The sequence below is a fragment of the Panthera onca genome, chromosome B3 (assembly GCF_046562875.1).
Source record: "Panthera onca isolate mPanOnc1 chromosome B3, mPanOnc1 haplotype 2, whole genome shotgun sequence".
NCBI lineage: Eukaryota > Metazoa > Chordata > Mammalia > Carnivora > Felidae > Panthera > Panthera onca.
In genome coordinates, this window is record NC_138344.1 from 126,771,699 (window position 1) to 126,915,877 (window position 144,179).

At 36.1% G+C, this 144,179-nt stretch overlaps 1 long non-coding RNA gene across 2 annotated transcripts; it reads right to left on the bottom strand.

Moving 5' to 3' along the window:
- Positions 1 to 2,134: 2,134 nt before the first annotated feature.
- LOC132668520 (uncharacterized) lies at positions 2,135 to 63,096 on the bottom strand. 2 transcript variants are annotated; one of them, XR_009605593.2, is made up of 4 exons: positions 63,020 to 63,096; positions 59,497 to 59,591; positions 24,112 to 24,285; positions 2,135 to 2,242 (listed from the first exon to the last, which is right to left on the bottom strand). It is a non-coding gene; the product is annotated as an uncharacterized LOC132668520 (long non-coding RNA). The 2 variants fall into 2 exon arrangements; XR_013555883.1 differs by lacking the exon at positions 2,135 to 2,242 and adding an exon at positions 17,203 to 17,686.
- Between the last annotated feature and the right edge of the window lie 81,083 nt (positions 63,097 to 144,179).

Genomic DNA, 144,179 nt, shown 5'->3' on the forward strand with positions numbered 1-144,179 from the left:
TGTCAATCTAATACTGTGTTCATCTAATAAACACACAAGTACTTCCAGATCCACAACTTTGGTTGACTATTACCAACTAACAGCTAAATGGAATAAAATATACCAAGAAGATTGATTCGTAATACATGTTCTCAAGTAATTTAAAATACTTTAAGAATTTATTTTATCTTATTATTTTTATTTTTATTGATTTTAGAGAAAGAGAGAGAGTGTGTGCATGTGTGTGTGTGCAAGTGGGGGAGAGGGACAGAGGGAGAGCAAATGAGAATCTCCACGCTGAGCCTGGAGCCTGAACGGGGATCAATCCCAGGATGCTAGGATCATGACCTGAGCTGAAATCAAGGGTCCCATGCTCAACCAACTGAGCCACCCAGGCACCCCTAAAATATTTTGAAATGAATTCATCTTTTACAAAATAAACTTACCATCAACCATAGAAGGAATGAAATATGGAGAAACACCAGGAGACCTGTACTTAATTTGCATTTCATTTCTTATGCTTATTATGGAATGATCTTGAAGAGATTATTTCATTTCTCCGTGTTTCAAGTAGTTCATCAGTAAACTTGGAACTTATGATACCTATATTTCCAGACTGTTGTGGCTGCATGGTGTCCAAATTATAGGAAATGCACACACCAGTACACACACATCAAACAAAATACCTGAATCCATTAAGAACATGGGCCCTGCCTTTTCTCAAGGTCAGCATAGCCCCTGCCCCTTGGCACTGTTTCAGTGTTTCGGGTGTTAGTTCCATAAATCCTGTCTCTGTCCAGCCTGTTGGTACTGTACTGAAGAAGTTGCCCCTTTTCTGGAGCCTCAGCTAGGCCACTAAGGAGTTTAAGTAATTGCGTGAGTCTGGGCATTACACTTAATTAATATAAGCCTTGGTCATCATCTCATCAGTCAAATAATAACAAAACCTGCATACTTTTTTTATAAAAATTAAATTAAAAAATGCTTTTAATGTCATCATCCCAAAGATGTCACCTAGTTGTTACTTAGCGGTGATAATTTGTTTTGTTACTATTAAAATTATTAATATTATCACTTTTATCACTAGTACCACTTTTATTATCATCATTTTGTGATGATCTGTCTTAAATGCATACTTCCCTCAAAAAATATGAATGAAACGTAATGGAATGATGTATCTTCCTATCACAAAGGGTGTTTAGTCAAAGGATGCAGGCTACCTGTCAGAGGAGTCCCACCTGACACTGATAATGGCCAGAATCTATGTTACATGTGGTTGAGTGATATTGGGACACCCCAATCCTTCTAACTCCACCCTTCTTTTCCAAGTGCAGGAAACAAATGCTAAGGTCCTCCTTCAGTAGATACTATGCCATGAATATCATAAAATAAAATATGATGTGGCTTGCTCGAGCCTGTTGGGGGAAAAGCAGAGTCTTAGGAGCCAAAGTGGAGGTCCTTTCCTGTCCCTAATGACTTCGTGTTTAACCTCTGCCTCAGGATTTTTCTGAGGGGCTGAAGTAACAAGAGAGGGAGAAAAGGCTGATGTGTAGTTTGAGGAATTTGATAACGGGGCTTTTTGGGTAAAAGGGGAGAGGGCCTAAATAGCTTCCCTCAATCATCCACATTCTCTGACCCCTCAATTGATCTCATTCTCATCACAGCTTGCTGTATTTTCTTCTTGTAAAGACCAACATATTTTTCCTACCCCTCACTTCTTCCCCCCACCCCGCCCAGTGTCTAAACTCCTGCCTAATACCCTAAGTATCAAAGTTTCTTTCTTTCCAAAGGTTTCATAAGTGTCTCCAAAAATTTGCCAAGATCATGCTAGATGCATCCTGGCTAATGTCTCTATCCCTCCTAAGAGCTCTCTATCACAGTAATTATGTTCTCAATTTTTTTTAAGTGAAAGTAGGTGATATGACTCACCCATGACCACCAGCTTTTTACTGGCACAGTAGAGATTTTTGTAAAGATTGATTTGTTTAAAAGCACCTGTGTTTTCCACTACCGTTCACTAGCCCCCAAGGCAAGGTTGGATAAAATTAGAAGATCCAGACAACAATTCTAAATAACTCAGTTGACTCTCTAAAGGGTTGTAATTAAAGTTTCTTTCTTCTGAAAACTCTTTGTGAAGGAGAGAAAAAACCTTACCTTGGACAGCTGGAGCTGATAAAGGGTGTCCTGAGAGAGAAAAATCCAGACAAAAGAGACTCTTGGGAAAGGCAAGGTCTGGCAGAAGTAGGTGAAAAGAATATTGTTCCTAAGGAGAAAGAGAAAAATAATTTTTTTGAGGTTTGGAGCATTATTTCTCTCTTTGCTGGTTGAAGGATCTTTATTTTCATCTGACAGGCAAGACTTATTTATTCTTAGGGAGAAAGTTGGTCTTCTCCCATTCCCTGCCTAAAGTTAGTGGATTGACTGATTCCCAAATCCAGATGTTATGACAGAAGAATGGAGAAGTCATAATGTGATAACATCTCTAAGACCCTCTTAAGATGCTTTCCCCCTTCCCCCCTGCCAGAAAAAGTAAAAATGTCTTTTTTCTAATTGTGTTTTGTAGGCCAGAATAGCCTTTGGAAGTAATGCTAGTTACACCCTCTGGGCAGGACTCTTTGCGAACAAAGGAAGCAGTTTACATCATTGGTCTTGAGGTTTGTTTTTGTTTAAAATGGATGATTGTGCCATATATATTCAGTTCTCTTTATTCCTTCTTTTTACTGAAGTGTTCAGTTTAGCTTTACTTGTTAAAGTGACTGCAATATATTTGGAAGAAAATGATTAAATTAAATGTGTACTTTGTTAATCTGCTTCCTGATTTGCTCTGGTTTGCTCTGCAGAGGCTTCTCCATGGTGGCAATGACTAGCCTGTTTTCCAAATAAATTTATTTTTGGCTCCCCCTGTGATTTGTCCCTCCTGATTTCTGACCTGGAGGGATTAGCATCAAGTTTCTTATTATATCTACTACAAAATGAATTTTATAAAATACGTGTAGATTTTCACTGGAACCCAAATTAGATGAACCTCTTGGCTTAGCATTCCTAAAAGAAGAGGGAGGACATAACTCTGCAGTCAAATCTGGCTTTGAATCTTCTTCTAACTACAACATTGGACAAGTCATATATCCTTTCTAAACCACAGGCTTCTCATCTGGAAAATGGTGATAATATTAGTCCTCACAATAATCCATAATAATCCTTACAATTCGAAGTGTATATGAATGAAGTTACGAATTTTGAAAGTCATCATGCATAACTTAGCACATGGAACTTAGTGCCATACCTTGTACAAAGCAGACGTTAAATATGGGTCTCTTGTCACTGTTCTTTCTCATTTACCTCCTCCTCTCCTTCCTTCTCTTCCTACATTTCTGTTCTTTAGCAGATCCTCTGCTCATCACCCCAGTATATTGGAATTTTTAAAAATAGAATATAGAGCATAAAGAATATAATTTAGATTTTTTCTATTGTTGCTAAAACTATTGAACTAAGAGTCTAGGACTCAGACTTTCCTACCTCAGGCTTTGTCTCCAGGTACTGAATTATTTTCCCTTTCAGCAGTCACTGACAATTATACTTTGCTAAGCAAGTGAAGGGATTTCAGGTAAAGTTCCATGCCTGTAAAAGAAACATCTAGGCTCTCATAATCCACTGTTCAAACAAAAAGAAGTACAACCTCGAGCAACTGCTTTTTTAAGAGTGTTAAAAATTTTTGAGGGCTATGAGGCTATCAGCAGGAATGGAGCATAGCTGGAATGCCTGACAGAAAACTGGTACATATTATATTCAAAACAGTAGGTGCAGAATATTTATTTTGGTGAGAAGAGAATGACATGTATCCTGTGTATTATTACTGGGATAGAGACATAGATTTCATTCCAGGAGGACAGAATGCCACAGAAGGGACAAAATTCTGACTGTATAGTATCATCCTTTCCTTTGCTGTCTTTGGGAGAAAGTTGACAAGTGGAATCTTAAATTCTGAAACCCATGGGTTATGCTTAGAGAAACAGAGGCTGGCATAGAAAATTGACTTCTCCCTTCTTCCCCCTTTTTTTCCCCAATACATGTGTATGAGTGCTCTAGATAATCTCTTTCTCTGCAACGTGCGTTATGTTAACAGAGTCAGTCTGTTTTGCTTAATGAAAAGAGCCTATGATTTTCAGTTGTCTGAAATTTGTTATATTCAATGGTTCAACTATTTACAAGTCTTATTACTTAGCATGGAATATTCTCCCTGATTATCTTTTGCCGAGCATATTTCTGCCAGTGCTTTTCATAGCCAGAAAGGAGAAATATCCTTCCTATGACTCTTACTCCATGAGGACTTCCCTTTTTAACTTATTCATGCATAAACACACTTTCCTGACATATTCTGGTGCACAGGAATCAAAATGCAAATGTCACCTAACAAATGACTTAAAATTGACTATTATGCTGTCCACCTCACTCAAGCACCAGCAATGGTCTTGGGTCAGGCTGGGTTTTTTAATGAAGAGAAAAAACACTCCTTAGCCATGCGAAGGCAAAGCCTGAGGAGAATCAATTTACCTCAACATAGCTTTTCTATTTTAAAAAAAGGAGAAAACAAGCAAGCCGGCATTTTAAGGTATGGTGTCATGGCAAACAGAGTGAAGCTGTTTCTTCTTCAGCTCTGTTGCCAAGAGCCCTGCAACTCAGAAATCATGAAAATGTATTTGGCAATAAAATGGAAACCCAGAATTGTGGGCTTCCTCATCTATTTCTGATAAAGCCAGTTTTGCATGAAGAATCTAAGCATTGAATATGAAGATTGTTAAACCCCTTTATACCCAGGTCGTCCAATCTCTAGAGCCCATCCATAGAATTTCTGTGGGTATATGGACATTCAGGAAGAGCTCCCGATGTGGAGGAAACAAGAACTGTAGATTCTTGAAGAATGCAGGGCAAATGCCTAAGAAAGCCGAAAGCTTTGTGAGGTGAACTGATTTTGGGTGTTGCTTTCTCCTAGTGGTACCCAGTGATACTTGGAGATGTGACTGGAAGACTGAGTAATTAATTAGAACTTTTGAAAGTTTGTGCAGGTTAGTGTGGGAACGGCATGATAAAAAAAAATGGAGTCCAGGCAGCGCTTGTCATATTAGACAGGACATCTTGGCAAATCCCAGTGGTAAATACATAACCATAAATCAGTAGTAGATATCAGGAGGAAACAAAGGGATTTAGAATGTTCTGTAGTTGGGGCGCCTGGGTAGCTCAGTGGGTTAAGTGTCAGACTCTTGAATTTAGCTCAGATCAAGATCTCCAGGTTTGTGAGTCTGGGCCCCAGGTCAGGCTCTGTGCTAACAGTGTGGAGTCTGCTTGGGATTCTCTCTCTCTCTCTCTCTCTCTCTCTCCCTCTCTCTCTCTCTCTCATTCTCACTCTCTCTATCTGCCCCTTCCCTGCTCATACTCTCTCTCTCTCAAAATAAATAAACTTAAAAAAAGAAAACAAATAGTAAGAAGGAAGATTCATATTTATATAACAGCAATTTAATTAATATCAAAAGCTAAGTAATAAAATTAAGAAACAATATATGGGATTTAAGAAATAAAACAGATGAACACCGGGAGAGAGGGGAAAAGAGAGGCAAACATACCATAAGAGACTCTTAACAATAGAGAACAAATTGAGGGTTAATGGAGGGAGAGGGGTGGGAGATGGGCTGGATGGGTGATGGGTACTAAGGAGTACACTTGTGATGAGCCTTGGGTGTTATATGTACCTGATGAATCACTAAATTCTATTCCTAATGTAGCAGGATTCTCATACAAAGAGCCATGACACCGAGACTTTTCTTTCCTGGAAGCAACTTTATTCCCGCTGGCACCGCTCAGTTGGTTTCCTACCCCAACAACTGAGGTCGGAACACCACGAACGCCATGTGGTGTAGTTTTTTTGTATATATATATTTTTTACTTCTTTGTCTCCTATATAGGGTAACACACACAAACATGCAGTCTGACTAAGTGGTCTCATGTTACCAGGTCATGAGGGATATTGTCAAGTATGTGAATAGCAAGATTGCCTTGAGGTTTGTTTTTTTTTTAATCTTTCCTTAGGGAGGGGACCCTTCCACACTGAAACCAATATTGCAATGTATGTTTAACTAACTGAAATGTAAATAAAAACTTGGGGGAAAGAAAGAAAAACATATACCCAATGACTGAAAAAAAATTAAAAAAACAATATGGTTGAACTGAGGAATAAACTAAAGCATCCATCTTACCCCAAAATACATTAAAATTGAAAGTTAGGGGAAAATTGAAAGGAAAGGATTTAAAAATATGTAACATGTAAACATTAACTTAAAAAATGTCAAAATATCACAACCTTCATATTAAAAATGCATCTTTAATACACACAGTTAGAATTAAAAGAAAGCTCAATGATTAAATTTCTGGTAAGAAATAAAGGAAAACTCAAGATGATTAAATATGTAATTAAACAATAAGATAAGACTACCTCAAATATACATACCTATGAATATAGCTTAAAATATATAAAGACAATTTGACAGAAATAAAAGAGCTATACATACCTTTTATCACAGCTGTATCAGTCTTTCAGTAAACAAAACAAACAAAAATGATTAATAATGATATAGAAGACTAAAAGAACAAGATAAGCAAAAGTGGCTTAATTCATACTTAGTGAGTAATGTACCAAAAAACTGTAAAAATATACATTATTTTTAAAAAACTAGCAAATGTTAATCAAAAACTAGCATATGTTAAGCCATAGAACACTCTTTTACAATTTGAGAAATGAATTATCAATGTCAACAGTATGTTTTTTAACCACAGTGCAATTAATAAAGCAATCAATAATATAGGAGATAATTAGTAAATTACTACAAGAAATATACTTGCAAATAATCTATGACATGCACCATAAGGATATCCCCATGCATTTATAGTTTAACGGTACATCAAGGGATGCCTGGGAGCCTCAGTTGGTTGAGGGTCCGACTTTGGCTCAGGTCATAATCTCATGGTTTATGGGTTCAAGCCCCGCATGGAGCTCTGTGCTGACAGCTCAGAACCTGGAGCCTGCTTTGGATTCTGTGTCTCCCTCTTTCTCTGCCCCTCCCTACTCACACTCTGTGTGTATGTATCTCTCTCTCTCAAAAATAAATCAACATTAAAAAAAAAAAAAACAATAAGTTGAGGATTTCGGCAGAGTTTATATGCATAGTTTGTGGGTCCTCTTTTTTGTGTCTCCCTTCCTTCTGCGTTTCTCTCCTTAATTTTCTAGTTTCTTTAGTCCCATTCTTTGTCCTCCATTATAGAGTGAGCTGCAACTTTCTGCCACTCAGGCCAGTTGGATTTAAGAGTGCTCTCTGCCAAATGCCTCAATTTCCCCAAGGCAGTTCTCATCTTTCAGTTGTCAAGTTTCCTCTAGCTTCTTCATGCTTTCCTTTTGGTTATTCTTTAACACCTTTAAATACCTTATTAAAAAAAACTGTTATGCCCTCATTTTCAGATTGTTATCCATGGAACATTAGCCCCATCAAGCTACTCTGCCATTTATCAGAAACTAGAAAGATAGGGTTCATTTGTTTTTATTTCTGTAACTTGGATTTTAAATTGATAAGCCATTGATTTGTTGTATTGTGGGGTTGGGGGGGAGTGGACGGTTAAATTCCCATGTTTCCATAACAAAAAGACCTTGATCTGTTTCTCTGGTTTGAACTTTGTGGGGGATGCTTTTTGCCACTTCATGCATTTTGTGATCCATGAATTCTTACGCTCTCCTACTCCTAGTTTGTACAAAGTTTTGCTCTTTTATGTGGTCCAACCTAACCTTTATTCCATGGCACAGAGAATGAGGCTAATTTAATTATTTTGTGCTCAAATAGGCTTGTAGCATATTAATAATTATTAATTATTTGATTGCTTTTATTGAGAGAGTATTATTTGAAACAAAATTGGTTCTAAGTCCTGTTTTCTTTTAAGATTATTATAAAGAAAGAGAAGGGAGTAGGTAATGATGGGTATGTTAGATCAATATGTAATTCTGTGATTTGTCACGAATTTGTCATAGCCACTGATTCCTGCAACCATGACTTGCAAATGTCAAAAATCCAGAAGTAGCAAGATTAAAACTACCAGATCAATAAAATAGTATTTAGGAAGAGTTTATTGTGCATGTAAGAACAGTTCATGAACTAAGAGCTTTCAATTCAAAACTGACAGGAATCTCAGGGGCATGATGTTACAGGGTGGCTTATAACATCAAAATTGTGGAAACTGGTTAACTTCCCAATGGGAATTTCCAAATGGCAGGGAATTGATTAAAAGTAATTATCGCATACCATTTTAGGAAGATAACTTAAGTTTCTTGTATGATATTCAGAGGCATTTACAAGAAATAACTTAAGTTTTGCTTATGTCTGTGAAATAAGCTAGACTTAGTTTTGCACACATTGCTTAAATGGTTTTGTCTGGGAAATTTTCAAATCTGGTTTCCATTTTGTGTTTAAGTTTAACACAAGACATAGAAATGCAGCATTAAATTAGGCTAATTTAACCTAACTAAACAGTTTAACCACTGTTGATTCTGATGCAGTTGGATTAAAAGTAGCATCTATCAGATAAGATAGTATAGGATTTATGAGATTTTTGTCAGTAGGCATGGGGAATGGATCATATGCTTCAGTGAGGATGGCAAATTTGGTATTACTTCATATAATTCAATTATGCTGAAAATTATCTATTTTTTTATGTTTATATTTTTATTGTGGTATTTTCAACAGAGCTCTTGTAAATGGTAAATGGCAGAAACAAAAAAAAAGTTTAATAGAGCCAATTTGTTTTGTTTCAATTTTTTGACTGTGGGATTTGAATACTTTTTAAAATTCTTCTTCTTCTTCTTCTTAATTTTATTCATTTTTGACAGACAAAGAGACAGAACATGAGCAGAGGAGGGGCAGAAAGTAAGGGAGACACAGAATCTGAAGCAGGTTCCAGACTCTGAGCTGTCAACACAGAGCCTGACATGGGGCTGGAACTCTTGAACCACGAGATCATGACCTGAGCTCAAGTTGAATGCTCAGCCAACTGAGCCGCCCAGGTGCCCCTGAATACTTTTCTTAGTAATGAAAAATTGTGTCCCACATATTTATTTTCATTTGGAAAGTTTAGCAGTTTAAAATAAGTTAAATTAAAAAATGACTTGACTTTATTTGTCTCAGAATAGAATAACTAAATACAAACTATTAGACATAACTGTAGACCAAATGTTTGTATCTTTCCAAATTAATACGTTGGAGTTCTAACTACCAAAGCGATGATATTTGGAAATGGGCCTTTGGAAAGGTGGTTAGGTCATGAGGGTGGAGCCTTCATGAATGAAGTCAGTGCCCTTACAAAAGAGACTCCAGAGATTTCCTTTGTCCCCTTCTGCTATGTAAGAACACAAGATGAATTAGGAAGTAGGCTCTCATCAGGTATTGTATCTGCTAACACCTTGATCCTGGACTTGCCAGCCTCTAGAACTGTGAGAAATAAATTTCTGTTCTTTATAAGCCATCCAGTGTCTGGCATTCTGTTATAGCATCCTGAATGCACAAAGATAGACATTAAAAGAATTTCAGAAAAACATAATTTCTTTCTAGGTAAAGGAGTATATTAATTGAAATTAGAGAATTAGAATTAATTAGGATAAAAAAATTCTTCATTCTGAAATGCAGAATCGTGTCAATAATTATGTCCATATAATCAGCAGTTAGTCTTACTGTTGTGTACTCTGGTGTGAATCTACAAGCTTCTGAAGTGTTTGAACTTGCTATTATTCTTTATGATAGTGAGTATTTTGCTAACCATCGGCACCTTAATTTTTGGTTTTTGGCCCTGGGAGAGTGTTCTTGCATGGAGGTTGGACAGGGCTGCAAGTGAAGAACCAGGCAGCAAAAGAGAGGTGATTTAAAAAGACAGCTGGGGTCCCCAGAAGTGAATTTGAAATTATAATCCTATTTTTGTCCCTGGTTTTTATTTCCTACCAAAAGATTGATCTGTAATAGTTATGGGAATATATTATTTAGTATGTCTTTTGACAAGGCACTCTAAACTCCCCTATGAGGATTACTGTGGAAGGCATTTCCAACAAAATAGCTCCTACTGATGAATTACTAAGCATGAAGAGAAGGAAACTAGGATTAAAAATATATTGGCATATACTTGTTTTTTGTTTTTTTGTGATTTGTCATTGTTGTTTTATCTTGTTTTTTTTGTTTGTTTGTTTTTTGTTTTGTTTTGTTTTTAGCTTTTCCAACCTTTATAACCATTGCTTGAAGGATCACAAAAAATAAAGAGCAGAAAAATCTAGAAACAGAATATATCCTAAGGAAAACAACTAACAAATAATTTCTCTATCCAAAGTATGGCCCAGATCTAGCTACATCTTCTATAGAGGATCATCCAAATGTTTTAAAGATTGAAAACAGGAACTGCAAAGAGAAACAAAGCTGCTCTTGGCTGAGAAAGGGATTGGAGGGGGAACATTTTCAGCAAGGAAATCATATCTTCCTTATTCCTTCTGGGCTATTTGGGAACAAATGTGCTAGCATCTGAACTTCTCAAGCATGCTGTATTTATTTTAGTTAAAATATCAGCCTTATAATTTTGTGAATGGGATGAGGACACCTATCTCGTGTTTATTTTGAGGAGTAAATTAGTTTCTCTATGCAGTGTTTCTTCAGATATATTCCTTCTACCACCTACAAATAAACATCAATGTCAAAACCATAAATTTGAACCCAGGTCTAGTGAAATAGATTTTCAGATTGGGGAAAGGTTGGTTCCTGACAATGAACATTTTGATAATTTGTACAGGTTATTTTTAGGCACATTAAAGTTTAACTATCATGTGGAAAACTCATCAGTTCAACTGATTTTGTATAAAATATACATTAAATGCCTAGTATGTTGAAGGAGGCTTGATAGATATGAAGTTTCCAAAGAATAAGGGAAGTCCTCAGACCTCTAGGAAGTTATTTTTGGAAATATGAGGCATATTAATATATAATTTGTAAAAAAATATAAAATTTGTAAATGATATATAAAAGTACATAGGATAAATAATAGAATGGCATAACTTTTCTATTTGGGTGCAATGTTATTAATTACTATAAGGATTAAAATGAAATAAGGTATCTTCTTGGATTGCCTTGGTTAAGCAAGTCTCAAAAAAAGAGCCAAAATTTGGGGACACGTGGGTGGCTGAGTCGGTTGAGCATCCAACTCTTGATTTAGGCTCAGGTCATGATCCCAAGATAGTGAGATTGGGCCTCATATTGGAGCTCAGGGCTGAGGTTGGAGCCTGCTTGAGATTCTCTCTTGCCCTCTGGCTTTCTCCCCCACTGATGCTCTGGCTCTTTTCTCTCAAAAAAAAAGTCAAGATTTCAATGGTGTTTTTTTTTTTTTTTTTTTTTTTTTTTACTTAAAGCAGTGCTATATGAAAGCTAACAATAAATACTTTTAATACTAATTTCTGTACCTTGCTATAATGTTCCATTTGTACTAAACTTCTTCTAGGATTCAGTTAATCATATTACTTCACATACATGGAGTGAAGATTGAATGCACTTTATAATCCTTACCAAACACGCACTTTAATACTCATGAGTGGTGAATCCTCTGAAATTTACTAACTCATTTGTCTCAATAGGCGACTATGACAATTTGGGAAAACTCATTTACCTAACAGATTTCCTCTTGAGATTGTTTTGGTTGGTGACACACGCATTAGAAAGAGAGGACATTATTTATCTCTCTACGTCAACACAAGGAAAGGAAATAGGGAGGAGCGCTCTGCTCTCCAGGAAGACAAAATTAATTCCAGTATATATTTTAATTTAGATTAACTTCATAACCATCCACAGCACCGTTATTCCTCATCTTTCCTTCAGGTCGTTCAAGTGATTTCATTTCTTCTCGCATAAACTTTGCATTACATTTAATTCTGTAATCTCAGTAGAAGCCACATATCTTTTCATTATGCACCTTTCACCGCTCCCCCGAAATTCTCCACAGAGATCAAGTCATATAATCATAACAAAAACTAATCAGCCTCCACTTGTGAGAAAGAAAGTATGTCAGGGAAAGTAAATAGAAGCAGTAAATCAGGAGACAATTGAGAAGGAAAACAGAGCACAGAGGTTACTAAATAATCCAGAAAGAGGTGGGATCCCAGGCTCTGGCAGAATTAACCTTTGCCACTTTCTGTGATGACATTCTTTACTGTTCAGATGCTAGGAATACGTTCTGCCTTCTAATTAGAGTGGGACGAGTAAATTTTTCTTCCTCTTCTCTAAACAAAATCGAAAGTAGAAGGAATCATTATTCTGTGTTCCCATTTTGCCCCAAGTAATAAATGCATGGGGAGAAAGAAAAAGCCTTTGTTTGTCTACAGCTATTGCTTTTTTCTTTTCCTTTCAAATTCACCTTTTAAAACATTTCTTTTATTAAATTAATGATGCAGTTTATTATAACTATTTAGTATATTCACAAGAGTTCTTGAATTATATTAAATCTTGTTAAGGCAATTTAAGGCCATTATTTTAAAAACAAAACTTGAAAGGGTATAGTATTAATTGCCATGATTAACAGCTATAATTAAAAACTTATTATTTACAGCTTATTGCCATTTTCTTTAGGTTATGCTAATCTATAGGCATTTAAAATTACCTGGCTTTAATTGCATTATGACGATAAAAAAGGATACATTGTAATTAACTAATTTAATTGTCCAGTTTTCCCTTAAAGGGCTTATTACTTTTTATCAAATGAGAAATATTTGTTTCTATATTATCCAAGGTATTACTGTTCTTCACAGTTTTCTTTTCTCCTAAATTTAAAGTAATAAAGCCAAATTATAAACTAGAATGGTAGAAAAAAGACTACAAAAGAACTCTGGAAGGACAAAAATCATCAGTTCATTTGTTAAGAGTTATTGATTGGGGTGCCTAGGTGGCTCATTTGTTAAGTGGCCAAAGGTTCAAGTTCAGGTCATGATCTCAGGGTTCATGAATTCATGTCAGGATCTTCACTGACAGTGAGGCGCCTGCTTGGGATTCTCTCTCCCTCTCTCTGCTCCTCCCCCACTCACTCATTCTCTCTTTGAATGAATAAATTTAAAAAAAAAAGAATAATTGGGATACTTGGGTGGCTCAGTCAATTAAGAATCTGACTCTTGATTTCGGTTAAGGTCGTGATCTCATGATTTGTGAGTTCGAGCCCTGCGTTGGGCTCTGCACTGACAGTGGTGAGTCTGCTTGCGTTTCTCTCTCCCTCCCTCTTTCCTTCTGCTCTTGTTCTACTTGTGCTCCCTTTCTCTCAAAATAAATAAATAAACATGTAAAAAAGAGTCATTGATTATATGGCATCAAGAACATGGGGCAAAGAATTTTGTGACATTGCTATTCAGTTAGTTAATCAGATAACAAAAATTATATGCCATAATTCTAGGTTTTATTCCTAATCCATTAGCTAAAGGAAGGACTAAAGCATGGGAGTGGATAGATTAGTGTACCCTCAGCTTCACTAGAGGATGAGGCAACAAAAACACATGGGAATTTTTATCTTAATGTCAAAAGAATCAGGTTAGAATTTATTGCTGCTAATTAACCAACTGAACACTTCAAGTCATGCATCCACTTTCCTCATGTGTAAAATAGAAATAATGTTACCACTGAACCAAGATCAAGAGACAGATGTAGACTATAATCTCATATAGTTCACATCCCTCATAATATACTATTTCTATGTAAAGGGTTTTTACTAAACATATATTTCAACTACCAATTTTCTTTTAATGGAATAATGAGATTAAGGTAGATTGGGCATCTTGCTGGACCATTTTAAGATCTATACTAATAACTCTTTCAAGATTCTGTAATGTTTCAAAGCCTGGTAAAAAGTACATTAGAGAGATAGAGTATATGTTGGGAGGGAGTATAGACTAATCACATTTATGAATATTTTGTAAACATTTAAAATTATTTAGTAGGTAATAAAATACAACAGCAGAATGAAATAGAATATCAAGGGGAAAGTCCTGACCAAAGAGATTTTATTCCAGGTAAAATGATATTTCACTAGTAAGAAATTTATTCATGCATTTAGTCTGTTAATAGAAATTAGAAAAAAATCATATGCTTATTTCCATAGAGTCCGTGTAGGAGCAGAGAAAGCATTATACAAAAAGCAATGTGAACATTATTATATGTTAAAAAAACACTCAGTAAAACAGCAATTGTTAGATATCTTTGACATACACAAAGACATATACATCCACAAAAACAAAAACATCTGCATAAATTCAAGAAAGAAGCTTATTTAATTGAAAATATTAGAAACTTCTCCACCAAAATCATCATGGTAAGGATAGCCACCATCTCCAGGAACATTTAATGGTTGAGAGGAAATATTAGCTAATTTGTGTAATTAGACAAAAGGACACTATTAAAATTGTATGAAGTAGAAAGGCTAAAATTGCCTCTATGTGCAGATGATATAATTATACATTTAGAAATTCCAAAAGAATCAATGAAAAAACTATTATAAACAAACAAATAATTCATTAAAGTATCAGGCAATGTAATGCTGGGGCCAGCTTGGATGGGCTTTTAATGCAGATTGTTAAAAGTTCAGGAATTTTGCAAGCCAGTGAATGAACCATTGAAAGTTTGAAACTGGCCACAGTGGAATTGTTTATTCTACAAAAGTTAGTAAAATCTGCAAATCAGCATACCAATTGTAGCAGGTAATAAAATCAATATACAAAAATCAACAGCATTTACATGTATTAACAAAAAGTAGAAAGAATATATACTAGAAAAAATGATCACTTTTATAATACCAAATTAACTAAGAAATAACTAAAATATAAATCCACAAATCTGTAAATTAAACAGAATTACCCTAAAAACCTGTGTGAGTAAAACAAAACAAAATATTGGGAAACATGCCATATTCTTGGATGGGAAAAATCAAAAGAGTGAAAAGGCAATGCATGAAATGAAGAAAACATTTGTATGTGAAAAGAGGCTAATATCCAGAATATGTAAAGAACTTTTACAATTCAACAACAACAAAAAATAAACAACCGGGTTGAAAAATGGGCAGAAGACTGGACGTTTCTCCAAAGAAGAAATACAAATGGCCAAGTAAGCACATGACAAGATGCTCTGATTAACTAATCATTAGGAAAATGAAAATCAAAAACATAATTAAATATTTCACACCCATCAGGATGTTTATTATCAAAAAAAGAAATGAAGAGCCTACAAATACTAAATTCAGAAGAAAAGTGGAAATGTGAGAAACACATTTGTTTTCTATTTGACTTAAAAAAGGTGCTAGCATTGTTTCATCACAGTTTATTATATGTTATTTTTTTTATTTTTTTAATGTTTACTACTTATTTTTGAGAGAGAGAGAGACAGAGAGGGAAAGAGAGAGCAAGCAAGCAGGGAGGGGCAGAGAGAAAGGGAGACACAGAATCCCAAGCAGGCTCCAGGCTCCCAGCTGTCAGCACAGAGCCTCACGTGGGGCTCTAACTCATGAACTGTGAGATTATGACCTGAGCTGAAGTCAGACACTTAACTGACTGAGCCACCCAGTTTCATCACAGTTTAAAATGAAGTGGAAAGGAGCCGAATGATCTCAAAAAGGAAATTATTTAAAAAAATGAGTTTCAAAGTAAGTAGGGGCAGATGAGATCAAGTAGGTTAAATATATTCTTGACAATAAGACATATTTCTTCCTCTCAGCATAGGAAAGAAAGAGGTAAACATTTGTATGCACATATGCAAGAAGGGAAGGAAGGAGGAGACTGGGAGAATTTAATGTTCATGCACCATATGAAAATACCTCATGTCAAACTAATATATTGCGTTAGTCATTTACAATTTTGATTTTGTATTTTGAATTCTTTGTATATTTTCATTCAGTCCTCCCCCTCTCGTTTCTTCAGTGATGAAGTTTTCAAGTTATGAGGAAGAAGATTTGGAACCTTTGTATCCTGTAATATAAGCTGTGTATGAATCATTTGAGCTGACCAAAGCAGGACATGTGAATACCACCAATAAGTCTTGATAATTAGGAGCAGTGTTATTAGTTTACCGTACCCAGATAGGCTAGACTTCAGATTCTCACCCTCCCCGATTCATTGATTTAATGGTTCAATTCTTACATACATTTACAGCTGAATAAGAGCTGTTAATCTGGACCCCTATGGGGAACAATCTTATCAACTAGAGTACAATCCTTAATACAGATGGTTTTGCCTTTAGTTTTACAGAACCCACTCACTTCCAAAGTTAGCAACATTTTCTCCCATTCAGTTTACTAAGGTTCTTTTATACTTCTGTAATACAGTTAAATTGTTTTTGCCATATTCTGCATTACACCTAGGGATTCCCTCAACCTCCTAAGTGATTTATAAAAAGTTGCATACATCATAGTTCACTGTTTGTGCTATAAAGATCAATGGGCTTTGACACATGCATCATTTCATGTATTTGCGATAATAGTATCACACAATTTTATCATCCTAAAGGAGTGATAGGAATTCTCTGTGCTTCATCTGTTCAACTCTCCCCACTCTGTCAATTACTGATCAGTTTATTATCTCTATAGTTTTATGTTTTCCAGAATGTTGTGCAATTGAAACTGTACAATGTATAGCTTTTTCAAACTGATTTTTTTTTTCACTTAGTAATATGCATTTAAGGTTTCTTCATGTACGGTGTATAGCTTTTTCTTTTCTTTTTTAAATTTTTTTTAAGTTTATATATTCTTGAGAGATAGAAACAGAGCTCAAGCAGGGGACGGGAAGAGAGAAGGGGAGACACAGAATCATAAGCAGGCTCCAGGCTCTGAGCTGTCAGCACAGAGCCCGACACGGGGCTCGAACTGACTAACTGTGAGATCATGACCTGAGCCCAAGCCGAACGCCCAACCGACTGAGCCACCCAGGCGCCCCAGATGTATAGCTTTTTAAAACTGATTTTTTTTCACTTAGTAACATGTATTTAAGGTTTCTTCATGTCATTTCATAAACTGGTAACTCAGTTTTTTTAATATCAAAATAGTATTTTATTAATCCATTGATCTTCTTGAAGGACATCTTGATGGCTTCTTGCTCTTAATGATTATAAATAAAACATCTATAAGCATCTGAGTATGGGTTTTTGTACGAACATGTTTTAAAGTCAGTTGGAGAGGGGAGTGTGGTTGCTGGATTATATGGAAAACTGTGTTAACTTTTTAAAGAAACTGCCAGACTCTGTGCCAAAGTGGCTGTACCATTGTGCACTTCCGACAGCAATGAATGAGACCCAGTTGCTCCACACTCTTGCCAACAACTGGCATTGCCATTTATTTAAGGAGACAGCCACCCTCACTGATCTAATTGTAGCACAAAAATGAATGACCTGAGACCTACTGTCTATTCCAGTAGTAGCATTTTTTTCTTTCTTCCACGTTAGGCTTGTATCTTGTCCTGAACTACTTTGGAAAGAATTGTTCTCCTCCCTGGAGATTTTTGCAGGGGAGTCACTGGTTCTTTTACCAGCTGTCTATTTTCTGGGCTGCCCTCAAGTTTTCTGACCGACCACTTCCTTACTTTCTTGTTTTCTAATACTGGTATTGTTTTATTCTTCTTTTTAACACTTTCTGTTATCTAAATGGAGAAGGAAAAGGAAGAAAAAGATGATGCTTCTGCTCTGTCTCCATCCAAGAATCAAATACTCATCTTAAGTGTCTAGTTAATAGGGATATTTTTGTGTAAACACATAAATATTTTTTAAAAGGTTACTAATGTTTTATTTGTAACACAAGGATCCTTACAATATTTTCTATGCCTTTTTATAAGGAAGTTATGCCAACTGTATAAATCTTCTTTTACAAGTGATTCCCAACTCATTACATGCATCCAATATAACCCTAATATGAAAGCCAAGCAATAATACTGTATGAAAAGAAAACTAAAGAACAGTGTCAATTATAGGGGTAGATATAAATATTCTAAATAAAATATAAACACATTAATTGAAAAGTTGAAAATAATTTTCTAGCAATGTTTCCTCTTAAGATTTACAGATGAAAGGATCCATTAGCATAATTCAAAACATTAATGGAGTAAAAAAGAAAAATAACATTTAAAAAATAGATGTAGATAGTAAATTTGATAAGTTTCAAATGATTCACACTAAATATTTTTAGCATATTAGGAGGAGGCTTCCATAAATAAGTGGAGCATATTTACCAAAAATCTATAGCAAAAATCAGACTTGGTGTTATATTTTTGGAAATAGTTTCTTCATGTGTCAGAATAAATAGTACCTTGGATGGCCAAAACTATTCATTATTATACTGGAGTTTGGAATTTCTTATCCAGAAATCATTAAGCCCAGGCATTAAGATGAAAAAAGGAAATAAAAAAAGAAAGAAGAAAGAAAGAGAGAAAGAAAGAAAGAGAGAAAGAAAGAAAAAGTAAGAAAAGTAGGGGCATTTGAGTGGCTCAGTTGGTTAAGAGACCAACTTTTGGTTTTAGTTCAGGTCATGATCTGACAGTTCATGGGTCTGCACTGGGCTCCCCATTGTTAGTGTGGGGCCTACTTGGGATTTTCCCTCTCCCTGTCTCTCTCTGCCCCTTCCTATGTGCTCTCTCTCTCTCCCTCAAATATAAACAAAATTTTTAAAAAAGTAAAATAGAAAAAATTTGCATTATTTGTTGAAGATATATGGTGAATTTAGCACATACAAGATAGTTAATGGACAAATTTGTATGACTAATAAAAGTGCAGCCAGTATAATAGATATAAAAATAATATATAAAAATAAAGATAACATATAATATTAATATGTAATTAATTTGGGTTAAAGAAGAAATCTGAGTAAAAATGTCCAAGACTAGAGATATAGAAGCTAAAACTACATTTATATCATTTTCTATGTTTATACTTATATACATGCAATTGTTTAGAAGACTCAGGGAATATAGAAAGTGTAGAGGAGAGTTAATAGTGAGCAATTAATTAGGGATTGCAAAACTTAATTCTATCCTTTAAAAAGATTGAGAAAGAGAGAGTAGTAACATAGGATGAAAACTAGGAGGATGTTGTAACATATAAGCCATATGTAGAAAATATTTTAATTTTTCATGTGTAGAAAATATTTCAAGAAATATGTTTCAAGTCTGATCAATTCTGCCATGAAGCTGAGTGAATCAAAGGCCAGTAGAATTGACTACTGGATCTGGCAAGAAGTTTGTCACAGTTAACTTTTGAGAACAGCCATTTCTGCATGCTAGTGGGTTGGAGGCTTCTATAAATTCCTTATGGGGCAGTATCTTATTTTCTCTATTTGGCTGCATTGGCAACTAGAAGCTGGACCCAGTATATTCTGACAGCCCAGCAGAGGTATAAAGAGTGTGTGATAAGAAAGATCTTGACCATCTTGCCAGCCCACATAAAGTGTTCTTTCTCAGATACATAGTCTTATTCCAACATTATATCATTTGGATTAAAGACAACACCATGTTTCATCAAATCTAAGTTGCTATCAATCACAGGATGCACCTATAAACCACCAAGAATGAAGTGGTTATTCTATAAACCACTAAGAATAAAGAAAAAGAAAAATTAGAAAGTGAAACCCCAAAACCATAGCCGAGGAAATTATGGCCATGCCATCAATTGTAAGACATACACCAATTACAGAGATGTTAAATTGTAGGACAAATTGTGATTTTGAATTGATGAAGTACTGTAAATATCCTCTCGAATAAGTTGAGATATTACTTTTACATTAAGAAACTCACAAAGAAATCAATGAGTAAAAGAGGATATAAGTCCAGACCAATGATCAATTACTTAGCATCCAGGCAATAAATAGAAGAATGGTCCTTAATAGTGAATAGAAGAACCCTTAAAGGGAATATAGAAAAGAAAAACTATTCTTTGTTAAAGGGTAAGCATATTTGAATCTTACATCATGTCAATCTTTGCTTATGGTTGATATGCAGTATAATTTTATAATTAATCAATATTTGTATTATATAGATTAATGCAAATATTGGCCAATATTTTTTTTTACTTGTAGGCTTATTTGAAATTTGATTTCCAGGTCACTGAGAGATAAGTAATTTAAGAAAATTAAGATAAAAAATTAAAAACTGGTAGTGCTAAGAATGAGCTTTTGGTAGCAAAAATGGACACAATTAACAGGTTGCTTATGCACAATAAAAAATATTTTCTCTTGTGTTTAGGCCAAGTCAGGAGAAGTGTTTTTAAGTGGTGGTCAACTCTTCTTTCTCTCAAGTCTTCCTGCTCATCTTGCATGTGACCATGATAAGATCTATCTGAATGGAATGACAAATCCAATTTAAAAAAAATGTTTATTTAGACAACTTTCTGTGATGGACAACTTTCTGTGATGTGGAGGAAATGACCTCTTAGAAGTAATGGATTGTGAGGCTGTAGGCAGAAACTACATTGTATTTTCTCCTTAAAGCCTATTTTATTTTTTAAAATTTTTTAGTGTTTATTTTTGAGAGAGAGAGAGAGAGAGACAAACATAGTGTGAGCAGGAGAGGGAGACACAGAATCTGAAGCAGGCTCCAGGCTCTGAGCTGTCAGCACAGAGGCAGACACGGGGCTTGAACTCACAAACCTGGAAATCATGACCTGAGCTGAAGTCGGATGCTTAATCCACTGAATCACTCAGGTGCCCCCTTAGAGGATATTTTAAATGACAACACTAGCTTTATTCATTCCTTTGAAACTCAGTGTAGTTTTCCCGCAGATTTTAAGAAACTTTGTGACTAGGAACTCTGGATTTCTAGTTATTACTTTATTAGTCTTCAATAGAATGAATTTTGCTATAGGCAAGTTATTCTAATGTAAAACAATTGAGAAAATTCAATGTAAAAATCTGCATATTAAAGCATGAAAAGTCTTTCAAATTCAGCATTGTGTCCTCCACTTATAGAATTTTCAAAAGTAAAAAAAAAACACAATATATTTAAGAGGATTTATACATAGTGATATTAGGCGACATACCTCATGCAAATACACACAAAATTTATTGGAAGCATGACCTATTTAATTAAGGGAATTGTTCTCAGATTATGTATTTGAAATACTAAGAAGGTTTTGCTAATAGCCATACAACCAGCAGGCTTATTTCACTTAGGACTTCTAGATTGTTAGTCATGAAGAAATCTGAAATATATATGTGGAAACGTTCTAACAATTTTGAAAGATCACATGTTCATCATATTCTTTCATCCAATTAGATTTTGGAACAGGAAGAAGTTAAAACATAAGGTAAGTAGGTAGTAATAAGAAACTGAAAAGATGTCATGATTTATAGCTTATCAGTAGAACAAGAAAAATAAACAAATACAAATGTATTTAGAAAGAGAATAAATGACCTAATAGGGATTTTTTAAAAGAGAAATTTGGCCTGGCAAGAAAAAGACACATAAAATCTATCTAATAAGGAAAAACAAGAGTTATTACCTAGAAAGAAAATCAACAGTGGATGATATTTCAAAAGAAAGAAATAAGATAGGATTAAAAATAGTACATGTCCTCAAGAGTCCTACTTTAAAGTAAAGAATGAAAGTAAAACACCAAATGAAGTTGAAATGTTTAAAAATGGAAAATTCTATAAAATTCTATTGAATAGTAAATATTTATCATCAAAATTTGATAGAAGAGAAAAAAGATGATGAAGACTATACTGTTCGAACAGTGTGTATATGTGTTCATGTGTGTGTATATAGATAAGTATTTTAATAGATAATACATGATTGTGTTATAGATATTATAAAAAACTAACGATTTCAATACAGATTTTCATCATTGCCAAGAAAGAGAGGGATTAGGGATTTCCACTATTTATGTCTCCTGGAACATGTGACTCTGATGAAAGGAAGCATCCATAACTCTTGACTTAATAGTAAATTATAGGATACCCCTTCAGGACTAAATTATGATACACATAGTAAAATCAGTTGATGACATGGAAATCAATAAAAATATGAATGTGATATTCCATTCATCTATGAATTTACATAAAATTGAGAAGAAAGTGAATGTGATAAAAGTAAGATCAGAAACTATGGATATCCCAAGAACAAGATTTAAAATTTTGTCTTAGAGTAAAATAAAATTTATGAGTGATTTTGGGCTTTGATATTACCAAGTTTATATTTTCAGCATATCATTTTAGAAGCAATATAGAAAATAGAATGAAGAACATCTTGCTTAATTCTTGGTAGTAATTTCCTTATCATTGCTATAAACAGTGTATTTGGAAAGTATTTTATATGATCATAAGAAATGCATTTCTTATTCAGTGATTTTTGCATATATCTGTTGAATATTTGGGGAGGAAATACTATCTACATAGGCTTTTAAGATGAATTTTTAATATATATATAATACAATGATTTTTGATACATTATTTTTCTAAAAGTATGAGAAACTAAAACAATCATAGCTTTTTAACCTATTATACCATCTTAAAGAATTTGCTTTTCTTCCAATATGTGCTGTAGATACATTATGCGCCATTTTGGATGCTTTACATTTCTGGTTTTAAAGTTCATCACCATCTTTGAAACTGGAGAGGGGAATGTTTTGAATTGGTGGAGTATAAGCGGTTTGATAAACTTCACAGAGAAAGATAATATGCCAGAAATGTCACTTTGTCTAATTGACAAGATTTAATAAGAAGGTTTCTTTCAAGATTCAGATGAGTTTTCTATTTATTTATTTATTTATTTATTTAAATGCTTATTTTTTAAATGTTTACTTATTTTTGAGAGAGAGAGAGAGACAAAGTGTGAACAGGGGAGGAACAGAGAGAGAGGGAGACACAGAATCCAAAGCAGGCTCCAGGCTCAGAGCTGTCAGCACAGAGCCCAACATGGAGCTTGAACCCATGAACCATGAGATCATGACCTGAGCTGAAGTCAGACACTCAACTGACTGAGCCACCCAGCTGTTCCCAGACATGAGTTTTCAATCAGACTCTTATCTTTTCTGTAGTAACCTGTATTCTAAACTTAAATTAGGGCAAATAGGAGAGACTGATCACCTGGTGAAATTGAAAATAAAACATTATTCTTTTCTTTCAATATCACCTTATGTATTCTGGAACATGTGTTCAAAAAATTTCTCCTACTTTGATACAAAACAAATATATAGATTTTCTTCTCTCTCTTTCTTTGCATTTATATATGAGAAATGCAAGAACAATTTTAGTATACCCATTTAATAGAGTGTTTACAGTGCAGCTTTGATTAAACCCATCTGCCCTTATTTATATATGAATAAAATATTATTCATGCATTATCTGAGTATCCACAGGCTTCCTTTTTGATATAGGACAAACTTAGGTTTGATTTTCAGTTCTGCTATTCAAGTTCATGAATTTGGGGACTCTTCTTATACTGCGTTTCAGTTTTAACATCTTTAATTTATTATAATACTACTACTATATGGGCTTGTCATTAGGATTAATTAATTAATAATATATGTGGCATACCCTAAGGATTAGTTACATATAAACTAATACTTATGCTTTTTTCTAATTTATATTTTACTTTCAATGCCAGTATAGTTAACATAAAGTGTTATATTAGTTTCAGGTGTTCAATATAGTGATTTAATAATTGCATACATCACCCAGTGCTCATCACAAATGTATTTCTTTTTTTTTTTTAATGTTTATTTATTTTTGAGACAGAGGGAGACAGAGCATGAATGGGGGAGGGTCAGAGAGAGAGGGAGACACAGAATCTGAAACAGGCTCCAGGCTCTGAGCTGTCAGCACAGAGCCCGACGCTGGGCTCGAACCCATGGACCGCGAGATCGTGACCTGAGCCGAAGTCGGCCGCTCAACCGACTGAGCCACCCAGGCGCCACGCACAAATGTATTTCTTAATCCTCACCAGTTTTACCCATGCCCCAATCCACCTCACCTTTGGTAACTGTCAGTTTGTTCTTTTTTCTGCTTTTTTACTTTTTTTTTTTTTTTTTTTTACTTTCTGCTTTTGTTCCTTTATAGAGGCTAAAAAGTCAAATCACTCACCTTCCCAGATTCTTTTGCATCTAGATGTGGACATGTTACAGGCTCTGGCTAGTAAGATATAAACTGAAGTCTCTGGGGAAGCCTTCTGGGAATGTTTCATTTTTGATAGAAGTCTCAACTGGCATATCCCTCGGGCCTTCCACCCTCTTCCTGCCCAGAATGTACAAACAATGCCTGGAGGTGACAGAATCATCATGCAATCAGGAGGATGAAAGTCATGTCCTAGGAATGGCAGAGCTCAAAGGTAAACAAAACAAAATAAAAAAAAACACACACCAAAAAAACCCTGATTCCTAATTAACATTTTTGAGCCTATAAACTAACCCTGGGTTACTGTGGCCTCTAGAATTATTGTATGGTGGAATAGAGCATTTGTTTGTTTAAGACACTGTTAGTTTTTAGTTTGTTTTTGCTTGTGGGAAACACTCCTTGTTTTTCTAATACTTAAAGGATATAAGGATTCTGTTAACATAAATTATTCTTTTTTTTAATCTTATTTATTTATTTTGAGAGAGAGAGAGAGAGAGCAAGCATGGGAGGGGTAGAGAGAGAGAGAGAGAGAGAGAGAGAATCCCAAGCAGGCTTTGCATGGTCAGCGCAGAGCCCGATGTGGGGCTCAAACTCATAAACATTGAGATCATCCCCTGAGCTGAAACCAAGAGTCAGAGGCTTTCCTGACTGAACCATCCAGGCACAACTAACATAAATTATTCTTAATATATTTTAATCTTCTCCCAATCAGCTTACTGACAGATAGTTCAGGAGGAAAAAAAAAGCTAATGAAAATTAGAAAATCTTCATATGTGTGGTTAGATTTTGAAAGGTATTATTAGCTTATTACTTGAACCGCAGAATTAAGAGTAGCAGACTTCTCAGAATTACTGTGGCAATATTTATTCATTTTAAAGCAGAATCCCACTGTACTACACATCACAACAATCGATCAGGATTCCCAATGCATCAGTAAATCATGGGCATTTTAGGAAGGGGAAGAGACACATGTTTTATAACTTAGCATTTCTACTGAAATCTCATCAAATTCTTCATGAAACAACTCAAAGTTCTCTCTTCTTGGCTCATTCATCTCTCATTTTCTTCAGAGACAGAGCCTCTCAAAATCACCCTTAATGCCAATGCCATTCAGCTGTGTCCCTTCCTGTTAAATGTAAGCTGCTCTCTACCGCTTAATAATTCTGTCCACGGTGGGAGTGGGAGGTGTAGAAGGTGAACCTCAGCTTATTCTAGAACAACTGCAATGAAATGAAAAGGAAGCAATTAGGAGCTATTTCAAATGTTTGTTATTTTATAAAATTAGGCACTTTTAATAACATAAGAAAAAGATACTTAGAGTATCTCTACTAAATCCCATAGAACTGGTTCTTAATGGACTGCTTTTTGTTGTCCAAAGGCAACTTAATGTTACATCTCAAATATGATTATTAGTATATAACTTAGCAACAAAAGGCAGAAATAGTGAAATAAAACTACCTAATTCTGTATCTTCTTTTAATTGCAAGGACTTGGATCTAGAGGAAATAAACCTCTGGGCTTGAAAACCTAAAGGTGGTGTTATGCTATGTTATGTAAATAACCGAGTTATTAACAGCTATACTACCACTGCCTATTTACAGACTCGATTTTAAAGAGATCTCTTAATCCTTTATAACTTGAAATAAAGGATTTTATTTGGATACTCTCAGATCTTTCAAATGGAAAAGACATTTGTTCTGTTTTCCTTGTGTCTTGGGCTTAAATATAGATAGATTTACTTATTTCCCACTTTTTCAATCTGTGAGAGTAAAATGTAATACAATAAAACTTTGGTTTGCAAGCATAATTCATTCTGAAAATATGCTTATAATCCAAAACACTTGTATATCAAAGTCAATTTCAAGAACCATTGGTTCAGTTATGATCTTGTGACTTTTGGCGTCATGTACTGCTCGTACCGTAAGATACCATTCGTTTTTTTATTAGAAATGTTTCTCCTCTTGCAGAACACTCGGAGAACAAGTTACTCGCAATCCAAGGTTTTACTGTAATAGGTCTGTTCATTGATAATAGATTCTTGAATCAAAGTGAGTTGACTCATTCAATTAGAGGAGGAATTTGTTCTGTATTCCTGTTCGCAAAACAGAACTCCCTATTTTGCGCCACAAACCAGGATGGGTATCCAAACTTTTTTTTTTCCCCAGACACTTCTGAAGATGCTTTTGTTGAAACGTGGCAAGGGAAGCAGGCTGCAGGCAAATATGGGCTTCTGTGTGTTTCAGTGGCAATATCACCTTTTGCACATCTGAACACATAAGCAAATTGTATTGAAAAGTTATTTAGAGAATATGCATTGTGGTACATTTCTGGTTTCTAAAATGCACTTCTGGTTTTATAAAATACCGTGTTCATCAGGATTCCTCATCTTTATTTTTCTTACTATGAGACATGGGATACCAAAATATGATTTAGTTTGTGCTTTATCACTCCAAAAAATGGCTAAACAATAAAACTTATCAAAAGACAAAAACCTATCAAAAGACAAAAACCTATCTTTCAGAGGTTGTTTGATGAGAAGGGGTGTGTGTGTGTGTGTGTGTGTGTGTGTGTGTGTGTATTTGAACTCATACTTGCCAGGCACATAGTTGGTGCACTACCTACATCATCTCACTTAATCCTAAAAATAAGTCTGGAAAGTTAGATAAATTGGACCATTTTTAGAGAGTCAAATTGAAGCTGAGTGGAATTAAGTAATATTACTCTGGGTGAATGGTTATCAAATTATAAAGCTGGAGTCCAAATAGGTGCGTGTTTCATCCTGAAATCAGTTTATCCAGGGTATGTGTTGTGGGGAAGAAGTGGGGTTTGATGGATAATTGTGCTTCTCTTGAGCCCTAGGAATTCTTGGGAAGTAATAGCAAAATAGTTCCATTTCTACCTATTTCATGACTTTGGCTTTCATATAAGATTTGCTCTCAAGAAAATATTCTGTTAAGAGAAATTTGCAAGACTTCATTAAAACATACATACAAATATTTTTTTTTTCAACGTTTTTTATTGATTTTTGGGACAGAGAGAGACAGAGCATGAACAGGGGAGGAGCAGAGAGAGAGGGAGACACAGAATCGGAAACAGGCTCCAGGCTCCGAGCCATCAGCCCAGAGCCTGACGCGGGGCTTGAACTCACGGACCGCGAGATCGTGACCTGGCTGAAGTCGGACGCTTAACCGACTGCGCCACCCAGGCGCCCCCATACATACAAATATTTAAAAGAACACACAGCTGTGGAGAAGCTGTCATTTTCTTACTTTGCCTCTGCCAAAGCTTTCTCATTTGGAGTAGTTTCAATAGTTTGCTTCTTATTATGCCTCTATATGTGTTTCCCAAGTAGGTGTGGATATAACACTGGCAGTCTCTAGACACAGAGGATCCTGGGCCACAAAACCCAGGAATGAAAGCAGGATGAGGAAATTTCACTTTTAACATGAACGGATTGATGACATTTTAGAAACCAGCAAGGTAATATGGAAAGAAACAAATCTATGACATTAAGTTGGTTCCCTGAGATTAAATCCTCCCCAGAGAGAGTGAAGTAAAGAGAATGACATGGAATTGATTGATTTCAGTTAACCCATAATTGACTGTGCTTATTATTTCTCCTGTTAGTTAGAAGGCTGAGACATACAATTAACTTTCATTAGTGTAAAAATTAAAGCTATATATTTTTTACACATATAATCTTCAGGAAATACTGTACCCATTAGAAAAATATGTTACTAGGTAGTTGTCTTGAGATCCTATTGTTGCTTTGCTGTTGACACATCTTTGTTTTTACTAGTAATTCCTTCCAGGTAGTGAAGAATCAGTGAAAAGTGTTGAGTCAATGAAGTAAATTTTGCTAATTTCTGCAAAATAATCATTACTTTTAAAATATCCCCATTGTATTTGGTAGAATAATGCATCATCTCCTCCAAAGATGTCCATTTTGTTCTAATCCCTGTGACATGTGAATACATACCCTTATATGGAAAAATGGATTTTGCAGGTGTGATTAAGGATCTTGAGGTTGGAAGACTATTTTACATTATCCAGGTGATCCCAGTGTAATCACAAAGATCCTTAGCAGAGAAAGCTAGAGTCAGGGAAGATGATGTAATTACAGAAGCAGAGGTTGGAATGCTACAGCCACAAGCTAAGTGATGCAGGCAGCCTCTAGGTGCTGGAAAAGACAAGGGATAGATTCTCCCTTAGAGCTTCCAATAAAAAAGCAGTTCTACTGACACCTTGACTTGAGCCCCATAAGACTCAGTTCACACTTAGGACTTCCAGAGCTATAAAATAATAAGTCTTCCATGGTGTCATTTGCTGGTGACAGAGAAGAATATAAAGGAAGCCCTCTAGTAATCTGAGACAGTATGACTGAGAGTTAAGATAATTGATATGGCAGACGACATAAAGAGTTAACCACTCTAAAGGGATATTGTGAAGGAATGAGCAAGAAGAGGAAACTATTTCTGACAAAGGAAAAAGTATTTGTGAACATCTCATTTTGGCTAAGAGCTTAGAGAAATTGAAAACTGAAAGAACTGTAATATGGATAGAATCTTCAGAATTAAGTTGGACAATCAAATATTGTTTCCTTGGGGTGACTGAGTGGCTCAGTCAGTTGAGCATCTGAGTCTTGATTTTGGCTCAGGTTATGATCCTGGGGTTCTGAGGTCAAGTCCCATGTTGGGTTCATGCTGAGTATGGGAGCCTGCTTGGGATTCTCTCTCTCTCTCCCTCTCTCTCTCTCTCTCTCTGCCCCTCTCCCCTGCTCATACTCTCTTCATCTCTCCAAAAAGAAGAAGAAGAAGAAGAAGAAGAAGGAGGAGGAGGAGGAGGAGGAGGAGGAGGAGGAGGAGGAGGAGGAGGAATGAGGAGAAGGGGAAAAGAATTGTCTTTATTTTGGAGGCATTTGGAACCCATCAGTGGGTGTTGCTGCACAGGGTTGGTTGGGACAGTTTGGACTTATGTTTCAATTAAACTATTCCATTTCATGGCATTTCCCCACCTCCATCCATTCAATTTTTTATTTCAATGTTTTTCTTCATCCCAACATTAAAAGCATCTACAAAAAAATACATGGCATGAGTCATGATAATTTTAGGATATGACCCTATTATGCCTCTGCAATAGTGTAAACACCAAAGATGATTATGTTGTTTTATGCAATGAAATACCATATTTAAATGCCCATATTTCTGAGTACTGAGTAGGCCATTTAGATAATTAATGAAAGTCAGTTAGTTTTTCACATCATCTTAATCAATAAAAGTTAGATGGACTCAATATTTCTTCTTGCCCTTTGCCCAGCCCAAATGCAAATGGAGATGAAAAAGAAAAATCACTGTGATTAAAAACAAATCTTATATAAGGGAACTTTAAAATTAATGTGCCCCTGGTGATAGTCATGGTCTGCGTTTCATTCTCAATTAAGTGCAATCTAGAAATGAATTAAAAATGACATTTGTAAATGGATGGAAAAGAAATCATATATAACAGTGATTTGACTTTAAAGGCCCAATGATATGAGCTCTTTAAAAAAGTCTGAGGGCAAGAATGAATTGGCCTATAAAACTTGTGGTGTCAGTATTTCCCAGAGACAGATGAGGCCTTACTAATTCTTACTTATTTGAATGGAACTGCTCTAGGTTTGATTAAAGGTCTTTTTTTAAGGGGGGTGTGCAGGATCATAATATTTTATATAACCTCTATCTGTCATGATAAAAATTTAAAGTGTGAAGAATCCCATCAAATCCTCAAACATGGACTTTAAAAAGGATAAATAAAATTTCATGTGGCTGAGCTAATTATAATCAAGCTAAGGGGTATATTCCTCTATCACATATTTTGAAATAGATTTAGATGCAGTTTTAAAAATTTGCACAGATCTTTTGTATATTAGCATATATCTCTGAATAGGAGATGAGGAACTCAGGTTGAAGCAGTAAGACTCCGTTAAAATCTCTCTTAGGCTAGAATATATCCTCTACTCCAGCAATAATTAAGTTTTCCTCTATGAAAAGTATGTTCTCTCATTTTTTAATCAGAGTCATTACATGCACATATAAATATTTTAAGTACCAGAAACAAGTCATACAAACTCAAGACACCCTGGCCAGTCTTGGAGACAGAAGATCAGATCTTGAGATGAAAATATCAAAGTTCTTTTAGAGTGTCCTCTCCTCACTGACTTTCATTTACCCACATTCCTTCCATTCAAATAATTATTTTTTTGCTTCTTCCTCCATTTCTAAAACATGACTTTGTTACTTATGGCAGTACATTTTTCTTAAAATGTCTGTAAGAGGGAGATAGAGTATAGTGGCTTTGGTCCAAGAAGATTTTATAAATTCTGGTTTGTTTCCTTATGAATTTCAGATTTAATTCATGGCCTGGTGTTTTAGGAGATATCTCTGTGTGTGTGTGTGTGTGTGTGTGTGTGTGTGTGTGTGTGTGTGTGTTTTATCAATTCCAACCCCTTTATTCTTAAGGTCTTGAGGTGCTTTATGATAATTAAAACCAAAAGTTTCTCTAGAGAAATACCTAACATTCTCATTAAAAGAAATTTGGAGGATATACAATGTTCAAATGTTTAAACACCTCAACTGGTTAAAATATTTCTGGATAAAGAAATGTAGTTCTTGGATTTCTATCAGAAGTTTGTTACTTTAGAATACTCTCTTCCAGCTGAAAAAAGATCCATCATGATGACTTTATTATCTGTAGAAATACTCCTTTGCATCATTAGGAGGTAAATCACAAAAATGTGTTCCACTTACTTTTCATATTTTCCAGAATCTTACATTAAACAAATGATATTAAGGCTAATGACTCTATTTTGATGTCTAAAATATTTTCATGAAACAATCTGGGATACCCTGATCTACTCTAATCCTACACTTAATAAATAATGGCATATGTAATCAGCCATGGTTACATATGGCCTATGATAGGCCATTGTCTATGAGCTAAAACAATTCTGGTAAATTTTCTACACCATATAAAGAGATTATAAAACCAATAATTTATTTTTAAAAATATTTGAATTTTATGTGGGATTATATATTGTATAAATTAAATATTAATATAAGTATAATATATTACATAGTAATATATATTAAAATAAAATCCATTTTCATTAACTGGAAAAACAAAACCAAACATGGTTTGTACTGAAAATTGGAAACTAAACAAATGAAGATTAAAATAGTGCTGAGATTCATCTATAAATGAAAGGCTTTATTTTGATCTGGGTAACTTAGAAATGAGTTTTGTTGTGTTTTTTTTTCCTCAGAAATAAATATATAACCATGGAGGCTGATGACAGTGTTGTTGGCCTTTCACATTCCATCCTTCTCTTAGGAACAAATTATGATTGGAGAAATTACCTTTATCACATGTAATTAGAATGCATTTAAACATTTAAAATCATGCCACTAGCAATTTAGAAATATAAATTTATAGATTATTTATTTCCACCAAAAAAGGAGGAGAATGGGGCTTTATTAACTGCATTTTCAGCTGATAGAGACTAATACTTATATATGTTCCGGATCAATGCCACACAACTATTTAAAGGCAAATCCAGAACATTAACCTAGATCCAATATGATTAACCTTACAATAAACTCACTCCTCATCATGTTTTATACTATTCCACAAGTGGACAGAGAAGAAAGAAATTATAACAAGAGTCCAAGTACCATACTCTAAGAAAAGAAATTTTGTGCAAAGGTAAACAAGTCCCAGAAAAACATTATCGTGTTGATATCCCTACAAGATTGTTAGAATTAAGTAACAGGTGACATTTTAAAAAATATTTTATTTATTTATTTAAAGAGAAAGAGCGTGAGCAGGGGAGGGGGAGAGAAAGAGGGAGAGAGTGAGAATCCCCAGCAGGCTCCACACTGTCAGCACAGAGCCCAATGTGAGTGGGGCTCGAACTCATGAACCGTGAGATCATAACCTGAGCTGAAATCAAGAGTCAGATGTTTGATTGGCTGAGCCATGCAGGCATCCCGAAAGGTGACATTTTTTTTAATAAGATGCAGTTCATTTTAGAGTGTAGTGGATTTGATTTTGTTGTATTGGCTGTAATTTTGTTTGTTTTTCTTCTCGGCATATCCTTTCTCTCTTCCAGTAATGATTCATTGGTTTTCTTTTCACAAATCACTTTCTAGGGGCACCCGGTTGGCTCAATCTGTTGATCATACAACTCTTGATTTTGGCTCAGGTCGTGATCCCAGGGTGGTGGGATCCAGCCCTGCATCACACTGAGCATGGATCCTGCTTAAGATTCTCTCTCTCTCTCTCTCTCTCTCTCTCTCTCTCTCTCTCCCCCCTAGGCCCCTCCTCTCTGCCTACACACTCTCTCTAAAGTAAAAATTAAATAAATAAAAATAAAATATTAATAATAAAAAGGAAATCATTTTCCTTCTATCTTAGTTCATGTAGTTTGAGAGTAGCATCTATTAAAATGGAGAAGGCAAGATGGTTCCAGTGGCAGCTGCACAAACAGTAGAAAATAGAGGGAGGGAGGGGAGGGTGGGTGATGGGTATTGAGGAGGGCACCTTTTGGGATGAGCACTGGGTGTTGTATGGAAACCAATTTGACAATAAACTTCATATATTGAAAAAAAAAAGAAATTAGTCATAATTGCATCATCCAAAAAAACAAAAAGAAAATAGAGGCAACAAAAGGCAGAGAAAGAAGGCAGAAAAATTGCATTTGCTCTGGACCATTGTAGAAGCAAATGTTTCTTTAACATACCAGTCTTCCTTAAGCTGGTTACTGTGTATAACCTGATACAATGATCATGGTCTGAAACAATGCCCCTTGTTTATGAAGAGCATGTTATATTATATTCATTATGATCTCCTAATGAGACAAAATGCATAATCATGTTAAATTTCTCTCTTTCTCTCCAGAATCTTGCTTGGTATGTAAGATTTTCTTGATCAAAAAATAAGCTTCAAATTTTTATAAAATACTGGGTTTTAGAGTGCCTATGCGTCTTTAAACATTGATGTTCTTCAATTCCAAAAATTCCAATCCTCTGATTTTTACAGATGGAAAAAAAGTCCCTGGAGAAGTCAAATGATTTTTTCAGATCCCCCAGCTAATTAATGAGTGGTAGACTTTGGCAAAAATCTATGTCTTCTGACCAAAGAAGAATGGCACATTCTAATATGCCATTGCTTCACCACTTGCTGAATATTCATCCTTTAATAAATGAAGCATTTGTTCAGTTCTTTTTGAATAATAATGTTTTGAACCAAAACATTATTATTTGTAAAGACAAACATTGTTGGTGTAGACAAACACATGTAACTTCTTTACAAGGACATTCAATCTAACTGTGAATTACTCTCTTTTCATTGAATCCCCTCCTAAATTTATATCCAACAGATGAAAATAATTTCTTGAAAAGTAAATAATTTTTAGATTTTTTTTTAAATCAAGAAAATTGGACCCAATAATTCTTATTGTCTTCCCATATTTAGATATTTTTTTCAGGTGCTTATAGAAAATTTTCTACATAAATTAGATAAGAAAAAGATATTTTGAAGGCACTACATAAGAAATTATTATAATGGGACTTGGTTCTTAAAGAAATTAAACTGATGCATAATCAAACTCTAGGTGTCACAGGCTAAGACAATTGTACTCCAAAGATTACTTTGAAATTTACAATTTCATTTGAGTTTGTGTTTTCTGCATTGTATGCATACTGTTATAGAAAAACTTAGTTAAAAATATCTTGCAAATTTCATAAAGTCAAGTAAGAATGTAAAATCTCCAATTTTGATGTGATAATTCATTTTAACAGTGAGTAAATAAGTCTAGCTTCCTTAACTGTAGAGAATAAACTGGGTTGCTGGAGTGGAGGTGGGTGGGGAGATGGGCTAGATGGGTGACGGGTATTAAGGAGGGCACTTATCACGAGCACTGCGTGTTATATATAAGTGATAAATCACTAAATTCTACTCCTGAAACCAATACTACATTACATGGTAACTAACTGGAATTTAAATAAAATCTTGGAAAGAAAAAAAAATCATCTGTAACATAATGAGGCATGAAATATCTATGTCAAAAGAAAAGTATATACTTAAAAATTGTTTTAATGTTTTATTTTATTTGTTTTTGAAGGAGAGAGAGACAGAGCACAAGCAGGGGAGGGACGGAGAGAGAGGAAGACACAGAAAGTGAAACAGGCTCCAGGCTCTGAGCTGTCAGCACAGAGCCTGACGTGGGGCTTGAACTCACAAACCGTGAGATCATGACCTGAGTCGAAGTCAGACGCTTAAGCAACTGAGCCACCCAGGCACCCCGAAAAGTATATACTTTTAAAGACAGACTTTAGAGGTGCCTGCGTGGCTCAGTTGGTTGAGCATCTGACTTTGGCTTAGGTCATGACCTCACAGTTCCTGAGTTTGAGGCCCCATGTTGAGGTTTGTGCTGACACTGCAGAGCTTGAAGCCTGCTTTGCATTCTGTCTTCCTCTCTCTCTGCTCCTCCCCCACTCATTCTCTCTCTCTCTCTCTCAAAAATAAATAAACATTAAAAAATGTTAAAAAATAAAAGGTAAAAAAGTAAAATAGAGACTTTAAAATGTGTTGCGTTGCTTTTGTAGGGGACTTTAGATTCATTTACTCTATTTCTGAACTGAAAAAAATGCAAGCTAATAAGGGCAAAGGATGTAATGTGATAAAATTCAAAAATTTGGGAAGTTCAAAATCGCATTGGTTATGATATAACTAGGTATCTCTGCATAAGAGTTTGCCAGTGTTCAGGGCAACACACATTGTGACCAGTCTGCTCTACTGCATTTCCCACTGTGTATATGTTTTTAGGGGAAAATGAACACCAGAGTAGAAATCTGATTCAGAAGACCAAGTGATGAGGATACAAATATGCTTACGTCAGTTATGGTTTACCAAGTAAAGCAAACCTGTGAAGACTATTTTGGAGTAAGAGATTTGTCATAAGAATTACATCTTAAAAAATTGTGGGAGTAGCTAGGGAAGAAAAGCTCCCACAGGGGGAGTTAAGTAACCTACGACAAATCAATAAGCATATTTGGCACAAGTGAAAGGAAACTCGCCAGAACACCTGGAATTTAGGGATGTCCAGCTGCTGTCATTATACCGCGAATTATGGGCGACTGTGGAGATCTGTGGAAGGACGTCAGTTCTTCACAACTATGGTCTCTCTGAGTTTCACACTCTGTGGTGTGAGTTTCATCAACTTCTGTGGTCTGATGTGGGCCTGGTTTTGCTACTGATCATTGGGATTTGCTGATGGGAGGGAATGCTGGAATTAATAGGATGGGTGAGGACAAACTACCCCCTGCCAGATTCCAAGTGGTGGTTTTTCTCACCACCCCTAAGCAATGATTACCTCTCAGAGGGTCATGGCAACTCCTTCATTTTTGCCTTCTGAATCTAGTACAATCTCACTTTGACAAACTCTTGCCTGGAACCATAGAGGAAAGGGTGTGCTGGGACACTTAGTTCCTAGGGTAACCAAGCTGAAAATCTGCATAGTGCCCAGAAGTGAAGCAAATATTTTGACCATGTTGACGTATTTTTATTTTTTCTCTTTTGAAGCTGATATTTTGAGGAGGTAGGCAGAGAGTCCCAAGCAGGCTCCATAACCAGTGCAGAGCCCCATGCAGGGCTTGATCCCACAACTCTGGGTTCATGACTTGAAACAAAATCAAGAGTTGGAGGCTTAACTGACTGAGTCACCCAGGCACCCCTGAAGCTGATTATTTTTACTAAAATATAATTGACATGTTAGTTTTAGGCGTGCATCATCATGATTAGATAGTTGTACCTACTGTGAAATGATCACTTGCAATAAGTCTAGGTAAGAAGAAAGTATATGTATACAGAGACGATGAGTAACACCAAATGGAATCTATGGGACTCTCAGCATTCTAGAAATCCATATAACTAGGGACAGATGTCTTTGTAAATGGCATAGGAGAACACTGTTTTGAGAATATCAATAACGATGTTAAGGGTAAAAGACGGTGGGGATTCCACACTCAACTGTGCTTGTGAAATGCAGTGTTACAAAGGTTTAAAGAACATTTAATCAAAAACTCCTGAGAGAATTAAATATTCCATTTTTTTGATTCATTAAGAAAGAGCACGAAGAGTTTTGTTAAAGTATTTGTCTCTATAACTCTTAAGCATTTTTGTTTTTCTCCCTAGGTAACATCTCCAAGAACAAAGAAGGAAATGTTTCCATTCACTGAAAAATCTGGTGTAAGTTTTCACCTACATTTCTTATTTCCTTGTGTTTAAAAGGTAAATTCTTTTTTTTTTTAACCTGGAGGATGAGGATGGTTGATGACTTTTCACAATACACAATCATCTCCTGACAATTTTGGGTGCCTAGGAAGCAGTGAATGGATAGTTTAATGCAAACCAATTGATCACTGAAGGTTATTTTTAGTTAAACAGCATTTTAAAAAAGTTCCAGAAGATAACTGCAGAGTGGAATTCTTTCTTTGTCCTTGATTCATGATATTCCTATGACTTTGCTCAGGGGAAGCGTTGGCAGAATCATGCTGCAGTCAATCATACAAACATCCTTAAATGTCCATGTTAATGACCAACTTCTAATCACATTGTGGATCATTTTAGTCGAAGATAGAGACGTGGTTTGAGATAAAATTACTCATGAAATTGGTTTTAAGTAAAATGATACACTTTTGTTTATAAAGTTAAATTTTAATTTTATCTTCATATTTTTATTTTAATAGCAGACAACTCACATTTCACAGTCTAGAAAGACGTTTAGCATTGACAGTCTTTCCTAATATACCATCTAAATAGCAAGTTGTGTGAAGACTGCAATGTCTTAAAAAGTCTTTCTTATATAATAACCCCAATCAAGTGTAAATGAGAACTCAGAAGTGGCACCATGGGCAGAGATAGAAAAACCATCAACATTTTGAAGCAATTTAGGTAGTTTCTATCCATAGATCAAAATGAGTATTTATAACATTGGTGCTATGAAAATATTGCAAGAGTACTTAGATTAGAAAAATGAAAAGAAACGTGAGTAAAATGCACATGGGTAAAATTTTGCCAATGCTTTTATATCTGCAATAGGATTGATTATTTATTCTATGGGTCTTCAGTGGCTGTGTTCAACTTCTGTCAGGCCCTCCCCTGTAATCTGCAGTTTTATCCGCGCCTTCTGTTGGTTAAAAAATTCTATTAAAATAAAATTAGCTTGTTGAATATTAAAATAAAAATATACATTATATGTGTAACATATTTATAATCATAATATTCACATATAGTATTATACAATATTATGTAAACATTTGTATGTGCTGTACATGGAATATTTGTATGAATTTAGACATAGAAAAGGGATCTGAGATTGAGATAAAGTGATATTTCCTATATAGTAGACCCATGATATGCATTTATTCTATGATCTTTCTGAAAAAGTATATATATCTTTTTTAGTTAAGCTAGATCTTGTAGCAGAAAAATTAACTTTTGAAAGTAGACCAGAAATGCCAGTAAGGAAAATTCACTGGATTTCCCTGAAGAATTCTTCCCTGAAGAATTAATACTATTATGGTTTTAAAATATATTTAAATCTTCCTAATTTAATGAGAGAAAACCCACTGGAAAGAAATGCTAATCAGAATTTCACAATCAAAGCTAACTTAACTTGATACAAAACAATAGTTATCAAGATACGTTTGCAGGAAATATGTTCTATTTGGAGACTCTATTTCACAGTAAAATTAGATACTTAATTTTTACAAGATTTTAAGAGAATTAAAAAGGAGATCCCTGGGGAAATAAAGGGAGAGATGTCTCAATGAGGAAAATAAGCCCACTTTTTTATTGACTTCATTTTCAATAAACTGCTCAACATGTTTGTTAGAGGATAAGAAGAAATGATTTTACTACTTATGGGTATAGGTAATAAGGAGACTAAAGGATAAAGTGATTGATTCAATCAGATCATTTTCTGTCACATGAAGCCAGAGATAGGTGGGTGGAATGTAGGTCAGTTAGCTGATGCAATGACATAACTCCCTGGGTTCCTTCTCTCTTGAACTTGCCTTCTCTAAGGTGTTGTACTGACAAAGGGATCAATGCCATCTTGCCTACATGATATCTGTTTTACAGTTAGTGAGAAGGGAAACAGAGTTAGTTCCTTCAAATCGCTTAGAGTTAAAAAGCAATTTCCTTTAAAAAGATTTGACCTGGAACAGACACCTCTCGCTTCTGCTCATCTTTCGGTGGTTGGAGTTCACTGCCATGCTGTCACACACAGTTTCAACGGAGGCCAAAGATTGTATTCTCCAAATTAGGTCACCATGTGCCCAACCTACATCAATGTGGAAAGACCACGAGAGGCTCTGTGGCTGAAGAACATGGACATAATGAATACCTGGGAGGTTTAGCAATCTGCCCCAGGAAACTGTGCATTCTGTTTCACTAATGTAGCCTCATCTGAACAAGGTTCTGGTCCACTGAGGGTGCTCAATGAATATTTTTGCATCAGGAAAATAAAATCTTAAATTAGGAAGTACTTTTTTTCCACCCAAAGTGAATTGTATTTAGCTTGTTTATATAGAACTTATTATTTTTGATACTAGCTTAGCCTAAAAGTGAAAAGTCCTCATGGAGTATTTTTGTTGGCCTTCATTGTTTTTTGTTTTGGTTTGTTTGTTTGTTTGGACTATTTTTTTTTCAACGTTTTTTATTTATTTTTGGGACAGAGAGAGACAGAGCATGAACGGGGGAGGGGCAGAGAGAGAGGGAGACACAGAATTGGAAACAGGCTCCAGGCTCCCAGCCATCAGCCCAGAGCCTGACGCGGGGCTCGAACTCACAGACCGCGAGATCATGACCTGGCTGAAGTCGGACGCTTAACCGACTGCGCCACCCAGGCGCCCCTGGACTATTTTTTTTTTTTATAAAGTCTGTATTATTTGTCTGGTGGAGCCACTGAAATCTTTTCCCAGTTAGCTCCGTGGTTGGCTCTTGATTGGACAGAGATTTCCTTAATCACCAGGCAACTCTTACCTTAGCCTTCACTTTCTTTTCAAGAGACCCTCAAGGTCAGCCAGAGATGAGAGATTAGGACTTTATACATTTTCTGGGCATGTGCACGGTCCTTTACATTTATGTGGCCTTCTAAATTTCCATAAATACATTAAAGTTTTTTCAAAGTCCACTATGGACACCTCCTTCTCCAATTTGTCTTTTTAACATTTTTGGTGAATGTTTTATTATTTACAACTGGTTTTGCTGCTTCGAGCTTCTGTGATGTTAAACATTTTCCAGTGATTATTTTTGACAAATGCCTTTGGTATTCATCTTTTTGCTGAGAGCATAGATTGGGTCATGTCAGTACAGACAAGCCCTAAGAATAGAGTCTTTCACGGACCTTCCACACATGCCAAATAGGGATTCTTCCCTGGGCATGGGACTTTGGAGGGGCTTTAACTCTGATCTGTCCCTTAGAGTGTCTCCTAAAATGCTAGGCTGCTGGTTTTTATAGTTACTATAATTCTAAGGCTGTTTTCAAGGATACCAAAAATATGTCAAGAGAGAAATGAAAAGAATTATGGCAAGTTAAAACACCACAAAACTTGTTCTTTTCACTGAGTTTTGGCCATTTTTCACTCAATTTTCACTGAGATTTGGCCATTTTTATTGAATAAACTATTCTGGGGGTTATTACAAACTTTTGGTTGATTTCCAGAGTTTAAAAAAAGGTTGATTTTGAACTGTTTTGGATAATGGTCTCAATACTTTTATGGAGGAATAGATTTTTGGAGGAGGTCTTTAATCTATTTTTTGACATCTGGTTGTTATACTTTGACATTACTTCTGTTTAGATCAGATATAAATAATTATTTACCTTAGTCATCTTTACCATATTTAAGTATATCAACTTATTTCAGAAATAAGAATGGTAGTCTGTTTTAATCTTTACCACGTTTTTTAAACCTTCCCTGCAGGTTGAATACATAACACAACTCTGTTGAACTCGAGCATGATCATATGGCTTATTTAGACTAATGAGATGTAAGCTGAAGAGTGCTTATCACATGTTGGAAGATACATTAAGGGCCAGTGTAAACTTTTCCATACCCCTATTCCATCCCTTCCTCCCTGATCCTAGGTATAAACTATACAGAAGCTACACCAACATCATGGGTCTCTGAGTAAAGATATTAGGGAATGATCCATAACTTCCCATTGATGGGCCCTTAGAATAAGCCTTTGAGATTTTGAGCTTTGTTACTGCAGCATAATGTAACTTACTCTAATAGATATGGTAGCCTGATGTAATATATACATATGTTAAGCAAATTCCTGACATTTGCTTTATGACAAGGGTGCCTATCTCCTGGTATGGTTCACAGAGCTTTTGTCCATTAAAAACAACAACTACTTCATTTCTTCTATATAGTCAGTGAGCTGCACTTGATAGTTTATCCAAGGTACTGAAATATCCTGTACCATCTTTAAAAAGTGATAAATGAGTGATAAAGGCTATTTGTATTTTTTTTCCAAGGACAATGAGTTGTTGCACTTTCATATCTGAAGCAGAGTGGGAATGAAGCAGGTATGCACATGACACTAGATGGGAGATTGAAAATTCCTAACTCTGCATTTCCTTTTCCTCATTCCAAAAAACATAACAGTAATGTCTCTCCTATGTCCCATTCAGGGTTGTTATAAGAAAGCATATGTGAAATGGTTTAAAAAGTTTAGTGCTATCTAAGTGTAAAGTAAGGATGTGATGACTCGTTTATGTGTAAATCTTCAAATGCTCACCTTCGAATACCCACCCTGTTCTCATAGGGGACTTAAGACTAGGCATGGTCACAGCATAACAAGATACTCTGTTAGGAACCAATGTGAGAACTCATCTTTTCCAGTCCCTGTATTATACAGACGGAGCCTGATGTTCTGGAAATTTAAATGACTTTCCCAAAGCAACTGAACTGGCAAACACCTAATCCAGTATGAAACCAAGGCCTTCTAGATCCCTGGCAAACTTTGGTCAGTATTTAGGAAAAAAAAAATAGATAATATATAGATACTAAATATCTACATATTATATCTGTATATATCATATGTTACATGTGATTCTAAACACATAGAGAGTCCAAAGTCAGATAATGGTGAGATGAGCTTGACAGAAGGACCAGAATGGGTCTCAGACCAGAGAAGAAATAACAGTCCATTGAGTGAGGGTATTTAACATTTCAAAATAGCCATTATAGTTGTAAAACAGAGATGTGATTTTGCATGAGAATTCATGTTTGAAAGTTGTTGCTGATGTGTTTTCCTTTAAGTTAATTAGAAAATTGACTGTTTTTTTCCTTATGAAGATCTCTCCTTCACTTTGCATTTAACAGCGACTTGTTGAAGGGAGGAATATATATGTCACTTCTGCCAGTTAAGGGTAAATTCATTTTAATTTACTTAGTTAAAAGTTTAAGAAAATAACATCTTGCAGAGTTACACACAAGCCTTCCTCCATATGCTTATTGCCATGAGTATCAGATAACCTCTATTGAAGACCAACTGCCTCTTGTATTTCTTTGGACAGGACATATTGAATTTAGTATCCCTCTAGATCTTAACATCAGTGTGTTACATAAGTGCCTCAGCAAGCTTCCCAATCAAGTGGGTAAACAGCTTGCATGGTGACACAGAAAAAATATCTGAAGATGGCCAACATATCATCAGCCCACAGCTTCTCACCCACTCCCCAGTCTCCGATTTTCCACCATTACTGAAAAACAGTGAATGGTTCTGTCCTGCCCTGTTTTGGAACTTGGCCTGAGGGTCGGGTAATTCCATCACCTGTTTTCCCTACTTAATGTTGTTTTAATTTAGTATCTTCTGGAAAAAATCTTAGGGTTGTTAGACAGGGAGGGACTAGATGAGTATTCGCCTCTGGCTCTGTTTTTCTCAGGGGTATTTCCTGTGGCTAAGAAGCCTGGGTGAATTTTATGATGCAGGCTCTGCTCACAAAGCAGTCATGCCTGGGAGAATACTGAGGAGACAGACGCTCACACTAAAGGGAAACCCTGGGGATTCTGGTGACTTGTCTCTCCCCTAAGCACATAACCAGCGCATCGGAGGGTCCTTTGAAACAACACACACATGGATTTCACTTCGCTGGTTATTTCCGTTTCACGAGAACATTAGGCTGAAATCTGCCTTTGACGTTTCCTGGGGTTGCATCTCAACTGCTGGCAGATTCTTTGATTCTTTATGCAGCCTCCTTCAGAGAGCTTGTAAACTAGATCAGAAATACCCATGTGGCAACACATTTAAGCTGTCTTATTAGACACAACTTTGCAAACAGCTTTGCCACTGTTTGTTGCAGAAGCTTGAACAAGAAACCTATTTGCACACAGTGTGCTACAAAGGCCAACATGATCGGCCCCAACTTAAAACGCTGCCTTGTAAACAGTCTCAGGACACCTGTTGGCCTGATCACCCTCAACTGTGACCTACTATGGAATGTCTACTTGAAACTTGGAACACAGATTTATAAATGTGTTGGAGATATGAGTGTGTTAAAGGTTTGCAAGGAGACCCTGCACTTTATTTTGAGTAGGATGGTCTTCTCTCTTCAGTGAAGCCCGTGTGAATAGATGTTTTGACAAACTCTGACAAGTGGGATGCTTCTGTTTCAGTTGTAGGAATTTAATTTTCAGTTTTGTTGATAATTGCTCTTACATGCTGTGTGCTACCTCCTGAAAAGATAAATGCCATGTGTATTTTTAAAACCTTCTTAAATAAATTATGTGGCTTAACTCAATAGCCCTTTTTAACATGCACAGTGCAGCTTCCAAGGCCAAACAATAGGTGCAGTGGTAATTGAATGGTAAGTGATCTCCTGTAATCCCATTCATAGTGTATGTGAAGATGCTATGAGAAAGACAGTAACCCACCATTGGCATTACAAACTGCCTGAAGAGGTACTTAAACATTCTCCAATGTTTAAAGTGAAATTAATACTTTGATTTGTAAATGAACACGTAAATACTAAGAAATTAACAGCTCTCCGGGTGGAAGCTCTAAAACAGGATTCGGAAAGATTCATGGAATTCTGGAACTGTAGTTCTCATGCAAGGAATACAGACACCAATTTTCAAAATGTTTTTCATGCGTTGCCCAGGAAAAAGTACTCTGACATTTCAGGTAATGCAATGAGCACTGACAGGTCGAGTGTCTAGTAATTCTCTCCCTGTTCATATCTGACAGAGAGTCTTATTATTTCTATTGAATTAATTTGTTGAGTTGTGCTATCTTCTAGACACTGTTGTAGGCACTTACACTGTATAGTGGAAACACACAAAGACTCTTAGAACTATTGAACTTAAGTTTTTGTATGACAATAAATAAGAACTATGATAAGGAAATAAATTTTACAGTACAGAAATGTAAAAGATGATAATTGGTGTGGCCCAAAGAAACCCAGCAAAATGAGGAAACTTTTTCATTACTAAATAAAGAGATTGGCCTTCTTTGAAAAGATCTAAAGAATATGATGAGATTAAACAATAGTTTAATCTGGGAAAGAGTTTACCAGGTAAAGGAAACTGAATACAAAGGTGTGAATGCTCTTAGGAATATGCCTGATGTGTTGGAACAACAGCAAGGAAGTGCTGAATAGATGGCTGGGGGCTAGGTGAAGGGCAGCTAAGTGAACTGTGGGAGATGAGATTAGAGAGATGATATATTCGGATAGAGAGGTCATGCAAAATCTTGTAGGTTATTGTAAAAGCTCTGGCTTTCACTCTGATTGAAGTTGAGAGCTATTACAGGGTTCAAGCTGAGAATCTGACTTGCATGTTTAAGAGGTAATTCTGGCTGCTGTTGGAGGCAGAGATAGACTAATTAGGAGTCTATTTCAGTAGTTCATCTGAGAAAAGATAGTGATTTAGACCAAAGGGTAGCAGTGGAGGTGGTAAAAAGTGCTCAGCTTCTGGACAAATCTTGGAGGTCCATCCAACAGAATTCCTCACTGATTGAATTCAACTGTGAGAAATTAAGATTGACCAGAAGTTATCCACAGGAATGGATTGCCATTGGCAAAGATGAATAAAACTGAGGGTCAAACAAATGTGGCAGAACAGGGCGTATAGGAGTTTTCTTTTGGAAATGTTGGGTTGAGATATCTACAATCCTGTGTTTAGAGACAACCAATGGTACTTATAAGGATTTGTGTTTCAGGAGCAAGTTGTCGGCTGGACACATACAGTTAGAAATAAAGATGAAATTTGAAGTGATGATACGTGATTAGATATAGGGTAGTGAATATAGAATAGAGAAGACAAGGGACTAGAAGGAAACAAAAGGCAAAGGGAGAGGAGCAGAGAGAGGAGAGGAGGGGAAGACAGGGGACAGGAAGAGGGGAGAAGTAAGGATTAAGTCTTTATGAAGTAATATTATATGGTCAAGACACTTGCCAAAGAGATTGAGCACCCTATGAGAAGAAAAAAGCCCAGAGATAATCTGGAAACTGTTAAGAGACTGATAAAATGTGTCAAATGCAAAGCAGTTCAAGCAATGTATTGGCTAATAATTGATTGCTGGCTTTTGTACATGGAATTTATTGGTAATTTGACAGGAGCAGTTTCAGGGGCATGATGGTAGCAAAAGTTTGGAGTGCAGTTAAGAGAGAATTGCTACCTGCTTCTTATGTGTACCTGCACTCAGCAAAGCAGAAGAATGTGGAAAATCCACAGTATAAGACCAAGAGGAGGAAAATTTGGGGGGAAATGTCCTTCAGTAGATAATAGGAGATGGGATCTCCCTACAGAGGAAGGCAATGGCTTTCATTAAGAACATACATGGTGATTAACAGCCAGTCAGATTGTAAAGATGAAAGAGGATGTTATGTAAGAAAGTATGATTCTGAGACTGTCACCTTCTATATTGACTGGTTCAGTGAAGTCAGGAGCAGGATCATTAACTGAAAGCAAGGATGGGGAGAGGGTATGGGCTTAGGAGAGAGAAGAATATGGAATAGTCATCAAGAATATCTTCCCAAGGGTGTGGTCCAAGCAAAAAAGCAGTGTCAACATCATTAGGAGTTTGTTAGAAATGCAGAATTTGCTCAGATGGTTAAGTATCTGACTTCTGCTCAGGTCATGATCTCATGGTTCATGAGTTGAAGCCCCACATCAGGCTCTGTGCTGACAGTGCTGAGCCCGCCTGGGATTCTCTCTCTCCCTTTCTCTGCTTCTCCCCCGCTTGTTCACACCCTCTGTCTCTCAAAATAAATAAATGAACTTAAAAAGAAAAAGAAATGCAGAATTATAAGTCTGTCCTCAAGCTTACTGAGTCAAAATCTGGACTTAGTATTAAAATGCCCCAACGATTTGTACGTATATAGAAGTTTGGGGGGAAAAAAACTTTTCTAGGAGAGTTAGGAGAGCAAAATGCCTCTGGAGGTATTAGGAGTGACTGGTGGTATTTCAAAAGCACTGGAGGTTGAGGTCAGAGGCCATGAATATAGAGACCAGTAATCGTGCTTGTGCATTTGTTTTTCAACCATGTTCACTTAGATGGGTAAGTATAAGGGCTGGGCAAAGAGATTTCACTGGCTGTGGTTTTGTTCATGGAAAATGGCAAAACATGAGGGAATCTCTTGCCTTATCAGATGCAGTCTCTTGTTTATTCTATTTATTCAAACGTTTTCCACTGTCTCTCTCTCAGCTTCCGTTACTTTTTGTTTCCCCATCGTCTTCACATTCTAGGTCACATGATCTCTTGACTGGATAAGTTCTAGCTTGACTTTGTGTTACTTGATCTTACCCTGTTATTCAACTGCCCTCCCACCAAAGTCCTGGAGCAGTCTTCCAAAAGCGTGCTAGAGGTTATGTTCACTTCTCTGCTCAATGATCTTCAATACTTTCCTATTCTCTAACAATTTGACCGTTGAGTGTTTAAGCACCAAGATTCCATGGACTCAGTTACTGTTTAGAACCTTTTCTTTCAAATTTTCCTTTCATACATCTCATATTCCTGCTGTCTGGACTACAACCGTTTCCCTCAAGATCATCCATATTATTTTTCCTTTGCTTTTGCTTTTAACTCTGTATCTACCAATAATCCAAACCTTTTTTTTTTTTGTTACACCCTCAGCTTCTTGGGCAAAATCCAACTCACATGAATATTGCTTTATTTGGTGACACTCTTTCAAAAAACTGTTATTTAAAACAAGCCAACCCACTACAAAAATTTCTCCTTTTGCTATTGAAACTTCATAACACTTTTTATCTCTTTTATGTTTTTCTTTAAAATTGTTCATTCTTCTGTCTGTCTCTCAAGGGTCTAGACTAATGCATTGTCGAGACTGTATCTTATTAATTACTGTATCCACAACATACAAAACCTAATATCTTATGTATAACCTGCACATCATAAATACTTGCTCAACTAATGTCAAGGAAGAGAAAAACTGAAAACCACATATTGTCTTCATTTTACTAAACATTGAGAGGCAATATAGATTAAGGAAATGAACTGAAATTACCATTCCGAGCCACTTGGATTTGCTTTCTGATTTCCTCCCACTGTGCTTTTATTTCCAGAGGCTAAATAATAAATCATACATTCAACAAATGCAAATTGAATCAATGTTAAGAAAAGTCATGTTTCGAAGAACACAGTACAACTACATTTCACAGTTAAATTGTATACATTTTATATCCAGGATGGAGATAAGGGAACCTTGAGAACTCTTACATATTTACCACTGAGGGCTCAAAACTAAGGAAATGCTTTTAAAAGATATGTTCAACATCAGTGGAACATAGTAACAGTTGCTTTTATGTAGTTATGTAGAAACAAAACAAAACAAAAACAAACAAAATCTTTCAAAATAATGCTAAATAAAATAACATAATCCTTGTTCAGAAGGCATATTTTCAGTGAGTGGAGTTATTCCATCCCTCTGTGATACTCCACTTGCTCCCATCAGTAGAAATATCTTGAAGTGGATGTTTTACTTTAAATGCACAATATGACTTTTCAGATTTCAGATTTTTCTTGTACAAACTGACGTTGTCTCATCCAGTGGCACTCAGGAAAGTCATTCTAATGAATTCTCTCCCAAAGCATGGGTCTTCTGGGGCGTTTCGCTGGAATTAAGAAGGAAATGCAGAAGCAAAAGTTTCCTTACTCTAATAGGGTAGAAAAACTGTTCAGATTACTTCACTATAAAATTTCACAGCACTTTAGTTTACTGATTTATTGAATAAATATCAAAGAAAAGGATAATTTTCAAAAATATGTGACAGTGAAACAATTATATTTTTCTTCTTCTTTGTATGCAGTCATATCAGTCTACTAACATACTGAGGAACACACTTTGGAAAATACATGTTGATACTACTGATAATGTTATGCTTCAATGTTTGCCAGTTTGTTTACGTTTTACTAATCATATTGGGCATTTGTTATTCAATGTCTTCTTGCATTCATTCCTCTTGCTCCCATAGTAGCAGAAGCTCAATTTACTTTGAAGTAATTGTCTCATTTAGCACAGAGTTGATGGGAATGACAATTCCACCCCAGACCCAACTAGTGGATATAGTGATCCACCGTGGGCTATTCGTGCTTTCTCTGTTGGAATTTCAAATCTTGAGTGGAAAGACAGAAAAATAAAGAGATAATTTATTCCAGTGACAGTACTGTTGATAAGTGTGGTAGTGAACACCTCACTTTCTCCCTAAAACAAACAAACAAACAAACAAGCAAACAAACAAACAAAAAAACAAAAGGGATCCATGTTTTAATCCCTAGAACCTGTGAATGTTATCCAGGTGAGCCGAGTGTAATTGCAAGGGTTTTTAAAGGTGGAAGACAGAGGGTGAAGAGGGAAAATCAGAAAAGAGAACGTGAGAAGGCTTTGCAGATGGAGGAAGAAGCTTAACTAAGGAACCTGAGCATCCTCTCACAATTGGAAAAGGTAAGGGAATCAATTCTCCCCATAGAGCCTCTGGAAAGGAGGGTAGCTTGCTGCACCTGTTAGCTCAGTAGGACCCATTTCAGACTCTCAAACTGTGTACAGACCTGTAAGATGATACAGTCATGTTGTTTTCAGCCACTGTGTGTGTAGTAATTTATTATAACAGTCAGCTAGCTATAGAAAAGGAACACAACAAACTTCTAGCTTGATCTCTGAAATTGACATATATCTCATCCATTCCTAAATGGTTCTTGGACTTCCTCTTACATTGTATAATTCCTTCTAAAACATTTTAATAAATTCTATGTTTGCTAAATGTATGCGGAGTCCATTTCTGAAGTTTTGTAAACAAATCATAATATAACAGGTTTATCTTTGTATTTTGGTCATCTTTTATCCTTATTAGATTATAAATACTTCATGGAAGACATCTTGATTTATTCCATGTATAAATAGAATCTAATATAATCTTATGAATTCTTTGTTATCCAATATTCGTATGCTGATCATGATTAACTGAAATCATTGAAACAAATTTACAAAAAAGATAATTCACAGCAGAACATGTCTTATGGATATTTTACTAGAAATAAAAATGGAATAATGTAAAATTAGTTGCAATCAATTTCCTCTGAGGCCTTGTTTAGATGTACGCCTGCTATTAAATAATACTAATGTATCAGTTAAACGGTTTCTATTTTCATCTTTTACTTAAGCATTTTGTATGTTACCATATTATCTTCATTGCTTTTACTCTTACTGGCAGTAATATTCCACTAGACTGTGCTACAATTTATGTGTTATTAGGGTTTACACTATTTTAATTTTTTAAGAAAATAGTAAATGTGCTTGCTTCCCTTAAATACATCCCCATGGGTTGTAGTCTTTTGTCCAGTGTAAATAATTTGATTATTTTTATTTATATATTTGGTGTTCCCCAAAATCTGTAGTCATAAATAGTCACCAACTGTGTATGAATATAAAAACATTATGTCATAATCATGCAGATTTATATCATCACCTTTTGTTTCTGCTTTTTTTCTTTACATAAACAAATTCATACAGGTAACTAGACAATTCATTTCTCTGAATTTGGCTGAATTGTTGCTATTGAGAAGTCAGCTGTCAGTAAGATTTGTATACTGTGTGTGTGTGTGTGTGTGTGTGTGTGTATTTTCTAGATGCTTCATAGAAAGTTTCTTTGGCATTAGTAATTCCGTGGTTTAATTACTTTATGTGTAGGTGTGAATTTATTTTATTTATCCTTCCTGGGATTATAATTAGGAATATTACGCTTACTGATTTGCTTTAGGTTGCTAGGTCTGGGAATTAGCATTTCTCAACAATTCTGGAAATTTCTTGGATCTCAGTCTTTTAAATATTTTCTTCATTGGATGTATTTTTGAAACTCTAATTTAATGTACATTTATCTTACTGTCTTGAATTTCCATGTCTCTTCAGTTCCTATTATATTTTCATTTTGTTTTCTTTCTTCCTAAAATCTGTTACAGTCTTTACATTTAAACCCATTTCATGAGTCCTTTAATGTAATCAATACTCTTCTGTTTCATATCTGCTATGTATTTATATTTTAATAATTTAAATGATTACACATACATATGTACACATGTATGTACATACATTTATATTCCTACTTTATTTAAAATTTGTAACCACATTTATTTTCTTTCTTATTTTAAAATCTACATGTTTATTTCTTAGATATTCATACCATTTTTACTTCTGTAAATATATCCATCTCATTACTTCTCATAATTAAAATATCATAAGCATTTTAACTCAAAATCTGATACCAATTTTGTTTTATTAGCTATAAATCATTTTGCCTTATTTCCTTAGCTGATTTTTGACTTTTGACTATGAAGTCATATTTTTTACAGAATGGAAATATGGTGCACATACGTTAAAGTTGAGTTACTCTGAACAAGATTTTTTGCTATCATTTGACTGTCTGGAGGCACTACAAATCTGGGATCATTTTAAATTATTTGGTTAGAATTTGTCAAATGACACGGATTGTTCAAATTTAGGTTATAAACCTGTGTCAGAACCAGATTGTTAAAAAAGAGAAAAGGGACCTTAAAAGACTATCTGTAAACTTTAAGCAAATTAACATACACAAGTAAATATGTTTTCACATTCCCTAATAACATTTGAAAGGGAGAATTCCATTCTGATGAGAAAACCACTAGTTTGAGTTGCTGCCTAACGTTTTACAACATGAGAACCCTACTCACACCCAGAGTCTGGACACTTAGATAAGGACCTGAGTTTAGGATTCCTGCCATAAATTCCCACTCTGCTTTTCCCAGGGCACCTTTTAAAATAATCACTTAGAGTTGAGGCTGCAAGAGGTTAGTGACCTCCTCCCCAGACACCTTGCAAGTAATAGGTGCTTGCTACCCTGCTCTCTCTCCTGGTCTCTGTGATCTGGGACAGAGGACTGTCCTTCCTTCATCTGATTGCACACCCTCCCCACCCCCAGCTGATTTATAGTATCTGTAGGTGATACATCTTGTGGCTTTACTTCTTTTTTGTGAGTGCAATGAAACAGAACTTTCAATCAAAATGACCCCTGGGTTTGCACTTCCTCAAAGTGGGATCTTGTATGCTGAAGGAGCTACTTGCTAAGTCCATTTAGGTGGCTTGTGGCTCCTTATTAAGTAGGTCATAATCTACATATTTTTAATTTACAACATCAACTATGGGCCCCTCATCACAGACATATATTGAGAAATTTAATTTTTCTAGAAAATTGAGTTTATTATAATATCACATAATATATTCCAGTAATAATTTATCATAGGTGATTGCCCAGATCCTACAGGGACCATCTGAATAACAAAAGGAGGGCTGGACAGACATGGCTAACAGAGAAAGAGGCGATAAAATTATAAGGAAAGACACAACGCAGCAACCCAGCTATTGCCGTGTTTTCCTTGATCTTTTGATATTATAGGCACAGTTTTAGTATTGTAGATTTCCAAATATTATGAAGAGGCTAGAATTCTAGATTTTAAAATATTGAGAGTGCATTAAAAATAAATAATAGGGGTGCCTTGGTGGCTTAGTTGGTTAAGCATCTGACTCTTGATTTTGGTTCAGATTATGATTTTTCAAAAATTCTCATTATGAAAAAAAAGGGGGCATTTTTTTTTACCTATGTGGTGATTCCCTGGAAATACCCCACTTGAAAGTCTTGTTTTTATTAGATTTGACTCAAACTCATGTATCACTAAAAGCTCTCCTGGGATGCATTTGTTGAAAATATTTATAGGGAGGTGTTTTAATGTTGCAGAGGCTGGAGATAAAGGATAAAAATTGATCCACATAATAAACTGCTCAAAAGCATATAGGAAAAAGCTGAAGACTAAGATGTTGCCATAACAAAATACCATAGACTGGGTGTCTTAAACAACAGAAATGTATTTCTTACAGTTCTAGAGTCTTGAAGACAGATCTGCGTGCTAACATGGTTCATTTCTGGTGAGGGCTCGCATCCTAGCTTGTAGAAGGTTACCTTCTCACGGTGTCTTCACATGGAAAAGAGAGAGATAGAGAAATATTTCTCTCTCTTCCTCTTCTTATACGGCCACAGTCCCATCAAAGTCTTTTATAACCTCATTTAACCTTAATTACTTCCCAAAGACCCTATCTCCAGATACAATCACATAGGGGGTTAGGACTTTAAATATGAGTTTTTCGGAATCTAATTTGGCCAACAGAAGACATCACAGAAACTTTGAAAAGCTCCAACATATTTCTAAGAGTCTAAAATGTCATGCACATTTGTGGAGCTGTGCAGATGCCTAGGGAAGCCCTGAGAAGGGCTTAACCTCTCACCTCTCACTCCCAATTGATCTTGAAACTATACAGGCAGGAATTAAAAGCCAAGGCAGAGTGGTAAATGGCCTTACTGAGAGTTGAACGTGTGCTACAGCATGCACATAGACATCTCACGAAGATGAAGAGACTTACTGATTTCAGGTATTTAGGGAAATCTCTCTTTAATTTTTAGCTAACCACTAAGCTAATCATGAAGAAACTTCAGTGGCCACACATGACAAGGAATATATACTTTCTAGAATTAGTCTTAAAAAGATACTGAAAAGAACAAACTACAATAAGCAATGACATAAACAAACCCTGGGGGATAGGGAAGAATAAATAGAAATTTTCTTCAAGGAAGCATGGTAGAATTGCCAGACAAAAACTTTAGTCAGCTGTTTAAATATATTTATTCAAAGAGCTAAATGCAACCATGTTCCAACCATGTCTAAGGAACTTAAAGAGAGTGTAAAGACATACATTAATTAAAAATTAGAAGTTCACTATAGCAATCAACAGTAGACTTCAGTGGACAGAAGAAGGAAGTAGTAAACTAGAAGACAGGTCAATTGGCAGTAAAAGATATGAATAGTTGGTCAAAAATTAGTTCTTTGTAAAGATCTACAAAATTTGCCAACTTTATCTAGACTGAGCAAGAAAAAAATAGAGAAGATTCAAATTATGGAAATCAAAAATCCAAGAGAGGGCATCAGTATCCACCATACAAAAATGAAAACAACAACATCAAAAGAACTTCAGGTGTGCACCATGAATACTTATATGCCAACAAATGAGATAACCTTGTTAAAATTAGCAATTTTCTAGAAAGACACTGACTACCAAACCTGATTCAAGAAGAAATAAAAAAATGTGAATAGATTCATAATAAGAATTTGCATTAGTGATTTACAAAAATCAGAAAACAAAATAACCCCCCTCCAAAAAAAAAAACAAAAACAAAAACAAACAAAAAAAAACAAAAATAAAAACAAAAACTCAGGAAGATACGGCTTTACTTGTGAATTATACTAGACATTTATAAAAAAAAATTACACCAATACTTTACAAACACTTTTAAAAATAAAATACTACAATTCCTAACTCATATTATGAGACCAATATAACCATGATAACAACATTCAATAAAGATATTACAAGAAAAGAACCTGCGGAACAGTATCACTTATGAATATAAATGCAAAACTCTTTGACAAAATACTAGCAAATTAAATCCAGCCACATATGAAAAGTATTATATACCATGCCCAAAAGGGATTTATTCCAGAAATATAAGGTTGGGACAATGTACAAAAATTAATAGGAAATATGTAATATAATAAATTATATTAATAAAATAAAGAACAAAAACAATGAAAGGCACTTGACCATCTCAGTAGATGCATGAAACTCATTTGAACAAAATAACAAAAAACAAAATAATATCCTTTCATGATAAAAACATTCAACAAACTCATTATAAAAGTTAAATTCTTCTATGTGATAAAGGGCACCCACATAAACCCACAGCTAACATCATATTTAATGATGAAAGACTGAAAACTTTCCTCCTAAGATCAGGAATCACACAAGAATGTCTGCTCTTGTCATTTCTATTCAACATTGTACGGGTGGTTCTAGTCAAGGCAATTAGGGAGGAAAATGAAATAAAGACATCCAGATGGGAAAGGAAGAAGTAGATTATCTCTATTGACAGATCGCATAATCTGTAGAGAAAATCCTAAGGAACACATGCACACACACACACACACATTAGAGCTGATAGATGAGTTCAGCTCGGTTCCAGGCTGCAAGAACAATATACACAAATCTGTAGTATTTCTTTACACTCAGAATGAACAACTGAAAATGGAATTAAGAAAATAATTTCATTCAGAATATTATCAAATATAATAAAAATATATTAAAATGAATTTATCCTAAGTATCAGATGAGTATAGTGAAATAAACAGAAAATTATTGAAATAAAGAAGACCAAAATAAATGGAAAGACACTCGTGTTTTTGGATTGGAAGACTTAATAGGCAAAAGATGGAAATATTCTACACATTGAAATATATATTCAACATAATTTCTATAAAAAATTTCAATAACTTTAATGGAAAAAATATACAAGCTGATCCTAAAATTCATATGGATTAGTAAGTTTCCCAGAATAGTCAAAACAATCCTGAAAAAAAAAACCAAGTGTAGAGAACACAAAATATCCTATTTCAAAGTTTACCACAAAGCCATGGTATTTAAGACATGCAGTTTGCCATAATATGTACACACAGAACCATACAGTTAAATTGGGAACCCAGAAATAGACACATGTATCTGTGGACATTTGATTTTAGAAAAGCGTGCCAAGAACATTCAATGAGGAAAGAAAAGTCTTTTCAACAAGTGGTTCTAGGATTACTAGAAATCCACATGTAAAGAATAACTTTCGTGGGGTGCCTGGATGGCTCAGTTAAGCGTCTGACTTAGGCTCAGGTCATGATCTCCCAGTTCTTGAGTTCGAGCCCTGCATTGGGCTCTGTGCTGATGGCTCAGAGCCTGGAGCCTGCTTCAGATTCTGTATCTCCCTCTCTCTCTGCTCCTCCCCATTCATGCTCTGTCTCTCAAAAATAAATAAACGTTAAAATTTTGTTTAAAAGAATAACTTTGGATCCTAAATCCACACAGAATGTACAAATTAACTCAAAATGGATGGAGGCTAAATGAAGTAGTTAAAACTATAAAACTCATAGGGAAAACACAGGCTATGTCTTTGTCACTTTAGGATAGACAATGGATTTTTAGATATGACACCAAAAGTATAAGCAAAATATAGAGAAATAGCTAAATTGGATTTTATCATAATCTAAAATTTTATGCATCAAAGGACACTATCAGGGAAGTGAAAGACAAACTACAAAATAAAAAAAAATCTAAAAATCATGTATCTGATAAGCACCTAGAATCTGGGATGTATAAAGAATCATTAGAAATCAACCATAGAAATTCAAAATAATTTAAAAATGAACAAAGTATTTCAATAGCCATTTATCCAAATAAATATATGCATGGTCAACAAGTGAATGAAAAGATACTTAAAATCATTAACTATTAGGGAAATGTAAATCACAGTCATAATGAGATACCACTTAACATCCACTGAGATAGATATCATCAATGAAACAAAACATAACAAGAGTTAGTGAGGGTGTGGAGGAATTAGAACACATACATTGCCGGTAAGAATGTAAAATGGCACAATCTCTGTTGGAAACAGTTTGGTAATTCCCCAGTTAAACATAGAGTTGCCATATCAACCTGAAATTACTCTTGTGTTTATATACCCAAGATAATGAAAAACATATGTTCACATAAAAACTTGTACAGAAATTTCCGTAGCAGCATTGTTAATAATAGCCGATGAATGAAAATATCCACCAACTGATGGATGGATAAAAAAAAAAAAAAAAGTGGTGTATCAAGGAATAAGTGGAATATTATTTAACCATAAAAAGGAATGAAGTACTGAAACATACAGACCTAATAAAAGATCTAGGTACAGCAGAGTGAGATTTAGGCAGTGAAGTTAAAAATATAGTTATAACTGGGCATAGAATATCTTCAGTATTCATTGTTTAAATTAGCTCTTTAACAAACCAGAGATGCTGGTATTATTCCACAAGTAAGGAATCAGCCTTTTTTTCTGTCACTCTCCATCTTGTGTCTTATATCATGTGCCCATAGATATAAGATGATATTTAACAAATATTTACATATTAAAAATGCTTATTTATTTTGAGAGAGAGAGAGAGAAAGCATGCAAGCACTGAGGGGCAGAGAGAGGGAGAAAGAGAGAGAATCCCAAGCAGGCTCTGTGCTGTTAGTAGATGATATGGGGCTTGATCTCACAAACCATGAGATCATGACCTGAGTGGAAATCAAGAGTCAGATGCTTAACCAACTGAGACACCCAGGAGTGTCAATGAATATTCACATATTTTTTATTCCTTAATTGCTCCCTCCTCTATTCTTGCTCTGGTGAATTAGTACTTATTCTTAAAAATGAGCTAATGTGTCATTCTTCTCTTGGGTATGCATTTACTTTCATAATTCAATTTGATCTTTCATCATGGCATTTTGGGTTCATAGATTTAATACATCATATTATCATTACAAAGGTATACAACGTTTTTTATCCAGTGGTTTCATAAGTGTAGGGATAAGGTGGCCATAATTCTTCCTTCTTTCTTTACTTCCTTTTCCTCCTTCCTTTTTTTTTACTTTTCTTTTTTTTTTTAACCATTATGGTACATTTATTATATCTCATCAGTAGATAATAGTTCTTGGCTCAAACTAGATGTCTACATATCTCTGGAGGCAAGAGAAACAAAAGCAAAAATGAACTACTGGGACCTCATCAAAATAGAAAAGCTTCTACACAGAGAAGGAAAGAATCAGAAAAACTAAAAGGCAACCAACGGAATGGGAGACAGTATTTGCAAACGACATATTAGATAAAGGGTTAGTGTCCAAAATCTATAAAGAACTTATCAAACTCAACACCCAAAAAACAAATAATCCAGTGAAGAAACGGGCAGTGAATAGACACTTCTCCAGAGAAGACATCCAGATGGCCAACTGACACATGAAAAAATGCTCATCACTCATCATCAGGGAAATACAAATCAAAACCACAATGAGATACCGCCTTACACCTTTCAGAAAGGGTAACATTAGCAATTCAGGCAACAACAGATGTTGGCAAGGATGCTGAGAAAGAGGATCTCTTTTGCATTGTTGGTGGGAATGCAAGCTGGCGCAGCCACTCTGGAAAACAGTATGGAGGTTCCTCAAAAAATTAAAAATAGAACTACCCTACGACCCAGCAATTGCACTACTAGGTATTTATCCAAGGGATACAGGTGTGCTATTTCGAAGGGACATTTCCACCCCAGTGTTTATAACAGCACTATCAACAATAGCCAAAGTATGGAAAGAGCCCAAATATACATATATACACACATATACAATGGAGTATTACTCGGCAAAGAATGAAATCTTGCCATTTGCAACTACGTGGATGGAACCAGAAGGTATTATGCTAAGTGCAATTAATCAGAGGAAGACAAAAATCATATGACACTACTCATATGAGGACTTTAAGAGACAAAACAGATGAACATAAAGGAAGGGAAACAAAAATAATGTAAAAACAGGGAAGGGAACAAAGCATAAGAGACTTTTAAATATGGAGAACAAACATAGGGTTACTGGAGGGGTTGTGGGACGGGGGATGGACTAAATGGGTAAGGGGCATTAAGAAATCTACCCCTGGGGCGCCTGGGTGGCGCAGTCGGTTAAGCGTCCGACTTCAGCCAGGTCACGATCTCGCCGTCCGTGAGTTCGAGCCCCGCGTCAGGCTCTGGGCTGATGGCTCGGAGCCTGGAGCCTGTTTCCGATTCTGTGTCTCCCTCTCTCTCTGCCCCTCCCCCGTTCATGCTCTGTCTCTCTCTGTCCCAAAAATAAATAAAAAACGTTGAAAAAAAAAAATTTAAAAAAAAAGAAATCTACCCCTGAAATCATTGTTGCACTATATGCTAACTAACTTGGATATAACTAAAAAATAAATTAAATTAAATTAAATTAAATGGTAAAAAATATATTGAATACATTTTTTAATGTTTATTTTTATTTTTGAGGGACAGAGAGGCAGAGAATGAGTAGGAGAGTGGCAGAGAGAGAGAGAGATGCAGAATCAGAAGCAGACTCCAGGCTCTGAGCTGTCAGCACAGAGCCTTATGTGTGGCTTTGAACTCACAGACCACGAGATCATGACCTGAGCTGAAGTCAGATGCTTAACTGACTGAGCCACCCAGGCACCCCTATGTTGAATATATATTTAAAATTAGGGGCGCCTGGGTGGCTCAGTCGGTTGGGCATCCGACTTGAGCTCAGGTCATGATCTCGCGGTCCGTGAGTTCGAGCCCCGCATCGGGCTCTGGGCTGATGGCTCAGAGCCTGGAGCCTGCTTCCGATTCTGTGTGTGTCTCTCTCTCTGCCCCTCCCCCGTTCATGCTCTGTCTCTCTCTGTCTCAAAAATAAATACACGTTAAAAAAATTTTTTTTAATGATATTTGATGAGAGTTTATTTCTTGCCCAAACTCACAACGTTACTATGCGTTATTGAGATTGATTTAAATCTTCTATATTTGAGTACTATATTAAAATCTAGTGTTGGGGTGCCTGGGTGATTCAGTCGGTTAAAACTCCAACTCTTGATTTCAGCTTAGGTCGTGATCTCAAGGTTTGTGAGATCGAGCCCCAGATCAGGCTCCATGCTGTCAGCACAGAGCCAGCTTGGGATTCTCTTTCTCCCTCTCTCTCTGCCCATCTTCCTGCTCAGTCTCTCTCTCTCTCTCTCTCTCTCTCAAATTAAGTAAATATGCAAAAAAATTTTAAAAATAAAATACAGTGTTTATTACATTTCAATTATTTTTCTAATATGTATATAGATATACAAGATTAAATACTTGTATACTACTCAAATAATAGTGGGTTTCTATTTTAATAAAATATCTGTAGAAAATATATATACATACAGGCACACACACACATTGGGTTGTGTTCTTACAAGTTTATACATTTACATATATGCTCTTTGTTTTATGGGATTCAAGTTAAATTACATACTTTAGATTTGGAAGTAGGATAAAATAGTTAATTTTCTTTTGTACATCATCCAATTAATATTTAGGGTGGTCCTGTGAATCAAGAACACGATCTTTTTTTAATCTTTTGCTTCTTTTCATAATTTCTCTTCTCAAGTCCAAGGTAGTAAGTGTGGACAGCAGTAATTGTTGATGGATTTAGAAGCCTCCCCTTCATCAGCCTCAAGATAAGTGATATTAATTCTTTATCGTTGCTTCTAAGCACATTCAGTTTTTAAACTGTGTTTTTACAATGCCTACTATTAATTTTCACAAATACCTACTGAATGTCTATTTTTTGATTGAGGTGACAGAACTACATTCTTAAATAGAACCTATCTGAGGTCCTACATAACTAAATTTCAAGAGAACAAGAGAAATTTCTGGAGGCTTTAAAGGAGAATCCATCCCTTGCCTTTTGCAACTTGTATAAGCCATCTGTATTCCTTGATTTAGGGCCCCTTCCTCCATATTCAAATCCAGCCAGGTAGCATATTTAAGTCTCTCTCTCTGACTCTGACTCTCCTACCTCTTTCCTATAAGGATCTTTGTGATGGGTCTACAGAACAAACCAGGATATTCTCACTATATCAAGATCATTAAGTTAATCATATTTGCAATAAGTTTTTGCTACATATAAAGTAATAAGAGTCACAGGTTTAAGAGATTACAATATTCACACAGTGAGGAGCTATTTTATTCCCTTCTGTACTACCCATTTATATCCTTGACCATTTTCTCCAAGTGCCCAAACCAGTAGTCACCAAGAATATCTATACTCACAAATTCCTTTTCTTGACACCATGGAAAATACATTCTTTTTTTCAGTTCCATCTAAGGGAAGGACTCCATTTATCACAACTTCAGCCAGGGGGGTGCTGTTTTCAGAATAAAGACATGCTGAGCAAACCTTCTAAACAAGTATCATTCTCTAACTCACCATAAGTGAAACATCATGCTAGATTTTATTGGAAATAAATCAATTAGAAAGCATGAATATTGCCCTCCAGCTAAGTTCCATACAGTTTGTAAGGGAAACCTACTAGATATTGAACTGATATAAATCTGGCTTTAATGATGCTATAACACAGGCACAACATTATAGAAGTATATCTTTCAATTGTTTGGACCAACCATATGAATTATAAACATACAGTCTATCTCGCTAAATGCCTCCATGTTGTGTTATAGATATTCTAGTATTCCTTTGGCAGAGGAGGCATTTAAGGCACAGAGATGTCACATAACAATACTAATTTGCCGAATCTAATAAATTGTGAAACTGTGATTTTAGCTCAACTGTGTAGGGTTCCGAAATGTCTAGTAATTTAATTGTGCCTTGTGTTCTGACATACTATTGAGAGATGATACTTGAAATCTATTGGGTGATAACCATTGTAATTTGTATTTCCCCCCAAAAAAATTTTGGCATGAGTTATGGAACCTGGGTTATATTCTCAAATTCTGAGTGCCTCCAATCTCTTTTCTATTTTTGAAGTAGAAAGTAAATAAATGGCTCTCTAGACTTATTTTGCAGATCTAATGAGGTAAGTGAACCCTTTGTGAAACACAAAGTACTTAGATTTGTGTTTTTTTCCCCTTCCTTTACCACAAAGAATACTACTGAGACCACTGACTGAAGGCCAATCACACTGAAGACAAATGTTAGGTCTTAAGCATGCTGTAAAATAAAATCTATCTCTATATGAATTATTATCAAGTTATCTTTATCACACACTTGAAGCAACATAAAATTTTTTAAATGTTATGCCAACTTGTGACTGAGCATATGAGTGCACAAAGCCAGTTTATTCACTGGGTATTTTGGTCCACAAAATAGCCTTACCAATCTTTGGAGCAGAACTTTTGCCTGGAGCTGTCTTTAATAATATATTAGGCATTAAATGTATGAGCATAACCCAAGCACATCAGTATTTTTTAACTGCCCTGAATTCCATATTCTTATGTACCAGCACTCCTTCCTTTGTCAAAGAAATATAATTTATTTAAATGCAGAATTTCTTATTCTCTTTGTTGTGTGTACACGTCCACATGGAATATATTTTGTTACCCTATTTTTAATTGGTAGTACTCAATAACTAATACTTTCATACTCACTTCACCCTAGACTTGTAAGAACTTCTTAAACTGTTATAAATAGAAAAAAAATATATATGTACAAGTTAAATCTAAGCGATAATAGCCCCGTGGATAGTGGCATAGTTAGAAGTGAATGGCATGAAAAAGTAACAAGCAGCATTGTGAACTGGGTCGAATTTAATAGGGGGCAATGCCAAGAAGGATCTTTTTATTTTTTTTTCCCTTCAAGTCATGCTCAATTCACTAGGTGTTGTTCACTAAAATCTCAATTAGATGCAAAGACTGAGTACCGTGGGGCTCCCCAGATCAATTATGTGCAGGTCGATCACTGAGCAACCATCAATAAAGTAATCAAAGCTGAAATATATTCCACTTACAGCTTTTTGTTTCCAACAATCTAAGAAGTAACTGTAATCATTATTCCCTTCAGCTCTGCCACTTGGAAGACTGACAGAGGAAGAGCTTCAGGAGGAAATGTCTTCCTCATTGGATGAATTGGGAGGTGAGTGCTTGAGTCTTAGAGGAGCAAGACTGAGGGATCAAGTCTGTATCATTGGTATACATTAATATTCAAAAGTTACATTGTTAACTTCTCTAAAGAAGACCATAAAAGTTTGCAGCTAGTCACTCAAATTCAAAAGATATCATGGGACAGGGTTACTCTCCCTAAAATTCTTCACCTGAATTTAAACCAAGGTGTAGTATTACTTGTATTAATATTTAAAATGATTTAAATTACCATAACGGTGTTCTGTACAGACCCTGAGGGGACTCCCACAATGACTTCTCGTTTTTGGAGATCCAGGAACTTGGGTCATCTCTTCTTTAGTTGGGGACACAACCAGTGAGTTGCTTCTAACCAACAGAATATGGCAAGGGTGATGGAATTTCACACTTTTGATTAGGTTATGTTACAGGGTAAAGGCGAGGAGATGTCACTCTCATGATTATCTGTTCTGTAAGATTCTGTCCTAGCATACTCTTCTGCTGGTCTCAACAAAAGCAAGCATCCATAATGTGAACTACCTGTAGAGAGGGCCACGTGGCAAGAAACAGAGCTGAGCTCATAGATGAGCTGGCAGCTAATAAAAATATGGAGACCCCAGTCCCATAATTGCAAGAGGATCACTTTTGCTACTAACTTGAAGGGACTGGGAAGCAAGCCTTCCCAATTTGAGCATTTAGGTGAGTGTGTAGCATAGCTAACATCTTGACTGCAGGTTTGCGAGACACTGAGTACAGGATTTTCAGGTAGATTGTGCCTGAACTCCTGACCCATGGGAAATGTGCAAAATAAATGTGTATTGGTTTAAACCTCTAAGCTTGTGGCATTTTTTTACATGTCATTGAACACATATACAATATAAAAGAATAATTTTCGCATATATTATTGATGGCAAGTATTTCTTATAAAACAACGTTTCAACATATAAGCAAGTATTTATGAATAGTAAATTTGCTGTATGACTGTTTCCTTTGAAATGAGTTACTTTTTTTAAGTGAGAGGGCAACCACTGTATGGTGTTTAGGAACATGAGCTCTGCCTTTCTGGGATCAAATCCCACATCTTCGACTTTCTAGCTGTGTTATTCTGAGCAACCCATGAAAGCTGTCTGAGCCTCAGTTGTATCATCTGAAAACTGGGTCATATGTCTCATATGTCTCACAGCCTCGCTATGAACATTGACTGAGTAAAAATCATGTTGTTTGTATTTTCTGAAGTACTGAAATATTTTGGTTTTTTTCCAGTATAATTGTACTGTAAAGGGTGTTATTTCTGCCAAAATAATTAATCTTCCAAAGGGAAATGCATAGTTCCTCCCATTATACCTAGAATTAATGTCAGGAATAGAACAGGCTGTGGAATGATGAAAATTTGCAGATGTCCACAATTGAAAGAAAGTAAATTCAATGAAAGAGGAAAAAGAACATTGAGAAATAGTCACAGATTCATACAGATAATTTGCAGCAGATTGCAGAAGTCAGAGAAAGAGCATGCAGAACTTCACTTTTAGAGAAAAGTGAACTTCATTTCCTGTAGTTAAAACAAAGTTCCAATGTAATAGTTTTGGTTAAAAAGAAAGCTGTAAAAGAATGGAATGTTAATAAGAATGTGTAAACAGGAAACAGAAAGATTAGTAAAGGAATACTTATGCCAACAGTAAACTTTAAAGGAATTCTTTAAGGCAAAAGTCACAAAACTCACTGAGGGAAGAAAGGCAAAAGAATGCCTCATCCAGGCACATATTCCACAGAAGGACAAGAGATCATCCTCACCTGTTCCTGGCTGGAAAATTACTGTCATTTGCCTTATGATGTCATATCAAAGGTACAAACTAAGTATACTGACATTTTGTATTTCTATTTTTTGCATACACTTTTAATAAACAGTCTGTATATAAATCTATCCAATATATGATCTGATTCGGGCAAATATATTTTATTGGCTTCTCAGTCAACGAATGCAATTTGTCCCTGGAATCGTGTTGTTCAATGGATTGGCCCATGGTGAATTTTCATTAGATTTATCTCTCAGGCATGAACATTTTACTCAAGATCCTTGCACCCAAAATGAGCCGATGTATTTGGCACAGTGTCCTTGATTTAAGTAGACATTATGTTGAGTTACTTTTCCAGTGACTACATTTGATTTAATTGCCTGTTAAATGGTTATATTCAGGAGACAAAGTGATTGAAAAATCATGATCCTCTGAGTCAAAATTTCTTTTTCTTTTGAGTAAAGAGGATATTTTAGTGTTCTGCTATGAAGATTACATAGCTATAAAAAAATCAACTTCAGAGGAATACAAGCTTCTGGTAAAAAATAAAGCAAACTTCAATCCATTTGCCATTCAGTCCATTACCGAGAGGCAAAGCTAGATGATGAGCAGGAAAGGGGGTACTTAACATAATTTTTAAAGAAGCTTCAGATTTTCAAACTTTTAAAGCTTATTTTATATTATTGTAATAAATCATAAAAATATAACTAACCAATCTGAGTAAACATGACCTTTTTTTAAGGATTTGTAAATATCACTCTATTTTTCTCTGTCACTCTTCTCTAATTTGGGAAGATAAATAGAGTACAAATATTGCTTAGATACTGAACCAGCTAGTCATTAGTATTTAGAGTCCCAGTGGCTTTTCCCCTGAATGGCCAACACTTTCCAATAATTTTATACACTCTCAGTTAAATACTTCCCAATGTAATAACATTGCATTTATTTTTTTTTTAATTTGTATAATGAGATTTTCATTCTGAATGTTAAATCTGCCTATATTAAAACATGATATATGTAATTGCTTAATTATCTATGAAAAACTTCAGAAACAATTTTCCGAAATACAAAATAATGGGCACAATTGTGTATATATACATGTGTACATATATTTTTTAAGTTTATTTATTTTGAGAGAGAGAGAAACAGAGTGTGCAAGTGGAGAAGGAGCAGAGAGAGAGAGAAAGAGAAGAGTCCTAAGCAGGTTCCTCACGGTCAGCGCAGACCATGATGTAGGGCTCCACCTCGTGAACTATGAGACTTCAGCAGAAATCAGCAGTCAGATGCTTAAATGACTGAGCCATCCAGGTACCCCCATGTGTACATATTTTTAAAAGGTTGCTGTTTCTATTCTCTTTTCAGGGTTTATATCTACCTGCCATAAAATTTTATCTCAATTGATTCTGTTACTCCAATGTGAATGTAGGCAATAGTGCTTTTTGAACTACATGGATATTAGAAGTCTAACATTTCATGTGACTATTTTTAAAGCATTTATGGCAAATTTCAATGGATTATATCAGATCTGGTCTACTCAACTGGCCTACTCATTGCCAGATGGTAATGTATACCATGAAGATGCAATAAAGCATTTCCCAGGTAAGTATTTATAAATAATAGAGATACATACATACATACATACCGACAGGTATTTAGCAGTAGTAAACTATTCTTGAATTCTGTACATAGTCACATAATTAAAGAGACCAAATCTAAAAATAATTCCAAAGAGAAGAGACAGATTATTTTGAAAGAAAAAATAGTTTTACCAGTGAAGGGAATGATTGCAGTCAACATTTATTAAGCATTCACTATATGTCAGTACTTCTCTTAAGAAATTGATAGGTATTGGAGATGTTGCTACTTGTATATTTGGGTGTATATATATCTTACATATATTTTTAAGTAGGCTCATTAACTTGCAGACATAATAAATAATAGGCAGATTCAAAATACTAAACCTAGTTCACCCATCGTTTATTCCCCAAATCCTATCAAGTGCTGACATTGTTTTATTCAGTGAGTGAGCAAGAGAAATACTTCCTGTTCCATGGAGCTTCAAATCTACTAGGGAGTATACTTGTGAATTTCTAAACATGTATTCATTTATTTATTCATTTAACAAATGTTGGTAAATAATTTTAATTCTGGTATATCTTAAATGGCTTTAAAATATTTTCAATATGGACATTCATTACAAATCCTCACATTTGAAATAGAAACTATGTACAATTGCAGTGATATAAATATATGTATACTGATGTATATATGGTTTTATATATGTGCTATTAAAATATTTTTCATTATTCTTAAAGATATTTATTTTCCGAAATACATTTATGGCATTTTATGCACAATTAACTGTACTTCAATAACAGGAATGGGAACGGTAATTAGGGAAGACAATATCAGGTTGTTGCTTATCTGCTTATATGAAGAGAAGGCAGACAGCAGTGTGCAATCTATATGTTTTGCTGCATTTACCATGAAAATGTGACTGTCACTTCACTGGGAACAGTGATATAGAAAACACATAGTAAATCTGAATACTAAATTTGAAAGGCCAAAAGGTGATTCACTCAAAGTGTGGCATTAACATAAATCCCAAGCCATGGATTGATGGCTCCTGTAATGACAAATCAGTAAGCTCTATGTTGATGTTAGTAAATAATATTGGAAATATATGTTTCTAAAAATAATATATTTAGTTTCCCGAATTTCTAAAAATAAATTAAATTTGCTTCAAGAAGTATGTTACTTGTATGGAAGACAGTTCTTTGTCTACTACTCAGTTCATTTATTCCTTTATGAAAGGAGAATTTTTTGAACATGTTAATCATGTCTCAATTTGGCCAATTATTTTTCAGTAAAATAGATATATTTTTAACATCTAAAGGATTGATTTTTAGAAAACTGATGGAATACATGACTAACCACATAATGAGGTCATTGAAAGTACATCATATATTGTGCTAATACTGTTTATTGATCAATTATTTTCTTGATAAATTATCCTTAGTGGAAATAGCATTATTGATATATATAACAGTGGTTGCCACTTTTTTTTTTGCCACCTCATTTGATTGGTTTAAAATGTTTAATTCTCGTGTATAAGTTCATGTAAGTGTTTATACACTCAGTTATTTTGTGCTTAGTTTTATATTTTGTTTATGTATAGTCGACATACAGTGTTATATTAGTTTCAGGTGTACAACGTAATGAATCAACAATTCTATAAATTATACAATGCTCACCATCAGCGTAGTTCCCATCTGTCACCACACAATGTTATTACAGTATTATTGACTGCATTCCCTAGGCTATACTTTTTATCTTCGAGACATTTATATTATAATTGAAAGTTTGTGTCTCTTAATCCCTTCACCTAGTTCATCCATTCTCCCACCCACCGCCCCTCTGGCAACCACCAGTTTGTTCTCTGTATTTATGAGTCTGTTTCTGTTTTGTGTGTGTGTGTTCATTTGTTTTGTTTTTTAGATGTCACATAATAGTGAAATTATATGGTATTTGTCTTTCTCTGTCTCACAGTTCACATAGCATAACTTCTAGGTCTATCCATGTCACAGTGGCAACATTTCATTCTTTTTAATGGCACAGTGGAAAAGAGTGTGGAGGTTCCTCAAAAAATTAAAAAACAGAAATATCATATGATCAAAGAAAAAGAAAACACTAATTTGAAAAGATACACGTGGGGCGGGGCGCCTGGATGGCTCAGTAGGTTAAGCGCCAGGCTCTGGATTTTGGCTCAGGTCACAATCTCACGGTTCATGGAATCAAACCCAGGTTGGGCCTCGGGCTAAGAGTACAGAGCATGCTTGGGATTCTCTCTCTGTCTTTCTATGCCACTCCCCTCCTTGCACATGCTCTCTCTTTCAAAATGAATAAACTTGTTAAAAAAAAAAGAAAAGATATGTGCACCCCTATGTTTAGTCAGTTATTCTTTCAGAACACATGTATTTTAAATATGTAAGTTAATATATGTGTATAATTCTTCCTTTGTTTACTTTCATAGGTAAATACATGTATATTTCTGTGTGTGTGTGTGTGTGTGTGTGTGTGTGTGTGGCATTGTAGAAATGACACAGATTTGCAATTATGAAACCAAAGTTTTCTGTGAAATAATGATGGTTTTATTTGCATTGATTACAAGGTATCTGTAACAATTGGTAACAAGAGCAAATCCACAGAAGATGTGGGAATATCAATATGCCTTTTAGTCACAGATAATGAAGATGTATATCCAGGGTCCAGTGAGTTTCTGAAAATTATTTCTCAGCTCTCATAGTGATTGGAAGTACAGTAAAATCAGTTTGGGTTGATTAGATAGAAATGACAATATCAAATGAAAGAAGTTAGTAAATTATAAGATCCTTCAATATATACTGTATTTTGCAATGATATAAACTGTATTTTAATGATACATACAATGATATCTATGTCTGTATTTTTCTATCAACTATTTATCTATATATTTTGTACTTATTGTAATTTTTCTTGCACTGATTTTCCTCTCCTAAACTTCCATATAGTTGAGTTGTCAATATGATATTCTCAAAGTAAAATGGAACCTTAAGAAAATACTTAGATAATTCAAGCAATAACATGAAAAGTCTTACTAATTAAGGAAGAGAGAGATGTAGGAAAATTGATGTTTTCAGAATCACTGACTCCCCAGTTTTATTTCTTTATTTCTTGACTCAATAATTAGCAGCCATAGGCGATGAAGTTTATGTACAAAAATAGACTGAGAGCTGATATTCTATTCCTCCAATTATAGTGGTATTTCTAATTTTAAAATATCTTGTTAAAAGATATATAACAACAACCCTCAGTTATTAAATAACAGCATCCCCTGTTTTTCTTACTTCTGATTTTATTGTAATGCATTTTTAAGTTGATATTTATACAGTTATGAATTAATACTTTTAAGATTAGCTTTAAATAAACTCTTCTGAGACATACTATTAATTTGAGAATACATTAACATATAATATTCAAGCATGTAAACCACAGATTTGCATTTTTCCACCCACTTCTACAAAACCGACATTTACAATTTAGAACTTTCTCAAGGAGTAATTAGGTTATTTTAGAATTTTATCAGAACTTGGATTCAACTTTTATGAAAATAATTTTGAAATGGCTTGCTTGTAGAAATTCATATTACATTGCCATCAGGAAATCAGTTTGGACTACTTGGAAACTCTGGTCTCATCTAAATTACCACTGCTTCTCTTATTTTTCTGTTGAAATATCCCATTAGTATAAACTTTCTTTATAGGAAACTAGACATGAATAAAAGAATTGTTTTCTTTATTCTGTATTTGCTCCCTTTTAGGGGTGATATGATTTCCTAGTGAGTTTTAAGTCAGATCACCTTAAGGCAAAGTGTGGAATGTACATGGATGCTGTCTCTGTTTAGACATTTACTGAATCCGTCACCTAAGGGGATGCAGGAAATGGGCAGTGTAGAGTAGGCCTCACTTAACAGTATGGATTTAGCTTAGGTCTATTAGAGACACTACATATAGAGAATATGTAGAGGAATTTTATATTTGCAATATTTTGGGGAAAAAATAGTCTGTACCCAAACTTTCTGTGCTGAATTGAAAGTAAACGGAGGAAGAGAAGGAGCTAATATTAGGTTCTTCCATGATCCAATAATGGGAAAAAGGCATGTATATGCTACATTGTGTCCCTTTTTCTTTGGTGGGCTTTCATTGGAATTTTGGCTTTTTTCTTTCAAATATTGATTTATTGAAAATTCTTTAGCTACATATGTGTTACTAAAGGATTGTAGTGCCTTCCCTCCCCCCGCCCACCCCCGTAGAAGTTCTGTTAACAATAGTAGCTAAAAGTTTTGCTTGTCTTACTGGTGATGATTGTGTCTGAAATTTAGAGAGCATTTAGTATATTTTATTTTCAATATTCTTGGCCACAGAAGTTTTCAAATTTTGCAATATTTGAAATGTTTTCTATTTTTAAGTACATATGTACTACTTATGACTAGGAGTCACCTGAAAACAGATGAATCCATTGGTTGTTTTTCCCAGGATCAGCATTTCATGACATTATAACCACGTAAAAGTCAATCTTGAAGAAGCATATTCAGTGCATATTTAACATCCTCACATACACATTCCCAATGTCAAGACAGTCACTTGTTTGGGAATGACTATGACAGCTAAAATTTCCCAAAAGGTCCATTAAGATGTCCTTAGACTAAAAAGAAGAGGATGTATACTGACATCCTTAAAGCAAGGAGGGGTTCATGTTTCATGGATATTTTCATGTTAAATTTCTTCTTCCTTGGTGAATGTCAAAGAACTTAGGGCTTTTCCATGTAATTGACAAGATTCTGATGTATTTTAGAAGAAAACCATCAGTTCTACATGTAAATCTCTCTGTTGCCCACATATGAGTTAATTCTCTTTAGAACAAAGTCAGGTCTGATTGATAACTGAATAAGAACATCATCTTCTTACTTTCGGGATCTCAAGCATGAAACTGGCCCTTCATCCAATAACAAATATCTGCACAGCAAACACTTGTACCACAAACAAGGCTGTCTTTGTAGATAAATAGAGACTTTCTTTGTTGTCAGCTACTTATGCTTCTCAGTTTATTTCCTAGTTCTGCTTTAATTTCCAGCAGACATTTGTTAGCAAATTAAGAGCCAGACTACTGATACTTATTACTTGCATTACTTTTTTGATGGTTTAAGTTCTGTTTTTACCTTTAATTATTCTGTTTCACATTATATTTATTTGTCTAAACCCTCTCAAATCCTTTTGGGTATATATATATATATATATATATATATATATACACACACATACACATATATCTATATACATATCTATATACATATCTATATACATATATATGTATGTATATGTATGTATACATATATACATATACATATGCATGTGTGGTATTTTCTCTGAGTCAGTATAAGGTAATAATATACTCAAATGCTGAAGGAAAATAAACCTACTGAGAAGAGCTCTTTTCTCCATATCTTTGAAAATGGATATATTAATCACTGTAAGAATGAAAGTCATAGGGGAGGAAGGAGTAGTTTAGAAACTAAGATGGGAGATGACAGGAAATCATTAGAAAAATCAATATGTTTAAATGATGAAAGATCAAAGCATCATATTTCTAAGAAATGTACAAATATCAAATAGAGAAGTTTCATTTTCAAAAAGCAGTGTTATTCTACTCTGGGGGAAAACACGGGATCAGGGTATAAAACATGGTAATAGGGAATCTAAAGTAAAATTTAGTGTTTTGTAGAAAGTGGAAATGATGCCGAGTTCCAGGAAATAAGGAAAATTGTGATGGATTACAGCATTCCATTTGAGAGTGTTGCTGATAGCAGTTCATTATAAAAGCTGTATCTGTATGTGTGATTGTGCATGTGTGGTATATGTTTATGCACGCGGTTATGCAGGAGAAAGAGAGAGATACAAAGACTTAATTTTGTGAATTTTCACAACTCTCCTAATTTTAAAAATAAAGTTTAACATGCATATATTCTAAACCAGTGATTCCAATTCCAGGAACTTACCTAAGAGTAATTAATAGAGATATCCACGAAGTGATGTACAGTAATCTTTATAATAGCTTACTTCCAATGAATCTAAACTAGGAACAAACCAAGTATACACCACAAACACAAAAATGAATAAGCAGGGGCGCCTGGGTGGCTCAGTCGGTTAAGCGTCCAACTTCGGCTCAGGTCATGATCTCACGGTCCGTGAGTTTGAGCCCCGCGTCGGGCTCTGTGCTGACAGCTCAGATCCTGGAGCCCGTTTCAGATTCTGTGTCTCCCTCTCTCACTGTCCCTCCCCTGTTCATGCTCTGTCTCTCTCTGTCTCAAAAATAAATAAACATTAAAAAAAATTAAAAAAATTAATAAGCAAATTGGGCATTTATTAGCATAAATATTAATTACTTTTGTATATTTTAAATTTATTCATTTAAATAGAATTTACCTAAAAACTGTAAACAGATATTAAATTCTAGTTAAAAATACAAATACTGTGGCATTTGGAATGAGGCGTACAGTTGCCTGAAACTTAATAAGACATATTGATAGCGGCTACAGGGAAGGATTTGTGTGCCATAAAACAAATATGACAAAATGCTAATAATTATAGAAGTTGTTGGAATATGTTTATCTATGGTATAGGTATTTCAAAATGTATCTACATTTAGAATACTAACAATAAAATGTGGAGGATAAATTAAAGGAAAATAACACAGGAGAAATAAAATCTTTTATGTCTACATGTATATTTATTTCTATACACATCTGATACATATAATAAGAAGCAATCTTAAATTTTTTTCGCAAATAAACAGATAAAAAAATAAAGTCAATAAAACATATTAAGCTTTAGAAAATATATGACAATTCTGAAGTATTTAGGGTTGAAGTGCATTAGTGTATACACTTTCTTTGGAATGCTTGAACTGGTACCTTCTGTATGCTGGTCATCTCTGCTAGTTACCTAAAGTGGGGTCATCTGTGCACAGTCTCCTCTACTAGTTATCTAAAGCGGGGCCTTCTGTGTGTCACTGTAGGAGAGATTGGAACAAGCCTTCCCACATGCCAGTCAAGGCATACGTTAACCTCCACAGGGCCTGGAACACGTAGTCCTGAGGGAGATCATTGTATGGGCACCAACAAGATGGAGGATCAAAGATGGAGTCAGTGTTGTCAGCACTCCCACTACATAGGGTCCATAGAATATTTACCCAAATAGAAATATGCTGGAAATGAAGCAAGAGTGCCCCTTTATCAGTGAGGAGTTAGAAAAAATTGAAAGATAACAAGAAAACACCAAATATTTGGAAATCAAGTGGAATATTTATATATAGCCAAGAAACACACACAAAATGAAAATTATAGAATGTTTCGTACTCAGTGAAACATAAAATATAGCGTTTATAAACTTGTTATGCAAACTATATGTATTTAGAGGAACATTTTATAGGCATATATATGTTGTTAAAGTTTTATATATGCATATGTAATCAACATTTTATTATTTCAATGTTTTATATATGTATATAAGATATACATATGTATGCATGTATATGTATAAAATATGTATATGAAATCATATATATTAAGTACATCTATGTAAATTAAAGAAATAATAATTTATATCACTACTTATATTTATTAACGTTCATTGTTAAAGAACAATGATAAATTGAAAAAATGGAATCAAGGAAATACAGAAGATGTGTTTAGCAGGAGCAGGCATATGGATGGCATGACGGAGTCTCAGTGATGGTGACTTCTTGGCCTTGCTTATTTTTAAATGTATGTTCATTTTATTTTCTAATAATTCACTTAGCTATGTTCTCTTGATTTGTGTACTTTTCTGAAAATATGTTACATTATATGAAATAATAGTCCAAACTTGGCCATTTTGATTTTTTCCCCTATAACTTTTCAATCTCTCCCCCCACCCCCATCCCACATTGATGAGATCTAAAGGAAAAACAGATCTCAACTGTGGTGTCAGGGGATTTGGAGTGGGTCGAGGCTGGCACTGTGTTGGGGTGCCTCTTATTCACGATCATAAAGTGTAAAAAAGAGAGACAATCGTGAGAAACCATTTTTTACATGCTACCATGTAAAGGCAAGGAAGAAAACCAAAATGAGGAGCAGTTCAGCTAGGGAAACACTGAGATCCAAATCAAGATGGGGATAGAAGTAGGTTGAGGAGAAGCTGGATGAAAGGTTTGTTTGTTTGTTTAACTATGAGAAAAACTCTATTCTGTGGCAGATAAATAAAACAAAGCAAAATATAAAACAAAAATATTTGTATTCATCTTGCAAAGAGTCAGCACTCCTCAAGTTGGGGTGGCTTTAATTCTGCCCCTGATTGGTTGCATTGGCTAATACCTGTCAAGTCATATCCAATCTGGAGCTCTGAATGTCTATTTCATCTCTTCTCTCCATCCCACCCTCTTTCCTAAGAAGTGTCTTTCCCTGTGGTTAGAACAATAGGTACCACATCACTTCATGACGAATAATCCTTAGTATGGTCTCATGGAAACTCATTATATCTGTTTTCCTATGATGGAAATTGGAATACTAATGGCTAAAATATCCACATAAGATTTTATATAATTGGGAATACAAGTGAACTCCATCATCACTGCCACCACCACCATCATCATTATCATCATCATCTCAAAGATTTTCATAGTCCTGTTCACAAATCAGGCTCTGCTCTGAATGCTCAATTAATCTTTAGAGCAGGCCCATCATATCTTTAGAAGATGTGGGTACTATCATAAACCCCATATATACATGAAGACACTCAGGTAGGAAATGTTGAATTTCCTTGGTAACAGAGCTAATAAATGATGACTTAATTTAAACCAAGGTAGACTAGCTCAAAGGTATGACCTTAGCTATTTTGCTGTAATGCTTCTTATAGATGCAAAACACACAAATATGCCCAAATATATGCATTTTCTTTCATCTACTGCCACCTAACTTAATTTTTTCAGTTAAGATTTCTGAGTTAGTTAATCTAATGTATCCTAATTTTAGATCTCATTAATTAAAAAAAGAATCTTTGACTTTTTTTTAACTAAAGAAAAATAACCAGAAAGTGATTGAATCTTTACTGACTAGCTTTTGCCTTTTACCCTTTAATCACATGGCATTATGCAACTAGAAATTGAACACCTGCATTCACATACCTGTTCATTGACTTCCCAGTTGTATAAGGTTGTGCAAGTTACACAGACTTCCATAACTTGATTTCCCCTTATAGAGTTCATTTAATAATCCCTGCTCCAGAAGAAAGTATTAAAAAATAACAGGTAAAACACATAAAATTCTTCATACAGTGGTTGAAAGAAAGAAACAGAGCCAACAGGAAAGAATTGTTAAAAGATAAACTGAAGCATATTAAAAAAACTTAAGTTTATTTGAGCAAAAGTGAATTCAAATTGGGCAGTCTAGCAGACAGAAAGGAGCTCAGAGGAGCTTACAAAATGAAAGACTATGCAAAATGAAAGACTTTTATGTTTCTTCTCTTTCTCATTCTGGAATCATTTATTTTATTTTCTTTAACTGCTTTTCATACACAGTTGTTTCCTTTCACCCTTATTATTTCTAAGTAGTTTTAATTACAGATATTGGTTAGAATTCTTAACTCTTGGAATACTTAATCCCTTATGAAAACTAAGAAGTAAGCAACTCTGGACTGTGTTACTAAACTAGCCTTCTGTGGATTGGAAAATTTATAAATAGATTTCATAATTTTTAGAAGTATATACTTCTATGGGGTGCCTGGTTGGCTCAGTGGATTAAGCATCCAACTTCAGCTGTCATGATCTCGCAGTTTGTGAGTTTGAGCCCTGCATCGAGCTCTGTGCTGACAGCTCAGAGCTTGGAGCCTGCTTAGGATTATGTGTCTCATTCTCTCTCTTCCCCTCCCCCTCTTGTGCTCTGTCTCTGTCTCTCAAAAATAAATAAATGTAAAAAAAAATTTAAAAGAAGTATATACTTCCTCATAGTAAATTTTCCAAGAGAAAAACATGTTTTCTAATAGACCCAAATATCTTTAGTCCTTCTGTAAAAGGAAGCCAAAGGTGGACAAACCTGTGTTCTATAATTACTGCTTCAGTTAGTTGAAAATGATCTGGATAGTCCTCAAATATCCAGATAATTTAATTTATCCAGATAATTTATTTTTATTTATCTTATTTTATTTATTTTATTTATCTTATTTTATCTTATTTATTTATTTTATTTATCTTATTTTATTTATTTCAATTATCCAGATAATTTAATTTATCTCAGCCTTAGATCTTAAGGCTTTAAGTTACCAAAAACGATATTAGAAATTATTTTTTTAAGAGGCTCTATATCCAATGTGGGATTCAAATTCATGACCCTGACACCAAGAATCTGATGCTCTACACTATCAACAATAGCCAAAGTATGGAAAGAGCCTAAATGTCCATCGATGGATGAATGGATAAAGAAGATGTGGTATATATATATATATATATACACACACACACACACAATGGAATCTTACTCGGCAATCAAAAAGAATGAAATCTTGCCATTTGCAACTACGTGGATGGAACTGGAGGGTATTATGCTAAGTGAAATTAGTCAGTCATAGAAAGAGAAATATCATATGACTTCACTCATATGAGGACTTTAAGATACAGAACAGATGAACACAGGGAAGGGAAGCAAAAATAATATAAAAACAGGGAGGGGGACAAAACATAAGAGACTCTTAAACAGGAGAACAGAGGGTTACTGGAGGGATTGTGGAAGGGTGGATGGGTTAAATGGGTAAGGGACATTAAGGAGTCTACTCCTGAAAAGATTGTTGCACTATATGCTACCTAACTTGGAGATAAATTAAAAAAAAATCAGATGCTGTACCTACTGAAACTATCTGGAAACTATTTTTAAGTAGACATAACACACAGCATAATTATTGTTGGAAATTTTATTTAAAAAAATTTATCTTCCATGTATTTAATTTACATGTTCTTAATGAAGACAACTTCATGAGATATCAAACACCTAAGCATCATCATAAGTTATCTTTCTTGCTGACAAATTCTGTAACAGATATAATTTGAGCATATTTGACTTTTAGCAAACCTAAGGTAGAATAAAAGTATAATCTTTAATGTTTATAACCCTAAAGGCATGCCTGATTTAATTAAACCAATAAATTTTAGCTAGCTTTTATTTACCAAAGATTCTCCTAATTCATGCAAAGTTGGAAAACGTTTGGGTTTGTTTCTATATTTCTGGGAGTAGGCTTGATTTATATATACTTGTTTGTCTTTAAGCCAATTAAATAGAGGTCTTTACTAATTAATTTTGCAAATACCACCCAGAGGTAGAAAAAAAAAATCATACATCTCTGATATGTACCTACATAGATATAAATATATAGACAGACATGAGGAGATCTTACAGCTTTGTTTAAAAATTTTTAGTCATGAGACAGATATGAAAATGGAAAGCTCATAGTTTACAAAAGGACAGTTAGATCCAAGTTATATTTGTGGCAGATGGAGTGAGTAAGATGGAGTGAGTTAAGATTACCTGCTGAGATAACTTTTTACTAATAATTGTGAAAGGGACTTTTAAGGTTTTTCATGGACCTAACTTTCAAACTAACCTTTCCTTTTCCCCTCTCCTTCCTCCTCCTCCTCCTCCTCCTCCTCCTCCTCCTCCTCCTCCACTTCCTCCTCGTCCTTCTTCTTTTGTTTATTTATTTTTGGGAAAGAAAGAGACAGAATGAGGGAGGTGCAGAGAGAGAGAGAGAGAGTGAGGAAAAGAGAGAATCCCAAGCAGGCTCTATGTTGACAGCACAGAACAAATCATGAAATCATGACCTGGGCCGAAATCATGAGTCAGATGCTTAACTGACTGAGCCATCCAGGTCCGCCACTCCAACCCCTGGACCTTCTGATAAGAATTAGCTTGGTTCCCAGAAAAGGCCAGGTAGAATACTGACGTCTCAAAAGGCACAGAGAAAGAAAGCAAATTCCACCAAGAGTGACTCTCGTTCCCTAAGTCCAGATCTTTTACACTATCTGCAAGACTTTTGACAAGTTCAGGGGACATTTTGGGATTGGTAAAAAGTATAGGTAGGCTTTGAATTGTTTCTGGAGCTGCATTTCTGTTTTTATAAAAGTTCATCTTGTAAGACAAGTACAGTTATTTTTAATTCCTTAAAGATTTGGGTTACAAATCTTTGGAGTCTGACCCACCCATCTAACTACATTATCCTCAATTTACTTCTTTTTATCAGGAAGATCTTCAACTAAGATGGAAATCAAAATATTTCTATGTTCTACAGTTAGAGCTGTGTGTCTGTGGAATGCTTTGGTAAATTCTTCCATAAAGTCTTTAGAATATGTTTCTTTCTCTTTGGGGACATAGTTTCATTTTAGCTTCGGCAGAAGGCCTTATAATAACTTCTTGTAAGGTTCTGAATATCAGCTTCCACTTTGGCCAACTTCTGACCATGCAGCAACTTAATTCTTTTTTCTTGTCTTTTCTTGTCTTTTCTTCTTTTTAAATATCTTCTCAGGTTTAAGCTGAGACAAACAGTAAAATATTCCTGGCAGTGTTGAACAACTCCATGGATGTAAGAGGCATCTCCAAAGAGAGTGCAAAAAGATACTACTCTCCCAAGATCCAGAGCCATTCCCAAAGATAACCAAAAGAAATAAAGATTTAGACAATTCCCCTGCAAGAGCAGTCAGTAGGACCCCAGCTGCAAACAGAATGCAACCCACATTTCTGTCCAGTCATGTCTACCTGAAAATGGTATGAAACCTATATTTTTGTCTGGCAATATTTTGTGGGTTTCCAACCTGAGAGTTGCCAAGTCAGGTTTTCCGGACACAAAATGAGGCAAACAAGAAGGCCATAGCTGTTCCTGAGAGAGAAAGGCTCAACAACCTTTGGGCCACCAAACACAAAATCATGAGATAATTCAAAGATCGAATTCTTATGAATGTTTTTTTTTTCCTGCCAATCTGAATTTGCAAAGGAAGGGACAATGTAATATCTTACCTTCATGTCTCAACCAGGCATGACAGATAGAGATCTAGTAGCCCTGACTTTGATAAAAATTGTCACCCATTGCCAGCTTCTGCCACTTTTCCTAGGATTTCCTCTGCAGCCTCTGGAGTGAATGGGGTGAGCTATTGGGTTCATTTTTGTCACCAGAAATTGTAGAGGAGGCAAAATAATTTTCCTTCTACCCTTTACAGTGAGGGCTTGACTGAGATCCCTTTTTCTCTAGGGCATCACATAAATGAATAAACTTACCTAGGTTAATTCTCTGCTGTGGCCACTGTAATTCCAGATCAACTCTGATAAGGTTAACTTGCTTGTTTAGGCACAAAACATTTTATCCACCTGATGCCTTGCACCAGACAGTACACTTTAAGTTGGATCAGTCTGGTTTCCATGTTGGACCAAATCTGACCTAGACCAAGTCTGGTTTTTAAGTAGGACCTAGTCCAACTCCAGTGGTTCCAAACCCAGTCTGGAAAAAGTGATGCTCAAATAAAGTCTGAAAGTTCACACAGAAAAAAATATGTAGACGGGATCTGAGAGGGATTTACCTACCACCTCCAGTGGCAGCAAGAAAGCAATGAGCTTAAGGGACTGGTTGTTTGTTGTTCCTGGCCGCCATTAGGGTCTCCTTTGATCTCCTTTTCTGACAGCAAAATTGTTAAAGGATAGACTGAGGGACATTAAAACTTTTTAAAGTTTATTTGAGCAAGAATTGATTCAAAGTGGGCAGCATCCAATCTTGTAGAGAGAAAGAAGCTCCAAAGAGCTATACAAAATGAAGGACATTTATAGGCAGAAGAGAGGAGGAACAAGGAAGTTATACTAGACAAAAAGTGGGTTGTTATCGCTAGACTACTTTCATTTAGGGGATAGCAGGCGTCTGTCAGGCAGATTACCTAAGTAGTGTTATCAGATGATTCCTGGTAGACTGATTCAATATTCCATTTCTGGCAATGCCCAAACTAGAATTAAGTCTCAAATTGGGGACATAGGGCTTAGCATAAATGACTACATTAGGGGCCTATTGTGTTGTTAACTGACAGAGTAAGCAATCAAATATCAATAAGCAAAACGAATTAATTATATTATCCCACTGTTGGACACAGTGCTAAGTTCTGTGAAAGATCTAGTAAGGAGTATGGTCTAGGCTTCAAAGAGCTTCCATTATACTTGAGCTATGAGATCTAAGAAATTTGAAATAACAAATCTACAAACCTCAAGTTAAAATTAAGTGCTAATTCCAATGTGTGTGTGGGGTGGAGGGTCCTTACGTTTAAATATATATGGCTTATAAGACTCCCAATAATCTGGCCTCTATCCAGTCCAACATCCTCAGTCCATAGACTCAACTGACTTTTATTTTTGAGAGAGAGACAGAGTGTGAGCATGGCTGAAGCAGAGAAAGAGGAAGACACAGAATCTGAAGCAGGCTCCAGGCTCATGCGGGGCTCGAGCTCACAAACGGTGAAATCATGACCTGAACCAAAGTTGGACGCATAACTAACTGAGCCACCCAGGTGCCCCTCCAGTGACTTTTCTATGTTAATGTCCTAATGAGTTATTTAGTGTTACCTCGATAAATGATCAGTACCTTCTTAAGGCTATAAATTCTTCTTCTAGGAAACTGTTCTCCCCTGGTCTTCCTGGAAAATTCCTAACTGTCCGTTGAACTCAAACTTAAGTGTCACCTTCACCATTAACCTATTTTGACCTGTTTAAAATTTTGTTCTGTTATTTGTTTGGGCCGCTGCACTCTATTAGCAGAGTATTCACTGTCACACTAAATTGGAAGATGACAGTCTGCAATTGAAATTCTTGTTTTTGAATACTCTAGAAATTACTAGTCAAATGAACATAGACAATTTAGTTAAACTGTTTATGCCTCTGTTAACTCATGTCTAAAATGAAGTAAAAAATCCTACCCAAATCTTAGTGCCAGAAAGAGATTACATTAGCTAGGACTAGGGTAGTAAACAATAACAGCTAACATTATTTTAAGAACTGATATTGCTCTAAAGTCTTGCATATATTACTTAATGCAAATCCAATGACATTTGTATTATTGTTTTCTACATATCACAGTTGAGAAATCTGAGATCCAGAGATTTGTAAGGTCATGTGGCAGAGCCACAACTTTAAGCCATATGGTGTTCTTACAAAGTCTATGCCCTTAGCCTGTCTAAAAATTCTTAATTTTAAATATTATATAAAATACACAGAAAGATATACAAAATAAAGTAAAAATGGTAGTAAATATTTCAACTTTTTGGAATCCATTTTCAGACAGTTAACTTCAATGCAACATTGTTTCTTTCTTTTGGTTTCCACAAAGAGAAAATACTACCTTCCGTTTAAAGAATCAACATTTATTTCTAGTTTTCTTCTGAGTTCATGGAATCACATGTTTCACCAGTTAGAAAGCAGACACACTTTTAGGCTTGAATATGATCAAGCTTGAAAAGTCAGATTTTCTGATTTCTTAGTAGGCATCACCGGATGGTTTATAAATTCAATGTATTGTGATGAGTTCACTGAGGAAAATTATGTTGTTTAATATTATCTAACCTGAACCGAGAGGTTCATCAACAGAGTTATTTTGCAAATCAGCTATGCTATGTTTTACATAATCATGTAAATTACTGTTTTATTTATCCATTCTATGCAGTGAATGATATTTAAAGTAATTCTGCACTTGTTGTCAAGGTTTAAATTACAAGGGCATGTAGGAGTTGTCTTATGGTAGAAGTCAAATAAACAGAAGTTATCAGGCATATTTAGAAACCATATAGACCAACCTGTTTAGTGTCATCTTAAGGTAAAGTTAATTTTATAAGCCGTGATAAAGAATAAATACCTACCCATAGCACAGAGATTGATGTGGGACGACACTGATTACTTTCTGAGAAAATTTGATTAAGTAATTTTATCATGCTTAGGATGTCAAACAAATAAGGGCTCCTAAATCTCTGGTGCTTTGTGGAAACATAGAAAGCATGCTGGAGTTTAACACCACTCCAGTGGTGTCTAATATATATGTAAACATAACATTAGGATATATATATTATGAAGGTTGGTTTTGTGTGCTCATGAGAAGTTTATGACATAGACTATCACTTAACTGCCTTAATATCCCTCTAATTTAAAATTCCTTAACCACAGGGGCATATTTCTATTTGCATAATTGACTACCCAATGTCTAATTACGGAAACAATTTTATAAATGCCTCCAGCACAGATTTTGGCTGCCCAATCAAACACAATTTTCTTTCCATTCATATAATTTCCAAAATGAGCCCACCTACCATAATGTAACAAAGTCTTGTATGATTGAGCCAGCATTTTGATGAGTTAGGATAAGAGAACTACACATGGTTGAAACAAACAAACAAAGCATATGAGAAGTCTACAAATGGGAAAGGACTGGTGCAATCAAATAATAATAATAATAAATAATATTGTATATGTGGGTATGGGAGGGGTAAGAGTAAAACAAGGTATGTGATAGAAGATGAGATCAGAAAGATTATTGTGAAGCAGCAAGGTGGATCCTGTCGGTAAGGAATTAGACTTTAAAAAGAGGAGCTATTAGGGGGTGCCTGAGTGGCTCAGTCGGTTGAGTGTCTGACTTCAGCTCAGGTCATGATCTCACAGTCTGTGAGTTCAAGTCCCACATCAGGCTCTGTGCCGACATCTCAGAGCCTGGAGCCTGCTTCAGATTCTGTGTCTACCCTTCTCTCTGCCCCTCCCCTGCTCACGCTCTGTCTCTGTCTCTGTCTCTCTCAAAAATAAATAAACATTAAAAAAAATTTTTAAAAGAGGAGCTATTTATTAGAAGGCTTATAAAAGTGACAGTAGAGTGAAATAATTTAAGATTTAAAAATCTAACCCTAGTTTTTACGAGATTACATTTTAGAATTTTTAAAGCTTTTTAGAGCATTTAATAGCTATTGCAGCAGGAAAAGAAAAATATTAGTTACTTGCACTGGTTAGCTCCATGGAATTACTAGAAAAGGGGTGACATTTCAAAAATATTTTGAAATGTAAACAGTAGAATTTCTAGTGGATTTGAGGTGAAGAAAAATGGAGGAATTTATGATGATTGGTCTTAGCCTTGGCCAACTGGATGGTTATTTGGCTCAATTACTAGAATGAAGAAGTCTTCTGGAAGAATAGATTCTAGTTAGGGCTGGGATTAAGAGGTATATTTTGGATAAATAAGTGTGAGATTCTTCTTTTAAAAAAAATGTTTTAGTTAAGAATATTCTCTTAGGGGTGCCTGGGTGGCTCAGTCAGTTGGGCGGCCGACTTCAGCTCAGGTCATGATCTCCCGGTCTGTGGGTTCAGGCCCCAAGTCAGGCTCTGTGCTGGCAGCTCAGAGCCTGGATGGAGCTGCTTCTGATTCTGTATCTCCCTCTCTCTCTGCCCCTCCACCACTTGCTCTCTGTCTCTCTGTCTCTCGCTCTCAAATAATAAACATTAAAAAAAAAATATTCTTTTAATGTTTATTTTTTGAGAGCGAGAGACAGAGCTCATGCAGGGGAGGGGCGGGGAGAGAAGGAGACACAGAATCAGAAGCAGGGTCCAAGCTCTGAGCTGTCAGCATGGAGCCCAAAGTGTGGCTTGAACTCACAAGCCTTTGAGCTGTGAGATGATGACCTGAGCTGAAGTGGGCCGCTTAACCAACTGAGCCACCCAAGAGCCCCAAGTGTGAGATGCTTCTTAAACACAAACGTGCAAGGGTCTGTTCTTCCGAACACTTTCTATGAATGAAGATCATCTTCACTGCCATGATGTTGGGGTAGACCTGTCTTTGGTCTTCTCTCCCACCCTTTTCCAAACAGCTTTAGAAATTCATGTTCATCAATCCTAACTTCCTGGTCTGCAACAATTTCCAATCCAAGGTACTTGTCAAGTGACCATAAAGAATTGAACTTTTTTTTCTTTTTTTTTTCTGCTTTTTTTTTTTTTTGTAAAAATCCTAATACATTCTGGTATACCTTTCATATAACATTTCGAATTTTAATATAACACTTTAAAATTGTTATATATTGAGTTCTTTACTGTTGTTGGAACTCAGCTTACACCAACCTTTGCATACAATTTCTTAACCAGACAATCAACTCTGATTTATTCCATACTGATAATATATGATGTTGGTTTTATCTGCATGAACATCTACTTATTTTCAAAAAAAACTTTAATAATGACTTAATTATATATTTACCTAATTATTGCATGTGGGTAAATATATGTGGATAAATAAATATATTTTAGTAAATATATTTTAAATAAAAAATATATTTTAATTCAGAATGATGGAAATAGAGTTCTGTAGTCTTTGTATCTCCTATAATATTAAGCCTCTGCTTGGTAAATAATAGGTATTCAAATATTTATTTAATTAAGTAGAACTTCCACTTCAAAAAGGCAGACTATTATCCAATGGAAAGAGATACTCTTTGAAGTAAAATTTCTGGACAAATTTCTGCATACTATGTATACTTCTACTTGATAAATTTCTTATTTATTTTATCTCTATATTATTATTTTTCCAGTCAACTTGTTTCGTTTTTAAAGTCCTCAGGAGAGTTTTGGCTTTAGAATGTAGTTGCATAGTTTGTAAATCTATTTAATATTAAGTTTTCATAAATTCTTTTATGAACAGATTCAAAAAAAGTAGTTCAATAAACAAAATGTGCCATTATTTCTTCTCCTTTTTTAAATAAATAAGAGGAAATAGAAAAAAACATACCACAGAACCAGTTCTTTAAAATTATTTTAATATTTATTTATTATTTTTTTAAAAATTTAATGTTTATTTATTTTTGAAAGAGAGAAAGAGTGTCAGCCATGGAGGGGGAGAGAGAGGGAGACACAGAATCTGAGTAGAGTCTAGGCTCTGAGCTGTCAGCACAGAGCCATACGCGGGGCTCAAACCCACAAACCACAAGATCATGACCTGAGCTGAAGTCGGACGCTTAACAGACTGAGCCACACAGATGCCCCAGGCCAGTTCTTTTAGATGTCACTTGATTATTTGTGAGTGGTTATATATTTCTGATTAATGGATCGTATTTCCTTACAATGAAGTTTTCTAGAAGGCAGGATTTGGCTTAATTATTCACTGAATACCAAGAGGAGTAAAATGTCAACACCAAAAGAGATTTTTCAAATTATGAACTTAAAATGAATTGCAGATAGCCTTACTGGTGGTTGGGAGAAATACATACCAAAGCATTTTGTTAGTTTTTGCTTACAGTCTAAAACTTTATATTACCATAGTAAAAACAAAAATAAAAGATGACATAGTGAAAAACACATCAATACTATGTGCGATTAGTTTATTCTTTAAAACAGCCATCAAGTTAGAGGGATTGAATTTTTCCATCTGTGTCATTTTTGTGTTGTTGAATAATAGGCAAAATCATAGCATGTACACATGTTTTAATTTATCCTGTGGAGCATCTGTTTGTAATCTGGGAAACACTGCCTTGTTTTGTCCATACCTACAGATTGATCAGAGCCTGATGATGAGTTTTCAAATGATTTACAATTAAATAAAAAGACTAAAGTTTATATTTGCTAAAATTAGTATATAATTTTATATGGAAGCATACTTTTGATACAGTAGAATTGATTTTATTTTATTTTATTTAGTTGATTTTTTATTTTTTTAAATACAATTTATTGTCAAATTGGTTTCCAAGTAGACTTGATTTTAAACTTGAACTATTTTTTTTTCTTTTATCTGTCTTCAATGTTTCCTTCAATTTCTGGTAGAAAAAGTGGTGCTTACTCTCCACTCCCCACTTGGAAACTTAACACCTTTTTAATTTTTTTCAGGGAAAAGCACTGTAACTACTAATGGAAGTAATTATTTTAAATGTGAGAGTTACTGAATACCATGCTCATGAAAACTTTCCTTATTTTTCTCTAAATGTTCATTTCCCAAGAATTCATTATGCCTATTTGTTTTGCAATATGGTAATTCAGGCATGATCTCTCTTTTCTCTCTCTCACACACATGTTCTCTATCCAGAGAAAAAAAAAGTATTTATATTCTTTCCCTGTAATTGGAGTAGGTTGTTTTTCCCCAAATTGATGTTTGTGAACCTCAGGTTCCCACGTTCTTGAATTTTGATACAACTTTAATTTTTACATTTCTCTTCTCCATATTTTTGTCCCTGTGTGAAGAACGGCTATTTGCCAGATTTATCTAACTTATTTTCTCTTTCTAAGGCTCTATTGAAACATATAATAAAGGGTTCACAGAAAAGGATCAGTGAAAAAGCCCTCTAAGTGTGATATGCTGTCAGCTGTAACATGAACAGTTTGATTGAAGAGAAGGTTCAGAATTCAGTGAAATGTCTACAGCAGGATAAAATCTTACAGAACTTAAAAAGATTCAAGTGTATGAGAAGAATTGGTCTAGGGGTGATAGAGCAAGTATTTGGCATTCAAGGGAATTTTGGAAAGTAGAGAAAACTAGCTAGCGATCCGTCAAGAGTCTTGGGTGGATGTTCTGTACCTTTTAGGAAAATCTATTAAAAAGTCCTCAAGAGGATCCTCTTTACTCCTATTTCCAAGGGAAATCACACATAGGTCATAGATAACTTGACAGACAAGATGAAGGGTTCTTATACCATGTAAAAAACTTAAGAAGCCCCAGCTGTTGTAAGAACTATAGAGCAGTCAAGTGTGACATTTTGAAAGCACAGAAATAGAATCATGGTGACCTTGGGCACCTTATTACTAACTTTCAGTGTGACAAAATCAATCAGTGTCATTGCATTTAAATTTCTTCATCCTTAAATTTGGTTTACTCTAATCATGCTACTTAATGCATTGGGTTATTCTGAGGAACAAGTTGCATTTAATTTACATAACTGTATTTTTAAAGTATGGTGATTTTTCATTTATATATTTTTTACTGATAATAGTTTTTATTGACAATGCATTCAAAAAAAAAGGCTATGAGCTATGATGGGTAAGGAGAGTGAAAAGACAAGAGGGTCAAACAAAGAATAAAGGCACAGACAATATGACATGTTCAGGAATTGTCATCAATGAAACACAATAAGACTAATGAGAGAGAAGACTTTGAAATGTAGAACATCGGTTGAGTGGCTTTGAATGCTAGGCAGAGTTGGTCATTTTACAACATGTAAAGGAGTTCTAGATCTATTAATGGCATCACATGCAAAAGTAAATCTTTCATGGACCCTCCAGTAAAAGTAAAATAAGAATTGAAACATGTTTTATTTATTTTTATTTACTTGAGAAATGTATCTTTTGTGCATTATTTTGATATTATCGGCTTACAATTCAGAAGACTTTATCTAATTGTGATAATGAACTTTGACTAAATGCTTCCATGTCTTACAATTCCGTATGATTATTTTCATTCATTGGTGATAAGGCTAGCTAGTGGTCGGAGTGCAATCTGTTTCCATTGAGCAAAGCAAAACTGATTGATCTTTAATGTAAATAAACCTATAAGTTTACCTCATTAGTCACATATTTAAGCTAGATAAGCTGGAATATTTATCTAACATCATCACCCTGTAGTCTACACTGTAGAGTGAATAAGGTACAATCAACTTTGTAAGATTATTTAATGCAATATATTCCCATGTCAAAATAGTTAATTCTTAAGATTATTATATATTTTATTTTTATGTAATTTTATCATCCAAAGCACTTGGAAAACCTGGATCACGTGGAATACACCTTGAAAGATCTAAATATCTTTTGAAAAAGAAAAATCTTATTTAGCGAACTTAAGAACCATGTCAGCAAATATCAATAATGTAAACATCCCTAGAAGATTACATTTTCTCTTTCAAAGTCAATATGGTTAGCTGCAGATGAGCTATGGATGTGGCAAATACTTGATAAGTGCACTGATATTTCTGACAAATGTTCTAGGTTAAGTGATGGGTCATGTAACTAAACACATCACCTGATGAGTGGGAGCTATTATAGAGTAAAAATTGGAAATAAGTAGAATATAGTAATGGTAGCATTGATGACACCTGAAAACTTAACATTAATATTTATTAATTTTTGCTAACTTACTGAGAGCACAGTAAAAACTAGCTGTCATTTATTGATTAGCTAATATATCTCTGGCAATGAACTAGGATCTTTACCTACAAATAAGGCAAATGGCGGAGGAAGGGGCCAATTCCACATATTACAGACCAGCAGTCTCAGGAAGGTGAAGTATTGTCAGAGCCTCACCTAGCCCGTGAGTGGAGAGTCAAAACTTACATACAAACATGGCAAATCCAAACTCAAAACTCTTAGCATTTTGACATTTTCTTTCAGAGCTAAACAGGCAACATTCAAACTACTAAAATGAGTAAATGCAAAAGTGCTTGTATTTATTAGATACTTAGTAGTACATAAATAAACTATAACAATTGTCTATCGGTGTATATATAGAAACACAATAATGACACATTTTTTTTTCCAGAAAACTGGCACCCCAAATCAGGTGGTTTTGGCCTAAGGAAATGAGTCAGAAGCCACATGCATCTTTTCATCGGATCACCAGCAGGTTATTTCTGCTTTGTCTGTTTCATCTATTTTGATGTCATATAATATTTCAGTTGTAAAAAAAGACTTTATATTGATGCCATCACTACTTGTATTATCTCAGGTAAATTGCATCTATATTTCATCATCTGAAAATTGGACACAATCATGGTGTTGATCTTAAGGGTGTTGTAAGGATTAAATAATATAACACACGCAGAATGGTTAGAAAGTGCCTGCTACCAAGTGCTCCAAAAAGCCAGTAGTTTTTATTATTATAATATGTGTTACTATTGCTTACTGCTTAGTGTTACACTACACTCTGGCAAAACAATCATTAGATTTATAGAATTACACTTATGTAATATATTTACGCTTTTATTATAAAATGCTAAAATATTAATCTTCACGTTTCAACCAGTTTTCATCCTGATTAATTGATATGTAGAATTCCTACCTTCAGTTTAGTTTTGTAAAAATGCTTACTTTTGTAAAAATATTCTGAGAAAATACCTAGTGGATAGATGATTAGAGATAGTGCAAAATATTTCTGAAATGTGCAAACTAAAAAAGTGATTATTATAAATTGGTGAAAAGTGCATAAAACATTAAATTTTTTAGAGTTATTATGCCACATTACAACAACATCAAGTCTGTTCTTTTATTCAAACTAGTTCTTTTATTCAACTTATTTACTTTCAACAATAAAGGAATAAGGAAAAATGCTTCAATATTTTGACTCAACCATTACTATAAAGGGAAAAGTTTGGTTTTGTGTTAAGTTCAGAAGAAACCAAATTCACTCATCACTCTGTGAACTACGCAACAGAGGACGATTATTTCTCTTATCAAAATCTAATACATGTATTTTTATGATTAACGCACGTTCGGAATATGTGTATTTTTCGTTTCCTAACAATTCAGAAACAAGGCCTCATTCATTCGGTAGGTTGCTTCTGAGGACACCTCCGGGCAGGTTGGACACTGCGCGGACCCTCACAGCCTGGGGCAACTGGCTGGTGCTCCTGCCGCGAAGTGAGCCAACACAAACCCAGAATTACAAACTTCATCACATGCAAGTGATCCAGGCAGCAGCTGTTACAAATAGCACAGCTATGAACAAGGGTAATAGGAGGGACTGATTGGATCATGGTGTGGTAAGTACAGTGCAGCACGAAAACATACTGGTCATTCTCTGCGGGTAAAATGAAGAAGCGGTAGGATAATCAATTAGAGATGTTCACCTAACTGGTTGTCCTAGTCCATTCGGACCGTTGTAACAAAATACCACCAGCTGCACAGCTTATAAAAAAATAGAAACCTAGTTCTCACAGTTCTCGAGGCTGGGACGTTAAAGATGAAGATACTGGAAGATTCCCTGTGGTGGCGGGTGAGGGTCTTTTGCTTGGTTCATAGGTAGAGCCTTCTTGCTGTGTCCTCATGTGGCGGAAGAGGCAAGGGATCTCTGTGGGGTCTCTCTTATAAGGCACTAATCCAAGTCTGGAGGGCTTCAGGACTTCCCATCAGCCACATCTCCTAATGCCATCGTGTTTGGAGATTAGGATTTTACCACATGTATTTTGAGGGGGACACAAACATACAGACCACAACGTTGGTTTTGCATAACTCTTTTAGTCAAAGTTTCTCAACCCTGGCACTATTGAAATTTGCAGCCAGATATTCCTTTGTTTCGGGGGGTCAACCTGTATGCCACCGTAGGATGTTTAACGGCGTTTCTGGGCTCCTCTACTCACCAGAAGCCAGTAGTACTTGGTCGTGACAATTCAAAATGTCTCCAGATATTGTCAAATGCCCTTTTACAGGCAAAATCCTCCTCCTCCTCTCTCTCTCTCTCTCTCTCTCTCTCTCTCTCTCTCTCTCACACACACACACACACACACACACACCAATTGAGAATCATTGCTCATTGTAGTAAAATGCAACTTACAGTAGTTGAAATCAGTAGGATTTATTTTGCTCACCTGAGAAGAGGCTACTGTTCACGTTGGTTCAGCAGCGTCACTCTGTCAGGCCTGGGGACTCTAAGATTCTCTTGCATTTTCTCTCACGCTTCTAGGATGACTACCTTAGCATCAAGCATCAGGTCTGCATGGGAAGGAAGAAAAAGAAAGTGCGACACAGTGCAGTTGTACCTTTATAAGGTATGAGATGAGATGAGTGTATTTTTAATTTACAATGGTCCTAGCTATTATTTTATTATATTATCATTTAATTTTGAACTTGTTTCTAGATTTTTATCAACTTGATTTTTAGCCCATTCTTTTACGAAAAATCATCCCTGTGTCTATGTATATCTTCAACTAAATGATATCCCCTGATCAGATCCACCCAGATGAAATGTAGATCTAAATCTCTGAAATCTAAATCTCCCCCGTGGCCTGAGTTTATTATTTTTACCACAAACTCTATGCATATCATTTTTACTTAACAGGATATATTTTTTACACTTCTTTCAATTCCAAGAAATTAAGCACTTTCAATAACAAAAATAACGTCTCACAAAATGCAGTCTGTGACCTATTGCATAGTAAGGGATCAATATAATCAATGGAATGAATAAATAAATGAGAAAGACTAGAAAAAATACGCTTGATCAATAATCTTAGTAGAAGTCTTATTTATTTATTTTAAAATGTTTATTTATTTTTTGAGAGATAGAGAGAGACAGAGCATGAGTGGGAAAGGAGCAGAGAGAAAGGGAGACACAGAATCCAAAGCAGGCTCCAGGCTCTGAGCTGTCACCACAGAGTCCAATGTGGGGCTCGAAGTCATGGACCATGAGATCATGACCTGAGCCGAAGCCAGACGCTTAACCGACTTAGCCACCCCGGTGCCCCAGTAGAAGTCTTCTTTTTTTAAAAAAATGTACATATTCTATTTTTAAAAAAGCACATGGCACCACTGTTGAATCCTAATGGTACTACTTCATAAAATCCAAAACTCTCCATCCAGTATCAAATCCTAAAGCAAGACCAAATGCTGAAAAAGAAACAGGCGAAGTTATATGTGATAGAGAATGTCCTGAAATACAGTAGTACCTTCCTGATTAAAGACAAAAAGGAGATTGGGAATAATGCAAACACCCTCTTCCCCAGAAGGAAACATTTTGTCAGATAAAGCAACTACTTAGAATGGATATAAAAGATTAATGCTTCCACCAGCTTTCACCACTCAGTATTCCCTCCCATCTTTATGGAGTGATGGAAAAAGAATGAGCAATACACCAATCAAAGGGACTCTTTGAGATGTAATAAAAACATTCCTGAATTCTTGATTACTTCTTTTTTTTTAAACGAAAAACAAAGGATTCCTTTCAGGTGTGTAGGCCTGAGCACCCACTGTTGAGTCCCTCTTACACACTCTGGTGCTGGTTTGAGGATCAGGAAGAGTCTCTGCTGGCATTAAGGTGTTGACAGAGAGATATTTTGTGGAAATGATTCTTTGGCTGGTAGATTTTCTTCAGCTGCCTCTTTCCTCCCAAGGAGAAATTCCATCAGGCCACAAATGTGGAAATAGAAGATGAGGGGGAAAAAAATCTTGCTTTAAGTAATTTTAATTTTGGGCTTTGTGGGCGTTCTTGAAATGTACTAGGGACATACATGCCCGGCTTCCCTGCTGAGCCTCTGCCCAACAAACATCAGAGCAAAAAGGCACTGTTGCAAGGGAAGCTTCTTAGAATTTCCCTGGTCCACAGTGGGGGCCTAGAGGAAAACAGGTTAAAGTCCACTTGTATATATACTTTGGTATATATGGATGTAGAATCTTGTCAAAATGCATGTCTCTGACTAGAAAGGCATCTGATATTAATAAGTTTAACATAAAAGGAGTACAAACCCTGGAGTGGCTTTCAATCCATTCGTTCTGCTCTGATACACAAGACCGATAAAACTTGTACGCGGTATACCAGCCAAAGTCATGCCCTGTATCCAGTGAGAGAGTGATAGGACATGGTATCTTGAAGCAACTCTACAATTGACCGTTCTAGTTTCTTCTGGAAACCATAGTCACTCTTGGAAACTCCCAATGACAACCCATGCATTATGCTTTTATTATAAAGGTCAAAACGGGATTTTGCTTCTGTCCATCAGGCTATACCCTTTCTTCTGGAACGTTAGAGTAGTATGCTTTGCTAGCTTTTTCTGAATCCTGTAGTTACGTTTCTTCTCTGTTAACGTTGTTCCATGACCCTACCTGATAGCCAAGAATGCTTATGGCTTTCTACAGTTTTGTATTTTTAAATTTTCTCTAAGTTGCTGTGTGTGCGTGTGTGCGCGCGCTCACGTGCATGTGTTTCTTTTCTTTTTCTCCTCGTATGGAGTGCTTTTCTAGAGCATTGAAGAAAATAACTACTTCATACTGGAAACTTCAACCTGGAAAAGTTTTACTCTGGAATTTATTTTTGTTATGAAAGGGAGACATCCATATATTAGATAATTTATTAACATCACACGTGTTTGCGACGGTACCTCTATCATATACCAAGTTGCACATCTATAAGAATCTGTTTCTAACCCAGACTTCATTACCCATTTGTCTTCTAAGTGCCAAACTGCAGTGTCTTCATTAGATTCTTGATACAGTCTGTCTTAATGTCTACAAGTACAAACTCCATATCTTTGCTTATTTGTCAACATTATCTTGACTATTTTTGGCACTTTTCCGTTTCATATGAATTTGAGGGATGTCTTGTCAAATTCTAAGAAAAATAATGTGTTATATATTTTTATAATTGTATTGAATTATAGATTAATTTTGCTATAATGACAGCTTTATAACTCATTAACATTGTATATCTCTTCATTTTTTCACATCTCTTTGTGTCCTTCAATAATGTTTTATAAAATTTTTTTTTTTTTTTTTTTTTAATATATGAAATTTACTGTCAAATTGGTTTCCATACAACACCCAGTGCTCATCCCAAAAGGTTCCCTCCTCAATACCCATCACCCACCCTGCCCTCCCTCCCACCCCCCATCAACCCTCAGTTTGTTCTCAGTTTTTAACAGTCTCTTATGCTTTGGCTCTCTCCCACTCTAACCTCTTTTTTTTTTTTTTTTCCCTTCCCCTCCCCCATGGGTTTCTGTTATGTTTCTCAGGATCCACATAAGAGTGAAACCATATGGTATCTGTCTTTCTCTGTATGGCTTATTTCACTTAGCATCACACTCTCCAGTTCCATCCATGTTGCTACAAAAGGCCATATTTCATTTTTTCTCATTGCCACGTAGTATTCCATTGTGTATATAAACCACAATTTCTTTATCCATTCATCAGTTGATGGACATTTAGGCTCTTTCCATAATTTGGCTATTGTTGAGAGTGCCGCTATAAACATTGGGGTACCGGTGCCCCTATGCATCAGTACTCCTGTATCCCTTGGATAAATTCCTAGCAGTGCTATTGCTGGGTCATAGGGTAGGTCTATTTTTAATTTTCTGAGGAACCTCCACACTGCTTTCCAGAGCGGCTGCACCAATTTGCATTCCCACCAACAGTGCAAGAGGGTTCCTGTTTCTCCACATCCTCTCCAGCATCTATAGTCTCCTGATTTCTTCATTTTGGCCACTCTGACTGGCGTGAGGTGATATCTGAGTGTGGTTTTGATTTGTATTTCCCTGATAAGGAGCGACGTTGAACATCTTTTCATGTGCCTGTTGGCCATCCGGATGTCTTCTTTAGAGAAGTGTCTATTCACGTTTTCTGCCCATTTCTTCACTGGGTTATTTGTTTTTCGGGTGTGGAGTTTGGTGAGCTCTTTATAGATTTTGGATACTAGCCCTTTGTCCGATGTGTCATTTGCAAATATCTTTTCCCATTCCGTTGGTTGCCTTTTAGTTTTGTTGGTTGTTTCCTTTGCTGTGCAGAAGCTTTTTATCTTCATAAGGTCCTAGTAATTCACTTTTGCTTTTAATTCCCTTGCCTTTGGGGATGTGCCGAGTAAGAGATTGCTACGGCTGAGGTCAGAGAGGTCTTTTCCTGCTTTCTCCTCTAAGGTTTTGATGGTTTCCTGTCTCACATTCAGGTCCTTTATCCATTTTGAGTTTATTTTTGTGAATGGTGTGAGAAAGTGGTCTAGTTTCAACCTTCTGCATGTTGCTGTCCAGTTCTCCCAGCACCATTTGTTAAAGAGACTGTCTTTTTTCCATTGGATGTTCTTTCCTGCTTTGTCAAAGATGAGTTGGCCATACGTTTGTGGGTCTAGTTCTGGGGTTTCTATTCTATTCCATTGGTCTATGTGTCTGTTTTTATGCCAATACCATGCTGTCTTGATGATGACAGCTTTGTAGTAGAGGCTAAAGTCTGGGATTGTGATGCCTCCTGCTTTGGTCTTCTTCTTCAAAATTACTTTGGCTATTCGGGGCCTTTTGTGGTTCCATATGAATTTTAGGATTGCTTGTTCTAGTTTCGAGAAGAATGCTGGTGCAATTTTGATTGGGATTGCATTGAATGTGTAGATAGCTTTGGGTAGTATTGACATTTTGACAATATTTATTCTTCCAATCCATGAGCAGGGAATGTCTTTCCATTTCTTTATATCTTCTTCAATTACCTGCATAAGCTTTCTATAGTTTTCAGCATACAGATCTTTTACATCTTTGGTTAGATTTATTCCTAGGTATTTTATGCTACTTGGTGCAATTGTGAATGGGATCAGTTTCTTCATTTGTCTTTCTGTTGCTTCATTGTTAGTGTATAAGAATGCAACTGATTTCTGCACATTGATTTTGTATCCTGCAACTTTGCTGAATTCATGTATCAGTTCTAGCAGACTTTTGGTGGAGTCTATCGGATTTTCCATGTATAATATCATGTCATCTGCAAAAAGCGAAAGCTTGACTTCATCTTTGCCAATTTGGATGCCTTTGATTTCCTTTTGTTGTCTGATTGCTGATGCTAGAACTTCCAGCACTATATTAAACAACAGCGGTGACAGTGGGCATCCCTGTCGTGTTCCTGATCTCAGGGAAAAAGCTCTCAGTTTTTCCCCATTGAGGATGATGTTAGCTGTGGGCTTTTCATAAATGGCCTTTATGATCTTTAAGTATGTTCCTTCTATCCCGACTTTCTCAAGGGTTTTTATTAAGAAAGGGTGCTGGATTTTGTCAAAGGCCTTTTCTGCATCGATTGACAGGATCATATGGTTCTTCTCTTTTTTTTGTTAATGTGATGTATCACGTTGATCGATTTGCGAATGTTGAACCAGCCCTGCATCCCAGGAATGAATCCCACTTGATCATGGTGAATAATTCTTTTTATATGCTGTTGAATTCGATTTGCTAGTATCTTATTAAGAATTTTTGCATCCATATTCATCAGGGATATTGGCCTGTAGTTCTCTTTTTTTACTGGGTCTCTGTCTGGTTTAGGAATCAAAGTAATACTGGCTTCATAGAATGAGTCTGGAAGTTTTCCTTCCCTTTCTATTTCTTGGAATAGCTTGAGAAGGATAGGTATTATCTCTGCTTTAAATGTCTGGTAGAACTCCCCTGGGAAGCCATCTGGTCCTGGACTCTTATTTGTTGGGAGATTTTTGATAACCGATTCAATTTCTTCGCTGGTTATGGGTCTGTTCAAGCTTTCTATTTCCTCCTGATTGAGTTTGGGAAGAGTGTGGGTGTTTAGAAATGTGTCCATTTCTTCCAGGTTGTCCAATTTGCTGGCATATAATTTTTCATAGTATTCCCTGATAATTGTTTGTATCTCTGAGGGATTGGTTGTAATCATTCCATTTTCATTCATGATTTTATCTATTTGGGTCATCTCCCTTTTCTTTTTGAGAAGCCTGGCTAGAGGTTTGTCAATTTTGTTTATTTTTTCAAAAAACCAACTCTTGGTTTCGTTGATCTGCTCTACAGTTTTTTTAGATTCTATATTGTTTATTTCTGCTCTGATCTTTATTATTTCTCTTCTTCTGCTGGGTTTAGGCTGCCTTTGCTGTTCTGCTTCTATTTCCTTTAGGTGTGCTGTTAGATTTTGTATTTGGGATTTTTCTTGTTTCTTGAGATAGGCCTGGATTGCAATGTATTTTCCTCTCAGGACTGCCTTGGCTGCATCCCAAAGCGTTTGGATTGTTGTATTTTCATTTTCGTTTGTTTCCATATATGTTTTAATTTCTTCTCTAATTGCCTGGTTGACCCACTCATTCGTTAGTAGGGTGTTCTTTAACCTCCATGCCTTTGGAGGTTTTCCAGACTTTTTCCTGTGGTTGATTTCAAGCTTCATAGCATTGTGGTCTGAAAGTATGCATGGTATAATTTCAATTCTTGTAAACTTATGAAGGGCTGTTTTGTGACCCAGTATATGATCTATCTTGGAGAATGTTCCATGTGCACTCGAGAAGAAAGTATATTCTGTTGCTTTGGGATGCAGAGTTCTAAATATATCTGTCAAGTCCATCTGATCCAATGTATCATTCAGGGCCCTTGTTTCTTTATTGACTGTGTGTCTAGATGATCTATCCATTTCTGTAAGTGGGGTGTTAAAGTCCCCTGCAATGACCACATTCTTATCAATAAGGTTGCTTATGTTTATGAGTAATTGTTTTATATATCTGGGGGCTCGGGTATTTGGCGCATAGACATTTATAATAGTTAGCTCTTCCTGGTGGATAGACCCTGTGATTATTATATAATGCCCTTCTTCATCTCTTGTTACAGCCTTTAATTGAAAGTCTAGTTTGTCTGATATAAGTATGGCTACTCCAGCTTTCTTTTGGCTTCCAGGAGCATGATAGATAGTTCTCCATCCCCTCACTCTCAATCTAAAGGTGTCCTCAGATCTAAAATGAGTCTCTTGTAGACAGCAAATAGATGGGTCTTGTTTTTTTATCCATTCTGATACCCTATGTCTTTTAGTTGGCGCATTTAATCCATTTACATTCAGTGTTATTATAGAAAGATATGGGTTTAGAGTCATTGTGATGTCTGTATGTTTTATGCTTGTAGTGATGTCTCTGGTACTTTGTCTCACAGGATCCCCCTTAGGATCTCTTGTAGGGCTGGTTTCGTGGTGACAAATTCCTTCAGTTTTTGTTTGTTTGGGAAGACCTTTATCTCTCCTTCTATTCTAAATGACAGACTTGCTGGATAAAGGATTCTCGGCTGCATATTTTTTCTGTTTAGCACACTGTAGATATCGTGCCAAGCCTTTCTGGCCTGCCAAGTTTCAAAGGAGAGATCAGTCACGAGTCTTATAGGTCTCCCTTTATATGTGAGGGCACGTTTATCCCTTGCTGCTTTCAGAATTTTCTCTTTATCCTTGTATTTTGCCAGTTTCACTATGATATGTCGTGCAGAAGATCGATTCAAGTTACGTCTGAAGGGAGTTCTCTGTGCCTCTTGGATTTCAATGCCTTTTTCCTTCCCCAGTTCAGGGAAGTTCTCAGCTATAATTTGTTCAAGTACCCCTTCAGCACCTTTCCCTCTCTCTTCCTCCTCTGGGATACCAATTATGCGTATATTATTTTTTTTTAGTGTATCACTTAGTTCTCTAATTTTCCCCTCATACTCCTGGATTTTTTTATCTCTCTTTCTTTCAGCTTCCTCTTTCTCCATAACTTTATCTTCTAGTTCACCTATTCTCTCCTCTGCCTCTTCAAGCCGAGCTATCGTGGTTTCCATTTTGTTTTGCATTTCGTTTAAAGCGTTTTTCAGCTCCTCGTGACTGTTCCTTAGTCCCTCGATCTTTGTGGCAAGAGATTCTCTGCTGTCCTGTATACTGTTTTCAAGCCCAGCGATTAATTTTATGACTATTATTCTAAATTCACTTTCTGTTATATTATTTAAATCCTTTTTGATCAGTTCATTAGCTGTTGTTATTTCCTGGAGATTCTTCTGAGGGGAATTCTTCCGTTTGGTCATTTTGGAGAGTCCCTGGCGTGGTGAGGACCTGCAGGGCACTTCCCCTGTGCTGTGGTGTATAACTGGAGTTAGTGGGCGGGGCCGCAGTCCGACCCGATGTCTGCCCCCAGCCCACTGCTGGGGCCACAGTCAGACTGGTGTGTGCCTTCTCTTCCCCTCTCCTAGGGGCGGGATTCACTGTGGGGTGGCGTGTCCCGTCTGGGCTACTTGCACACTGCCAGGCTTGTGTTGCTGGGGATCTGGCGTATTAGCTGGGGTGGGTAGGCAAGGTGCACGGGGGCTGGAGGGGCAGGCTTAGCTCGCTTCTCCTTAGATGATCCACTTCAGGAGGAGCCCTGTGGCAGCGGGAGGGAGTCAGATCCGCTGCCAGAGGTTTGGCTCCGCGGAAGCACAGAGTTGGGTGTTTGCGCGGAGCGAGCAAGTTCCCTGGCAGGAACTGGTTCCCTTTGGGATTTTGGCTGGGGGATGGGCGGGGGAGATGGCGCTGGCGCCTTTGTTCCCCGCCAAGCTGAGCTCTGCGGTCCGGGGGCTCAGCAGCTCTCCCTCCCTTTGTCCTCCAGCCTTCCCGCTTTCTGAGCAGAGCTGTTAACTTATGACCTCCCAGATGCTAAGTCGCGCTTGCCGTCGGAACACACTGCGTCTGTCCGGCCCCTCCGCTTTTGCCAGCCAGACTCGGGGGCTCTGCTTGGCCGGCGAGCCGCCCCTCCGCCCCGGCTCCCTCCCGCCAGTCCGTGGAGCGCGCACCGCCTCGCCGCCCTTCCTACCCTCTTCCGTGGGCCTCTAGTCTGCGCTTGACTCCGGAGACTCCCTTCTGCTAATCCTCTGGCGGTTTTCTGGGTTCTTTAGGCAGGTGTAGGTGGAATCTAAGTGATCGGCAGGACGCGCTGTGAGCCCCGCGTCCTCCTACGCCACCATCTTCCGGAACCTCTCCTTGCAAACCTCGGTCCGCATTTCCTCGGGACAGTGTGGCCGCGTCTTTCCTCACGATCGATCGGGTCCCAAGCTGCAGCTTCAGCTCACTCCGCCACGCGGCGCCCGCTCGCGGGGCCTCTCTAAAATTTTTTTGTCAAGACTTTGCATGGTTTTCTTATGTGTTTTCTAGTTACATTATGCTCTTGTTGCTACTGGAAATAAGAATTTTTTAATTTTACTTTTCCTAGTTGGTAACTAATGATCTATGGTAGCCTAATATTTCTAGGTGAATCATGAGATAAGAATGCTTGTGACATTTTTATTTGAATTATTATAATTTGACACAAGACTGTCTACATTTTTACATGGTCATAATATCTGACACTAAGTAAAGTTATTCTCTTCTATCCACATGTTATTTTTCCCCTTTATTTTTCAACCTTCCTTCATTATTAAGTCTTCAATAAAAGAAAGACATTAGCCATTAATTAATCATACTAAAATGGATGTACAGAAGTCACAGGAAAAAGTGTAAAAGATTTTTCATGCTCAGATTATGCTGCAAGCAATATTTAACTTTAGTTCATATTTATTTTTAAAATTATAATTTCCTTCTCTGTCCTCCAGTCAAATTTTTACTTCTATCTCAGAAAATTGAGTTGCTGGTGGAAAACTTTGTGGTTAATCTTTGTTCTCTCTGAATATTCAGGCCCTGTTCAAATCTGACCGAATCATTGTCACTCAGCTCAGATCCTTACGACTCTCCAAAACTTCTCTAATGTTCTCAGACCAACGTGCTTGCACTCTTTTGAATTTTTACAGCAATAATTTTCTAGGCAGTCCTGTTGAATATTAATTACGCATGATACTAAAAACAATTATTCCATTGGAACAGCGATATTACATATAAGTTGTAACTTAAATATTTTCACTTTAGCATCTTGTTTCTCAAACCGCTTTCTGTTATTGTTTTTGTTGGGGGAGGGCAAGGGAGAAGAAGAGAAAGAATCTTTTTTTTTAACATTTATTTATTTTTGAGAGAGAGAGAGAGAGACAGAGTGCAAGCTGGGGAGGGGCAGAGAGAGAGGGAGACACAGAATCCAAAGCAGATCCAGGCTCTGAGCTATCAGGACAGAGCCCTACGTGGGGCTCGAACCCACAAACCACGAGTTCATGACCTGAGCCAAAGTCGGACACTTAGCTGACTGAACCACCCAGGCACCCAGAAGAGAGAGAAAATCTTAAGCAGGCTCTGTGCTGTCAGTGCAGAGCCTGTCATGGAGCTCAATCTCACGACCCTGAAATCATGACCTGAGCCAAAATCAAAAGTTGGTCAATTAAGCTACTGAGCCGGCCAGGTACCCCAAACTGTTTATTTTAAAGGTCTTGAAGTTACAGACTGTTCTTTGTTTACTTCCCACTAAGTGAATGAAAAGTGATTTTCTCGAATGGATACTCATCACAGGTGGAGAGACTTCTTCCACATCTCCACCTAGCTTTTCAAGGATGGAGCCTACTGGAGCTCTAGGGTTCTGGATCCGGGTAGGGGACCACTGAGAACTCTCCCTAGGGTGACGCTCAGTTGAACAAAAGGGCAAATTTGCCCTCAAAAGTTCAAACCTATAGCGTCACAAGTGTTAGATTCCAGCCCAGAAGAAACACAGGCATGGGATTCCAAACTATAAGAACCACAAACAGGCTGTGCTCAGAATTAAAGCTTTGAGTCTGGGAACTACCCGTGGGTGTTCTGAGGAAGGATCCCCATCTCAATGTGCCCAGAAAGTAGAATCATAGCTTTGGTATGTTCAGAGGGCAGGACTCCCCACCTTAGTGGGCGTTAAGGCTTTGGAATTGTTCAGGGCCTGTTATCCCTCTTTTGGAATGGAATATCTATCCAATGGCCGTCCTGAAGTTGTGTTTTAAAAGCATATCACATATTTGATCTCATAGTTTTGCAGCCTAGATTCTCACGCATATCTGGTTCAAGTGATATTTAAATGAGACTTTGGATGTAGACTTTTGAATGATATATGAGAAGGACACGATGTTGGGGGGACCAGAGTCAGAGTGCTATGGTCTGAATGTCCCCCTAAAATTTATGTTAAAATCCTAATACCCAGTGCAATGGTATTAGAAGATGAGGACTTCGCCAGGTGCTTGAGTTGTGAGGGTAGATCCCTCATGAATGGGATCAGGGCTCTTATAAAAGATCACAGTGCCTCATACCCCCTCCATGTGAGGACACAGCAAGAAGTCACTGGAAAGGTGGCAGTTGACAACTGGGAATACGGTCTTCACTCAAACTTGAGCATTCAAGCACATTGGTCTAGGACTTCCAGTCTCCAGAACTATAAGCAGTAAACTTCTGCTGTTTATAAGTCATTCAGTCTGTAGTAATTTATTATAGCAGCCAGAACTTACTAACACAGTTTCCCACTGGGCAAAGACTGTGATTTGTTGAAACACTCACCACATGTGTAGATATTTCTTCTGTATCTTTCACAAAGCTTTTCCAGAGGTCTTCATAAATGGTGGAGTGTTGAGTAAGTACTTCTCTAGCTAAACAGACAGACTCTTTTCTTATTTTCATAGGCTAAAATTACTGGTAGTTTCTAAATACATGAAACTTTGCATTTCTAAAAATTATTTTGAGCATGGGATTTATGACAATCTAATCTAGAAGTAGATAATTTTTTTCAGTTAGGTGGGAGACTTTTTCAAAGAGAAAGATTTACTCCATATGCTTCCATTTCTACTCTCAAGTTCCCTTCTTTTCTCTCAAGGGCTTTGTGGAAACAAACAAATACATATTTACATATAAATATAGCCAACAAGTATCTTAGTTTCAGTTGATCTCACTTTAGTGTGTGACCAAATAAAATTAATATATATATATATATATATATATATATATATATATATATATGCGCCAAAACACATAGGAAAATTAAAAGATTCTTGTATAAATAGGATTAAAAAAAAACAGCATTTGCAGCCCCTAAACACTGCATTTTGAATTTTTTTCAAATAATAATATGTAGCCCAGGAAAAAATAAATAAGAAAACAAATTAGAACTTTCAAAACAAGAAAAATGTCAGGAGTATAGGAAAAAATGTAACGGTGTACGGCAAGCAAGGTAAAAAAGGAAACTGGGCATGGAAATAGTGAAGGAAAAGTAAGTCAGGAATGAATGAGTGGTCAAGAGATCAAAACTGCCAAATGAGAAACATTTCAAAAGTGACTTCTTGTTTTTAAATGTGAGATAATTTGGGTGTTGTTATGTGTGTATCGAATTCTGTTCCCTCTATGGCAGGACCCTGGAATTCCTTCCATTTTATGTGAACAGTGGTGTTATTTCACTGTTGTCAAAAACCAGAGAAATTATTTTGAGTTTCTGGCAGGGTCTTGTGACTGCCATAAGTTATAAGAATTTTGAATCTTCCCCAAACACCCCCACACACACAGGCACGTGGGCGTGTGCACACGCGCACACGCACACACGCACGTGTGCATGCACACACACTCCTGTTTGTATATATTTCTAATATGATAAGTGCAGCTAATTTGGAAGATACCACTAGAATATGTCAATTCCACTGATTTTAAAACTTCTATCAAGAGATTGTATTTGATCATATTAAATGGATTCTGCAGAAATCCATTTTTTTTTTTCATCTTGATGAGAACAGGACTTTTGAGTTGCGTTTTAAAGAATACAGTTTGAAAACTTCCAGAGGATTAAATGTGAATTACCAGATGAAGAGAAATTATAACTAAGTGATGAATCTAATGAAACATAAGCCAGAAGAACCCTTCTCATTCATTCATGCTCTGGTTGTTTAACCAAAAGCCATGTTTTGATTTGCACTGCACCTTCGTTTATTTCCTTGTTTAAGTGAAACCTTATGACACAAATGACAGCTCAGTCCCTCTGCACACCAAAGCCATGAGAAGAGAGAGAGTGGTCTGCCACATTCCCGACAGTGCTGATTTAAGGGTCTAGGTGCCTGGTGCATTTTTCCTTCTTCTCCCTTTGTTTTAGTTTCCTGGCTACAGACTGACATTTTCCACTCGTTTTAGCCTTCGTGATATTGGCACATATGCTACACAAACCAGTAGCCACAGCTTTAACACATCAATCTTCATTTAATATGAAGCCTTTAAGGGTAGAAATAATATGTTCCAAATTTGCCGTTGAAGAAATGATACTAATATAGTTCCTTTTAAATTCTGAGAGCTAGAAAAGCTTGGGAATGATTTTATAAATTTCACAACTATGTTTTTTTTTTTACTGTGGAAAATAAGAAAAATCTCAGAGCTGATCTCAATTTCCCTTTCTCCCTTCCTCTATTTCTTCCTTGAGAGAGTCCCAGAAGTGCTGAAAGAGACTCCCTCTCACATCTTAGCCTTTTGAGTTTAAAATGCAAATGTGAGGATTAGTACAAATAATGCAGTTTACAAAATTGTTCTTTTCTAATTTCCTAGGAAAAGGTAATTTACATTTATATTTATTTGAGAGCTAATGATCAGAAAATATGGATGACTCTCTGTAGGAGATGATATTACATGTTCCAAATCCTAAAAGTTAAAGTTTCGATTAACAAATAGATTCTTACTGTTTTCCTATTCTGAACAACTGGCCTGAGACATTTATAGATTCTGTATGTTTCACTCAACAGATACCATGAATTTTCTCAAATATATGTTAGTAATATTTCTGAATTGCCATTTTAAAGTTTTAATTTTTTTTTCAAAGTTTAGCTTATGCTACAATTTTGAACTTTTCCCCTGGCAAGTGTCCGGGGTGCCTTCTCTCCCCAGCTAGTTCTCTTAAGTTCTCTCCCCCTGTTGATGGCAAGATCATTTGTGAAGGAGATCCTAGATAATGCCATGTATTACAAAAATCCTCTAACTTTGAGATAGAACTAGGCTGGTATGATGTTCCCTGGCCCCTGGCTGACAATCTCCCCATCTTAATTCCTGCAATACAGTTTTTACAAATGACAATATCGATCACTTTTTAAAAGACCTTTTAAGAGGAATTTTAGGCTCACAACAAAACTGAGGGGATGATGCAGAGATTTTCCATATAACCCCACACATGCACAGCTCCCCCCATTATCAGCCTCCCCCACCAGAGTGCGATGTTTGTTACCACCGATGAACCGACACTGACATCTCACAGTCACCCATAGCACAAAGTTGATGTCAGAGTTTCTTTCTGTGTTGTGCATTCTGTGAGTTTAGGGAAAGGTGTAATGATATGTGTACGTCATTATTAGTATCATACAGAGTATTTACATTGCTTCTAAAATCCTTGGTGTTCTGCCCATTAGTTTCTTCCCTCCACAAACCCCTGACAACCACTGATCCTTTTATGGTCTCCACAATTTTCCCTTTTCCAGAATGGCATATAGTTGGAATCCTACAGCACGTTGCCTTCTCAGATTGCCTTTTTTTCACTTAACAATGAGCTTTTAAGATTCTACCATATCTTTTCATGGCTTGACAGCTTTTTAGTGCTGGCTATCTCATTATGTGGACATACTCCAGATTATTTATCCATTCACCTACTAAAAGACATCTTGATTACTTCCAAATGTTGACAATTAAAAATAAAGTTGCTATAAACATCAATGTTCAGGTTTTTGTGTGGACATAAGTTTTCAACTCCTTTGAGTGAGCATCAAGGAGTATAACTGCTGGATCATATGGCAAGAATATGTTCATTTTTATAAGAAATAAAAAGCCTGACATGGGGCTTAAACTCACAAACTGCAAAATCATGACCTGAGCTGAAGTCGGATGCTTCATCGACTGAGCCACCCAGGTACCCTTTAAATATTTTTTAACGCTTATTTATTTTTGAGAGAGAGAGAGAGAGACAGAATGTGAGCGGGGGGGAGGCAGAGAGAGAAGGAGACACAGAATCTGAAGCAGGTTCCAGGCTCCGAGCTGTCAGCACAGAGCCTGATGTGGGGCTTAAACTTATGAACTGCAAGATAATGACCTGAGACGAAGTTGGTTGCTTAACCAACTAAGTCACCCAGGTACCCCTATATCTATTATTCTTAAGTGAAGATTTTGTGCTTCTGTTTTTATTCCCCTACAACATTAGCAACATGAACAATGAACAATGTTTCCTAATGGTGGAGTACATTTTAATTTTCCTTGTGTGTATGTGTGTATGTGTGAATGCTTTTATTTTTAAAATGAGTTTTATTTTATGTTAAAGATATCCGTATGTTTTCATGTTTGTGTCAAATAGTTTCTATTTATTGAAGACCTACTCTGATGGCTAATCTTACGTGTCAACTAGGTTATGGTGGCCAAGTATTTGGTCAAACACAAACCTAGATGTTGCTGGGAAAGTGGTGTTTAGATGTGATTGGAAGAGGGGTTAATGAAAATACATAACGTAATTCACAGTATTCAGGATTTTTTTGTTTGTTTTTTCAGCCATGCACCATCTCAGGGTTTACAAAGCATATTTGTACATTCGTTAATTGCATTGAACTTTAGGAGTGCTCTGCAAGGTAGGCTTGGTAGAGAGAGTCTCTAGTTTTTACAAATGGAAATGCATTTCAGAGAAGAGAAATGAGGTTAGGATCACAGAGCTAATAGATACTAGAGCTAGTATTTTCCACAATTTACTTAGTGTGAAAAATTTTATTAAATATTGCTTAACTCTTAAATAATGCTTATGTCCTTAGAGGACTTATGAGACAAATAGTTATCTATACCTATTTATATCTTTAGGGCTTTATATGGTAAAGAAAGAGAGGTGTGAAAATGCTAGCTTCATATCAGAATCACCTGTAAATCTTTAGCATATAAACACATTGAAAGCTTTCCCAATGTGCAGTCTGGCGTTGTATGCTGTTTAACTCAATAAGAGTTAAAGGCAGCATTTTACTATATGACCACCTTATAGTTTATTTTCCTTCCTGAAAAAAAAAAGTAATTAGAAATAACATTATTGGGGGTGCATGGGTGGCTCAGTTGGTTAAACTCTGACTCTTGGTTTTGGCTCAGGTCATGATCTCACGGTTTCATTGATTCGAGCCCCACGTCAGGCTCTCTACTAACAGCATGGAGCCTACGTGAGATTGTCTCTCTCTCCCTCTCTCTCACCCCCTCCCCCACTCATCCTGTCTCTATCTCTCTCAAAATAAATAAATAAACTTAAAAAAATATTATTGGGAAGAAAAGTGGAGTAAGAGGAAAAACTGACAATCCAATTGAAACAGCAGAATAATACCTATCTTGAATTGAAGATAGCATATTAATGCTTCCACTGGAATTTATTAAGTAACTTGAAAATGAATAATGAGGGCACTATTAATAATCTACATATAAATAATTTCTATAATAATTTAGCTTGAAAAATATTAATTTTCATGAGTTTTTATTGTATTGAATGGTTTCTTACATATACGATAAATCTTGGGATCCTTCATGGTTAAGCATCATGGCTCTATGAGGCAAGACATAATTCATGGTGGTTTCTATTAGGTTTCCTCACTGAAAAGTAGAATAAAACAAGTGACACTTTGGGTCTTTTTGCACAAAGGCAGCATCTAAACACCGCTGTTTTTCAAGGCTTGATTTTGAGCTGTCATTTATAAAATTTCACATATTTAACTAGAAATGACTTAATGTTTCCTGGCTGCCTATGTAGAAGCGTCTTTCTTTTGTTAGGCAGGAAAAAGAAAGTTCAGTGTGGTCCAATTTATTTTCAGGGACACTGAATCATGTTTTCTTGGACACATTTATCTATGCTCCAATTAGACAGGCAATGATTTGTACACTGAGCACTTGATCAATTTGAATTATCAACGGGGGACGTGAATGTTCTACTCCTATGCCTTTCTTTTGCTTTCTTTCTAAATTAAAAAGAAAAAGGATTTTTATGAATTCTAAATATCATAAGGAAGTATATGTTTAGAGGAATATCTTCATTGCTTATGACTGAACTTAATTCTATTAGTGAAAAAGAAAGTACTTAATATTTGGGGCATATAACTTCCCAGTCACTTAGTAAATTACCTCTCCCAGTGAAATCACCATCAACTTATTCATCAAATGTTTATGCAATGTCCATTATGTGTGAGTCACTGTATGTATAAGTCACAATGAATGTTATAAGGAACTGAGTGTACAAATTAGATCTTGCACAATTATAAAAGATCTGTGGAATTTAAGGTCTGGAAAAATAACTGAAGGCTGCTTTTCTTTTTTTTTTAATTTTTTTGAACGTTTATTTATTTTTGAGACAGAGAGACAGAGCATGAACGGGGGAGGGGCAGAGAGAGGGAGACACAGAATCGGAAGCAGGCTCCAGGCTCTGAGCCATCAGCCCAGAGCCCCACGCGGGGCTCGAACTCACGGACTGCGAGATCGTGCCCTGAGCTGAAGTCGGATGCTTAACCGACTGAGCCACCCAGGCTCTCCTGAAGGCTGTTTTTCAAGTCAATCATAGAATCCAAGCTCTTTCAGCTACCAAAGTGGAAGAGGGAAACTCATGGGGAAGTCTACGGGAAGCTGTTGACCTTCTGTAGGTACCTTTTCTGTGAGCCACAGTCAAGCTCCTGGTGATGGTCCTACGTTTGCTGTGGTCAACTTGGCTGGCAGTTAGAAAGAAGAGCTAGAAGAGGGGCAGAGGAGAATGATGACAGCCAGAAATTTGAGGATCATCTTTAAATTTGTTCATCACTGAATCTGAATATGATAGTGTTGAGAGTAATGGTAGCTACTTCACTTTGCCTACCAACCCTGTCTTCATTGTTGACTAATTCTGTTGACTAATTCTGACCAAGAACCATCTAGGAAATGCCTTCATGAAGAATTATTTTACACATGAGATAAAAAATATCCCCATTAAACAATTTTATTTTGTTCCTCATATCTTATTTTAGATTGGGTTTCCCAGAGTAGTTTTTAGAAGCGAGATTTGAGAGTGATTTGCTAGGAAGTATCCACAGGAAAACCTGGTAAGGAAGTAAGAAAATAGAGTGAAGAAGAGAAGGAGGTCAAGAAAGTATGTGACATCACTCTAAATTACATAGTGGCACCCCCTGGAGGCGAGCGCTGGAGAAAGTAAGTCATATTTCCAATTCTGACTAGGGACAAAGGAATGAGGGTAATTTTGTTTCTATCTCAATGAGATAATTCTTAAAGTATGCTTGTGTAAAGGATGTGATATACAATTTATTCCGCATTTACATAAATTAAGGAAAAATGCACTCTGAAAGTTTGAGGTAGTCCTCTAACAAAGAGACACATAGATGTTGCTATTGAAACTGCAACAGGGAACCCAGACTGCGTAAAAATGGCAAAAGGATCCGTGGGGGAATGCACAAAGCATCTTGTATACAAGTGACTCTAAATAAGAAGTATATCCACGGTTATATAAATATAAAAAAAATTAAGTATACCTACATAAGGACAAACAGGAAGCTGAAAAAAAAGAGGGAGAAGTACTGTTTTAGTTACTGAAAAAATATGATTTTTAAAATTTCTGTAATATGTTTAATATATCTATAAAAAATAAAAAGGGGGAAAAATGGAGACCTGGGTGCGATGGTGCAAACTTTTCTGAGTATGTGTCGAGCAGACTTCTGGAGTCCAGGTGAAGAGCTATGCTGCCCCAGCCACATAATGCTCCGGTCAGTCTGCGTATACTGTCAGAACTTCAAGTATAACAGTGTAGTGGCTGTTGATGGTCTCTTAGCACCTGAATATATACACACCTTCGCATAATTCCATCTGGTACTCCGATTATTTGATCAGTTATTACAAGTCTTTGAGCAAAAAGAAGAAAAAAAAATGTTAAAGGAGATCCTTGTCAATCCGTTGATACCAAAGCTATCTGGTTGATTGACCCTGATTATTTTAGGAGACAACATTCTACTGGTCTAGGACATTGCATCGAAAACCAGACAAAAATCTAATCGTACTAATCAGATTAAATGTGAAAGTGGAATCGGTACTCCTTTGAAGCATATTTGAACTTTTTGAGGACTGATTTTATAATTGCTATTCTCATGGAAGTAACATGCGATACCAAAATTCTAAAAAAGAAAAAAATTGTAAAATTTATGCGACACAATCAAAAAGGATTTTTACAGCATGATGATTTTAATGACAGTGTAGGTATCCTACTTGATAAAGAGAAATTGCTATATTCGAAGCACATTTTGGCACGTGGAAGGAGGACTGCCCTAAAAGAGGTTATAAACACATGCACATATGTGTGTGTAGATAATCACATATATGTTATATGTGATTTCAAATCCACTTAAGTGAAGTTGTTGTAACTCACTTGTTCGTGACAAAGACAAACAAAAGTCGTTTTTATCCAAAAAGTAATTAAGTTGTGTTAAGATGTCATCATCTTATGTTCTTACTGGTAAGAACTCAGTAGCTCAGCTGCTAAGGGTTGCCACGGGGCTTACCAATGCAAAACATAGGAAGAAGCAATGATGACAGGGGACACGTAGGCTGGATACCGAGAGTTTGTGAGGACCATCCTAGAGTGTTTGGTCTAGCCAAGGAAACATTTTGCGGATTCAGAAAGCTCTCCAAAGACCTTGGACAATTAGCTCCTGTCAAGTGAAGGCGATTCTTACTGGCAGTGGCAATAGCCTTGTAGAGGCCCCTCAAGGATCATCTTGCCCATTAATACCAGTGGTCTTATTTCTCTATCATGCTCTAGCTACCAGGGACTTTTACTTCTGCCCTGGCAGCTGGATGTTAGCTCTTGGTTGACTAAGGCATCTGTCCTGAGCTCCAGCTTGTATAAAGGTACACCTCAACTAAATATGGACTTTATTTCTTTCGTCTCCCCTTGCCTGGAACAATAGTGTGATTAATTTATCATTGGTTTGGAGTATGTTATTTCGTAATTGGCTTACTGAGGGACATCATCCTGTATGCTATAGGCTGGTGAAATTTCCACAGTGAACCTGTGTTAAGTAAATTGCTGGCAAAGAAAAACTCAGTCCCTGAGCATAATTTTGCCCCTCCCCCAAGCCCCCAAAACAAAACAACATGTGAAAGTAAATAGCCAAAATTTATTTATATAACTTGGAGAAATATATCTTAGTATGTTTGGGCTGCCATAACAGAATTCCCTAGACTGCATGGCTTATAAACAGCAGAAATTTATTTTTCACAGTTCTAGATCCTGAAGTCCAAGATCAACTTGGTGGCAAAGTCAGTATCTGGTGAGGACTGGCTTATTTGTTCATAGAAAGCCATACTCCTGCTGTGTGCTCTTATGATGAAGCAGCAAGGGCACTCTTAGGGGTCTCTTTTATAGGAGCACTAACCCCATTCACGAGGTCTCCACCCTCATGACCTAACACCTCTCAAAGTCGCACCTCCCATGCCATTGCATTGGGGATTAAGTTTCAACATATACATTTGGGGGAGACACAAGCATTCAGTCCATAACGACATGTAAATATGCTGTAAGTATTAAGAGCTCTATTATTTCCCTTTAATGGCACATATTTTTAAAGTTTCAAATAAGTTAGATTAATATAATTTATCTTGAAACAGTTGATTGCTTTATTGGGATTTTAAAAATGAGATTTAAATTTGGGGAAAACAAATCATACATCTGAAATTTCTAAAGATTTGCCAACATGTTAGGAAACCTGGTGGCAAAATTATGATTATATGTCAAGTTTTTACATTTGGATGTAGTGAAGCATTCAGAAAACCACTGCAAATTTAGTTATTTCATTTAGAGAGAGAGAGAATTACTTCTTTTAGAATGTATACATAGAATATGGCTTGGCATCCATGATTTACATATACTATTTCATTTAATGTTCATTGGAACATAGGTCTTGCTCATTATAGCTAATAAAAATATGATACAAAATTTCAAGTTACAGTTTCTTCACGTTGGAGCCCGAGTTTGAAATTATTTTAATCAGACACCAAACTTAGGACATTTTCATGTAAAAAATTCCTTGATAATCCATGAATCCAATTCTCTTTTTGTTTCTTCCTGCAACAAATGTCTGTTGAGTGTCTAAAATGTGCCAGGTAATAGTCAAAAAACAATAATAACAATAACAATAAACCAAAAAAACCAGATGCACCTGCTTTCACACACACAAAAGTTGAGACTAATGGAGGAAACAGATGGTAATTTAAAAATCAAAAATCTATCATTACAAAGTTTAGTATGTACCTGGCTATATCAAATAAACATGTAAGAAAAAGATGTTCCCTATCCTTTGAGGACATAAAAAAAAATCCCTCTAGAAACAGGGCAAACTTGGGGAATGTGTGGATGAGCCTGGTGACAATCTGGGCAGATAAACTAGAAAATGCAGAGCCCTCGATGCAGCTTGAAAACCGAGTGTCCATGTGGATGTGACAAAGGAATGGGTCATGGTTGATGAGACGGTGTAGAGTAGCAAGGACTGACAAATGGATGCATTATATGACATACTGAGGATTTTTGCCTTAACCCTACGAAAAATCAGATACTTTAAGTGGATCAAGCTGGAAGAGAGAGTTTCATTTTGAAATTGCTGCATTTTAGATGCCTTTGAGAGATCCAAATAGAGTTCAGTTAGATTTGTCAGTTAGATATGTTGTTCTGGAGACCGGAAAAGAAGTAAGGAATGAAACAATCACAGAGAGTTAATATAAATATAGGTGGCTAGTTATGTATTTAATAAGCATGTAATTCATATACATATTTAACACACAGATATCAAATTGTTTTGGTGAATATACCTGTGCTGTGCTAAGAGACATAATTAGGAGAATTTCAAAGCAAAACCACTTTTTCAGTATAATGCTATTGTATGACAGATGAATCAACAATTTTATATGATTCTTTTAAATACTTTTAAATGTTTATTTTTGAAGGAGAGAGAGACAGAGCATGAGCTGGGAAGAGCAGAGAGAGAGGGAGACACAGATTCTGAAGCAGGCTCCGGGCTCCGAGATGTCAGCACAGAGCCCGACTCAGGGCTCGAACTCACAAACTGTGAGATCATGACCTGAGCTGAAGTCAGATGCTCAGCTGACTGACCCACCCAGGCACCCCACCAACTTTACACAATTTTTAAGGTTTGGTATTCTGAGCAAAAATCACAGAATATAATGGGTCTTAAGCATAGTAATATATTTCTAATATGTCATCATTTTATACCTTATACAAAGTGTTGTTTGGTATTAAAGAGTAACGTTTGGAACCCAGTTCACAGCACACTAGTATGCATGAGAATAGTTTAGACTACATACGCTCATTTTACTATAATAAAAGAGCTAGTTCATACATAAATGTATAGTAGAGATCTATCTTTGTATCTCTGTACCTATCTATCAGTCTATCTATCATATACCATGTATCTATGTCTAGAATTTCATATAGGTACATATCCATTCTACCAAATATCAGCTTTGGAAAATATGCTTTTAATAAAAAGAAACAGTCCCGTATATACAGAGGTAGGTATGAGTGTTCAAACTGCCAAAAAAGTGTGCTTTCACTTGATAAGTACTACCAGTAATGTTAAAATAATCGCAACTAATTTATCATAAGTATATGAAGTAACATTGTGTATTTCGTAAAACATATCGTAAGAGGCTTCCACTTCTAGAATGTAATAGATCATAGAAGGCTAGTGCTTCTGCTGTACCTACTGAAAAAAAGTTGGATATTTACTTGTTTGTTTTGTTTAACGATATCAGGGGTCCCGGGACATGCTACCTTCCAGAAATGACAGAGACATTACAAGGTGAGCTGCAGATTCCTGAAAAGTCTTCCACGCATGAGGCATTTGGGATTTTAGGGACAGGTAGGAAGCTGCTTCGTGAAATTGCTACCTCCATATGATGCTTTTATGCTTTCACTTTACCCTTTGAGGTAAAGTTAACAGCTTTATATCCAGTTAGAAAATTCTTTATATTAATTTCTTTTTGTTCAAATAACTGCTGTGATTTGTATCTCCTAACTAGAGTGTTACTAGCACAAGTGGGAATTCCGTATGTTGTTCTTAAAATCAGGAACGGTATATCATGGTGGAGGTTGAAGCTAGGATCCTGGTAGGTTTCTGTAGTTGTGTATGCTCCCTACTGAGAACATTAGACTTTTACAGAATTAGCCAGACCAGGTGATTAGTGCATAGTTTTTCATAAATTTTCTTCTGTAAACATTTAGCCAAATGTTAGGATTATCACTAGAAGTGACCAATGTTCAGGTGTGTTTGAAAGAAACTGTTCAGCGCTTATGTCAGGTTCTGGCCCATACTGCGGTATTCTGGGTGTGAGAAAGAGAGACAAGGAAGAAAACTTGTAAGGCAGGAAAAAAGCCATTCTAACATTTAAGTCAATGTATTAGTGTAAATACCATTTGAATCATATTCAAAGAAATATTACAAGCATGTTAATTATTATAAATTGCTATACTATTTATTGGTCCATATTGTGATCCACAATGAGTATGTTGAAGACAATATCCTGATATAGCAGGTACCTGGAGTTTGAGCTTAAGGATGTCTATACATCTATATATCTATACATCTATTATCTATATATCTATAAATATATAGATGTATATATATATATTTAAGACTGTAGAACATAGATGCAGAAAATGGGAGAATATAGACTTTTCACTCTGTTGTATTTACCTTTCCTTAGAAATCGCCTACATAGATTTTCCTGAAAGCATATTTTCAAAATCGTATATTCCTAACTTAATTTTCCCTTCATACCAAACCTCGTCAACTGAAACAATTCCTAAATTTCTTTGCAATATTTAAAGTAGTCAAAAAGTTATTTGTCACCTCTACATTTTTTCCATAAAATAATAAAAAAAATTCTATTAAAATAGAAGGAATCTATGAGCCAGAAATAAAATATGGTTAGCTGTGAGGACTAAGTAGAGAAGCCAATTTTGGCATCCAAGTGACTGAGCTTTCCAGCATATGTTCCAACATCTCATGACTTGTTACTTACAGAACAATTCACTTCACTTGCCCCCATCATAAAAATGAAAATATATAAATCATTCATCTTTCCAGATTTTCAGACATAAACCTGGAAACATCTGTGGCTTTTTGGTTCACTATGCAATGTTCAGACTAGTCATTCAGTGTTTGACTTTTTTTTTTTCATCCTGGAATCTGTTTCATAATCACTACTACCTGCTACAAACCCGAATATTTTGACAGAGTTTTTGGTTCCTTTCGTAGTTTTCCCGTGATAAGTTTGACTTTTTCCTCAGGATTTCTTAGCTAATGACAACTATGACCTAAGTGCAGTGAAAAGCACCAGAATGGTATTTGAAGCTGATACAACTGCTAGAGAAAAAGCCAGAAGAAAATACAAGATATTTCACCCCTGAAGAAAATGCAAGTCCTGGGATTATAAACTCTGCTGATGGTATGAGGTGATTTTAGTTTTAATTTTAGTTTAGTGCAGTTTAGTTGTAAATTTATTCGTGATGACACTATTCACTGTCCCAAAGTCAATGAGTAACTTATACACAGAACCTTTTTGCAATGTGGGTATGAATTTTATTTTGGGGTGTATTAAAGACGGAGGCAGAAAAGCTATAAAAAATAGTAAAAATCCTATTAAAAGCATTTTTCTTTTAAAGAAGATTGCCTTAATGTTGGGATCTTAATGGGATGAAGATAGTATGTTACCATATGGTCTGAATTGCTGTTAAGAGTCCTTTTTTTAATCAGCTATTTATTTTGAAAGAGCAAGTCTGAATAAAATAAGGAAATGCTTTCAGATTTTTTCCATTATTTCTTCTCTCAAAATCTCAGCTGTAAATCTGGTTATCTCTCCTAATGAGGCACCCTACAGATTCAAACTTTAGTAAAGATTTCCAGTAAAAAAAAAAAAAATAGAAGAGGGTCACCGCAGGCAAATATTGTTACTTTTATTTGTCTTATGTTGTCTGAGTCTTAAATGGAAGCAACTTTTCCTCCAAAATTGCAAGCCAGGAAGACCAAGTTTCCAGAAAGTCATGGCGAATGTTTCATTTGTACATCATACATTAAAATTTTCAACCAGCGCAACGAACCAACGTTTCAAAAAACACATGATAAGAGCTGAATTTAAAAGATGAACTTTCCCTTCCCTAAAGGAATTCTTATAGAGAAAAGCGATATGCAGATGGCCAGTAAATTATTATACACATCAAAAGAAAGCTGATTATAAGGTAAAGCAGGAGAATAAAGGATGTATTGTTGAAGACCTCCCTGGGATATTTGATAACAGTGCCTAACTTCAGAGGTAATACTTAACTGAGTCTCTGATGTTGTTTTGAAGGATGGCTAGAAGGTCACCAGCCAAACAAACCAAAGATATTTTGTTAGAGGAAAGGTATATGAATAAAACCAGAAGCATGAAGTGGGATGGCATATTAACAGAACTGAATATTTCTTTAAACTCCTGTCAGATCGGGGTCAAACACTACTCCCCGTGGGCTGGCCATATCCAGCTGCCACCAGTTTTGATATTTTTTGGAATGCAGCCATGCCCCTTCAGTTACTACTGTTTATGGTTACATTTTTGTTACAAAGGCAGTGCTAGGTAGTTGAGACAAAAAACATAGAGTCCAAAGTATCAAATATTTACTATCTGGCCTTTCACTGAAAAAGCAATTGCTGAGCTTAAGTCAGAGTAAATGCATATATAAAAAAGAAGGCAAAGAGAAATGGTCATGGCCTTGATGCCTGAGAGCATGTAAGCCACTGAGTAATTTGGGTGGAAATGTGTTTCCAAGAGATCCATAGCAGCCATCAGCCATCTTGCTGTTTTCCTCCCTCCCTCTCTTTCTCATTCCTAACTTAATTTAACACCTCTTTACGTGCCAAAGACCTATATTAAACAATTGAAGGAGAGAAACCCATTCATGAATTAGTAATGACTTGTACAGAAGGAATTCAAGGAACTTTTCTGTACTTTACAGCATTTGATCCTCATAATAATCTACGAGCTCAGGTATTGTTGCCTCTATTTCACCGACTGAACACTTGAAATACTGAGAGTTTAAGTATTTTTTTTCTAAACTCCGATAACTGATAAGTCATTTCAGTACAAGTCTTCAGATTCCCAGAGCACTGATATTTCTATATTGACAAGTCTTTGTCAATACCAGGCAAGGTTTTAGAGCAAGCCTATTCTCTTGAAGACTAATCTAGCCCTACAGTTCTGTTATACCACTGACCCTTAATTTAAGTTCAATGTAAGGGTTGCTTTTGTTATTTTATCTTAGCCTGGTTGTCCCAAAAGCAGAGCCTGAAAAAGGCTTATGTGTAGGCAGTTTACTTTCAAGTGATTCCACAGAGCAGGAGTGAGGGACAAGGTCATGAAAAAGAGAAAAATGGGAAGGCAATCAGAAGATATGTTTCTGAGTTGACCACTGGCAGTGTTGAATTTTCCCCTGAGTTCTGTGCTCTTGGCAAATAGCCATGGTCAAGACATCTCCAACTTGTTGTGTTTGGGAAAAGACTTACTACAAAGAACAATCCTTCCCTATACAACTTACCTAAGACTTCTGGATGGCTCCTGTGTTTACCTATGACAAGGCCAGACACAGACCCTTCAAATTCCCATTCTTTGTTTCACAGATAGTTGGGTGAGCTGTTTGTCTACACTCACTAATCTGAACAAAAGGACCACTGACTTGATTCAACTGTACTTAAGTTTCTTTTCTCACCTCGGGTCCCTGACCTTTGGATCACCATTGGAAACAAGGTCTTGTTCATAGCCCCTCCTGAAAATGGACTGACCTTAAGGGGAAACGCTCTGATAAACTCTTTGATTATACTGCTGGTTCAGCCTACTCCCCTACAGCCAGTTCTTTCTAGCTGGTTCTCAGGAGGGTTTTTATTTGACACCATGTGCGTGGGCTACTAATGTTGTATCTTATGAGATGTTCTGGATAGTCATGTGATATTCTTCCCAAAACTCTCTTCCAGTGAGATAAAAGCAAGGAGAGCATTATTCATCAGCTTCATCTTCCACTGGTTAAGGGTGTTCCTGTCAATGTTAACGCCACATTTCCCAGTTCACATTGGAAAGCATTGTGAATTCACCTCGCTACCACCGTCTGCCTTCCCCGACATTTTTGGGTTTGAATGGGAATATGATGGGAGCCTACACTTCTACATTTTATAAAAGTTAGATGGTGGTGTTAATCGCATAACTCCTTCTGGGAGACAGTATTGTTTCTGATATACTATGTTGCCAAGGGACTGCAGAAATCAGTTTTAGGGTCCTCTACCCTTTCTGCCAAGAATGTCTCACTTCACAGTTTATAAAAACAATGTGATATTTTTTTTAACTATTAAATATACCGATCCCAATTATATGCTTGGGTGCTAGAAAATAGAGACAGGATTAGTTATGAATGTATTAGACCCACTGTACAATGGACTTGAGTCAGACTCCATCCATCACCTCTACTCCTTAAATCATCATTCTATCTGGAAAACCAAGACGGCACTTTCAGTCCCTTGGTCTCAGTGCAAATTCAGACACCATGTCCAACAGTGTCCAGTTCAAAAAGTTTGGATGTTTACTTTCGCCCCATACATTGCAAGGATTTTCCTCTAGAAACTCAGCTTCCGCATAGGTGGACAATGGCTCTGAGGCAGGGAATATTACATTTAAAAACTGGTTGAAAGGTTGACATGATCACTAATGTCAACTTTTGACTCACTAGCTCTCATTTCTTTTTTCTTAGTTATTCAAGTCAAGTAACACCTATTTTTAACTATCTTTTCAGGACGAAACACCAGGATCCATTAATCATCTTCACAGATCCTGCAGGTTAAAGCAACATAATTACCATTTGGCCCTTGTGATCCATGATGGTCATTAATCCACCTTGTCCTTGCTCATGGAGTGTTGCCATCTGGCTTCTGCATTCCAGAGTCTACCGTCTCCCATTCAAAATAGGGGTCCCAGTCAATAGGTATATCCCTACATTGAACCTTGCCCTGGAGAACAGTGCTTTCACCAAGATTTTTAAAGATGCCACTACTCCTCTTACCTATACATTTCTCACTGCTTTAGCAAAGGGACCATTCTCCATTTCCTTCCAAGAGACTCATTTTTATTTTCTTGAGCCTTCTGACTCCTTCCTCAATAATCTCTTAAGCCATCTCCACTTTATTTACTGTAGGCTGGTGTTTCTTAAACTTAAATATAATACAAATTATCTGGAAGCTTCATAAAATACATATTCTTACTGAATACATCTGAATTGACTTAAAATTTGTATCTCTAATATGCTCCTGTGTGATATCCATGCTATTGGTCTACGGATAACAGTGCCATACCAATGCTACAGGTAGACAATTATTACGTTCACGCTGCAAAAAGCCATCTCATCTAAGACAGATTCTAAGTGCTTCAAGGCCAATAAATCTTTTAAACTTGGACCCATTGGGCCAGTACCCACAAGACCCATTCCACATTTTTTCTTGTTTCTTTCTGATACGTATTTTTGGTTTGCTAATTTCTTCATTATGTGAACAATTTCCTGGCAGAACAGAGACCATATTTTTCTGTTCCACTATGCTGAGCCTGGGTCTCTTGAAATAGGAATGAAGAACAAAGATGGGGCGCTTGGGTGGCTCAGTTGATTAAGTGTCCAACTTTGGCTCAGGTCATGATCTCACTGTTTATGAATTTGAGACCTGCGTCAGGGTCTATGCTAATGGTTCGGAGCCTGGAGCTTGCTTCAGATTCTGTGTCTCCCTCTCTCTCTGCCCCATGCCCTATCTCTCTCTCTCTTTCTCAAAAATAAATAAATATTAAAAAAAAAAAAACCTTGAGGCGCCTGGGTGGCTCAGTCGGTTAAGCGGCCGACTTCGGCTCAGGTCACCATCTCGCACTCTGTGAGTTCGAGCCCCGCGTCGGGCTCTGTGCTGACAGCTCAGCCTGGAGCCTGTTTCAGATTCTGTGTCTCCCTCTCTCTCTGACCCTCCCCCGTTCATGCTCTGTCTCTCCCTGTCTCAAAAAAATAAATAAACGTTAAAAAAAATTTTTTAAAAAAAACTTAAAAAAAACAAGGAACGAAAGACAAAGAGAGACAAACAGAAAGAGAAAAGCCAACCAGTGCTCAATGCATTGTGATCTTTGGAGGAGCATTATGAAATGCTTCTCAGACCTTTGCACTCCAAGAAAGAAATAATTTCTTTTTAAATATGTGCATGATATCTCCGTTCGTTTGAACTTCCCTGAGCTTCTGACGTACCCAGGTATAAAGGCCGACGAGGTTTCAGTGGGCATCCCATGCCCTGGCTTCAGAGAAGCCCAGGGATAAGAGGTAAGGAGCTGTCAGAGTGCACAAAGCTTTCATAAAACGAGCCACTGCAGTACCGGCTGACGCAAGAGATGAAGCCAGAGTACTTGAAATGGCACAAAACAGTTGTCCATTATATCTTCCATCTATCTTTCTGATCCCACCTTCCTGTTTGTGCTCCTCCCTCCCCATTCTTCCTTTCTACTCACTGCCCAGTGTCATCTGCCAGCAGCAGTCAGTTGATTACCAGATACAGTCTCTTAAATCTCTCTTTTTCTAACAAGGAGCCTGCAACTTCCAGCCTTTGCACTCAGAAAATGAGTTCTTAGCTAATCCTGCTGAATCAGAGGTCTAGATACCAAAACCTGCAAACCTGCAATCCAGCCCAATTCTACCTCTCATTCTCTGGGCTTCAATATATTATTCTGTGTCCTCATCTGGAAAGCAAGGGCAATGATAGTACTTGTTAATGTGCAGACATTTCGCCGTGACATGTGCAAAACTGTTCTGAACACAGCAGAGTCCTAAACAAAACATAATCTGTTGCTTTTATGTGCTAACTAATTCATAATACCTAATGAGAAAGGCGTATGGAATGCTTAAAATACATATTCCTCCCAGAATTATTTGCATTTCAAAGGAAAAAAGTCTAATCAAAATGAATAACTGCTTAAAGGTAGAATTTCTAACATTCTGATGGAATCTTCTGCTGCTTGTTCTTTTGTTTTTTATTAGCTTCCGAGTATCCGTGCATACGTATAACGACCCTTTTCTGAACATTCACGGGTTGCCATGACCCTGCTGGCTGCTTTAAAGATCTTATTGTAGGGGCGCCTGGGTGGCTCAGTTGGTTAAGCGGCCGACTTCGGCTCAGGTCATGATCTCGTGGTCCGTGAGTTTAAGCCCCGTGTTGGGCTCTGTGCTGACAGCTCAGAGCCTGGAGCCTGTTTCAGATTCTGTGTCTCCCTCTCTCTGACCCTCCCCTGTTCATGTTCTGTCTCTCCCTGTCTCAAAAATAAATAAAACGTTAAAAAATTTTTTTTTAAATAAAGATCTTATTGTATTTATTCCTCCCTATAAGCCCAAGAGATTGGTGTCATTATGGTTCCATTTAACTTATAATAACCACTGTCTTTAATGTCTTAAATTACGTTATAGTTAAAGCAGAATCAGTAAGTGCCACGGCCTGAGTTCAGATCCAGGTTTGAATGAAAAGTCTTCCAAGCTCTTTATTCCACTGGTTTGATTATACCTCTTGAACTGTATTGGATTTCATGCCTGTTATCCTGGTCTAATTATTAATAACCCCATTCACTCCCTAAATTATCCCAATTTTCACGATAAGTTACTCAAAGATGTTTTGTCTTATTGGTAAATAAAGATTACCAGTATAGCAAATACTTCATATTTTTCATTCTGCATTTTAAAAAAGTTTTAAATAATTATATTTATTTTTTAACATAATTAACAATCTCATCCTGTAAATCTTACACACTATGCTTCCAGTGAGCAGGCACTTGGCTTCTTAGGCTTACTCGTGCATGCATCATGCTACAAAAATACTTGGCATAAAGTAACTGGCATAATTGATATCTTAAAACAGTCAGCCCAGGTCTGGTGATGAAACAACACCACCACCACTGATAACAAAAACTAAAACAGACAAAACCCAAATCAACACATTGATATAACTCATATTTCTAGTACTTACATAAACTTCTCACATTCCTCCAACATTCCTCTCTAAATTTGTTAGTGCAAATATTCAGTGATGACAATTCAAGGCTTTTTTTTCAAAGCTAAGCATTTCTATACAGGTTTGTTTCAAAAAATCTTTTAACTGTAAACAAAAGAGTTTGGTGAGCGCTTGTGGATGATCCTTCATTTGAGCTCACAGTATGCCATTATCTTGGGAAGAATTCAAAGGTTTGCACAACGTGTTCAAAAGCCAACTTTCTGCTAATGGCTAATTTGTGTAGCCAAACCCCAAGCATCATTTGGGGGCTTCTGAATCATTTTGATGAGTGTCCTGATTGGGGGGGGGGGAATATTAACAGATTATTCTTTTTCTTCTTTGTCATCTGTGAATGGATTGTGTCTAGTAAATTCTGGTTTGCAACTATTGATCCCAAAGACAGGTGATATCAATAGATACAGATGGTTAACTCAAGACTTCAATCGAGAACTCTTAGCTATTGTATTGTGTTAGTCATTTGGACCTGAATTAAATTGAAGAAGAGACCTGATTAGAAAATGAACACATTTTATGGATATTTAAATTCCTATGGTACAAAAATTGCCAACATTTTTACTTGGATGATGAAATTAGGAGTACATATTTCTTACATGTTTCGTGATAAATGTATTTAAAGCATTTAGTTAAAAAGAACCTCTATAAAATAGATTGATTATATTTTTAATACACTGCTAACTTAATATATATATTGTGCCATTTTAACTTGGTATAAGATATATTGGAATTTTTCAATTTGAATAAATGTTTTCTATGTAGGCTCACTCATAATGTGGTCATTTGTATCCAGAAAGTGAAAATGGAGGATAGTAGCAAGTAATCTTATCTTATAAAAATATCTAGAATTAATCTCCATCGAAGCGTTGCTATTAGCTTTAGTTGTTCCTTTGTTTTAATATATAGTTTCTTATTCCAACAAATTTCCCTGGTGATGTGATGGTACATTGATCATAAATCTTTCATCGCAAATAAATTTCAATTAAAAAAATCATGAACAGGTCTCCACTTCTGCCCCCACCAAATGGATATTTTAACAAAATGGGCATGGACTGGCCTTCAGAAAAACTGATTACTGCTTCTGACTGTCCCATTGCTACTTACCAAATGTATGACTACAGACAAGTTCTTTAAGACTCTGGGGTTCAGTTTCATCTTTGTAAAAGTCGATGATGTTGGTCTAGATTCCTGGAATTGCACTTTCCAGTCTAAAAATTTAAGCTCACTCTTCCATTACTTTGTTTTAGAAAATAGGGCAACTCTGATTATTCCTTTCCTGACAAACTTTTATTTTAGGAATATACTAAAGGATCAAAGACTTCAGAAATAAATGTTCTTGGGGCATCTGGCTGGCTCAGGTGGCTGAGTGTCCAACTTTTGGTTTGGGCTCAGGTCATGATTTCAGGGTCGTGGGATCGAGCTCTGCATTGGGGTCCATGCTGAGCATGCTTAAGATTCTCTCTCTGTCTCCCTCTACCCCTCTCCCCTGCTCTCTCTCTCTCTCTCTCTCTCTCAGATAAAAATAAATAAATAAATAAAAGAAAAAATGTTCTTCCTCTCTCCAAGTTTTAGGAATGATTTAACATCTAAGCTATACCCTAAAAGCCACATTTGTTTAGAATCAATCTTAATTTTACAACCACCATTCATAATTAGTGTTGAAAGGATAAATTATAGGTAGTAGACCTGTAAACCTCAATTTATATCTTGTGAATAGTGAATAGCATGACTCAGTTAAATGAAATGAAAACCCAAATCAAAATGTCATGGGTATACACAGAATAATGACCTTTCAAAGATGTCCACAACTAATTTCCAAGCCCGTGAATGTGATATTACGTGGCAAAGAGGAACGGAGGTAGCACATGGAATTAAGGTTGCTAATCATATGATATTAAAACAGGGGAGATTATCCTGAATTATTTGGCTATGTACCATGTGATCAAAAGGGCTCTTAAACATGGAAGTTAGGAGGCCGAAGAGTTAGTCTAAAAGTGATACAATGTGAGAGAGTTTTGAAAGCAGTTGCTTCAAATTGTTTGAAGGTGACAGGAGACCATGAGCTAAGAAGGGGGGCAGCCTCTAGGAACTGGAGAAAGCAAAATCTGGGATAATCCCCTAGAGCCTCCAGATTAAAACCTAGCCCTGACAACTTGATGGCAGCCTATCGAGATCCATAGACTTCTGACCTCGAAGACTATAAAATGCCAATAAATCTGTGCTGTTTTAAGCCAATAAACTTGTGCTAATTTGTTACAGATGTCATTGGAAACTAATAGTCATTAACGGAAAACGAATACAGTCACTGCTGAACAGCTACTTTGGTAGCGTACAATAGGATGTACACTGAATTTTTAAAGTGGGTTTTAAATGTTTTTCCAGTGTCATAATAATCTTTTAAGAAATTGTAACACACATCTCATTACAACACATTGTGTATGCAGCAGAATGAAAATCATGAAGACTTTAGAAACATGGAAACTATAAATACACGCATAAAAAGAATACACAGCAGCATGTATTATTATTGCAAATCTATAAATATGAGTGTATGTGAAGAAGGTTTGGGAAAGAACATAAAACAAATGCAATAGAAAGGTTGAAATATCAGTCTTTAAATCTTATGTATTTTTACTGTTAAACTATATTGAGGTTGTTATTTGCAAAACTGGCATAAAAATAAATAGGTTGGTCCAGCAGGGAGCTAAGCCTCCGCAGCCACCCGACATCAATGAGGCAGTATTAGGTGGTACGAAGTGGATTAATCAAGACTCTGCTGCCCCCTTTCCGGATGTTAGCCTGGCCCAGTGGGGAGCTGCTCTTTTACCCAACCCAGTATCAACAAGGTGGAATGAGGTAGTTCAAGGTGAGCATAGTTGGCATTCCACATTTGCCTTCCATTCTAGTCTGCTTCACTCTACGTCTGATGCCAATGGGACCCAGTAAAGTGTTGAGTTTCCATGTCAGGCGGGCAGCAACAAAATAATGAGAATTTGCTTTCCACTTACTCTCTCCCTGGATTTGGAGGGCCTAGTGTAATGAAGAGCTGCAAACTGGCTTTGCACTCTCTCTGGGAAGGTAGCAGCAGGGCTGAGGGGAGACGAAATAGCACCACATCTGTGTGCAGCGAGGCACTGTGAGTCAGGGGCTCTACTGTCGAAGTGTGTGTGGGTACGGTGGGAAGTTAAACATATGAACCCACCTGATCCTTGCACCTCACTTCCACAAGGAAATATCCTGCTTAATAATAGAAAGAATCATTAAATCTGATCCAAGGTTTCCTACTATAATATCCAACATGTTTAGAATATAACTGGAACAGTGTTCATTATACCAAGAACCAGGAAAATCACAATATGAATGAGAGAAGATAAACAGATACCAATAGCGAGACAAATCAGATATCAGGATTATCTGGCAAATCTTTTAAAACAGCCACCATGAAAATGCTTCAGTGAGCAATGTAAACTCTCTTGGAACAAATAAAAAAAATAGCAAATCACAGCAAAGAAGTAAAAGTTTAAAAAAGAGCCAAATGAAACATATAACTGAAAAATAAATCACAAATAAATAAACGAACGGACCTCACTGGTGAGCTTCAGGTGATGACATTAATGAACATAATGACAGCAATAGAATTTGCTCAATCTGAATATTTGAGAGAAGAACAGCCTGAATGAAGTTAGTACAGTCTCAGGAACCAGTGAAACAATAACAGAAGTCCCATTCTGATCATTGGAGTCCCAGACGGAGAGATGGAAAGAGTAGAACTGAAAAGGTATTCAAAGAAATAATGGTTAAAAACTCCTCCAAGCTGGCAAAACACAGAATTTACAGATTCACAAAGCTGAATGAATGCCAAAGAGAATAAAGCCACAGAAGCTCAAGCAAGAAATATAATTGAACATCTGAAACTAAAGACGAGAGAAAAATCTTAAAAGTAGCTGCAGATAACCAACACATTACTAATAGGTAAGAATGAAAACTCACTGGTTCAAGGGTGGCAGATTTTGCATCTAAAACCCTGGAGGCCAGAAAGAAATGGCACATTTTGGAAGCACTGAAAGAAAAGAATGGTGAGCTCTAACTTCTGTATCTGGACACAACGTCCTTCAGGAATGAAGGGAAAGTAAAGACGTTTTCTGATAAAGAAAAACCAAAAATTTGTAACTAGCAGACTTGCCTTTAGAGAATGGATAAAAGTAGTTCTCTAAATAGAAAAAAAAAATAAACGAAAGCTTGAAACTTCAGAAAAGATGTAAGAACCTCAAATGGGTAAAACTAGGAGTAAACAGACTATCCTACTTGTAATGAATTTCTTAAACCATATTTGATGGTTGAAACCAACATTGAATGAGGTATAATACCAGTTTGTTCAATTATATGTAAAGAAAATACTTAAGACAATTATATTTAAAAAGTGAGAATTACAAGAGGACCTAAATGGAAATATTTTCTATGTTTCATACAAAGTGGGAAAATGTCAATACAGGTATACTATAGTAGGTTAATTAAGCAAACCTCAAATACAGTAAAGCCAAAGGAATCTATGCCAAGAAATATCAAATTAAACTTCTTTTTTTAATGTTTATTTTTGAGAGAGAGAGAGAGAGAGAGAGAGCACAAGCAGGGGAGGGACAGAGAGAAAGGGAGATAGAGAATCCGAAGCAGGCTCTGTGCTGTCAGCATAGAGCCCAACATGGGGCTGGAACCCATGAACCATGAAATCATGACTTGAGCTGAGGTTGGATGCTCAACTGACTGAGCCATCCAGGTGCCCCAGATTAAACCTCTGAAACTGAACACACAAAAAATAATCTCAAAAGTAGTATAGTAAGCGATACACATGGTAATGCCTACAGCAACCACTAGAAAAACTACAAAGCAATAATATACTCTAAAACATAATAATTAAATCAAGATGGAGTCTTAAAAAGTGCTCAAGTAACTCACTGGAAGATTAAAAAAAGAGAGGGAGAAACAAAGCAAAGCAAAAAAAAACAAAAAAACAAAAAATATTATTCCAATGAAATAAGAACTTACGTTCGCACACACACACACACACACACACACACAGACATGCACACACACACACAATATAGGGAGGTTCATAGCAGCTTTATTTGTAGTAGCCAAAACTGCAGACAAGTTTTAGTGACAGCTTAAGACAAATAGTAGTGTATTCGAACTATGGAACACTACTCAGAAATAGAGTGAAAAAGCTAATGCTGAACTGTTACCTAATATATGATTTCATCTACCTAATATTCTTGAAATGACAATGTTACAGGCATGAAGAAGAGACTGGTTGCTAGTGGTTGTATGTGCATGGGGTGGTGGTGAAGGCTATGTCTATCAGCAGGTAGCACCAAGGATCCTTATGATGGAGTTATTCCGTATGTGACTATGGCAATGGTCCCATGAATCTACAGATGTGATAAAATAGGACTCCGTGCCACCCCCCCACCACCACATGCATGCAAATGAAGGCATCAAACCAGGTAAAATTTGAACAAACTCAACGGATTGTATCAATGTTAATTTCCTGCTTGTGATATTGTATCAAAGAAATGCAAGATATTAATATTTAGTAACACCGGGTGAAGGCTCTGTCTATATTATTACTTAAAATTGCATGTGAAGCTTTAATTATCTCAAAATGAAAAACTGAAAACCATAATCCAGGTAGGTTAAATTAAGAAAAAAAACCCCTATCTCTTAAAATAGAATGGTAACATCTTAAGATTAAAATATCTTCAACAGTTGCTTGAATAAATGTAGTGATTGTCTATTATGTACTAGGCATTACACTTATGATACACTTATGATCAATAGAAATGGAGTTTGTCACGATAATATTATAATTATTTTCTCAAGAAAACTTGTCAGTGCTCCTTCCAAACATAATCGTGTAATTCCCATAATCTTCCAAAGACAGTGATTTATATGCATTTTCTTGTTTAAATAGTTATTTAATAGATACTGTGTTGAGGTTATTTTTCCACCACACACACACACACACACACACACGCACACACACACACACACACACACACAAGATCATAGTACATTTCACTATTTGGCTTTAACTTTTCAAGGCAGTCCTGGCAAAATGAAGACAGTGGTTTTGAATTCTTGCCATTAGTGGTTGTTAATACATTTTGGGTAAGCATATTTATTATGCTTAAGACACAACATTTCCTTTCTGTCCATTGAACCAGCTCCTCCCACATTCCTTTCACCTCAGTAAATGGCAATTCCGTTTGTAAATTGTTTCATTTCTTCATGCCAAAATCTTTAAATTACCTTGATTTCTTTCTTTCTGTTTTATTTTTTAAATTATCACTTAAATTTTTTTTTGATGTTTATTTATTTTTGAAGGAGAGAGAGAGACAGAGTGCAAGCAGGGGGAGGGGCAGAGAGAGAGGGAGACAAAGAATCCGAAGCGGGCTCCAGGCTCTGAGCCGTCAGCCCAGAGCCCGACGCGGGGCTCCAACTCACCAGCCAGGCCGTAAGATCATGACCTGAGCCGAAGTCGGACGCCCAAGTGACTAAGCCACCCAGGTGACCCTTAAATTATATTTTTAATGTTTATTTATTTTTGAGAGAGCAAGGGACAGAGAGAACAGGGAAGGGGCAGAGAGAGAGAGGGTGTCAGAATCTGAAGCAGACTCCACAGTGTCAGGCAAAGCCCAGTGTGGGCTTGAACTCAGGAACTGTGAGATCGTGACCTGAGCCGAAGTGGGATGCTCAGCCAGCTGAGCCACGCAGGCGCCCCTCTCCCTTTCTCTTATTTTCAACAACAGCAACAAAAAACAAACCCGGTAGCTCTGCCTTTAAAACAACTTCCCATCGCTTCGCCTGCTGCTTGAGTCCAAGCCATCACCATCTCAACACCAGCTCTCCCAACATCATTACCTAATGCATTTCAAGTGTACCAAGGTGACAGCATCTCTCATGTTCAATGACGCCTGAAGGAATTAGAGTAACAGGATAGTTGCTGGCCTTGAACAGCCTCTTGCTTTTCTCATGTGACACACAGACATTCTTAATTTCTATATGGGCTTTCTAGAGTGGAGAAGATTGGGGACAATTGGGGTGAGTCTATTACAATAACTTTTAACAGTTTTCCTGTCGTATATACTGCCTTCCTTCATTGTATTTTGCACAGAGAAAATAAGATATTTTTTTTTATAAAGCCAGAGTCAAATAATTACACCTGCACAAATACTCCACAGGCTTACTACCTGTTATGGCTTTGCAAAATTTGGTTCCGATTTGGGGCACTTGGGTGGTTCAGTTGGTGAAGTTTCTGATTTCCGCTCGGGTCAGGATCTCACAGCTCCCGAGTTCGAGCCCCATGTTGGGCTCTGTGCTGACAGCTCGGAGCCTGGAGCCTGCTTTGGATTCTGTGTCTCCCTCTCTCTCTGTCCCTCCCCCACTCGCCCGTGCTCTCGCTCTCAACAATAAACATTAAAAAAAAAAAAGTTTAAAAATTTTGGTTCAGATGTAAACACTGATGGTGCTACACGCACCAAGAGAATTGAAAAAGGTTTATCAGTCACATAAAGAGGATTTCTGGAAGAGCAGAAATCCCAAGGGAGTTTGAAAATATCTTGAAAGAGCAGCAAAAGGAGACTGGCTTGGAGTTTTGTGGCAATAGGGCCGGGGTGAGGACTTCTGCTTGCAGATAGGGGTTTGTGTAGTTTGGCACCTCCTGGCACCAAAAGAGGGAGGCTGTCTTATCAGCTTGCCTGATGTGAGGCAGAAGGGGAAGAGAAGGAGCGAAGCTAACAAACTCTCAGCAATCAAATTAAAAAAAAAATGGAGTTGGATTTTTCCCTACCCCATCTTACTAAAACTCTTTACCACGGCCTCGCATACCCTGCTGGCTCTGTTCCCTGCTCCGTCCCTGAACCACATTCACCCCCTCTGCCATCACCCACTCTGCCTCGCTCACAGGGGCCTCCTGTGTCTCCAACAAACTACACAATCTCCTAGCACCTAGGATAGTGCTTGGTAAATATTTGTTGAGTCAAGAAACACAATCTTTTTTTCTAACAAAATTAAATTAATTCAGTCCACCTCTCCTTCTCTCAAACAGAATAAGATTCTTGCCAAATTTAACTATTTATGAAATTTGGGTCTATCGCGGTTCTAATTAATGGCCTTTGGCAAGTTAATCATGAAGTTATGATTCTAGTTTCTAGTTTATATTTGATATTTAACTAAAAGAGATCATAGATTTTACCAGTTGCTGAACACCCAGTTAGGTTTCTGCCCTCCATTTCTTTTTCTTAAGATTTAGTTAGTTCCGGAGCAACTGGGTGGCTCACTCAGTTGAGCATCTGACTTCGGCTCAGGTCATGACCTCAGGGTTCATGAATTTGAGCCCTGCATGGGGCTCTGTGCTGATAGCCCAGGAGCCTGGAGCCTGCTTGAGTTCTGTGTCTCCCTCTCTCTCTCTGCCCCTCCCCTGCCCTTGCTCACACTCTCTTTCTCTCTCTTTCTCTCAAAAGTAAATAAACATAAAAAAAAAAACAAATTAGTTAGTTCTTACCTAAGTAGTCCCATATTAGCTCTTCAGCAACATCTGTCCAGATACACAAATAATAATCTCCTAATATGCATACATAATTTTGAAAAAGTTTACCTACACTTTTGCAGTGTACTCTTTTGTGGCAGTAATTTTCTGTAAACACTTTAAAAGGATATTCTTTATCTTCCATGTGTTGTTTCTGATGAGAAGAGAGTTTGCTAATTATTGCTCAGTTGGAGGCAATCCATCTTTTCCATGTAACGTTTCTTTAAGAGAAGGATAGGTATCGATTTATTTGGTTATTTGCTTTTAATCCATATCTACTTTTAAAAAAAATTAACGTTTATTCATGTTTTGAGAGACAGAGGTAGACAGAGCGTGAGCAGATGGGGGTGTGGGGGAGCAGAGAGAGAGGGAGACACAGAATTGGAAGCAGGCCCCAGGCTCTGAGCTGTCAGCACAGAACCCGACGTGGGGCTCAAACTTGCAAACTGTGAGATCACAACCTGAGTTGAAGTCGGCCACTTAACCGACTGAGCCACCCAGGAGCCCCAATCCATATCTACTTTGAGTAAGTTGTTGGTTGTTTGCTTGTTGTAAAGGTTATTTTTTTTTCCCCTTGGCCTGTCACCAAACTGCTCTAAAACTTCTAGTTGCTTCCAGCTAGAGTTCTAAATGCATACCTCAGTCTTATACCGATGGTTTGGGGCTCCTGTACATTGGTGTTGTTTGGAATATGCAGATTCAACTTAGTGCAAAAGCTGGTTATCAGCCTCTATCTTCCTTTTCTTGCCTCTCTGGGTATGGAATTTTAAGTAGGCTGTGGGTCCACAAAGAAGGAACAGCATTTTCAGCCTCTTCGCATTCCCAAGTTTTATGCAGTGATCATGGCTCTATTCAGTTTCTTTCTGTTCATAGGATACTTCTCATCTCTAACTCCATCCAGTCCAATTCATGTCTCACTCTCCGGACTTCTACACCTAGGTTCCAGAAGGTCTGCAAACTCAACCCTGCTCATGGTTTTGAGTTACTTTTCCAAGTAGCTATATCTTGGAAGATAGCACATAATATTTTTGTTCAGTGAACATTTTTTAAAGACTGACAGATATATAAGAACACATATAACCAATTTACATGTTGATAAATCATTCCAAAGAGAATACACCCAATGACGGCTAATCAGATCAAGAAATAGGATGTTACCTAGACGCTTCCCTCATTTCCCTGCCTAGTTACTGACCATACCTACCTCCCCAAAGATCTAACTTCTTCCAATTTAGTTGATGAAGGGCTATGACTTTTCAATTCTTTTTATATTTCATCTGTTGGTGCTAGCAGTTTGTTGCAGAAATGGGAGGGAATGTAAAGTGAGAACAATGATGATACTTCTCAAGGAAGTAGATCCAAATAAATGTTTCTGAGACAATTCTTGCCTTTGAACCTTTCCTGGGAGGTTCACGACCAAGTCTCAGACTTCATACCTGTGTGCTTCCACTTATCTAAAAGACCTAGTACCCTGGAACCACTCTTTAAAAACAGGAGCCAGTAAGCAAAAAGTTAACTGTGTTTCGTGCTTATATAGATTGAAAATATCAGGTTTAAGAACATCTACATCAACATGAATAATAATGATATAACTGAGTATTAAATGCTCAAATGTGCTTTTAACTTCCACCATAAAACTTCCTTTGGCCTCATTTTCAGAGATAACTGAGGGCCAGGGATATTGATTTGAGTCTTGTGTTTCTCAGGTTAGTCATGTCAGTCTAAACTGATGCCATTTCTGTCTTCCAGATTACTACTAAAATAAGCGACTGGGGACATTGCACGTGTGTCTGTGTGTTTTTTAAATGAAATCTAAAACTGGTAAAATTATTTTGATTTGACTTTTTTTTCTATGTAAACCCTAAATGGGGCTCATGAGTAGTGTCAGGTGAACTTGGCCCAAGTTTTCAGAACTCACTCCTTCCCAAAGGATATAAAGAGAAGATTTATGACTCCAGGTGAAAAGCATAAGAAAGCTGGTGACTGTAGATGACTTTAGCTTTGGGTTTCTGGTTCACTGGGAGTCTAAAATGAAACTTGGCGATTGCAGGGGGCATGCCTTCTTAAATGAGAAGAAGTCCTTGTAGAATCTGTGCAAAATTAACTTCAGTCCATGGCTGTCTATTCACATGCACTATGTCTCCAAAGACCATACAGCTAACTTGTAGAAAGTAGGCTGCATTTTTATCTCGAGTTTAGATGTTGTCAACAATACTTTATGAATAGTTTGGAATTCCCAGTTTCCTCAATTACAGCAAATCTTGATAACATTTTGCATTACTCACAAGTATGACTGAAACACTACCCTGAAATGGGCTTAGTTCACATGGCAATATGCGCTCCAGTATTTGGAACAGGAAATCAAGTTATGTCTGTCTGTATATCTCGCACCACGTACATAATTCATTAAGGAATTAGAGCTCTGAGTTTTGGAGTATTTTTTTTCCTTACTGTGGAATTTTTAATATGTAAGCCTGAATCAGAGTGTGTGTTTGTGATTTAAAAGTCCCCAAATTGAAGACTTTTGCAGGTGCATGTTGGCATGTGGGTGGGATCTAGACCATGGACGAGCTCACATTTCAGCACCAAAGTAGAAAATGGGCACGGAATGAATCCTCCTTTGCCCCATTAACAACTGGCCTCATAGGCAACATCTGGAGTTCACATAGGTATTTTATGACTAAAATAGCAGAAGTCACACTACCATCGGCTATAGTACTCCTAGGCTAAGAACGACAAAATAGTCATTGAAAGAACAGTCCCCTCATTGATTAAAAAGGCTCAAGTATATTTCTCTTCTAATTTATGAGGAATTATGCAAAACTACCCTTTATGGACCTGGCTCCACCTTCTGTTTCTAATTTAGTGCATCATAGTGCTTGATTGTCCCCATCATGCAGGCAAAGATAAATGAACAATACTTACAAGGGGAGCCTTCTCTTTTAGTTGGTTCCTGATTCTTCTTCCGCTTCTGTCTCTCCATCCATGATGTAGTCTCACCATACATGGGCAGATCAGCAAAATTGATAGATGGCCAGGATACAGATTTTTTGCTGCACCATGATCAAGGCAGGAAGTGTATTATGAAATAGGCTTTAAGGCAGTATTAGGGCTGTGTAGTTCCTACATCAGGTTTTTTAAACAAATAAAAGACCCATTTCTCTATTGTTCAGATCAATTGAGCTGCGTGTGATAAAGCACCTGAGGAATACAGAGAAATATCTGTTATCTTCAGGACAAAATTAAATAGAAAGAGGCCCCTGCATGTTTGAATTACTCCTTCTTGCTGAAGGAAGAAGTTCCTGTGTTTGAAAGAGAAAGTAGAAAGTGTTTTCTCAGTCTGCTGATAGCATGTCAAGTATAAATACCACTCAGGAGATTATCACTACCATGCTGTTAGAGTTAATATATACAGAATGCTTCAAGAAGCAATGTCCTTCTTTCACAGAGATCCAAAGACTGAATCAAAAGGAGATGACACATGAGAGAGGAGCCCAGGAGCTGTGCATCCAGAGCAATCCAGTTCTAATGAATAAATAAGGGTCATCGTTTCTTTTTTTAACTTATAAAGGCAAAATCTACATCTCTTTGAGGATTCATAATATTTCAGTCAGAATGTTAGGCTCCACATATGTATATAAATAAGCATGATGTGTGATGTCATTAGCCTCACTGAGTTTACAGTCTGTGAAGGGACCAGTGAGCAAACATCAGGGTGTGTTTAATGAGTTAAATTACCATGGTGCTCTGAGAGTAAACACAGAAGTGAGAATAGTCAGGAAAGACTTCTCTGAAGAGGTAATAATGGAAGAAAGAGATGTTAGTTTTTCAAAAGGCACAGAAAGGAGATCTCAAGGCAGATCAGCATGTGTGTAGGCCCTGGGGCAGGAAAGGCTGGTGTCTGTTTAAGTGATTGAAAAAATACTGGAGCTAGAGCCTAGTGAGGAAAAGAGAAAGTGTTAGGAAGTGATAGGTAGGCAGGGGATAGATGTTCTTTTCTTTATCTCTAGAAGTTGGAATTTGTAACGTAGAGGATGCAAAAAACCAAGAGTCCATTGGATTTTGCAAGTTACTAAAGGATTCTGAACACTTAGCAGTCTGAATAATTTTCTCCCGAGTAGTGACAGGATAACTGTTTCTTTAAGAATGTATTTGGGGCAGAAGATCATTCTAATAGTACTTTACATTTGCATAGATGTTTGATTTGGCAAGTGTTTCTCACAAGGGTTCTTTTCCTCTTCTACAAAATGTTTCTAAGTGGGGAGGGTTCCGGTTAATGGTCAATTTCTCCAAACAGATATGAATCCTTGAATACACAGGACATGATGCCAATTAGTAGAGAGTATGTTAGACAACTTTTATTTTAAAAGTTCCTGTGATAAGTATTGATCTAATTTCTGAAGCCCTACAAAATCTGGATGGGGGCTAAAGAATTATGTTCCCCTAGTAATGTTCTGTGCACTTGTAGAGAAGGATTGGTTGGAAAGGGGAATTAAAGAACGTTCTGGGGTGATGACAATTTTCTGTATATAAAAAAACTAAGTTAAAAGAATTGTGACTGGGTCCCCAGGAGATTTTAATACATGATCAGATTTGAAAATCCCAGTTCTGGAGACAGTACCTTGATGAAACAGATGACCTGGCAGCACAGAAACGGGAAAACAAAGCAAATAATGCGATCACTAATTGTGGGGCTATTTGGTCAAATTCATTTATTCAGGCAGAGAGTGCTAAAAACAGTACTCTTTCCATTATCTGGAAAATGTTAAAAAGGCAAATTTCTAGTTTCCACTTCTATGTTCCTGACTTAGTAAACATATGACTAAAGAAGCCACCTTTCTCACGGGCATCCCAGTGCTTGTGTTAATGAAAAGATACTGGTTTAAACCTTTACTGTAGTTGAGATGATGCCCCAAATGGCTAAGTATGCCTAAAGAAATGTTTGATGCTTCGCTAATTAGTATCGAGTACATGGAATATAATTACCAGGAGTTTAGAAATGAAGACTTGCACTTTATTGATTAAAATATATTTGGTTTGTCTGTGTAATGATTTATTTACATTTATTGCCTTTCGTGTTGGGAGTTGAGGAGGGAGTATAAAGTGTCCTGAACAAAGAGAGCTCATAGAGTAGTTGGAGAATTTAGCCGTGTCTTAACATGATACTTGTAATAATTGCCAGAAATATATCTCTAGACACAGCCACCAGAAACCTGTTGATATTACGAATATGATTTGGTTATTTTAGACTTTTCACAATGTAATGAGAAATTGTTATTCATTTTTATACCTGTGAACAGTGCATTTTCAATGTTTCCTAAAAAAAAAATCTCTCCTACTATTTAACAGTGATGTATCTCACAGATAATCTCACTCTCTACAGTGACATAGCATTTACATTTTAGACTTAAACTATAAATCAGGAGAAAACAGTTCAATAATCTCAAATCCATTTTTGAATCGAAGTTTTTCAGACTGCTTTTCTTCGTGCGTATGTGCCTCTAGGTTCATTTGTCTGTGTTCTATCTCACTGATTTTCATTCAGAAAGTTTCCAAACACTGATACTTCATTAATTACTCATTGCAGAGCCTCAAGAAGTTCTGATGTTCAATTCTAAAACAACTAACCGAGACAGGAAAGAAAGGAGTCATAGAAGACATCTTAAAAATGCTTTCAAATGTAGGTCACAAAACAAATTTGTTCCTTCAGTGTAAACCTGCTGGTGCTTCATCTGTAGGCTTTTGTGGTCTCCGCTCTTCGGAAATAGCAGGAAATGTTTTAACAATTAGAGTGAGCAAATTGTAAAGGGAAATATGGTAGTGAGTTACCAGCCGAGTCCTTAAATAAAACATTCCTTTCCTAATGTAGTCCTGATGCTGCCCTGTCTTCTATTAGTTGGGGCCACTGCATTGCCATTGGCAAGGACTGAATATACAGTAGTGTGATAATGGTAGTGCAGCCAGCAATAGAACAAAAACACAATTATGATAGGAGCACAGAAGACGTAAACTGCATTTACCCTTAGGCATCTTTTTTGGTTTCCCGTGAACAAATTAAGACACAGACTAATTTCGGTGACGTGTGTTTGCCTCATTTGCTTTTTTTAAAATGTTCTACCTTTTCTAAAATCAAACGTTATGTTTATTTCTTTATTGGAACCAGCTTGAAGAAAGAAATATTTGTATATGAGTTATAGCCACTTACTTTTTCGATTATGGTGAAGACAAGGGTATGTATTTGAAACTAAAAATGCTCAGCGAGTAGAAAGAGAGGAAGTTCAGGGGAATATACCATTTCACATTTCTCGTAAAATAATTAGAAATATTTTAAAATTATGTTTCGTGTATTATTTTTCAGATGAATAGACTGTTCAAAGCTCTCATCCAAAACATGAAAAATTTCAATGGTTATCCCCCTTAAATCTACAATACATATATATATATATGTGTATATATATATATATACATATATATATATATACACATATATATATATATGTATATATATTACAATACATATATATTACAATATAATATTACACAATATAGAATATATATGTATGTATATTACAACACATATATAATACAATATATATATGTGTGTGTGTATATATATATATATACACATATATATACATATATAAATCCATACCTTTTATCTCTAGTTGTATGTAGTATTAGATGAGCAAGGCAATGATCTTTGTGCAAAAGTCCAGTGGAAGTAACTTCATCAAAATACTAGAAGTATTTACTGTATGAGAAAAAATATGATCCCCGTTTGAAAGCTGTTCTATAAGATGCTCTTGATATTAGATTTTATTATTAATAGTACTTTTAATCCTAAACTAATTATAATGTGTGATTTTTGACTAAGATTTAGCATCATAAGCAACATAGGATTAGATTTCTGTGGAATCAAGTGCAGCAACCAAAACAAGCTCAAAAAAACAACTCCTTAAATATATACACGGATCTTTTTTTGAATATGTATAAGTATACAGAAAGATTCAAAGTTGGTAGACTTGAATTCAAATATGCCCCATACTCATATCCCATTATAGCATATTTGTTAAAAACCTGGGCCCTGGGGTCAGACTTCATTGGTTCAAGATTGTTCTCCATCACTTTACTAACTCTTTGACCTCATGCAAGTGTTTGTATTATAAAGGGTCACTTTTTTAATTAAAAAAAACTGGGGTAATAATTTGATCTGTGTTATTGGGTTGTATGAGGTTGATAGGAGAGGCTTCATCTAAGGCATTCCACAGGGTATTTGCTTTCATGTCTCAGTCAGTTAATGCTCAGCTACTTAAAAGCAAAGAGTTATGCATTTTGTGCTAGCTGGTTCACCTCCCTCTACGCCAGGCTTCATTTTTAATTATTTTTCTAATTTGGGCATGTTCAGAAGCATTCTGAAGAGAAAGAGAGAAAGAAAGGAAATGCAATTATAACCAGTTAGAGTCCCTACTTAGTACCAGATTTAGTAAGGAATTAAGTAATGTTAAATAGAATGAACCTCCGAATACCGGGAAGTTTGGTGATTTCTTGTTCCTTTGAGTTTGTTATATTATCTCTAGGATATCCATTGTTTTGTACATTCTAGTATAGAGTACAAATCTATGAATTGTTCAATATCCCGTGCAGCCTAATTTGCTAAACCTGCAGATACCTTGACGTATTCTTCCTGGATATAGTTCTTTGAACCCATTTTCAATTATTTAAATCCAATTTTTATAAAATTTGAAGTTCAGTTCCACTCTTCCTCAAGGCTATTTTCCTTGCCAGGCTGTTTTCTCCATAACACTGTTACCTTTATTAAGTAACATAAATTAAGTGCTTATATTTATCTTTTATTGCCAGTATAAATGTGTCTTCTGCTATATTTTAATTTCCACGTTTTTAATTCTTTGAATCCATATTACTTAGCACCATTCCAGGCATCCATTTAACATTAAATAAATGTTTGTTACTAATGATAGATATGTGATTATAGAATATCTGGTATGACGATAACTCTAAATTATGGTTAGGTGAACCATTAAGTTTACACAGTGTCTCAACTACAGCACTAAAAATGCTAATAAATTCTAGAAATTTTAGTTATGAGGAATTTCTAGACATGCACAATGTCAATGATTTTATCTGGAAGAAGATAGAGGTACCTGTTTGTTGTATCTGGAAAGATAGCTACTATTTAACCCTTCATGTGAAACAAGTAGCCATATTCACTCCCAAATAGCCAATTTACCCAGAATTAAGGTACATTTAAAATAGTGTCAGAGAAGGGAAACAAATACAAGGTGCATTAGAAGTTTAACAAATCTGACTCAGATCTGAACTTATTCTGCATGTGGAATCCATCAAACTGACTTTAGTGGCACTTGCAAACTTCCCTTTTCTGTAACTGTTCCTCATTAAACTCAGAGGGATCGAGGATGACTTTTTTCGGTAATTTATGACGTTTGTGTCTATTTGCAACAGTTGTAAAAATACAGCATAACCAGGAAACATCATAAAACACTCATAAACTCTCCTAAAGGCAGTCAAAGAGCGAGACTTTCCACAGCAGTTAATGATACAAATGTGAGCGAATTATCCCTCGGCAGAGGCTGTGTGAAATCTGTGAACTATGTAATGCTAAAATGCATTACAATATTTAAAGCAAATATTCAAAGCATAAAAATAAAAACAAAATCAGTTTTGGATGAAGGAAAACTTATATAAAGGAAAATTTCTCAATAACTCTGTCAACCTCAGGTATGAATTATTATGGGAGAAAAATCCGTGTTACTGTAAAGTATCTGGTCTTATCACAATATTTTAGAATATAGTGTTCTCTGAGAGGTTATAATTTACTTACTTCTTAAAACCAATGAGTTCAGTTTATTATGGGTGGAAAGTGAACTGTTTTCCATATGGCAAATGCAGACTAATATTCTATTAATGGACAATTTCGTAAGAAATTGCAAACACAGGAAATACGTATTTATAAAATTACAGATACATAGATATATGAATATATCACCTTAGTTTAATTTTATTGTGAATGACACATATTGTACAACTTTTAAAGTAATATCTGAAGGATTTGGATGCTTTCAAAGTTCGTATTTTATAGTTTCTTGCACTACCCCCTGTGAAAATAATTCCAAGATAATGTGGGCAAAGAATTTTTGCTACCCAATTGATAGTACTTGCTGAATTCAATTTATTTTCTTTTTTCTGTGTTTCTGATATATTTTTGTATTGATTGGAATATGTGAGACCTTTCCTCCCCAAACCATACAAGAAATGCCTTAGACCTGATTGCCATCGTCAGGCAGATTTCTTCCCCAGAAACTAAGCTGTTGAGAAGATTACAAAGAGATGAAGTTTTCATAGTTATGCAACTAGTTTGGATTATTCCTACTCAACATAATAAAAATCAGGTCACAGTCTAGGTACACCTGGCATGGCAACACAATTCCCGCTGCTATTATTGGCTGGATCTTTTGAGATTCCTCTTCCTGGAATTCAAAGATTATTCAAACTCTTGGCACAGAGAGCTTTCCTAGTCACAATCTGAGAAACAAAACAAAGCAAAATGGTGGTAATATCTTGGAAGAGTCACTAACCGGACCGTGCTTGCTCTGGAAGAGCTCCTTCCCAAAAGATTCAGAAAAATGAAATTTTAAAAGGAAATATAAACATACTGTCATCACTATATGCCGTCGGCTAACCATAGTAAAAGTCGTATGATCAGTCTCTTAGTGATGGCACAGAGCAAGATAAAACAGGCACCCTAAAGACAATGGCCCTTGGGGAGAGTTCTGGTCAATGAAATATGTTTAGTTGACCTATCTTTCCAGAAGTCTGAACATCCAACAGACCCTTCGTTTCTGAGCACGTGCTGTCATCATCTATCACTGAAGATTTTAAGATCCAAATTGTAGCGTCAAAGAGAACAAAGAAGAATATATTTTATTTTAAATAATAAGAGGAAAAAAGGAGAGAGCAGAGTAGTGAGGTTGAAATTTCTGAGAAGCGGTCAAGGAAAAGAAGAGAAAAGACAAAAGAATAGAAAAGGAAAGAAAAAAGAAGAGAAAAGGAAAGAAAAGAAACGAAAAGAAAAGAAAAGATGCAAAGATAATGTCAGTTCCCCTAATTTTCCTAAATTGGAAACACTGACTGTGTAGATCACATCTCTTTCCATGAATATGTCGTCACAAATATCTGTATCAACAGCTATATTAAATATACAAGCACACACCTATATGCATGTATGTGGGTTTAAAATGAAACTGCTTAAGTGGATTGAATTTAAACTTATGATTTTAGTAAAAAACATGACAAATAGCAAAACTAATTGAATACTAGGATGGACACAGTCCAAATGTCCTCTGTAAACTTGGTTTCTTTGTTCAGGCACCAGCAATATAGAATATTGACATTACAGAATGTAAACACACTCATGACACTTACATCATTATGTCACATGCTGTTAATCACCTAGCATGCTGTGAAATCTGCTAACCTGCTATAAAATACACACTTTTTTTTTATTTGGAAATGTTTCAGCTTATTGCCTTTCTTTCTAAAAATGACCTGAAATTGATGTTTTCAAGACATGGCTAAACATTTATGACACTAGTCACAGAGGAGCACCACGATTGTGTATATGCTCACTAACATCCATTTAATAGCTTTCTGTTTGTGTATATGGTGTACATCTAAATTGGAATCTGAGAGCTCTATTAATAGTGGATTGAGAGAGTTCTGTACTCTGATTAATCAAAACTGTGCTGAACATTTCAAAGACAAAAAGGCAACAAAGAAGTCACCACTGGTGAGATTCGGGTCTTAGAATTTGCTAGTAATAACTTACATACCACTCTCCATTCCTTCATTAAGATTATAAACACCTGGTGAAAATGTGAGAGCAATGGCTAAGGTACTTATTAGCTATGAAGTTTGTTTATTTCTTTGATTCTTCAAGTCTTGCCTGTAGATCTCTAGATGTGATCTTGATTCTCTATCCTTTGAAACATGAAAGTGTCCAGAAAAATAGTTTTGATGCATTTTGTTTTTTCAATAGCCTGATATTCAAAAGCAGGCTTGATATTACACTCTGTTTCCGGTGCCTTTCTAGCTTTTTTGAGCTACTGTAGAACTTGTTTAACAAGATAATTTCTGATGAGATCCTGTCACATAACACAAATTCTCATCCAATCCTCAATCAATGGGTGCCCAGTGGAACAGAGAGTCTCTTAGTTTTCTTTTTCTTCTAAATCCGTGGAATCTTGCAGCAAGAAAACTCTTAGTCACTACATGCTAGTCTTCTTTTTCAAGTGTCAAAGTTAGTTCTTTCCCCAACCACTATTTATTTAACTCTTGGTAATAAAAATATAGCAATGTAAGATGATTGCTTCTAAATCCCATTTTGTGTGTAGTGAAGCAGTGGAAATGGAGCAAAGTTCGGGGCACAGCCGTCACATGTTCCTAAAATCCTTTACCCGTGATTTCAGGTAACAGTGTCAACAATATACAAGTCAATCTCCTTTTCCATATTTTTTCTGAATTTCTCTTCTATGACTACATCTCGCTGGGAGGGAAGATTGATAATGTAAAGGATTAGATCACATAACTATTTTGGCAGGAAAGATGAGAATTCCCTTCTGGGAAAAGCATGTTTAATGGACAGAGTTATGTTGCTTTTTTCCCCATAGCCCGGCTCTGTCGTACACTGAGCAGGTTGAATGAGCTACTCCATTACCTGGACGGAAGGCATGCATCCTACGATAATGAGTAGGTAAAGAAAACAAACAATTGCCACCTATATTTGGAACTTATAATTTCAACTCAATTGAAGGAGAAACTTTGTGATATATAGTTGAAAGATAATTTATGAAGCATTTATTGGCCTTCAAATTATTTTCAGTCAATTAAAGATGTATTTCTTTGTCAAAAATTACTATTTTCAATAAACTGGTCCTTAACAGAGGGAGTGGAGAAATGCATCAAGTGGAATGAGTTGTTAAAAATTTACTACAGGGGCACCTGGTTGGCTCAGGAGGTTAAGTGTCTGACTTCAGCTTAGGTAATGATCTCATGGTTCTTGAGTTCAAACCCCGCATCAGACTATCTGTTGTCAGTGCAGAGGCCCCTTCAGATCCTCTGTCCCCTTCTCTCTCTGCCCCTCCCCCACTCCTTTCCCTTTCTCTCTCTCTGTCTCAAAAATAGACATTTAAATAAATAAAAATATACTACAAGAAAGTAATATCATACAGCTTCTATAAAATGACCTATAACTTTACTTAAATCATATCTAGGTGTGATTGCAAAACGATGTGACAGATATTCTTGTGTCCATCTTATAAGTTGGGCAGAGGAACATAAGTGTACATTTTCAGAAATCCAAGAAATTAAGGATTATTATAATTTTTAGCTTTGTCATTTTGATAAAATTTAGTGGTATTTTTAAGCAAAACATAGGGTCCATAATGAATAGATTACAAAAATGTTCTATTTTTTTCAAGACTGATCTTAGTGTACAAATTGGAATGCTTTATTTAGGAGCTGGTATTAGTCTTTCCAATATATTAAGTGAAGTCCATTCCCTTTCTAGAGTTTAATTAAAAATATATTGATGGAGAAGCAAAACAACAATAATGGTAATGGGGAGAAAATTGACTCAGTGAGAAAAGCAGTATTTAGAGAATTTCATTTTAGAGAATAAAAAGATGACTGAAAAAGTAATAGGAAACAATAAAAGGTTTATATATTATACTGTTTTTTTTTCATTGAAAAATGGGGGAGAGAGAACAACAAATTTTAAACTAGAATAAATCATTTAAAACAGGATTGATATTAAAAAAAAGTCCCTGGGTCACAAATACATATTGAATGTCCTTTTACCCTCCATGAGAATTACAGTTATTCTAAGATCACTCTCTACTACATGGATAGATGAAGCATCTTCATTTGAATCAATTTTTCCCAGTGTAGTTAATTTAAATCATGATGTAGTAGATGGCATGTAGGTCCCAGTCAGTTTTGGTTTCAATATAGCTTCTACTACTTATTACTTAAATAAATCTTGAAAGACAGTATTGAACATGTGCCACTAGTTTTAACTATAAAATGGGAACAGTAATTCCTAAAAAGGGCTTGATTAAAGATTTTAAATTAAATGAGATTAAATGAGACATGCGACATGACCCATTTTAGATTCTCATAAACCATAAATTCTCTTCTTATCCTTCTCAGGTGTCTCCTGAGATGTAAAAATATAACAGTTTAAATTGTTTGAGAAACTTTTGTTTTTACCTATGATAGGATAGCAAAACCAAAACTCCCTTTAGGAACTAGGAAAGCTTGATATGTCAGAACCATCTGTTGGAAAGCATGTGAGGACTGCTGAGGTAGCCCAGGTTTTTGAGGCCAAGACGGAAAGGGGTGTCATAAAGACATGAATACATGTCTTTTTTGTTTGTTTTTTAATTTTGGGGTTTTTTTTGTTTGTTTGTTTTTCTCCCATGAGGGCATTTGTTGATTCTTCGTGTGGACCCAACATTGGACAACCCAGGAAGAGTGTAAGAAGCCAGCAGAATTTCTTTCTATGTTATGGGTCTAGTTTACACAAAATGGAAATTTTGCAATGCAAAGGTATATATTCTCTGAGCAACCATACTTTGGGCTATAAGGAAGCATGGAAGTATTCAAGTCTTTTCCCCCTGAGACACTTGGTGAATTCTTAAACTTCAAAGGGCAAGAGTCTAAAAAGTCAACCCAGGGCACCTGGGTGGCTCAGTCGGTTAATCCTCTGACTCTTGGTTTTGGCTCAGGTCATGATCTCACAGTTCCTGAGATCAAGCCCTATATGAGGCTCCATGCTGACAGCACTGAGTCTGCTTGGGATTCTCTTTGTCTGTCTGTCTGTCTCTCTCTCTGCCTTCCCCTGTTCATGCCATCTCTATCTTTCTCTCAAAATAAATAAATAAGCATTTAAAAACATTTTAAAAAGTCAACCAAAAAGCCACTGAAAGCACAGTCAAGTGTTCTGGGGTCTCATGGTATAGACTAGTCCAGTTTGGACTTCAGGACCTCCCAAGAAGTAAAGGGTCTTAGAATTCTTCCTGTTCTCTCAACTGAGAAGTCTCGTGGGTTACACCTGAAGAGTGATGCATATATAGACAGACCGAGCATTGCAGAGAATGCTCCCAGACTCAAATATATTCAGTACTTGTTTGAATTAAGGTAATTTTTCCTATTCTGATTTTGGAGAAGCAAATATACAAAGAAACATAGAGTTAGCATCATTCAGAGATTCTTCACTTTTTCATGTATAGAGTCTGGAATTCTGTCAAGAATAACCAGGCACCAAGGGGCGCCTGTGTGGCTCAGTTGGTTGAGCATCTGACTTCAGCTCAGGTCATGATCTCACAGTCTGTGGGTTCGAGCCCCACTTCAGGCTCTGTGCAGACAGCTTGGAGCCTGGAGCCTGCTTCAAATTCTATGTCTCCCTCTTTCTCTCTGCTCCTCCCCAGCTCATGCTCTGTGTCTCTCTCCTTCAAAAATCAATAAAAACATTTAAAAAATTTAAAAAAAGAATAACCGGGCACCAAGAGAAGAAAAAAAGAGGATAAAATCCACCCTATGTGTTACACTGTTTGCAATTATGAAGTACATTTTTTCATTAATGTTATTAATGCAAAATATAGATGGCAAGATGAAGAATTCCAAAAATTTCAGTCTGAAAAGTTTTCATGTAATCTTTTTATCTTGGTTCCTAAATTTAACCTTAGTAGGCTAAATTAATTCTGACAAATGCATTTATTTTAAATATGCAGAGATTTGGACATCATAAGGAAACAAGTAAATAAAATTTGAGAATTGTAAAAATGTAGTAAATGAAATCAATAACTAAGTAGATGGATTTAATGAAAAATTAACTCTAAAAAACACAAACACATACATACACACATACAAGAATAAAAGATGTATGAAGCATAGTGGAAATATATGAGATGTTTAGAAATGTGTGAGGTGTTTAAATTTAGTGTTCTACGAGGACTGAAGAGAGAATATTAAATGAAATTCATATTTGTATAATAGCCTTACATTTGTTAATACTGATGAAATACATCAACCCACAGATTCAGTATACATTACATATCCCAAGCAAGGCAGATCCAAAGTAAATGACACCTACGCACACCGTACTCGGGGACTGAAAAACCAAGGATAACTACATCATCTTAAAAATGACCATAGACACATTATTTTAATTTTTAATATATTTTAATTGTTTATTTATCTATTTTTGGGAGAGAGAGAGAGTGCACACCCATGCAAATCAGGGAGGGACAGAGAGAGAACGAGAAAGAGAATCCCAAGCAGGCTCCGAGTTTTCAGCACTGGGCCCAATGTGGGGCTGGAACTCACAGCTGTAAGATCATGACCTGAGCTGAAATCGAGAATCGGATGCTTAACCA